Raw genomic sequence first — 118,938 nt, forward strand, 5'->3', positions numbered from 1 at the left:
CCTCCAGCTGACAGGTCGGCTCCCGGCTAGCGTCCATTTAAAGCCCATTATCATCGTCGTTAGTGGGGTTAGCGTGTTTATTACACCGTGGGTCGGATTGGCATCACACCTTATTGCTCTGTAATGTTGGCATCTCTCCTTTTATTGACGGCGACTCTTTACATTCACTTCCTTTAAAGGCCGTGCGTGTTTTTAGTGCTGGTAACGCTGGTAATGCTGGTAACGCTGACATTCAACACACTGCATGGCGGACTTGAAAGCGTCTCTAGCGCGACCTCACCCGGTTCTTTTTTGGAATGATGCTGAGTGCATGGAGGAGAATGATCCTTTGTTTACCGACACCGCTTCCACATCCACTTCTTCTGTCTGGATTGGAATTCCCACCGCTCTCCCCTTTCACATTCCTCTTATTCTTCCCATTCACCGCTTTATTCCTCTGCCTGACTGACACGCCATCGGCCGGATGACCACTTCCTGTGCGGCGCGTGGGGACGTCAGGTTGCTGTGGTTTGTGTTGGTGAGGCAGGGTGCCCCCCCGATCCTTTGTACGGGTGCTGGGGGGGTCCTGAAAACGTCAGCGGCCAGCTTCCATCTGCCGTGTCCCGCCTCGACCTCTGAACCTTGCGGGACCTCCAGCGCCTCCAGCGCCTCCAGCGCCTCCAGCGCCCATCCTCCACTCCAAACTTGGAAGGATGCACCAGCCGGTGTGCAGATTAGGCGCACGTGCACGCTAATTCCCGCTCAGGTGTTGGGGCCGGCGTTGCCAGGGCGCTCGCTGTCCTCGCTGGCGGACGTTCCGAGCGGGAAAAAAAGGCACATCTGGCTTCCATTGAGCGTATTCCCGCTGCCAGAGTGGAATTCCTGCGGCCTGGAGACGTGACATTATTTATTTGTTTTGTACAATCCTCCCTCTCCTTTTTGGAAAGCCGAGGAACAGAATGTTTCTCTGGCTGCGCCGGGAACATGACGGCCGGGGAAAACGGGAATCGCAGCCGAGTGAGGAGGAATTCATCCTCCCGGCACCTTGATGGCTTTTGACATCTCCAGCGTACCCGAAGTGACCCCAAACAAAAACCCCAAAGTAGCTCCTCCTTTGATGGCGGCTGGATGACGCCCCCGGGGAGCTAGGTGAGGTTGGCGTGAGGTTTGGCGTGATGTCATGCGTGGCGTCTTTGAAGTCTTTTTGTGCGACATCAGGATCACATTCCTTGGCCGTACGGGCCGAGATCTGACGGAGTTCAAGCAGTCCCTCTTAATGCCAGACCAGGACTTGGCCCAGTACTAGCCTTACACTCAACGACACGCTGGTCTTTGTTCCATCTTAAAGGTACGGTAGCGCTCAAGGCCGTGAGTGGCATCAGTCACAAATGCATCATGAAAAGAAGGAACGCTAGATCAGCGTAGAAGCGGCTTTTAGCATGGGGGGGGGGGGGGGGGATGTCAGAAGAGAAGAGGGAGGGGCCAACGTTTACGACAACAAGGACAACTAAAGCCACACAAAGTGAATCAAGTCTTACAGGCACCGGTTCTCCAAGGCTAGCATATTGGTTAGCATATTTCCTAACAATAACTATACTCTTCAACTGCTGTGAACGCTCTGGTGGTGGTAAGCTACAACTGTAGCCACAGCTGCCCTGGGGGAGCGATGGAAAGGTGGCCTATCCACCCACCTTGCAGACAGGGGCACACCTACAGTGACTGGGGTTGGGGGTGATAATGGAACCTCCAAGCTTCTGGATGACCCGTTCTACGTCCTGAGCCACTGCCGCCACGCCCCCGGCACCGCTCGCCGCTAAAGGGCAGGACTGGGGGCACCGGGGGGGGGGACGGAGTCGGCTGTCCAGTTGCTGTTTTTGCAGCATTCCTTTCCCAATACGATCCAGCGCTTTTGGAAAGGCAGGGGAAGATGTTTGTGGTGTCAGTGCTGAGGTCACCCTCGCGTCGGGGTCATGGGGTGGTGTTCATCTTCATCTTGGCGAGCGCGACGCCAAGCAACCTGGACGTTGGGCGCTTCCCTTTCTATCCCGAAGGAATGACAGCCATGCATCATTTAGCGACAACTGCTACAACGCCACGGTGCCGCCCCGGCTCGGCTCTCCCAGTCCAGGCTCCCCATGCTGCCACCCTTTCAGGATTATTTCCCACTTCCACACCAAAGACGTCACCGCAGCCTCCTCGTCTTCTTCCCTCGGCAAAGCGGGCTTAACCTCTGGCCATTGTTTCTGCCCGTTGAGCAGGATTAACAAATCAATGTGTCAGGTAGGCTGCAGTCAAGAGACAATGACCCACTTCTGACACCACCTCTCTGCTTGCACCCAGCCCCCCCCCCCCCCCCAACCCCCACCCCCCCCTCCTCCCGGCCGGCTCGCTGCAGCTTTTAATTAAAAAGACTTTGCTTAGCTGGCGCTCTGCACTCCCAGGAGGACGCCTCGCTGCTTTGTTTGCTTTTTTATTTATTTGTGTGAAAAGTGGTGCTGGGATACAAATGCAGGCTTTGGTGGCACGCCGGTCTTGGTCTTAGTGGGCGGGACCAGGTGATTCATTGCCTACCTGGGACCGAGGGGACGGGGTAAAGCGTCCACACGGGCGGGTAAGCAGTGCAAAGGTGTCTTCTTCTTTATCCTTGTCAGGGGGAGGACTGTCCTTTGTTTTTTTTTGTTTTTTTTTTACATAATTGCTCCGGCCTGAAGCCAGCACCCCCCCCCCCCCCCCCGCCCCCCCCAACTCCCCCACCACTGTACTGCTGACACTTGCATAACAGGCTGATAAGACAGAGGCGGCATGCAGGTCGTACTCCTCCAAGGCACGGGACCATCTCTGCCTGGCTTAGCTTAGCTTAGCTTAGCTTAGCTTAGCTTAGCTTAGCTTAGCTTAGCTTAGCTCAGCCGCTGGTGTGAGATGATTGTACATAAAAGAATGACTCAGATGATAAATGAAAATGAATCAATATATTATTATATGTGCAATCAATACAGGCAAGAAGAGGGTTCACTCTGTGCATGGCTTCCTGCTCCTTGGTGCGTTTGTTTCATAGAACAACGGCATGAATGGAGTGAGCCCTCTTGTCAGTCATACAGTGTCTTTGTCTTTGTTTTCTACTTTTCTTAAAAGCCACGTTAAAATCCGTCGTTTATCGCCTCGTCTCGTTAAAGAAGAAATTGTAGAGCAAATGTTTGACAATCCGAACCATCATTGGATGATCAACTATTCCTAACCCTTCCCTAACGATGGCCGCCTCCCACTTCCCTTCCGTTTGTGCGTCACGCCGGCGGTGAGCGTGCGACGGAAAAGACACAGGAGGCCACGTTTTAAGGAGATAAAGAGAATTCTGTCCAAGGATTGAGTATTTTTTTATCGCTGAAGCAGCAGTCCTCCTCCCAGGATGCATCTTGGCTGGGAAGGTCATGTGAGACACGATGGGGGACTCGTCCCTCACGTGGCACCGCCGGAATGCTGGCCAGCGTGAAAGCTTCCTCCTCCGTCCCTAATCGATGCTTCAGCTGGCGTTGATGGGATTTGGGGGCGGGTGGACGTGGGGGGGGGGGGGGCAGTAATTGTTGACTTATGCAAATGGAGTGTGATTGATTACTTCCTGTGGCTGAGTGGCTCTCGGCGGTGCTCGTGCTCTCACATGCAGCTCGTATCGATAAGCGGCAGCATGCGTGCGACGCCTTGCTGTCTGCTGGCGGCTACGACCTTTCAACCCTCTCGGAAAGCGAGTTTTGCTTGCCCCGAAACCGACATTTGTCAGTTTCGTGTGGACAAGCCGCTACGTATGGAATGATGACTGTCATGTGACCAGAAGTGAGCTTTGTTGACATTCTTGTGATACTTTGTTGTCTTGTACGGCCGTGCCTCCTTTATGGGGGTGAATTGGTTCAATAGTGATATTAATACTAATATTAATACTAATACTAATACTAATACTAATAGTGGAGCAGGAAGGGTATGCAGACAGAGCTAGCATAGCATAGTTCTGGCGGTCTGGTTTTGCCACCATGCCGCACCTAACCAACTCCCTTCACGTGCTCTTCCCCGCAGACCGTCCACGCCAGCGCCATGACCGGGCTTCTCAAGAGGAAGTTTGAGGAGGTGGACGAGGACCCGTGCTACTCGTCGCCCTCGCCTTCCTCCCTCTCGTCGGCGTGCTCCGCCTGGGACTCGGAGGGCGAGAGCTGCTACTCGGACACCCTGGATTCCACTCCCAGCAACCCCGGCTCCCCGGCAACCACACATTTCGCCAGTGAGTAGAAGTTGGCGGCGAGGAAAGCGACGTTTGTGTTCCCTGCTTCTGAGGCTTTCAAGAATAAATCCGGAGAAGGCGGAAGGAATTCCTATCTTTGATTTCAGCCATAAATTCCGAGCTGAATTTCCGGCATTAAAGGGGATGAATCCCGTCATGCTTAGGGGCGTCCATCCAGTGGCCATTTGAGGACAAGCCGGGGGGGGGTCGGCGGGGCAAACATTTGCGAGGCTTCCAGGATGGCGAGGGGCCGGGAGCCAGGAAGAGCAGCATGGCCGCCAGCCAAGCGCTTGAGAACACACGGAGCGTTGTGCTAAGGCCGGGCATCTGGCCAGCACAGGTGCTGAAAGAGGCCGGGCGTGGGATCTGCAGGCTGGGGGTGGGGGTGGGGGGGGGCAGGGCAGCAGATTGCCTGGACTCTTAGAAGCTGGAAGATGTCTCTGTCTGTGAAGGCGCTAATGATCGGGAAGAAGGAGCCGTCCGGCGCATCCATTCTGTTGTCTCCGGGCAGGCTTTTCCCACCGCACAATGAAAGCTAATGCTCAGCACATGTGCCGTGTGGTCATGTGTTTCCATTATGAAGGCGGGTGAGGGAGCGAGGGGGCCACGCCAGGTCCGGCGCTGTGCTGAGGAGAAACGCTCCTGCTTTTAGAAGGAAGTGGAACACTTGTTCCAGCCAACATGTGCTTCCACTTGGAACGCTGTGGATTCTTTTCACAGAAAAAGACCTCAGTCTGTCACCGTGGCTTTTTTATCTCTCCCAAGCCGACGCATGTCTCCACTAGTTCGGGTGAGGCCGTCTTCCATTGGCTGCATGAGGAGCTTTCCCAAGCAGGAAAAAGAATCAGTGAGGAGACCTTTAAGGCGCTCTTAAATTCAATTGATGGGAAATGTCGCCCTCTAGTGGCCACCAGACGCAGTACAAGTAGCACTGTATAGTATTGTGTCTGTCGTCAAAGGTACTTTCTGGCAGCCTATCACAGTGGTAGGGCACCAAAGGGGCGGGGCTAGACAGTGCAGCCTGTTGATTGGTCCGAACAGAAAAAGAAAATATTTGAGATTTGCAATTTTTGGTTATAAAATCCTTTAAAAATCATCCACTAATCTTCTCCCCGCCTTCACAGCGACCTCCATCCTCAAGAAGTCCAAGAGAGCACGGCGCAGCAATGTGACCTTTGACCAGGTGACGGTCTTCTTCTTCCCGCGGTGCCAGGGCTTCACCAGCGTGCCCAGCCGAGGCGGGTGCACTCTGGGCATGACGCCGCGCCACAGCGCGCTGCGCACGTACACGCTCGCCGAGTTTGCGGTGGAGCAGCGGCTGCTGCGCCGGGAGAAAGTCCTGGACAGGATGCGGGAGGAGAAGCTGGAGGCTCTCAAGCTGAAGGTGAGCGTGCGGGCGGGAAAGAGAAGCGTCACTTGTTGTCGTTTGAGCTCCTCACCCGATGTCGGCATCCTCCACAGCTGACCAAAAACGGAACCCAGGACAGCGAAGAAGCGGAGCGGCTAACGCTGGACGACATTCCCGAGCAGGACATCGACGTGAGCGGCGCCAACCTGGAGGAGGGCTCCTTCCTCCAGCCGTACCCGTCCAAGCGGCGCTACGCTCTGCTCAAAGCCGCCGGCGTCAAGAAGATCGACAAGGAGGAGAAGAGGCAGCTGCACGACCTCAGGCTCTCCAGGGAAAACTGCGGCTGCGACTGCCAAGGATTCTGCGATCCGGAGACGTGCGGCTGCAGCCTGGCCGGCATCAAGTGTCAGGTGAGCCGGGGAACGTCCTCCATAAATCACAGCGGAGATCTTCTTGAGTCGGGTCTGACTGAGCGTCTCGCTTCACAGATGGACCATTCGTCTTTCCCGTGCGGCTGCACCAAGGACGGCTGCGGGAACACGGAAGGCCGCATCGAGTTCAACTCCACCCGGGTCCAGACGCACTACATCCACACCATCATGAAGCTGGAGCTGGAGAAGAGGCTGGAGGAGCAGTCCGGCCCCGAGGAGGAGGACGTGAGCCGCGCCGCCGCCGCAGCCCCGCCTTTCCAGACCAAGCACCCCTCCGCCCCCTCCTTCCCCTTCAGCCCCGAGCTGGCGTCCGCCGGGGACAACAGCTGCAGCAGCGACATGACGGACCTGTCGGACTCCTCGGCGCAGAGCGAGGACTCTGAGGCCGGGCGGAGCCCGTGCGAGCGCCGCACCCCGCTGGACGTGGACGAGAAAGGCCTGAGCCGCATTCTCAGTTTTAACGAGAGCAGCGGCGACGGCGGGGAAAAGGACGCCAAGGACACGTCGGCGGAGACGTTCAGCAGCTTCAGCATGGCGGACTTTGCCGACGAGAACCACAACATCGACGTGGCGCTGTCGTCGGACGAGCCCACGGACAACGGGAGCGCCTCGGAGCTCCTGGACGAGAACGCCAACCAGGGGAACGGGCTGTTCCACGGCAGCGTGCCGCACACGCCCTCGCCCACCGTGGACCGCTCGGCCAGCTACAACATGGACCTGAGCCTGTCGTCCGAGTCGGACCTGGAGTTCTTTGAGGGCTTCCCCTGCCTGGGGCCCAGCTCGCTCTACAACTCCCTCAAGGAGTACGAGCACATGGACAACTTCTTCCACTTTCAGCTGCCCGGCTACCCCGGCTACCCCGGCCTGCCGCCCGCCGCCGACCCCGGCACCTGCCTGCTGGAGTCCCTCATCGGCCTCTCCGAATCCGTCCCGGAACCCCCCGCCACCTTTACGGACAATCAGATGTTGGAGGAAGCCATGAAGTTGTCTGTGATGGAGTCTGTGAAGGTTTGACGCTGGCGAGCGCGTCGATGTCAACATTCGGGAGGAAGCTGCGACCTCCTCCTTGCCTGAAGTCCAAACTTGCCTTGTGAGCGTGAGATGGCAGCTAGCGACCTCGCTGTCCGTTGGAAAACCAAACCAAGAAGCCGCAGAGAATGAGGAGGCCCGCTGGTCTGAATGTGCACCTCAGGGATCATTTTTCTAGCTTTTGGAGGCGACGGCGTCGGCGACGGTGATGTCGACGGCGACGGCGAGCGCTGAGCAATGCTGTGACGGTCTTTGCCTTCCCTTTCTCTCCCATCCTTCGTGTCCTTGGCCTCTGTGCTGAATCCTCAAGCCAGTGGACTCTGCCGGTCCCAAGAGGCTCACATGGTACAAAATTCCCGCTGAATCAGCACTTTATCGGAAGTCCAAGGCGTGCTTTTGGTGGATCGGGCGGTTTATTTATCAGCTCGGAGCATCACAAGCTGTTTGCTTTTGTTATTCTAAGTTATTTCCTGGAGGATTTTAATTTATTTCTGCCTACTTTCGCTCAACAAGCACTGTGGTTTCATTTATTTCCGCCTTCAAGTGCAATCCTGCTTTCCATATCCCACCTCGGAAGGTATTGAATATCTATACAGTCCATTTAACTTATTATGGCATCACTTATTTAACGCTAGACATGCTGGCAATAAAACAACAACAACAAAAAGAGGGCCGGGATGAATTAACTGGATGTGCCTGCCAATTGGGGAAGCCCCGCCCACTGAGGGGACGGCGTGCTCCCAGTGCTTCCTGAGAAAAACTGTGGAATCTCCGTCACAAATCACTGAAACTAAACGACGGGCTTTATTGTGTTTCTGCCTGTATGATGTAAGCATAGAGAGAAATGACGCTAATATTTTCTAACTAATTTATGTAGATTGACGAGAGAATTCTAATCAATCACTGACAAATTCAATATTTTATTAAGCAAAAAAAGGAGCCATTTTCAATCGGGGACAATGTTTATAATATAAACTATAGAGACGTTTATGGACGTTAACGTTGTGAAGTATTTTCGAGAAGGTGCCGCTCAAAAGATGAATTTGATTGTATTCCGATTTTTCTTCGGAGGTCTGTGACTGGCGTTACAGTGTGTTTAGCAATTTCAAATGTTTTTTGTGGATAGAAACTGCATATATTATACAGTTTTCATCACACACTCTCAAGCTGAAGATGAAGAGTTGCCTGCTTCCGTCGGCCAGGGGGCGCCAGAGAGCGGCTGTACATATCTCAGCAGCCTTTGAGGAACCTTCCTTGCATGCAGGTCCCGCTTGCTCAAACATTCTTTGGAGACTTTGCTCAAGTGCCACCAAGTGCACAGTGGATTCGATTGTTTTTCATTTTTGCCCCCACCTCTCCCCCGCTTTTTTGGACTTTGAAATCCATGCAGAGTTCTTCTCTTGTACAAAAACAGTGAGTGTTTATCGGTGTAATGTATTTACAGTACTGCTTTTTTCTACATTTCAGAAACGTGTCTTACTTTGTTTGGGGTTGTTTTGCCTTTTTGTGTTGTACATATTTCTGCTTGAACGGTCCTGCAAAGCAAACAAAGCTGCTTTTTTTTTGTTTTTTTTACATACTCTCACTTTAAGCTGCTGTTCAACAACAGTCTCTTTCCATCAAAGCCATTTTGACAGCCTGTCCCTCCATATAATAAAACGTTTTGTAAACCGACGTCTGACTCTGCTGGACTTTATTTGCTGCACAAAATAAGTATTTCCTTGCTTTAAGTGTGGACGTTAATGTGTTTTATGCACCCACGCTTCCTGACCACAAACGCATTCCTGGGACCCTCAGCAAGAAGGAAATGTCTGCTCCATGACGCCAAGGCAGGTTGCAATCATTAAAAAGCACCCACGTCTTCTCTTTTTCATCTTTTTGAAATTGGGAGGCCTGCTTTGATCCCGACTACATCCCAACACGTTTTTTTTCTCTTTCCTTCCAGACCAGTGCAAAGCATCTGTGGGTGATTTTCCATACGCGGAAGTTTGCAGCTTTTCTTGCAGCCGTTCATTCCAGTCAGTCACATGTGAGTATTGGAAGAAAAGCGGTGACTGATGTTTCCTCCAATAAAACATTATCGCCCTCTGCTGGTTAAGAGTAGAACTACATACAGCAACATGGTTGACGACTTGTTACATATATTTTTTTACATTTTAATACTTTTTTCCGTTGATTTTCATTCTATTTAAATGTTATGTGTCCGTAACATGTTATTAAATAATGTAGGATTCGATGATTATTATCATGCTCCTAATTTTGTACGCATTTTCTCCTTGACGCTAGAAAGCTAGCTATGTTTGCTCGGCGACTGCTTAGCAACAGTCCCCCCACAGGCTAAGCCTATCGATGCCAGAGTGTCTGATCGCACTCCTATCAAACGCATTGCTGTTCGATTTTTCTGGCATCTTTACTTATTCTCTTTTCCTTGATTGAGCCAAGCCTCAGATTGGCTCGCTTGCTAGCTAACTTCCGCTTAGCTTCCGATCTTCGGACTCCGAATGTGACTTTTTACCGCAGTGACATTATATTTGACAATATATTTATATTTGACTATTATCAAAGGAAAGCAACGGGCGTAGTTCAAAGCTCGGGAAAAGCTGACTATCACGTTCACGGAGTACGTCCGAACTCAGCAGTAGTAGTCATCCATTATCACTTTTTAGTGTCATTTCTCCTGTCTTGTCATCATAATAATGTATTTTTTAATAACATACATAGTCTCATAGCGTGTCCATCTTAATGATAGTGTCCACCTACGACGAGGTGGCATTTGTCCACGTCATGTCTTTCATTATTTGTAATGGCTCGTAGGGCAAAATCTACCTTTTATGTACGGTGTGTCCTGAAGCTCTGGTGGGTGCAATACTTGTATTAAACGCAAGAGGGCGACAATCACTTTAGAATGGAATGGCTAGAGGAGGCTGGACTGAAACCAGGTAAGAGAAGTATATATTTAGTTATTCTAAATATCATACATTTTTGAATATGAGTTCCTACAGACACATTTCTGAATAGATGTTTTTTTTCTTTCAGATCCAAGAAGACCCCTGCTTTTCAGGCTGGCTTGGAACCGTTCTTTCACTTCATCCTTTCCACTGGAAACACCAGACTGGTGTGTTGCAAACACGCCAGTATGATGACGGTAACACTAGAAATATACTTTGAATATTTGCGCTGTTTCCCATGCATACGTCCATTTAAACGTACAATGGATTTAAAAAATAACTTGCTCAATAGAATTAAAAAATATTTATTTATTATAATAATAAAAACAAATGTAAATAATATTAATCACGTTGTTTCTTTATTATAATTTCTATTTTGTGGCCACTTTTTCAGATTCGCTGTCAGGCTTCCAAAGATCTTCTTTGGAGGAATCCGGCCTCCAGGAAAGCGAACCGGGTGGAGTTTTGGAGTCGGCTAACGAGGAGGACGATGTTGGGGAAGCTGGGGGCATCCCGGATGGCGCGGGGGAGTCGCTGCAACTCGCTCAGCCTGTCATGGACTCTTGACGCAAAGAGGAGTCGTGAGTAGTGGTCTTCATGTAAAGGAATACACACCAGAATTGCCTTTTTATTGAAGGAATTCAGGAATTCTGGAGAGTACTTGCTACAACTTTTCCTAGGAAAACTTTGTCTGCTTTGCCAGCTGCTGGAATGCCTAGAAATACCTAATTCATATCTTAATGGAAGATGATAGCATTAATACATGTAATAGGCAGGGACACTTGATTGGTATGTTGGTTATAAAATACCACTTCTGGACAGCAGGGGTCAGCAAAACATCTGATCAGACTTTTTCTTGCTGGCTTGGAACAAGACTGCTTTAAAGTGCATGTAGTAAAAACATGTCCCTTATTTATGACACGGCATCTCAACCATTTCTTTGCAATGTAGCACGAGGTCGTGTGTGAGTTTTATCGGAACAACGTTCCTATGCTCATCTTGTGTGCAGTCATTTGAGATGATGGGTGATCATGTGATCTGCTGGTTCCTCCCTTTGCCTCTCTTGCCTGATGGGAGGCAGATGATGAAGTCCAGTAGTAAGATGCCAACATGTCTTCATTATTCAGCAGGGCACCCCTCAGGGGAGGGGGAGGGGGGATGGGCATTAGAAAGAGAGAGAGAGGGTAGGAAGCTGACATGGATGCTTTCTAATATTGACGCTGCACATGTTCCCCTTGCATGTTTTGTATTTCTATTATTCTAACTCAACCTGACCTGAGGCTCGCCAGGCTAACGCTAGCAGCTGCGTGACAGGAAGGAAGTAATGAGGCAAAGGCAGCCACCTCTGGAACGCCATCATCCCCTCCATCCCTTCCTCCCGCTCACTATCTGTCTTTTCCATTTCTTGTGAGAGCCTTTTCCAAGGAAAAGGGTGACTCACGTGTACCCGCTTGTCATCTCGGCTTCATTTCAGCTCACAGACACCAGCATCACGTCGCCTGCCGCCTGCCGCTTGCCGCTGCGGCGTGACAAATTGTGGATTAGATCAACAAGCATCCGTGGGAGAACGAGGGGGATGACACGTGCAGGGAACAGATTAGAAACGGGAGAAAGACCTCACAGCTCCTGGTGGCGGAAGTTAGCAGGATCTTCTGACACTTTATAAGCGGAATAAGAAGTTAAGCATGTTTCTTTAAAAAAAAAAAACTTAATGCTTCTCGAAGATTTGAGTTCAAGGCTACTTCCTGGTTCATGGGGAATGATGGAAGATGTTAGGGATGGTGGACGGGGCTCATCCATTTCCCAAACCTTAATCCTATACCTCTAACCCTAAATCCCAAACCCTATCCTGTGTCAGGAATCCCGATAGCAGGGAGTTCCCTGAAGCAGATGATGAGATGATGGCTTACCAATCTTAGACGGTACAACATATTCCTATTGTTTACTGCCTTATTTCCTTTTCCTTGTTTGTGTGGTTCTTTCTGCTGAGTGTGTGACATATTTGCTACGACATCGCCGCCTCTGCCCAGGCTTGCTTCTTTCCCGATGGGGGGAGGGTTGGGGGTTGGGGGGGTCAGCTGTCTGTTAGAGTTAACCTCATTGTGTTGCCAATCTCCACCCTGCAGGGTGAATGCCTTTACAGTATATACTGTACATACGTGCAGTAGTACATGTACACGAGCATGCTAGTGCCTCTACGGTATACACTGTACATACGTGCAGTAGTACATGTACACATGCATGCTGTAAACTGTACAGTGTTGGTCACATTGTTATCTGTACTGCATGTGAACATGTACTATTATACCTGGAGGTACTATTATACTCTGTAGCATCGTTCCCATAAAACCGCATGCTGACTTCATCCCAGTGAGGTAGAGATGGCCGCCTATGGACGTCACGTATTTGCTCAGGGCCGACCCGTGCGTCATCATTGAAGACCTCTTTGGGCTTTGGGGGGGCTGAGGCTGCTATAAAGTTGTTATCAGGTGGGGACAGGCAACAACGGCTGAGCAATGCAAACACCCCCCCACCCCCGGCTTTTTTGTTGTTTGAAATCACCTTGCAGAGCCAGCAGGAGGACTAACAGCAGCCATCATTGGTGTTGGCCCCCGTTGGCCCCCGTTGGCTAGAACGGCAGGACCGTGTTAGAGGCCTTTTCAAATTTATAAAGGCACCAACTTTATTGACTCAGCCGGAGGCAAACACAGCAGCAGGTGTAGCCCCCCCCCCCCCCCTCCCTCCACCCGTGTTTGCACTTCCACTGAGAGATGGAGGGTGATGGGGGGCGGCCTCATCAATTAGCACCGCCACCGTCGTCACATCTGTCTGTGTGTGTGTAATGAAAAGTTTCCACTGCGGTCCATTTGTGGCTCCGCCCCCACACTGGCAAACAGGCAGACGGAAGCCAAGAATTTAGCCTCTGTGCAGGGGGGGGCGGGGCTTTGCGGGGGCTTTGACTGCTGATCAGGTTAATGAATGGGTTGTCTTAAGGCAGGCCTGTCCAAAGTGCAGCACACAGCTCCTTTTTTTTATTGCCCCCCCCTTAATAAACCTATAGTAGCCATGCTATCCATGCCCCCCAGTATATACTATATATTATATACAGTGTATATAATACTGTAGTGATGGTGAATACAAGGAAGTAACAAAGTGTCAACAACCAAGTAGTGGTAGTAATTGTATGTATTGTTGTAACATAGCTTTTATGAGTGTTCTGATGCAGGCGGGGGGAAGGGGGGGTGAAAGCCAGCAGAGGAAGCACCATAGTAAGGGTAGTAAAACACTTCTTCTTCATCCTCCATCATTATCAGCACATTAGTGCTTCCTAATGTGCCGTCTGTTAAACAGAAGCGGTGACCAGTGCTTCCCTTGATGGTCTGTCCCCGTGGCAACCACCCATCCCCACGTAGGACCATAATTACCTGGCGCCGCCAGACGCCGTGGAAGCGATAGATACATTCACGTTGACATGTTGTGTGTGGATGTGAAGCTTTGCGGCGAGGGCGGCGGCATCTCGGTGGTGGGCGTGGCCGCTTTAGCGTGCCCCGAGGTTAGTCAGCTGGCAGATGCTCCCCACTGCTGTCACCGCTTTTCATGCAACGAGCAATTTTCCATACGCATGCAAAGTAGCACATTGACATGATGTAACCGTGGCCTTACTTACTGCTTTCCCAGAAAGGAAGCCATGAATTAATGATGGCTGTTTGCTGGGAGACTACGGCCTATTATTACTCTAAAGATATTGAAATGCAGTACAACCGAGTACTGTGTGGTATTGTGCTTACTGCATGAAGTCAGCCATGGCAAGAGTGAAAAAAGCTCCTCCCCTTCCGTGAGGAAGTGGTCAATTTTAGCCTTCCTGAGTTTACATATAGGAGTCTACTCTAGGGGTGTTATTTCATGTCTACGGTGCTCTAATAATTTAGTAAGTCATAAGCAGGTTTTGTATGCTTAATTACCAAAATATTCAATTTATTGAAATTGAATCCTACATCACGGAAATTAATTTATCACGGTCAGGTCTGGAACTAATGAACCGCCATAAACGAGTGACGACGTGTTCAATAGTGCTGGAATCGCACCTTTAGTCGCCCGCGTTGTGGCCAAACTCTTGAGGTTCCAACCGCATTTGAAACGATCCCTCCATCGTTACGCCGCCATTTCCTGTCCTCGGGTCCGCCGACCTGCAGGCGACCTTGGGAGGAGCGAAAATGAATCAATTGATGTCAAAGAAAAACTCAGCAGCGTCCACGGCTTCTCGATTATTGATCTTTGTGTCCTAAGCGTCCCGACATCTCATTCTTGGCTCTTCCCGCTTTGATGCGAGGATGGAAGCATGCACTTATTCCCGCTAGACTTCCCTGCCAGGGGGCGGGGTCGAGATGGCGTCATTGCGTAAGTGGCCGTGATGCAAAACATGAAAAGCAAGACATTCTTTATTGTTTTTCAAATCTCATCGTTTGAGAAAGAGTATCAGAGAGGGTTGTAAATACTCCTTACGGATCCCTCCTGCTACGTTTTCTTATCGTGTAATGATGCCATGGACTGTACTGTACACATCATAGTGTGTTTATGAACAAGGGCCAACAGGAGGGGCCCGACATAATAATAATACAAGGTTTTCATTTCCTGGATCTAATATGATGCTGACGCCAAACCACATGCTAATGTCCGGAAGCGACCATGCATGAAATAGCACCGTCTCTTCTAGCGACTGCGCTGATTGATTTTTCTATGTTGTCATATTTCTTTGTCTTGCTGTGGTCGTGATGCGGCTCAGACGGCCATCGCAGGCTTTTATCTTCGTGTGCTGGATTCAGCGTGGACACAGCAGCCTTTTATCTGCCTTCTGATTCAATAACAAAATGACTGTAATGTCATCTCCGCCGCACACACACACACACACAGACACACACAGGGCAGGCACACAGAAGGTAACGTGTGGGTTTGTTGTGTGGTGAGATGACATTTGAAGGATTAGCTAGCGTGTGCTCTGCAGGTAATAGCCAGAGGCAAGATAACAATGTTGCTGTGAGGAACGTGACGTAGTAAGCTGCTTAATTCTCAGCCTGGCTTCCGGCACATTAACCCCAGTGAGTCAGCGACACATCCAGCAACGCCTTGTACGTTAGCACGTATAGGTGATATGTTGCCTTCCAAATGCCACCGAATTCCTGCGGTTTACACGTCCATTTTTACACGTAAAAGTGTCATGCAATCTGCTATATATGCACTTTGAGATCATTTATTTGATGTAAAGTGCGTTATAAATTTACATTTATTATTATTATTATTAGGTTAGCGCGCAGACCTCACAGCGAGGCGACCAGGGTTCAATTCCACCCTCGGCCATCTCTGTGTGGAGTTTGCATGTTCTCCCCGTGCATGCGTGGGTTTTCTCCGGGTACTCCGGTTTCCTCCCACATTCTAAAAACATGCTAGGTTAATTGGCGACTCCAAATTGTCCATAGGTATGAATGTGAGTGTGAATGGTTGTTTGTCTATATGTGCCCTGTGATTGGCTGGCCACCAGTCCAGGGTGTACCCCGCCTCTTGCCCATAGACAGCTGGGATAGGCTCCAGCATCCCCAGCGACCCTCGTGAGGAAAAGGCGGTAGAAAATGAATGAATGAATGAATTATTTTATTATTATTATTTTTATTATTATGTGTTTGTGTCCCTTTTTTCAGAAGCATTTTGTAAACAACTGTCTTCGGGCGAGAGGCGGGGTACACCCTGGACTGGTCGCTAGCCAATCACAGGGCACATATAGACAAACAATCATTTTGGAGCCCAGTGAGGATAAGCGGTAGAAAATGAATGAATGAATGAATTTTGTAAACGACAGACCACATCAAATAACAAAATTGATAAAACAGCTACTTCCACCATCAAAAGGTTGGCTCAAGCCGTGATGCCAGGTTGTATGTTGAGTTTAAATGAAATACTTTGGAAAGAACGGGCGGGCCGTATTCAAACACTTGGCGGGCCGGATGTGGCCCCCGGGCCGTAGTTTGCCCACCCCTGCGCTAGATGCTAGTGTTTGATCTGCAGCGGTGGCTCGGGGAGGGAAATGTCATTTCCATCATTAGCCTTGATGCGGTGAAACAAACTTTGGCTTTTGTGTCTCATAATTTCCAAACTTTCCAAACATTGTTGACTTCCGGGTGTGGTCTTCAATCCGTGCAACATTTCCGACGGATATGCCGACTTAGCCTTGAGGGCAGTTTTTGCCGGACTACCTGGCATGCTTTGCGGGCGCTTTGTAAATAACAGACGCTTTGTAAATAACAGACTTGGGTGTGTGTTGTTAGCGTTGTTAGTGCTAGCTGCTCCCATAGGATGGTAGCTCATTGTTGCATTGCATGTATGTGCCTGTCATGTGTTGTCATGGCGGCCGCCACAAAGGGACGAATGGATGTCAACTCTTTATTTAGCCTCATTTTACTGCATATGTACTTGAAAATGATGTATTTAAGCATATTTTCTATGATAATGGAATATTTGAGCATGAAATGTAAGTAATGTATTCATTGTGATTGGATGAGGATCCTATTTATTATTCTTACTAATCCCAAAATAGCTCAGTATTAGCTCATATTTTATTGATGCTGTGCGCTGGTGAAGATGATGCTGTTCAATTTCCTCGTTGACTGTGTGACATGACTGACAGGTGGCCTATGGAGTCGTGTGATTATTGATCCAGATTGATGAATGGATGTTATTGGTTAGGTAAGATGCTGTTAGCAGACAGGCGTGTGTGCACGTCATCGCTTGACGTGCACACACGTGCGTCATCCACTCGGGACCCCTTCATCCAGACACAAAGCACATAAAGCTGTGCAGCCAAACAGAGACGGGAATAAAACGTCAGCATGACCTGATTGCTGCATGTGGGGCTGCTATGTTGCTCGCTAGGCTACGCTACGCGTCCCCCCGAGAGCTTGCATTTGGGAGACTGTGCCTTCTGCCAGCCCTGTTGACAGCTGTTGACAGACCCCCCCCCCCCCCCCAAAAAAAAAAAAACACACCCCAGTAGAGAGGCAATATGACACGCTGTAAAAAAGTGTTGCCACAAACAAGCACCACTTCATCACAGCCTCTACTGTCCTCTGAAAGCAGCCTTGTGGGGCACCAGTACTTGTGCCCCAAGTTTGACATATGATATTTTCATATGAATTCACTACTTTATTATGCAGTCCAATTAGGGAAAGGATCAATTGCGTGGCGCTAACTTGGCTAGCTAATCTCTCTGCATGTTCTGAACTTCTGCTTCCATCAGTAATTCCTCGCAGTCTGGGTTGCCAGGTCTTTTCACTCCCTTCTTCAGCCAGCAAACCTGCTGGCTTTGATTGGGCTGCAGCCAAGTAGCGCTCCTTGGCTTCCGTATCAAGCTAATGATACCACGGCCTTGCTAGCGTGGACGCTCTATTCCACCTTTCCACGCCTTTCTGTCAAGGCCTGACGGCAAGCGCTCAATTCATTTAAAAGCTTGCCATGCTCTGTTTTTTCTTGCACGTGCACCCAAGACGTGCACGCCGTACAGCTAATCAATAAGCGGGAACGGTCGGCTATTGATTGTTTGAATTCAGCTGCTCAGCCGTTCCTCGTGTTGCATGTATGAGCTCAGCATGTCCTTCCTGCACTTTGTACTTCTTCCCATCATGTCTTCCAACCGGGCTCCATCTGTTTCACATGCACACGCACACATGCACACACACGGGGACATGCTATCCCATACCGCTTGGAAACAGGAACGCTACTTTCAAAATGGAAAAGCTGAACTGTTGTTTATTTGTATGGAATTCAGAGACGTGCACGTTGAACGAAGTTCACCCGCGTCATAAAGTCACTAAATGATACTACGTTCAATGTATGCTAGTGTATGCTAGTCCCAAATCAGGAAGCAATGCTACAATGCTACACAAGCGTCCCTCGTTGATAGCGCTTCATTGGTTCCAGACTCAACCACACTTTCTGCCATATAGGATTTGTTGTTAATAAATGGAATATTTTGGTAGGCAGAGCATAGAAAACCTTTTTTGGACTTTAATATTATTAGAGTACTGTACACATGAAATAACACCCCTATGGTCATCTTTATGCTCCTATTATTCCTTGTTTACAGCACATTCCAACTGCAGGGACTCCAGGCAACCGCTAGCTAGCCAGCTTTCAAGATAGCAAGCTAATAATAGACCATGGTCTACCACCCAAAAGCCATCAATCATTCATTTCTGAAAGACTGATGATTGCCTTCTTATGGGGGGGGTCTGCTGGTTTGTGTGAAAAGTATGAATTACTGGGTGCCGTGTTGTGATGGATATTTGATTGGAGGGAGCTGAGTCATGTGACGTGTGTGACAGACAGGTGTGACGCCTCCTCTGCATGTGTTGGCATCTTCATGCACAGCAGAGAGACGTCTCCTACAGCCACTCGTAGTCACGGCTCAGAGAATAAGGCTTGAATAAACGTCAGGATAACAAAGCTTTCATGCGTTTATGTAACATGACGCTAGCGGTTATTATTATTATTATTATTATTATTATTTTGCCCACGTTCCTGCAGCCCCTCGTGTATACTTCAGGCCTTTTTTGTGTTTGTGTGTTTCTACAGCAACAGCGGCTGAAGTGTTCTCTCACACAATGAGTGTGCTGGTCTTTATTTATTTAGGTTGGCCTTTCGGACATTTTGTACCATCTTTTCATAACGTCTCATGTCATTGTAAAACCATGAAGCTTTAATTGAGCCTCGCCATTCACAGGAGGAGGGAAATGAACAAGGTCTTCATCTTTATTTATTGGGAATTATTCCCATCATGAGATATGATGATATCATGATATCATGGCGTGCTGGGGGGAACATTATCAGCTTTTTCATCCGCTCCACTTGATGGGACTCACATAAAGGTTTCTTAACCCTTGTATTATGTTACGGGTCAATTTGACTCGTTTCAGTTTTTGTGTTAATGACCCTAGATGAGGAAAAGTCACAAAATTTCATGAAAACAAAGAAAGGATAACGAGTACTTTGGTCAACACAAAAACTGAAACGGCTCAAATTGACCCGTAACATAATACAAGGGTTAACAAATCATGCTAGTTAACCTTGTATTATGTTACGAGTCAATTTGACCCGTTTCAGTTTTTGTGTTAATGACCCTAGATGAGGAAAAGTCACAAAATTTCATGAAGAAAAAGAAAGGATAACCAGTACTTTGGTCAACACAAAAACTGAAACGGGTCAAATTGACCCGTAACATAATACAAGGGTTAACAAATCATGCTAGTTAACCTTGTATTATGTTACGAGTCAATTTGACTCGTTTCAGTTTTTGTGTTAATGACCCTAGATGAGGAAAAGTCACAAAATTTCATGAAGAAAAAGAAAGGATAACCAGTACTTTGGTCAACACAAAAACTGAAACGGGTCAAATTGACCCGTAACATAATACAAGGTTAACTAGCATGATTTGTTAACCCTTGTATTATTTTACGGGTCAATTTGACCCGTTTCAGTTTTTGTGTTAATGACCCTAGATGAGGAAAAGTCACAAAATTTCATGAAAACAAAGAAAGGATAACGAGTACTTTGGTCAACACAAAAACTGAAACGGCTCAAATTGACCCGTAACATAATACAAGGGTTAACAAATCATGCTAGTTAACCTTGTATTATGTTACGAGTCAATTTGACTCGTTTCAGTTTTTGTGTTAATGACCCTAGATGAGGAAAAGTCACAAAATTTCATGAAGAAAAAGAAAGGATAACCAGTACTTTGGTCAACACAAAAACTGAAACGGGTCAAATTGACCCGTAACATAATACAAGGTTAACTAGCATGATTTGTTAACCCTTGTATTATTTTACGGGTCAATTTGACCCGTTTCAGTTTTTGTGTTAATGACCCTAGATGAGGAAAAGTCACAAAATTTCATGAAGAAAAAGAAAGGATAACCAGTACTTTGGTCAACACAAAAACTGAAACGGGTCAAATTGACCCGTAACATAATACAAGGTTAACTAGCATGATTTGTTAACCCTTGTATTATTTTACGGGTCAATTTGACCCGTTTCAGTTTTTGTGTTAATGACCCTAGATGAGGAAAAGTCACAAAATTTCATGAAGAAAAAGAAAGGATAACCAGTACTTTGGTCAACACAAAAACTGAAACGGGTCAAATTGACCCGTAACATAATACAAGGTTAACTAGCATGATTTGTTAACCCTTGTATTATTTTACGGGTCAATTTGACCCGTTTCAGTTTTTGTGTTAATGACCCTAGATGAGGAAAAGTCACAAAATTTCATGAAGAAAAAGAAAGGATAACCAGTACTTTGGTCAACACAAAAACTGAAACGGGTCAAATTGACCCGTAACATAATACAAGGTTAACTAGCATGATTTGTTAACCCTTGTATTATTTTACGGGTCAATTTGACCCGTTTCAGTTTTTGTGTTAATGACCCTAGATGAGGAAAAGTCACAAAATTTCATGAAGAAAAAGAAAGGATAACCAGTACTTTGGTCAACACAAAAACTGAAACGGGTCAAATTGACCCGTAACATAATACAAGGTTAACTAGCATGGTTTGTTAACAAATCAGTTTTTGTGTTAATGACCCTAGATGAGGAAAAGTCACAAAATTTCATGAAGAAACAGAAAGGATAACCAGTACTTTGGTCAACACAAAAACTGAAACGGGTCAAATTGACCCGTAACATAATACAAGGGTTAAAAAAAACATTCAGTTGTTCATGATGGGTTCTTTCCTGCTGCTGTTTTCTGGTTCTATGGTTCTCATCAAAGGTTTCCATTGGTACCCGACAAAGCCAAAGAAAAAGCAAGACACAGTGGTCACACAGACACAGTGGACAACCCACCTTCACTATGTTGGCTTTTTGTCATGGGGGGTGTACATGGTTTGGGGGTGAAGTACATGTTGTGCATACTCTTGGAGGGGGGGGTGCATATGGTGGGGGCACGGTACATGTTGTTTCCATGTTGTCTCTGCCACGTCGTGCATTAGCGTCATTATTAAGATGATCTTGGCCAAGCGCTGCATCCCTTTAATTTGCCGTCTTTAAGCTCGTCTGCTGTTGTGTTTTTGTGTCAGAGGATATTTAAAGCAGCAAACAAGAAAAAGCTCCAGAGAAGGATTGTAGGAATCCTTGCTCATGCATAATTCAAAAGGTGCCATTTAGGAAGCGCTGATGTGGGATTCATCCGAGTATCTTGGAGTCTTCATATTCGCCAGACATTTTGGGAAACAGCACGCTTTGCGGGGACGACCCTTCCTTCTGTGTTGGCAGCTCCGTCGAGGCGTGGTTGGGGGGGTTGGGGTTGGAAGATGAACAGGAAGACGCTGGGAGTCCATGTTTCCTTCCTGTTGTAGTGTTGGCGTTTTGATCCTGGTCCCGCGTGTTGCGTTCAGCGGCGGCGTGTGACTAAATGATCTACACTTCAGCTGCGTCTTGTTGCGTGCCCCCCCCCCCTCCGTCAATCTCATTTCGCTGCTTCCAAGCTCGCCAACTGCAAGCCATGATAAATTTGCACTTTATACTCTTCCGTCACCACATCAGCAACGCCTGTCCATCTCCGCCGATGAACATTTTCGCCGCCGATGGTTCTTCTCCTTGGCCGTTATTCTAGTGGCCCTCTAGGCCAGCACCCTCGTTAGATCTTTTTATTGGCACTAATCAGAGGATTATCTCAATCACTTCAACACGGGACACTCGAGACGCCGTGCGCCGAGGCTGGCTCTTATACCCTCTGTTGTCATGACGATTAACCCGCCATCCAAAGAACACCCACTGGTCACTCGTGTCGTCCCGTTAGAAACGTCTCATCACGAACATTACCAGCCTTTCATGGAACCCCTTGATGGTGTCTCCCATTTATTTCCGGTGCAGCAGCTCCGCCAGGGAAGAAGAACACGTAGCAGGAAGGATCGCCGCTACCCACTTAGTGACACCCCGTCGTCACAGCACCCCCATCTAAAACAACTCAGACTGGGACTTAAATACTGCAAGCGACATGAGATGGTCTAAGGTCCTTCGTGGTTCTCAACGTTTTTCTTTTGCATTTCTCATTGACACACTAGTCAAATTTGCATGATAATATACATTATGATGATTATCCAATACATGCATGTAATAGTGGCAATTATGATAAATACATTCCCAATCTTCCATAATAAAGTCTAATAGTTATGATGATGATGCTGACGGATCAATATTCCTCAAACATGACGTCACGAGCCCTCCTTTTTTTGGACCGATGACGTGCACGCGCGTCCAACCAGGTGGCGTCTCGAGGAGCCTCATTTAGCTCCTCCTCCTCGTTTCATCTTCACCGCCGCCAACATCATCATCATCATCAGCAGCAGCAGCAGCAGACCCCACTCCACATCTGCTTCATCCTCCTCATCCTCACGTTGAAGAGGGAAAGAGCCTCGCGCGCACGCCCCCCCCCCCCCCCCCCCCCCCCCCCGTACGCGCGCGCCTCGCCGGTGGATGCTGAAGATGGAGAAATGACGCCGAATGTTCTCTGGTGACACCACAGCAGCTTCCATCACACCAGGTGAGACACGCTTGCTTCTTGTTCTTCTCCTTGTTCTTCTCCTGGTTCTTCTGCATGGAGTGAGCAGGAGCTTTCTTTTTTTTCGGGTCGCTCAATCGAGGCTTCTTTCATTGCTGCACCGCCTTCATGCTGGCCGGTGAAGGCGTCTCCTCGTCATCAATGAACATGTCTTTATTAGCATCATGTCTTCATTAGCATCATGTCTTCATGTGGCATTCTCTGACCATTCCAATGATTCTCAGCTGACTGTTTTACAGCAAGAAGCATGTGTCTGCCCCCTTGTGGCTCGCACCCGTGATTAATGGCGGCTAGAGAAGGCATAAAAAGGGGGGAGGTCTCACTCGTTAACCTTTTCGAGTGTTATTTCATAGAGATGATGCGTTCAACGATGGCCTGCAGTCATGTGTGTGTGCGTGTGCGTGTGTGTGTGTGTTATGTAATGTCACCCCATCGCACTGAATCAGCCTCACTGTGCTGGCACATACACACACTACACACAATCTACACACAATCTACACACACTCTACATACACTATGGCAGGGCTGGGGGTGTGCACACTTTGTCAGCCAATGAATGAGTAGTAATATTTGAATATTACTACTCACTGCTACTAAAATGACTTTATTTTTATTTATTCCCGTAAAATTGCAACTTTGTTCAAGTTAGCATACAACTTAATTCTTATAAAATGTATATAAATGTTATTTATAAATTGTTATAATGTTCTTTTAATTTCTTATGGCATGACGCAGTCTTAATGGCAGACGCTTTAATGACAACGATCTCCTCCTCAGGTCAAGCAGAAGCAAGATGGACGTGTCCTCGTCCAAAAAGCGCGTGAAGATTCACCCCAACGCGGTGACGGTCAAGTACGCCACTCACTTCCCCCAGCCGGGCGACGAAGGCTACGACGACGCCCCTTCCTTCGAGGACTTTGGCGCCTTCGCCGAAGCCAGCACGGGAAAGAGGCTGGTCTCGGAGGGCAAAGGCGGGAGGACGTTGTTCGGGACCATGGAGACCCAAGGCAAGCCGCCCGGCCCGCCCAGGGACAAAGGGGTGGGGGGTCAGCTGGCCAGCTTCGGAGAGGCCAACGTGCTGGCCTCCAGGGTGACGTGGATGGCGTTGTTCGGAGCGGCGGTCGCTCACGGCTGCGTGGCCCTGATCACCCGCCTGGCGGCCGACCGCTCCAAGGTGCCCTCCCTGGAGCTGCTCTTCATCCGCTCCGTCATCCAAGTGCTCTCCATCCTGGTGGTGTTCTACCACCACGAGGCGCCCTTTGGGCCCAAAGGCTACCGCCTGCGTCTCTTCTTCTACGGCGTCTGCAACGTCATCTCCATCACCTGCGCCTACACCTCCTTCGCCATCGTGCCCCCCAGCAACGGAACCATCATGTGGCGCGCGTCCACCACCGTCTTCAGCGCCATCCTGGCCTTCCTGCTGCTGGACGAGCGTCTGGGCTACACGGACGTGGTGACGGTGGTGGGCAGCGTCTTCGGCCTGTGCCTGGTCATGGTGCCCAACGTGGCGGACGAGGACAAGTCCAGGCTGGGCTTCTGGAAGGAGGCCTTCGGCTACACCATGACGGTGATGGCCGGCCTGACCGCCGCCCTCTCCATGATCGTCTACAGAGCCATCAAGGAGCGCGTCAGCATGTGGACGGCGCTCTTCACCTTCGGCTGGACGGGCACGGTGTGGGGCGCCTCCACCATGTTCATCATGCAGGAGCCCATCATCCCCCTGGACGGGGAGACGTGGGGCTACCTGATCGGGATCTGCATCTGCTCCACCGTGGCGTTCCTGGGAGTCTACTACGCCCTCAACAAGTTCCACCCGGCCTTAGTGAGCACCGTGCAGCACCTGGAGATCGTGGTGGCCATGTTCCTGCAGCTCATCGTGCTCAGGATGGTCCCCTCCGTCTACGACGTCATCGGCGGCCTGGTCATCATGGTCAGCGTGTTCACCCTCACGGGGCTCAAGCTGTACCGGGTGAGCCGAGCCGTCCGCCAGGATTACCAGGAGATCCTGGACTCGCCCGTCAAATGAGGGGGCGCGGGTCTGTGCGTGTCGTCGTTGTTTACAGTGTTGCTTGCCCGTGCCATGCGGAGAATGTCATGACTTTTGTAATGTCGTGCTGTGGGAAGAGTGCTGTTGTGTAAGCCGTGTCTTCATATCTGTACCTGACCTTTGCCCCCACCCCAAAAAGAAGTTTTGTCAGTCCCCAACAAAGAAAAAAAGGCCCGAGTTTCATGTTGAATCTGGTTTTGACGCCATGGTCTTTACATCGTGGCAACATCGGTCAAAGTCTAACTGGTCTAACACATCATAACACCTCCATGCTTCATCGTCAAGTCTGGATTCTTCATTTCATTTGGTTTGTGTTCCTGTATATGATTTTATTATGAAATGATTTAGTGTCAAATATGTACTAATATATGATATTTGTATACAGTACAGTATTTCCCACAGGAATGCAATCTATTTGTGGCTCCATATAGCGACAAAGTTGGCTACTCTGTTCCCTCCTGGTACGTCTTCTTATTCTCTAGCTGACCATCTGTGTTAAGAAGCAGAGTTACGATGCCATCTCCTGTACGGAATTGGAATGACAAGCGACATTCACAGTCAGTCCTACTATGTGTTTATCAGCCAGGGCCAACAGGTAGCGCCAAAACAATTGGTGGTGGGCCGCCATGATTAAGTGAATGTACGGGAAAACACATTTTAAATCTTCTTTTAAATCGTATTATTTAATAAGAGTATTATGTAAGAGTATAAATTGAATTACATCATGTATGTACATTTGTGTGTGATCTGGCCAGACATCATGTAGAACAGTTTTTTTTTCCATTGAGGAGGTCAAAGGTCATGATGGTGTTGGACGATGGTGTACTCTATGATGTTGACATGCTTGTTTACTTCCCTGTCAGTGTCCCGCGGACGTATTGCCAGTTGATTAGGAACACCATATTGCTTTTCATGTACGTGGGCGCGGTGCACTTCTCAATCTGTCCAGCAGGGGGAGATGACAACCCTTGTTTTGAAATGGCTACCAGAGTATTACTGTTTTCATGATTGCGGTCAATTATGAAGGCAATTAGTGGTTTCTCTCCTGATTGCAGCTATGCAGCTGGATACATCACATATAATTAAACACGTGACAACTTCTCATTTTCAGGAGTAATGAATGTTTTTACATGAATGACAGAAATAATCACACAACGCAGAGCATTCCCAGTTTATCACATTTTGGTTTGAAATATCCATATCCGGATTCAATAACAAACGATCTCGTGTTCATTTGGAATCGATCTGAGGTCACTTTGCATGTTTGCTACTCCACTAAGTGTCCATCGTACAAACAAAAAAATTAAAATAAACTGGAAAAAAACAGACTTTCTCCTTCAAGGGGGTGAATTAATGGATTTGGTGTTGTTGTTTGCGCACTTTCAAATCGAGATATTGTTTTGGGTTGAGAATACATGTGGAGGAGGTCCATCTGTTTGAACAGGAAACAGATTGCATCCTGCAGCAGGCTGCAAACCTTCCAAAACCAGGCTGCAGCTCTCTTCACCATGCACACCTTTATTTCAAAAGTCATCTCCCAGGGGAAATGGAGGGTGTGAGGCACAGTAATTACCCTTCATTGATAGACATGCCACTTTATATTTGACCAGACATAACCAGAAATTGACATTGTGTTTTTGTGGAAGACAAAGTTGCAAAAGTGATCTATAATGGCTCCAAGGCAAACAGGACCGTTATCTCTGTAATGGCAGAATTACCGGTGTCGGGTGTCGTTAGATGGTGCGAGTGCACCGAATACTGTGGAGAAACGCTCACACATCAACAGCTGGAGTGTGTTTGACCGACAGTCCGCTTGTCCAATCACAAGAACGCCTCCAGCTCCCCAGCCAAAGACGTGAGGGTGGGCGGGACGTGACGCATTAGCAACTTGTGCGGCTGCTAGCTCGCTAGCATTAGCTTAGCGATGCTTCACACAGCAAAGACATGCTGAGACAACCATGCTACTTCCAGCAGGGCACTAGCTTAGCGTCTTGACGTGGAACGTTTTTAACGCGGACACTCGGCGACGTCTCCGCGGTGTTGTCGGCACAGTCCTGCTTACCGACGGGGAAAAGAAAAGGTGGCCATCCATCGGCAAGGAGACGGTAAGGCGTGCCTTAAATCTGTGCTGCCACTGGCGGTAAACCGCCGCAGTGGAGCGCCTGAGGCTAGGCTAAGCTAGGCAATGCTAGGCTAGCTCTTTTCACCCAATAACCTTACATCACACGGCAGCTAGCGGGCTAATGTGCTAACGGACCAGCTGGTGCTCTGCCAACATGGCTAACATATTGCTGCCCAGCAGGCTAGTTACTGCTGACCCTTATGGTTGAATCTTTCTTCTAACAATAATCCCAACCGGGTTATTGGTAGTTAAGTTCTATCTAATTTAACCACATTATCCATGGTTAATACGATTGTCCTTCAGTCATTTAACTAACGTGTTTGTATTTGCCCCAGGAGCATCTCTTCATTTGTTACAATGCCTTACTTGACTCTTGGGTTTGGTTTTTGTTTTTGTTTTTGCTATGATGTGTCTAAATATGCTAGTTGCGTACGTTTTCAACATTAATCGACACACGTATGTGTTTTAAATTGAATTCGCCGACATATTTATCATCAGACATCATAAAAAAATGACATTCCATGACGACAAATTACTACTTCACATATTTATCCCAAAGGAGAAGATACATCAGGTTTGGGAAGCCATTTGGGATGCTTAGCATGTAGTTTGTCAGCAGGCCGTTATTTTTAATAGAGGTATTGCCCCATGATGAACATTATCATGGTTTCTTATTGTATCCGCCTGTTCATTACAACCATACATATGCTTGCTCATTGTGCGGTTCCCCACAGGGCTGTAATCTATCTATGGTATCTGCGTATCCAAATGTATTATACATAACTGAATGTATAGGAAACACAAGTATTTAAACATAATTATTTAGATTTAGCCAGACTTTATTGATCCACAGGGAAATTGTTTATTCGCAGTAGCGCAATTGCCAGAAGAGAAAGAAAAACACCTTATTTACTGTATGAAATATAAATATTTTTTTCTTTTAATGTATACATTTCTATTTATTCGATATATTTTAGTTTGTCTCCATATATACATTTATGTTAAATACAATATGTATTTAAAAGAATAATTAAAAGTTAAATTGAAAAAGAAACAAAGTCCAAACTGTATTTATATGATGTGGTTATCATATGTCCAGACAGAATGAAAGGTAGGACGGTCGGCCCGCCACATATAAATGAATATGTGACACGCGTGAATCAGGTTTGGCTTGTAATTTGTCGTCTTGTGTTTTCCGACCAGCAAGCAACCCGACATCACTCACGTTCTCTCCTCCCTTTGGATGACTCATGAAAACTCATCTTCTTGTGCTGACACTGCCGCTGGAGATCAGCCCGAGACAGCCGCCCCGTAGACAGCCGCCCCGTAGACAGCTACCCCGTAGACAGCTACCCCGTAGACAGCTACCCCGTAGACAGCTACCCCGTAGACAGACACCCCGTAGACAGACACCCCGTAGACAGACACCCCTTTGACTGCGGCGGCAAGCAGTCCTCTGCTGGCTGGTCTCCCCTCAAGGCTACGGCGCGACAGACTCCTTCTGTTCAAGTTCCTTGTCGGCCTCCAGCAGCCACAACGTGTCCCTGCAGCCGACAGCAAAACGCCAAAATATGTAAAAAAAAAAAAAAGCAAAGCTAATGTGGCTCAAAGTTTCCATGGTCAGATGACAAGCTGGAGACGCGCTGCTCCACTAAGTGGCTTTAGGCATTAAATGAATTTTCCTTTTCTGCCATATGCTTTATGTTTGATCTCCTCTTTAATCTGAGCTGCTGCTTCAGATCACCGTTTCCTCTTTCTTCTCTTATGTGTGTTAAATATGGTCTCCGTTCATCTTCCATGCATGAAGTACCGTCTTTTTTGGACTATACGTCGCACAAGGCCAAAAATGCATAAGTGTACTTGAGTGTACTTGGATTAGGAAATGTTGTTGTTTGTCATGATCGGCCTAAAGGAGAACTACTGGAGTTCATAACGTGACAATCTTTTGTCTGATTTACAACATCCACATTTTGACTTCCTCCTTTCACTTTTGTTTTTATATTGGCTAATTACCATGTTTTCTTTCCCCTTTGCTTGGTGTAAAATGGAGAAATGCAATCATTTGCGGTGCACCACAAATGGATTGGCATCCAACTCGATGGCACAGAGGGCCAAAATCCAAGCCTGGTTTAGGTTGTGGGCGGAGCTGGACACGCGGCGTGGTTGTTGGCTTTGATAAGGTGATTGTTGATGGACCCTCTCCTCGGCATTCTCACAACGTCCGGGCAAATTAAGCTTGTTGTTCCTGCTGCGTTCAGTAGATGGCATCGTATCTGCTTCTGGAACACGCCGTATGCACCTTGTCTGCCAGAGAAGAAGATGTAGCAGGAGGGATCAGTGTTAACCCTTTGTTGCTATATTTGGCGATATGCAGACACAGCTACATTCAAACACTTTTGGATGCTAACGTGAAAGCACGTATTGCTGTTCTCGGCGGGTGGTGAGGGCTGCTTTGGGGCGGGGCCTCCTTCAGCCAGAAGGTCTCATCGGTGGATCTATCTTGTTTAAGACAGGAAGAAGAAGCACAAGAAGAATTGTATTTCTGAACATATTTGTTGTGCTTTTCATGTTTTTGTCACAGGTAGATTGCGTTAGCACTTGTCATAAATTGCCTTTTCCCTCAATATGTTGACGTTATTCCTATAATTGTGTTGTTGTTTACGTCATTCTGAGACTTTGTCATATTTTTGAAGTTGTATGCAAATAGTATAATGACTTGGATACACAGCATTTTTAATGCTTTCATTTTCAGTCGACGTAGTGAAGAAATACTGAAGTTTATAATGGTGACCATCGTGCGGTGGTGTTTCACTTCCTCATTCATGGTTTTTATTGGCTAAGTGATATTTTCTTCCCACTTAGTTTGGCGTGAAAAGGAGAATATGCCACACTGGCGCTTGGCGCTGGAATTTATGCTCCTCTGACCTTGCTATTGAAAGGCCCGCCCACACTGCAGAAGTCTCACCTCAGCTTTGTCGATAGGACTTTTTTTGCCATCAGCATGCAACCGGGAATGCCTGGAGATCCTCGCCCACAAGTTCCAACACGCGTCTCTCGCTGACTGGCGTCCCGAGTGGCTTATTTAGTGGTATTGTGACAGCACCCCGGGGCTCGTATTTGCCAGGATGTTGGCAAAGCGGAGAGGAAGCCGGCGTATTCATTTCACCTCATGACACAACCCCTCATGTTATTATTATCGTGCGGTTTTACAAATGACCTGCTGTTTGGTCTGCCACACTAGAGAGCGAGGTAGCACGTATCACTTGCAGCTTCTGTCATGCTACCAGACACGGTAGAGTTCTGCACCAGTGAATGTGTCTTTTCAAACTCTGATTAGTCATGAGGGAGATCCCTTCCACCCGGTGTGCAGTGGATGAGGTCATCTTAAGGCTTGTTTTGTCTTTGCCGTGTTGGCTTGCGTGGGTGGAGCCTGAACCCCCGCAGAACCACCAGCAGCAGCTCACACACGGTGGATGAGGAGGTGCAAGTAGAAAGCTTGTACAGTGGAACCTCTGCTGGGCCAGTTGCCGGTTTCTCTGTATGGTTTGAAAACCACGGAAATGGTCCCAACACACCGAAGTAAGTGAAGCTCCGGCGTGGAAATATCCTGTGTTATCCCTCGCAGTCAGAACCGGCGTTCCATGTGTTGAAACCACAGGCATGGGTCGTGTCGCCAAAAGTCGGGCATAGATGGCACCGGGGTTAGCTGCCTCGTTAGCATTGGGGGGGTGGCGGTATGGCCGTGCCGTTGTCAGTCGACCTGGTCCTCACGTCCAGGGCCACCAAATGTGGAGGTGTGATTTGGAGCTAGACAGGAATGGAGGAGTGCTATCCGCCCCTCTGTGACATCACAAAGGAGCAGTTTTACCATGGCTTTTGAAAGCGAGCATTCTGAGCCATCCCAAACGTCTTTCAGGGCTCACTTCCAAATGCAAACGTCATGATCTGAAGCTTTGGCATGGTTTAACACCAGAATACAACATTCTTACTACATTTATAGGTCATAAATGTGGAAAAAGCATCATTTAATATGCAGGTCACATGATGGAAATGTTTTTTGGAGGTTTTTCAGAAGGCCTTATAGGTGGAATAGATTACTTGCGTGCCCTCGTTCAAGCTGTTTGTATGTCGTTAGAATGCGCAGGAAAGGGAGACGTGTGTTCGTGTCTCACATAAGACAATTGTGGAAGATGGGACAGCCGAACCAGGGGAGTGGCAAGACTGGCGTGCACCCACCACGCAGTTAGAAGTGGTTGCAGAGGGCACGCACACAGGCCGATCGGTGGCTTATCAATCGGAGCCCCCTAGTAGGAATACTAGTGAACTTTCCTGAGTGCAGTGCCCTCATGACTACTTTTTTCCATGTGGAAAATAAAGTTTTCCCTCCAGTGCTGGTGTAAAAACTACATTAGAACTCCATCCCTCCCACAAATGAATGCAAGGCTAAAGTGGAGTGCAGTGAACTGGTGTCAGCACGCATCACTTTCCCATCATCCGCTCACCCTTGTGTCCACGCTTCCTGTCTCACAGCTGGCCTGCCAAGTCTCCCATGACCCTTTGCTGCGATGCCGCTCTTTTGTTTTGGGAGAATCTGGGACAGGCGGGATGAGATACCGTCCCGTGGGCTTTAGTTGCCGGGGTTCCATGTGAAAAGCGCATAATCACGCCTTCACGAGGCCCGGCCTTGTGGCTCAAATGTAGGATTGGGTGTAAGTTGGAGGATGTGTGGCAGTGCCAGATTGGGGGGGGGTTGAGCCAGTGAGCACACGGAACGCATTCCAGCAGGCAAGAGCCCTGTGATTTTAGCAGGCTGTCACAGGGATTAGGTTACTGTCTGTGAGCTCATGCTGTTGCTGTCAGTGCCCCCCCCCCCCCCCCCCCCCCCAACAACCATGCAATAGATCTATAGCGTCCCATTTCAGCTGTACTCTGACATCACTTTTACTAATCCCATTCTAAGTCACTCACCGCCATTTAGTGAAAGCTAACACTGTGCTGGATCGTCACATGCCTCGATGGGATCGCAAGCTCGCATTGGGAGCACTGGGGGTGCTCCTCAACAGTCATTTTCCCCCTGCAGAGACACACAGCCCGGTTGTTTCTGCAGCTGTGGGTTTGCCGGATGTGGTCATGTTTCACGGTGACATAACCTGCATGGTTGCAAAGTGCGCCGTCTTTTATTATATTACTTTTTGAACGTCACCCTTATTGTAACCGTGGATTACAACAACTCCCCATGCATATCATCCTATATTATCCTTAAAATCAGAGCCCAGGAACCATCATGATTGTTATTCACGTGTAAAGTTGCAAGCCGTTTGACATCAACAGAGGTGTTTCCTCGCAGTGCATTTTCTTCCTTTCCGAGAATAATGGCCCAGTTTTTTTTTTTACCAGATTCTAGATTGGGCGTGGGGAATGAGATTCACACACATCACTTGACCACCTGTCCACCAACCCATGTGGTCCAGGCCGCCCACGTGGACCTTGACCACAGAACAGATCTTTCTAGTGGGGTTATTTCCAGCTACCTATGTAATTACGTATGTTCATCCACTGTGTTTTGCTACATCATTTCCTACAAAATCCTCTGCTTGGTGCCCCTCCACTCCATCCTGCACGCCTCCCCCATGAAATACAAGCCCACACCGCAGCCTTTACAAGTTTCTGTGCAGGAAGTGGTCCAAAAGGGGGTGCTATTGCACACTCAGCTGACCTCATTTTCTGCCATATCATCTTCTGTGATTTGCAGAGGGGAACACTGAGGACAAGTTCCGATGAAGGCAACAATAAAACATATTCCAGCTGAGACAATAAAAAAACTGAAGAAGGAAAAACCTCAAAAGACTTATAGACTGGGGGGGGGATGCTGTTGGTTTAGACTTTGTGGCAAATGGACTGTGGATTTGACACCCTCAGAGCAGTTTGACCCGTCTGACCTGGCGTTTTAGGGCTTTGCAGAGACGAGCGGCCTTGGCTCAGTCTGCAGCCCAGCGATTAGCTAGCAGCATCTGTCGCCGGGTGGGGGGGGCATCTGCACGGCTGCAAGTCACAGTCACAGTGGAGTTGATGTGCAGTTGCTGGCTGGAAGTGGAACTTGGGGAAAGACCTTTTTGTTCCGTGTATGCTTCTCTGACGTATGCTTGACGTACTTAAATGACGCACACCATAGTTGGTAGTTTACAAAGTTCTGCATTATTTAGTCTTTAGATTTTATTTTCTGGACTCATTACTCAGAAATGTCTCTTCCACCTGAACATCTATAGGAAGGCCAGACCACGACCCTGTCATTATTCGTTTACATTAGCACTTGTGGCTAAGGGCACTGAAAATGGCTTTAGCTCCCTGTGGTCCTTGTTTGTGCAGGATCAGGTTCTGGGCTGGTCTGAGGGCCAGCTGCAGTTGAAACCCAGACCCAGCGCCACTGAGGCAAAAGAGATGCTGATCAATGAGGTCAGTGTCTGCTCCCTAAAGTCTCTCAGGAGGAGAGAGAACGCCAAGTGTCCCGGGATGTCACAGCAGCGATTCCCGGGGGGTCCAAAGTGCAGAACTCTAAAAATATACTTTAACGGGAAAACGCAATAATTGAAAAGTCAGCAATTTTCCTAAATAAAGGCAAAAAATATTAAGAGGGAAAAAATTTTAACTTTATACAAATGACAATGTACAGGACAGGCCTAATATGAGCTATTTCAGCTGTGTCACAAAGCATGCTGGTTCATCTTGAACCACTGTATACTATACACTGTATATTACTTCCTGTCAGAGTGGTAAAGTTGCATCCTTTTGTGGTTTACTCTGTGGCCCTTGCTGCATAAGAGCAGGCGCCCCCTGCTCCCGTCCGTGCAAACCGGGGTCCTGGCATTAGCATAGCGTAGCAGCACTGATGGCTGAATTTGTCATAAGACCGGCGGCTGAATGCGGCTCTTTGTGACACACTCGTAGAATGGCGGGAGGAGTTCTTATGACCAGCAGCATCCCTCCCTGCCTGACCCAGCCAAGACATTGTTTGAATGGCTTCATGAGCGCTTCCTCATGTCTTCATCTTGCTATTTAAGTCCTCAAAGTTCATGTTTGATGCCCATCACAATGGACAATAGTTGGATGTTGTCTGGGATAAAAGAAATGTCTTCGGAAACATGAAGTTTTGTTCGATATGTCTCGCAGCTCTTTGTTGAAGAGGGAAAACAGCAGCACGTTTGGTGGAGGGGAATTATGTCTGAAAGACTAACCTTGGACGTAATCGCTGGCGGTTGTTCAGCATTCTGCTCTTCTGAGCTGTATTTGGACAGATGGTCCTGTTTTGTGGTAGTGTGATGTAGGGGTGTGACCACATATCGATATGTCAACCCTTTGGGATATTTAACCCTCTCACGACCCAGCTGGATTATCCAAATTCTCAAATAGAATTAACATGCTGTATATATCTCTGACGTCATTTTGGTTGTTATTTTTAGGCCAGCAGTGACTTGAAGGTGTCGGCTTTGATGCAGTGCAGGTACAGCTATTTTGGTCACAGCTTCCCACTGTTGTGATGCCGCATCTGCATCATCTGTTCGACATTACTAATCATCTATAGTCTGAACGAGGTCAAGCCTTCTTCCATGAATCAAAGATACACCCATGATCCATTAGCTTATCTCCAGAATACTAGCGTTAAGGAGGGCCAGACTTTGTCACTCAATGTTTCTCTTCTTGTTTTTAATTTTGATTTTGTGCTGGAAACTGCTGTTGCGACATAGACGCCTCATAAGACATCATTTATTTATTCCTCGTCAGGTTCCTCGTTTAAATGTGACTGTAGCCGTTGCCACAATACGCTACTCCCAGCTGATTCCAAAACAGGACCTCATTGACCTTTTGGAAAGAACGCACGTAGGTGTTTGCCTTATTCACTCAAAACCTCTGCAATATGAGCTAACATTCTCTGTCCTTTCCTTCAGTTCCTGTTGTGCAAGATGACAGAAGAGGTGATTGTCATCGCCAAGTTTGACTACATGGCCCAGCAGGACCAGGAACTGGACATCAAGAAAAATGAGCGCCTGTGGCTCCTGGATGACTCCAAGTCCTGGTGGAGGGTTCGAAATGCCACCAACAAAACGGGCTTTGTGCCGTCCAACTATGTGGAGAGGAAGAACAGCGCCCGGAAAGCTTCCATCGTCAAGAACCTCAAGGACACGCTAGGTGAAGACCTCTTGTTTCTTATTGTGTGCTATGGAAGCTTTGTCTGATTTTGTAGCGTCTGCTTAGGGTGCTTTTACATTCAAGCAGGACCTCCTAAACGGGAGTTCAGTAAAGGTTGCTACGGTTCAGGTGAGGTGAACCCTCAGCAGAACGTGCTGCTACATGGACTATGTACATAGTCGTCATCATAGAACCGTATCAGACGCGCGTGTTGAGCCACGCCCTCCACAGGACGGCCAAAACCATAGTTTTCCATGCATTCTTTGATTTCTGGCTCAGACACACCATGATGGGACTAACTGCTTCTTAACGCAACGCATTCGCACCACAAATCAAGACCCTTTTATTGGCCGATTCTGCGACTACGTTAACACATACAGCCTTTATGAAATGGTTTGTGTTTTCGTATCCCCTTAGACCAGGGGTGGGCAAACTACGGCCCGGGGGCCACATGCGGCCCACCAAACGTTTGAATCCGGCCCGCCAGTTGCTTTTAAGTATTTCAACTTTTAACATACCAGCTGGCAAAATGACTTTCAAGTCGGATGTCTTATTCAGTAAATAAATAAATAAATAAATAAATCGTAGTTTGATGTGGTCTGATGTTTAAAGTGCTCGTGAAAAAAAGGAAACAAGAACATATAGCTGATAGTATGACAATTAAAATTAGACAAATAATTCAAGGCGTAAAATTATTAAAATTATTTAAAAAATATATTATATATATTTTAAAATATTAAAAATTATTAAAATTATTAAAAAAATATATTATATATATTTTAAAATATTAAAAATTATTAAAATTATTAAAATTATTAAAATTATTAAAATTATTAAAATTATTAAAATTATTAAAATTATTAAAATTATTAAAATTATAAGCGTAAAATCATGTGTGTTAAATATATGTTCTGGCACCGCGCACAATTTTGTTAACTCAATGCGGCCCATGAGTCAAAAAGTTTGCCCACCCCTGCCTTAGACGTTAGCCTCTTTTGTAAAGTAGCCCAGAGAGAGGTTGTCTTGTCATGTGACGGCAACGCGTGTCGTCCCGGCAGCACGGCAACACTCCCAGTCTGATAGTCAAACTCGCTACACTTGGAATGACTTGCACTGGAAACGGCGGCCTTTTCCACTGACCTTTTCATTTGCAAGCATGTGCTTGCTTTACTGCCGCCCTCCGAGCGTGTCAGGCCGGGCGGCTGCCTGGAAGCCGGAGCATGTAACACAAACCTGGGTCGCTTTGCACCTGTTGCGCCATCCGTCTAGCAAATAACCTCAGGTGAACAGCTGCACGGATGACAAACACACCGCTGTGTCCCACAGGGCTGCTATCTATTGGTGGCATCTGGGGGGTTATTTTGGGTTGGCACCCATCTATTTGTATCAGGAAGCACTGCATAAACACATACACATACACACATACGCAGGGTCAGGCTTTGCATCTAGTAAACATGGACTAATTTGAAACATGAGCTGGAAATAAAAATATAATTACAGTCATGGAGAGCTGGTAAATACACCACCCTGACATCAACCGCTATGATCTATTAGTAGGCTCGGGAACATTCTAATTGGAGAATTGTGGGTGATCACCACATTTTTGTGTGTGTACGAGTGGGTGAAAAAGCCAAACAAGTGTTTTGGGCGTGTATCGGTGTCATTGTTTGGAAGAGCGTGTCACGGTAGGCCCTGCTTGGGCGACTTGAGAGGATTCATGTTTCCAGGGTTCCTCGCAAACTTCTCTCTGCAAACAACCGCAGTCATGTGACGTGCCGGATGGTCCTGACTCACCATGTTGTAACCCCGCCCCCCACCAAGAGCCAAGCTCGGAATTCTATCCGTCCGCCACTGAAAATAGCACTTTGCCTGCCTTACATCTTTGCTCTTTATAGCTGATTTTCTTTGCCGAGTTGAGCAGCACCCCCCCCCCCCCTTCCCGTCCCTCTCCATGAGGCCTCTGTGCTGCGCCTTTCAAAGCCGGAGCCCCACCCCCCACCCCTGCCGTCGTTGGCTCTGAGCGGTCACATGGGCGTGGAGGGGGCGGCCCCAGCCCAGCTCTCTGGGTGTTCACATGGAATTGCTCCACAGCTGCAGTGGGAAGAGAGCAGGGCCGGGACGGATACCGTGAGGGAGAGGCGGCCGGCCAAAAATGGACATGGCTAACCTATTCAAACATTTCTTTCGTGAGTTCTCACCTTTATCGTCTCCTTCGTGGTGTTGTCTCGCAAACTCGGCTGATGTTTTGGCTGCTTCTCTTCATCGTTCTTTCTGTCTTTTGGCTGTGAAAGCTCATGTAGGCCAAGTGTGGCCGTTTCCTATCTAACATGTTGTGTTGGCACACGGGGGTAGAGGGTGCTCTTGAAAAGCCTGCTGCTCAGCTCTAGCCTGTAATTGCCTCAGCAATCCTTCTGTCTCTCTTGCTTTAAGTATATATATTCACGCCGCAACCCCCCCCCCCCCCCCCCCCCCCCCGGGCTGCAACTCAGCCGACTCCATTGTTGTTTTTGAAGACCCTCGCGCCACTTTTGTTGTTTTTTTTACTATAGTATCTCAAGATGCTCTGTTTTTTTTTTTATGCTAGCCTCAGGGCGAACTCGCTCATTCTAGGAGCCCCCACCCCACCCCCCCACACACACCACCCGCCAGTCATGAGCTCTACTTGAAGGGACGCGGGGTGCTCATGTAGAACAGTGTAGTCATTGTTGGGAAGAGGGAAGGGGTGTACGGGGATGGGTGGCACCCATCTCCTACACCTCGCTAACTTATCAGAGGAATGTCATTGGCTGGGGGGGGGGGGGCCTCGGCGGCCTGTAGCTCTTTTACAGCCTTGCTGACACACCGACGCACACTCTGTCATCTCCAGCTTGTAACTGCTGAGTGGTACCTCCTGTCTGCCCGTCCCGCACCCTTGATGTGCTCTCCTTGCCGTGTCCACAAGCACGGAGATGAGTGGGTGGTTTTTGAAAAAGCAGAGATGTCCTCCCCTCCCTGTGTTTTCCTGTTTCTCAGCCTCCCCCGGCCAGCGGAAACTCTAATTTGAGCCACATTGCTCGCCTCGCATTGGAGGAGAGCTGGCCGGAGAGGAAGTGAGAAGTCGGAAGGAAGTTGAATCATTGTGCGGGGTTCTGTCTTGTTTTGGACGCTCCAGCTCCTCCTCCTTACCATCCCGTTGACATCCTTTCTCTGGCCTCAACATCACACTTCTCGCCATTATTTGTTGAGTAATTGTACATAGAGCAGTGCTTCCCATCGGAGGCAGTAAGGAGTTTACCACATGATGACAACCATGGCCGCTAGCGCCAGAGGCAGGACAACCAAACTTCTCAGCCAGCAGCGTAGCGCTTGGCGCTGGGATGGGCATGGGTTGACCCAAAACTGTTAAGTTGTTGAAAGGGATGTTGTATATGCCGTAAATGACAGTTACCTGTTTTGCATATGGCAAGGGCGGGACTTGTACAGGCACTCTGTAATTAAGGCTACTACTACACTAGCAAGCATCGCCATTGGTCCCCATGATGAGCCTTCATAACGCCACGCTAGAGATGGCCATTCCACTCCTTCTTGATAGTTTCATTGTGAAACTGATCAATAATGTGTGTATACCCAGTGTGTGTATATACTGTGTGTGTATTTAAAGTCAAGTAACTGCGACGGGCCTGCAACAGCACGCTGCACCGCTTTGAAGTGGCTAACAGCCGCCTTGGGCAGCCGTGCCGTCGCTCCTCAGATGGGATGCATGATGAGCTGATAATTATCACCTGTACTGTCTTTTCAAAAGTACTTTTGGATGTTTTTGTGTGTTCGTTGTTAGAAAATGCTCATAGTTCCCAGGAAATGCTTGTAGCCCTGTCAGACATTGGATTTGTGGTGTTGTGTATGGATCCACATGTTTGAGGTCATACTCTCCAGGCCATGAGAACGTGTGATGAAGAGTTGAATCATCCTGGGAGTATTCATGAGGCCATCCACCGCCGCCAGAAGACAAGAAAAGCCAAGTGGAGTTGTGTGCCTCTCACGTCTCCATCGCGCAGCCTGATGGCGGCCCACTTTGATGTGTCGCTGTGGCGCTGAGCTCCAAGGAGGTTTTGTGCATTTCCTGCCCAGCCGTCAGCCAGCTTGAAGCTAGCGTCTGGCTTTTTCTTCTTTTTCTGGCATCAAACAAGCCCCTGAAGTATACGCTAGCTAACTTCATAGTGTACTGACTGCGCTGTCAGAGCATCTACACTTGAACTGTCCGGTCAAGGCTCATCAGCTATTGACCTTTTAACTAAAAGTGGAGTTAAAAGTGGAGTTAGCGGGGGGGTATCACATTGTGTCCAAGGCCAGGGGATGTCCAGGCTGTCAGACAGCCTGACGCGGGGTGTTGTCGTCCAGAGGAAGAGCCCTGGAATGAAGGGAAGCTGAGGGTCGAGAGGGCCCGGGGCAGACAATGGACAAGCAGGCCACAGTTCCAACAAAACCAGTTCCTGTGTGCCCCCGCACTCGCCCCCCCCCCCCCCCCACCCCCCCCATCGCATATTTGCCTCCCCGTGCCGTGCACACCTCATCTGTAAACAGTCAGCCAGGCTCTTTTGCTTCTCGTTAATGTACGACATCTCCGTCACTGATGCAACGCTATGCTTCCTTTCCTCTCAGGAAGCTCGCAGTAAAAAGCAGACGTGACGTGACGTAGCGGTAGACCTATCCAGTAGACCGGAGATTCAGGAGGTGTCACGGGTTGTGGCTTTCGGGGGTTGCACTCGCCTTCAAAGTTCAAGCAAGAGGCCATGTTTGTTTTCTGAACCAGATGATCTTTCCATCGCTCTGTTAGCCAAGAGGACCGTTTGCAAAATAGAAGACCACCACAGGGGTATCAAACCTTTTCCCTGAAAGGTAGCCACTTTGCCACTGTGATGGTTTGTAATGTACATATGCTAAGAATATATAACTGCATCTCAGCCTTGCCATCCAGATGAGAAAGCAGATAATTGGTCTCAACTTGCTGCTTTTATTTATGATAGAATTGGATTAATATCAACTTTCTTCTTAAATCATACCATAGTCTTTGGACTTGATTCTTCCACAACCTAGTTTTCCAACACTTAAAAGTGTTGGCTGGTTTGTTTTTATATTCTATATTTCAATTTCAAAAATAAATGTTATTCTAGAATGCCATTTTGTAAAATGACAACTTTGTTGCCATAAAATGTTGACTTTAGTCCCAGAGACGCGAGTCACAATTGGCAGTCACGGCTAACAAAGACAAAAGCAGCCGCCAAAGAGATGACGAGACCAAGCAGGAAGTCCAAGTGCTTTAGCGGAGTGGAGTGGAGTGGAGACATCTTAAAGAATTGAAAAGGGGGGTGCTGTACTTTGCGATAGACGCGGTGAGTTCAAGCATACAGTTTTTCAAAACACTCTTGTAGAATAACCTCAGAATACCTCAGGTTTTACGGACTTCCTGTCTGTGTAGAAGGGCGGAGCTTATGTTCTCGGCGCAGGAAGCGGGTGGGATTTCATGCTTGCAGCATTATATCGCCGCCAGGCCGCTGCGTAACCATCGCTAACAGTCCCTTTTAATCGGGTTAGACAAAGACGACTTAAGTGCTTTCTGCCAAAACATTGGATCAGGTCTAGCGGAGGTCTGAATGCTTTGTTGTGTTGGACTACACTCAATCACCGCATTCCCAGTCCTGTCCCAGTATCAGCAACCTGTGGCTGCGCAGTACATTCAAATCCCAACTTCCTGTTATCAGCCTGACCCAGATTGAACATCTAGTCAAATTCAGTAGCCTCAGGCAGTGTTCTGTTTTCAATGCAAAGCCTTCCTGCCAATGCAGCAGGAAGCAGGAATGAATCCCTGACAGGGAGATGGCATCGGGAACCTGGCCAGTTGGATGGCAACATAAGCTCTCCGTCATCGGCCGGAGCCCAAAGATGCTTTATTGATGCAGCGCTGAGCCCCAAAGCGTGTTTGGTGCTAAAGTAGGACGGCCCAGCTGTGAGGAAAGACGCTTCCTGGTGCTCACACCTGCACCAACATGTTCCCATTTTCTTCCACCACATGTGATATGCCGGTTGGTCTTTCATCGCTTGTTGGAACGCTGGTGTCGTTGCAGTCAGGCGTGAGTAAGGCTGACCCCCACGCGGAGACGTCTGGAGTCTGTACTTGGCAGCGGCGTGACTAATAACAGCCTCTACCTGGAAGCCATCTGACATACGTAGGCCTCTCGCTCGCTAGCCTCGATTTTGTCTCTGCCGCTCGAGTCGGGAACAATTAATGTTCTTCTGTGGTTGGATCTGGCCTCGTGACACATTCTCCTTTTCAGAAAATAAACTGTCCTGGAAACTACACCCTGCCTCGCCGTATAATTTCAACCAGCTGACTTTTCATCTTGCAAACGTAAACAGAAGAAGAGTGTTGGTGCGATACGTCACCAGGAACTGATAGCGTCAATCCAAGAACTGTTGCATCTATGGACTCTTGCCTCGCTCGTTTCCACCACAGAGCTGCTTTGCAGACCAGGGTGGGGGTCCTGGAAGTGCTCTCCGGTCTCTTGGAAAGTGGGAGCTAAGCGTGACCCGCATCATGTGTGAACGTGCCAAGCTGCCAAGTGGGAATTCTTGTCCTGTAAGGCTGAGTTCACAGGCCTGGCCTGGGCTGACCTGGGCTGGCCTGGGCTGGGCTGACCTGGCCTGGGCTTCCCCAACCTCCATCAGAGGGCTGAAAGGGCCGCTCACCCTCGCCACTTTTTACTGTAGACACCCCCCACCCCAGACTAGATTTTTTTAAAACTTGTCTCATTTTCCCTTCTGGATTATTTCTGGTCTTTTGAACATTTTGTTGAAATTCTGAGTTGTTGTTGTGAAGCTGTAGAAGAAGGCAGCACTGACCGTAGGAGAGACCCCCCCCCCCCCCCCCCCCCGCATGCCGCATCTCATCATTGAGGCCACAAAGCAAAGACCAGTCCTGTTCCTACGTGGATCTGGTCAAGTCTTTCAACCCAGCTGTGTGGGCCGCTTGCGAGGGTCGCAGGAACAAGAGTGCAGTGATTGGACGTCCAGCCGCTTTTGGGCAGATTAGTGGCCTGCGATTAGCAACAATGGCGTCTCACTCAGACTTTGGTTTGTCCACTTGCTGCTTTCACTGGATTTAAAACCTCTTTTCTTCAATAACGCAGGATTGCCTTTTTCCTTCCCACGTCTAAGCCCCAAGAATGCTGTGTGTGTTCTACTTGGACCTCCTTCATTTGGTGACTTCTTATACTGCTGTGTGGGGTGTCTTTTGTCGACGATGCTGCTCCTGCAGATCCGAGGGTCTTTCCACATTTAGTCATGAAGGTTCAAATGCAAGGAAGTGTTAAAGCGGGAGGGTTGACTGGTGACGTGATGTTTTGTAACCGCAGGTCTTGAAAGTACGATACTGTATGTCTGTTTCTTTATGTACCCAACTCCATGTCAAATATGGTTCATGACTGTTAGGCATATGATGGGGTCGGGGGGGGGGGCTCAGGCTGGCGGTTCGTAATTAGGGTGCATCCCGCCCTGAGAGAATTATGGTGCGTACATTTAAGTCGGTAAAAACACAGGACGAGCTACAGGACTACTAGCGTTTACCCTCGGAATAGCGAGGTCGTCCTCCACCTGAGACCGCCTCAGCAGCTGGTCTGTGACGGAGCACGCCGGCTTTGCGTCAGGAATGATGACTTGAGCATGAAGGTGTGATCACGCTTTGATGGTTAACACTTGTGATTGGCGGCTGTCTTCAGGAATCGGGAAGGTGAAGAGCAGGAAGGGAGGAATGAGGGACACGGCCTCCAACGCCGACGCCGACATGTACGCCGACAACGGCGAGCGCCTGTACGACCTGAACCTGCCCGCCCTGGTCAAGTTCAGCTACACGGCGGAGCGCGAGGACGAGCTGTCGCTGGTGAAGGGCACGCGGGTGGTGGTGATGGAGAAGTGCAGCGACGGCTGGTGGCGCGGCAGCTACAACGGACGCTCCGGCTGGTTCCCGTCCAACTACGTGACGGAGGACGTGGACGGGACGGCGGGGGGCGGCGGCCCGGGCGGCCCCGGGGACCCGTCGGGATCGCTCACGGAGAAGCTGGCGGCGGTGGTGAACAGCACGGCCAACGGCAGCAGGGTGCTGCACACGGTGCAGGCGCTCTACCCCTTCAGCTCGGACAACGACGAGGAGCTGAACTTCGAGAAGGGCGAGGTGATGGAGGTGGTGGAGAAGCCGGAGAACGACCCCGAGTGGTGGAAGTGTCGCAAAGCGGACGGCCAGCTCGGCCTGGTGCCCAAGAACTACGTGACGGTGCTGGACTCCGCCGCCCACAAAAGCACGGCGGGGCCGCCCACGCCCGACTGCGACTACATCTCGCCTTCGGGCAGCGGCCGCTTTGCGGGGAAGGAGTGGTACTACGGCAAGGTGACGCGCCACCAGGCCGAGGTGGCGCTCAACCAGCGCGGCGCCGAGGGAGACTTCCTCATTCGAGACAGCGAGTCGTCGGTGAGTCGCCGAGCCGTCTTTGCGTCCCGAGCGCCGCCCACGGATATGCTGATTGTTTGCTCTTTTCTCCCCCCGCAGCCCAACGACTTCTCCATCTCGCTGAAGGCGCAGAGCAAGAACAAGCATTTCAAGGTGCAGCTGAAGGAGAACCTTTACTGCATCGGACAGCGCAAGTTCAACTCCATGGAGGAGCTTGTGGAACACTACAAAAAGGCGCCCATCTTCACCAGCGAGCAGGGCGACAAACTCTACCTGATCAAGGCCCTGTCCGCATCCTGATCCCGCCCTCTTCCCCCCCACTCCCCCTCCCTCCCACACACACACACACACTAACATTGGAGCATCAAGCCTGAAGACGCCACAATCATCAGGACCTCTTGACGTCTGATGGGGCATTCCAAACACAAACGGAGGAAGAACGTGGCGGGAGTTTTGGGAGACGAGCGCAGACTCCTGAGCGGACGATGGACCCCTTGGCCACTTATTTATGACGTGATCCAGATGTTCTCTTCATGTACTTCCTCCTCCGCCGGCTCATCACAAGTCGCATTTAGTTGGTCCAAAAATAGATCTTCTTTTTAACACTTTTTTTCTACTGAGACCTTTTCTTTTTTTTTACTTTTATCGCTATCCGACACAGAGCCCCTCCTGGACCTTTTTTTATAGCAATGCTCTCCTGTGTGTGTGCGTGTGCGTGTGCGTGGACAAGCTAATCCGCGGCATCAGCTAACGGCGAGTACAAATGAAGCGACCAAAATATATTTATTGATGGTGTTGGTTGTGGAGCCGGCCCGTCACGATCTGCTTCTCTTATTTTGGGTCCCTTGCGTTCGCCCAAGTCTCCATCGCCACACGGACGTTACATAGATGGCCACCAAACAGACGTGACGTCTCACTCTGCACGCCAGCGGAGCGCCATCCAGCGTTGCGTTAGGAGGTCATGAGAAGAGCGTGTGGTGTCGCCAAAGGGGACGTTTCCTCGAGAGGAAGTGGGCTGTGGGGGCGGGGGGCTTAAACACTCGCCATCTCTGCTGAGGGAAAATGAGGGCAGCCCAAAAGATGATGTCACTGCGCTGGAATTAGCATCGCTGCAGGGAAGGCACCGGGAAAGGTCACTCGGGGGTCGTGGCTGAGAGACTACGTGTCTGTCGGGTTTGTGCATCGTGAGATGTTTGATGATGATGATGATGATGATGATGGCCGTGGTGGTTTATCATGACTTCTGCAGCCGCAGCACAAGAGAGGAAGAGTAGGAGGGAGGGGGAGTTGATAGGAAAAGCAGGCCGTCAGTCATGGAGAGGAGAATGGATTCCCGCGTAGAGCATCTGGAATTGTGCTGCTCGTGTTCCTTTGGGCGGGGAAGGGAAGGAGCCTCCGTGTTCCCAGGTGTGCGTCCCGATGAGCGATGACTGGCAACAGCAGAGTCGGCTCCCCTCTCCCCCGTGCAGATTTACGGCCATTTTGGCTCCGTGTTCACATTCCAGGAAGAAACGTCAGGAAAAAGGGTCTTCATCCAACCGACATCTCCCAGCTTGTCTGCCTTTTGCGTTGGTTTCTGTTCCGTCACTTACGTCTTGTGAAGCGTCCTCTCTGACGTCATGTGACTAAAGCAGTGGAGGATTTGGGAGAGACATTTCAATGTGCCTTCACAGCTTTCCTGTCAACCAAAGTTGTTTTCTTTTGTTTGGTTTTGGCCGTTTGGTTCAAGCGTTGCATGTGATGACTGTTTTTGTTTAATTCCCATGCATAAAATGGCCATTTGCAGATATCGTGTGTAGTCTCAAGTGTCCTTACATCGCAGTTCTAATTTACGAGAATGCCTACGTGTACACGTTCAAAACAGCCTGACTCGCTCATGAGCACCTCAAGTGGAAAGAGGACCTTTTTTGTCTTCTGGTGTCTTGTGTTTCATGTCTGACAGCCGCGTGGTCTCACACACACACACACACACACACACACACACACACACACGGCTCATGTAAATGTCTTTGACTTGATATTCAAATACAAGTGCAAAAATCTCCCCGCTTAGCATTTGCATATAAGAGCCTATCTTTTGTGTCTTTGCACCAGCCGAGGCCGCATGAGCACATCCTCGCCGCTGTACAGAACAATCTGCTTGAAAACAAAAAGACTTTGGACGTCTCCCGGGACTAATGTTCCAAACAAACGAACCATGTTAACTTTGGTGCTTTTGTGCTGCTTTATAACTCTTTATTCCCCCACTGTTTTGTGATTGAAGAAAACAGATCCATGCTGTGAAACTTCTTGTCATGCTCTTAATGCTGGTTTTAAAGGAGGGGAGATCATCGTCTTCAGGTGTTATAATTTAGAAGAGTTTATTAGTGTTTCAAAGACGTAATAAACAACATAAAAGCATGTTTTTATGTGTCAGATATTTAATAACGGAGACGGCTCATCCTGAAGAGTGATTGGAGGAACAGAATGTCAATCATATCGAACGGACCAATCGAATCCAGAAGGCGGGCTCGTCAATGAGGCTAACTTGGTAAGTTGCTAGCAACGAGTATCTCCGTTGACCCTGTCGAGAAAACGGTTACAAAGAAAAGACCTTCAAGGAAAACCCTTGGTGATGGTATTTAGACGTATTTTAAGTGATACATGCGGTCAAGTTAGCATAAAATGGGCTGGTAGTTGGCAGCCATCGGCTTCAAATTTAGCTTTTATTGAGCTTCAGCCGAGCCCCCAGTTTCCGCATTCATCACAGTTGAAACTGCTGATTGGTCCAACTGCAAATTGTGGGCGCGGCTGACGTAATCAGCCACGCCTCCAATTACCTAGCACGTTCCATTTCAGACTGCTGATTGGTCAGCTGTCCAAGAGCCCACGATTGTGGGCGGGGCTATATTTAAGTGAAGCGTGCGTGTCACAAGATGACGTCGTTTGGTTTGAAAGCTTGTGGCGGCGTGCAAACAACATGACTACCTTCAGCATCAAATGGTGAGTTCAAAATGATTAAGACGTTAGTGGAAAGCTTTTGTTATTGTTCCTCATGGTGCTCGACGAGCAAACAAAACATTCGTGTGCCTTGCGCATTGTCTCTCTGTTAGTGTCCGGCATTTTGAAGTGTTTTGGTTTTACCAATTTGGCTAAGGTCTTTGTACCGATATCAGGCTAACTTTGTGTAACAGTGACCTCTAGTGGACGATAATTTGTTGACGGCTGCACTTTTATTGGTGGTATTAATAGCTGTCTTCCATAATCAAAGCGATGCAGTGTCGTTTTTCCTTGATAGGTGCCATCTAAGGACTCTTTGTATATCTTACATAAAAAATGTTTTTAAATGATATCGTATATTTTCTACCAGTGGTTGTCAATCATTTGGATATAGTTTAAAATACCCCCAACCAGAAGAAAAAACATTTTGGCTGGAAAAAGGATAAATACACAACGCTGTGACATCAATATTTGGTTTATTACGGCCCAAAACAGTGCGTAATACAAATTTATAAAAGTTTATATCTATATATATATATCCCTAATGATATTTATTAACAGTGTACTTTTGTCTAGTATGCAGAACATGATTCGTGTTTTAACGCAGCTTGAGTGCCCCCTAGAGGCGTTTTGTTAGTTTAACCTGTAAACTTGGTCCATCATCAGTTTTTGGCTCATTTACATCATTTCACGTACTGCAATTATATTTCTAGGGAAAAGGAATACATTTTTGTAAAAATACAATCTCTCACGGGCTGCATGTAGGCCACATATGCAGGAAGTCGATGTGTGGAGTTTGCATGTTGTCCCCGTGCGTGCGTGGCGGTTCTCCGGGTACATCCGCTTTCCTCCCCCATTCCAAAAACATGCATGTTAGGTTACTTTGTCTGAAATGTGCCCTGCCATTGGCTGGCCAGACAGCTGGGATAGGCTCCAGCATACGGCGACCCTGGTGAGGATAAGCCGCGTAGAAGATGGTTCATGTGCAACAATAGAAAGTGCTATCATTTAAAGTGTACTAAGGCTTGGCAGGAAAAGTGCTGAGGAATGAAGCTGGCTCTGTTTGATGACGTACAAAGTGAGAACATGTTTTTTTTAAAAGTAGAGCAAGTCAGAGAGCGCGGCAGGAAGGTGCGTCATCAGTTGCAGCCGCACCCACCAGTGAGGCTCCATGGGGCTGTATCTGGTGTAAGGGCGTTTGGACGTGATGGCGTCCACAATGTCCTCTAGAACGGGACTCATGTCCTTCTGTCCGCTTCCGCAGTACGATCGCACGAGCGCCACCTGTTGCTCAAAGTGGGCTTTGCCGTAGTCTTCTTTGACGCCCGCCGGCGCCTCGGCCCACAGCTTGGAGGCCGTGTCGGCCACCACGTTGCGGCTCAGGATGCCCGTGGCGGCGATGAAGTTCCCCGGCTCCACCACGGATACTTTGACTCCCCAGGTCTTCATCTCGTAGCGCAGGCAGTCGGAAAACGCTTCCACGCCGTATTTGGACACGCAGCAGGGCGAAAGCGTGGCGTTTCCCATGCGAGCGTACATGCTGGCCAAGTTCACCACGCGCCCTGCACACACGGCATGTTAAGGAATTACAACAATTTATAGATTTAATTAAGAAAAATCAACACAAAATATTAATTTAAATGTCATTTCAAAAAATTTTCAAAAACATTGAAAATAAAAATAAATATTAATAAAAAATAAATATTTGAAAATTTAAAAATATTAAATAATAAAATAAATCTACATATGAAATGCAATTAACACAAAATATAAATAAATACCACTATATTTTTTTTTAAAAAGGAAAGCACAATGAACGTACATGCAAGTGCTCCATCTGGTGGTCAGATGGGTGAACTACAGTTCCATCAACCCTTGAGGGTAAAAAAAGGCTTTGTGGCTTTTAGTAGCTAAAAAGCCTAAAAAGGAAATGGAGCTGTCGTTGAACCATTCGGAATAGAGACGTGCTCTGCTCATGGGCTCCTTTCAGAGGCGCCCTGCTGACTTTCCCTCCACGGCAGGTGGAACCACCAGCACGGACAAACGCCACTTTAGGACGCCTTTTCTTTGAAGGCTTCCCAGATGTGAGCCTAGCTCAAGAGCACGGGAACATGCAAGCCTTTTCATGCCCGCGGGTCCAAAGTCCAGGTCTTAGGGATTTATTGGTGGCAGGAATGCGGCCTGCAGCCGTACGAGCACCTGAAGGCAACCCGGTGATGAGGGGGGGGTCGTTTGGTCAGGACGGTGCGGTCGCTCACCTTTGGCCCTGCGAATGAGCGGCAGGACGGCTTTGGTGACCCTGACGGTGCCCCACAGGTTGACCTCTGACACTTGCTTGTAGACCTCCATGGAGGTGAACTCCACTTCTCCGAACGTGGACACGCCGGCGTTGTTGACCACCGCCCACAGACCTGCGAAGGGCGGCGTTAGCCCAGGTGATGGAGGCGGTCCTTCCTGCGGTCCTACCTCTGTGCCCGTCCTCCAGGTGGTCTCGGATGAAGCGGGCGGCGCGGTGCACCTGCTCGTCGCTGCAGACGTCCAGCTGGATCACCTTCATGCGCTCTGAGTGACAGGCCTCCAGCTCCTTAGCCCCGCCCCCTCCTTCATCCTGTAGGACATCATTCAGGGCAACATTCATCATCTCACCAACTGGAATCAAACATCTTACCAGCAGATTCTTGACATGCAAACTTGTCTTTTAAAAGATAAACAGCCTGTGAAGGAAGTAAAAGCATGAAGAGATCGTCTATTGTGTGAAGACGTCCGTACCTTAAGTAGGCATCCTGCAAACACGGTGAAGCCAAGTTGGTGCAAACGGAGAGCCAAAGCGTGACCGAAGCCGCTGTCACAGCCTGTGATCAACACGGCTTTGCCCTCCGCCTTCATATCGACACAAGAGCACCGCAATCAGGATCAGGATCACGAAATCTACCGGACTCGAAAGGCCGACCTACCTCCACCAGTCCTCTGGGGAGTCTCGGCGTGGCGGCGTACAGCACCAACAGGAAGTAAGTCACCACGATGCACTCCGCCACGCTGGTGTCCGGCAGCCCCAGCAGCCTCATGGCGCCGTTGAGCAGGGTCGGCAGTCCGAAGCCCAGCAGGACGGTGAGGAGGACGGAGAAAGACACCAGCAGGGACACACGGTGCGCGGACGGCGGCGCCATCTTGGCTCAATGCTGTTGTTTACTTTGCCGGCCGACAGCCGTGAGGTCGCGACACGCCCACCGGAAGTAAACAACGTATTGCTCGACATTTTGAGATGACACTTTTTAAAAAGTTAAATGGCGAGCAAAATAAATGCTGTAAAGTTGACAGATACCAGTGCAGCTCAGTAAATTATATATTTTTTTAATGTGAATTCAGTAAAAGATTAGACCGGCGAAACCGGAAGTACTGTACTTAAAGGGGAAGGATTTAGCGTCGCGTCGTCTTTGAGGCTAACAAAACAAATGAAAAGAAGTTGCTACATAATGGTACATCTCTGTAAATTGGAATATCTTTTAAGCGTTAATTAATTTGAGTTAGTTAACTCAGAAACTGACACGTAGATTCCATATATGTACGATAAAGGTAATACGTGTATTACATCAAATAGTACCAAATGTAATAATATGTATACATTACATCAAATAGTACCAAAAGTAATACACTGTATATACTACATCAAATAGTACCAAAGGTAATCCGTGTATTACATCAAAGAGTACAAAAGGTAATACGTGTACTACATGAAGTGGTACCAAAGTACCACACGTGTACTACATGAAATAGTGGTGCAAGTTACAATGTGCTTATCCGGTAAAGTAGTTAATGCTACTCTAAGTACTCCAGTAGGTACAATGTACACGGTATAAGATAGTGATGACAAATCATAACTGCTATTTGATTGACACCAAGTGTATTTGTCGTATATTGATCAGTTGTCATGCAAGCAAAAGCTAGTAGAGTTGGTGCTGAGTTGTTGTGTTGTGTTACATCCTGGTCAGGTGGAAGCTGCAAGTGTTGAGCAAAGCAAGCGTAATGCTCTTAAGTCCTAAGGCCTCCATAAGTGCTGTAAACATTCCGCTTTAGTTCAATGGAAGCCATTTCCATTCAAAGGCAACGATATGGTTTTAAAAAGGCAAGTGGAGCGTACAGGCGGATACTAACTACGCCTAAAGTGCAAGACGAGGCGGTAAAGCTCCGATGGAAAGGCCCTTTTTGGCCGTTTCATTCCATACGTGACGGCAGCAAATACTGATGGTGGCCAGTGTTTCCCACAGGACTGCCATCTATTTGTGGTTCTGGGTTGAGGTTTAATTTGCATAACTGGTCATGTCACACGTGCGTGTCATGTTTTGGCTCGATTTGTGATCCCTCCTGCTACATCTTATTCTCTGGCAGCCCAGGTGCATAAGGCCCTTGATGATGCGTGTATGAGCGAGGGACAACAGGAGGTAGTGGCCATCAATCAGATAAAAGAATGCATGGCAAACACTGACGGCGAGCAGGAAGCGTTTCTATTTGCGTTATCTTGCGGCGGTGGATAAATAATATAGCGTGTACTTATTTGAGGAAGGTGTCGAGCTTCCTCTTGATGTTATCAAAGGAGTCCATTCCCATGTAGTCCGCCTGACCTTGCTCCCATTTGTGCTTGCGTTCTTGCGAGGACAACTCCGGTGAGGATAAGTAGAGCGCTTGCGTGAAGGACGCCAGGCTCTCCTCCACTTCCTCCTGAACAAAAAGCAGGGAAAAGTGATGTGAGGGATGCGGGATGGAGACGTCGCACCAAAGAAGAAAGTAGCCCAGCGTGCAGAAGCTCTGACATGAAGACGCAGCAGCAACAAAGACCTCGCAGGTTGTCTCCATACCTGTGTGCTGTCAACAGTAACCATGTGACCGTAGTGGAAGTTTACCGGAAAGACGGGCAAGCCATCCACCACCAGAAATGCATAAGATGACAACCATATTCACGTGACTTGTCTCCAGAAGGGAAGCATGACAACCAACGTGTGGCCGTGTAGCGTTGGTTCACCTCGGCAAGGCACCCCGTGTGGAAGGGCTGGTCTCCGTATTGCTCCTGCAGCATGGGCACCACGCTGCTGGCGTACACGGCCCACCAGTCCAGGAGGAAGGAGGGATGGGCGCCTCCCGCCTGCATCTGTCTGCCCTTGGCGTCCAACGCGTGGCTCCAGGGCTTGGTCTTCCCCAGGAAGTGGACCACCTTGGCGTCTGCGCCGTAGCTGAAATGAGAACGTCAGCGTTCAGTGTGTGGCAGCAACACGTTCATCATTCCCTCCAAAGGAGAACATGTCCTTTGTTCTCCTAGGAGGAGACACCAACACAGACGTCCGATGCCGGTGTCTGTTATGTTTCCAGATGAACATCCTGGTATAAAAAAAAAAGCAAAAACTGAGAAAAAAGAGCAACGAGTGAAGTAGATACCTTTTCCATCTACATTATAGAACAAGGGTGGGCAAACTACGGCCCGGGGGCCACATGCGGCCCACTAAGCGGTTGAATCCGGCCCGCCAGTTGCTTTCTATAGTAATGGTAATAGTTTAATTTCATTTGAACATGCATCAGATTACAATTGAATGCATCACATAATCAGTTCCCAGTTCCACATGTCCAAAAGGAGTAGGAAGAAGCAAAGCTTATTAAATCCTACCCCTCCATCTGGTACTTTTACAATCAGTAACTGTTACATTTGTTCACTTCCTGCTTTCCATAATACAGTTTAAGGTTTTTTTTGTTGTTTTTTTTAATAATGTACCTCGTACAGAAGTGATGTGACTCTACAATGACATAATAATTTGATCACTTCCTGCTTTCCTAATATGGTGTAAGGTTTTTTTTGTCACGTACCGAAGTACAAGGTGATATGACCATACCATGGCATAATGGCTACCATTGTAACTGTCAATATAGTGATTTATTGTATTTATTAGTGATTATTTAGCAAACATCAACTGCTTCTAAATATTTCAAATTTTAACATACAACAGCTGGCAACATAAGTCAAGTCGGCTGTTTGATTCAGAAAAAACAAAACTGTAAAATTAAATTTCGTAATTTGCTGTGGTCTGATAGTGACAGCTGATAGCATGACACTTTTACAGATAAAATTAGACTAATAATTCAATGCGGACTGTCAGAATTATAAGCGTAAAATAGTGTGTATTAAATATATATTCTGCCCCCCGGGACAATTTTGTTAAATCAAAGTGGCCCACGAGTCAAAAAGTTTGCCCACCCCTGTTATAGAACATCATCCTTACGAGCATGCTGGAGCCTATCCCAGCTGTCTATTGTACATCATAGATCCAGCTTTTACTTGGCATATGGCGTGTATTAGTATGTGGGCAGCCCTGATGCACATCTCTGCAGAATTCCAACTAATAGGAGTCAAAGCAAAGGGCAGCGTTTGGCGTTTGGAGTGTAATAAGAAGAGATGTTTCCCTGATGAATGTGAGTGAGGTCTGTGATTGATTGGCGGCAAGGACGGGCGCGAGCACACAATGCCCGGGCCGGGTGCTAAACATAAAAGGTCTTTAAATAAAGCGCTCTATTTGGGGATTTGCTATCAGCTGTTAGCTCGGGGTGAAACCCGAGGCTGGAGGGCGCTGGCATCCCACGGCTCCAAACTTGATGTCAGCATGTGATTACGCGCTCATGTGATCAGCGTCCGCTTACGACTTTACACGTCACGGATGCCTCAGACTCTTGGCTGTAGTACACTTTCCTACCACACCACGGCGTCGTCTCCCTATGCTGCTCTTTTCACGGCCTTCCCCATGCCCCCCCCCACCCCGGGTTTGTGTAGACGTCATGGCACGTACCGCTTGAATGCTGGAAGGTAGGTGTAAATGGCCACGCTGCTGAGGTTGTAGATGAAGGGGAGGTGCTTGGAAATGTCAGCTGTCGCCCAGTGGCTGAAGAAGTCGTTTAGAACGCCTTGGTCACCCCCTGCATGAAAAGCAGACTTTCAATATGTGGAGAATTGTATCCTAAAGAAAGACGTTGCAAAGAGATGAGATCACATAGAGCGTCATGGTACGGTACACATGTATGGCCATCCCAGCCGGAGCGCTTATACACTACAGGAGGACCTCACTTTTCCTCATTTGTTTGCAAATCATGCCAACCTCGTTTTACATGCGGAAAACATTGTGAAAGACTTGGACTGTCAATGCGGAATGCATGCAACGTATTGATGATGCGGCGTTCCCGTACAGAATTCAGTCACGTTTCTCACCCTCTGCATCAAACTGCTGCCACTTGTAAGATACTTCATACAATATTGCAGTGGAACTGGTCCACTTGCCCTGCACTGGTGTTCCATGCAAAGGCGTGCCCAAACAAATTACCTTAGGAAAAAGGAATTCTCATGTAGAATTCCTCTCCATAACGTGGATTTTGCTTTGTAGTTTTGGACCTATGATGGAGATGAAGTGGATTTCCATTATTTCCTGTGGGAAAACATGGCTCCAGTTTGTGTATGTTATGAAGTTAGGCTCCACTCCCTTTTTGTCTTGTGTACCCCCAGAGCCTTCCTGTCATACTGTGAGTACCCCCTCTCTCATACGTGGTCTCCAAAAGTAGAACGTGTGGCACATACGTGTACCCCGCTTAGGAATCACTGATTTATACAATCATGTGACCCATGTATGCAACCATCACTAACCATAAAAGACAGAATTGTATTCATTCCGGAGGTGTGATGGCGTTTGCAGTTGCTGGCCAGAAGTCCCAGTATGTTAGAGTTGACACCCAGCCCCCCACCCCCATGGCAAATATCAAAGATCAATGTGTATCTATGAATAGGCCAGCCATGCCGCAGATGTATTTAAGAGGGCATGTGACAATGATGGATTGTGATGCTTGTATGCGCGGCACGATGCCAGCTAGCAGAGCTAGCAGCGCTAGCAGGGCTAGCGTGTCATCACAATGAGCAAACGTCATCGGGCTGTAGATTGATGATGTTTCTAGCGACGTTCCGCAACCAAGTCCAAACTTCCCAGCCTCTCCTGAGGGGAAGGTTAGCGGTGCAGGTAGCGTGCAGAGCCTTTCTCTGACAAATGACAAATATCAGCCTCCAGTGAAAACAGCCGAGATTGGCGATGAGATTTTGAGCATTCTTCATGCTTTAATTGCCACCACTTTCTTTCATGAGTCATTTTCATCAAAAATAAACACATTTACACTCAAAGCATCTGCTAAACGCCACCGGGGGAGCGTGGCGCACTTTTAAAGATTATAATGACGGCAACGTCTTCCTTTGTTAATTGCCCCTTACTTGGCCCGTTATAGCAGCAATATACTACTTCCTGGAGGGAAATATTCTACAAATAATGCTTGCAAGTCATCAAGCCAGGAAGGTCGTTAGCTTTGGCGTCTTAATTGACTTAGAAAAGTTTGAAGCGCATCATTTCATCCCTCATTTGCTTTATGGCCGTGACACCTAGCGCACTTTAGCACTTCCTTTTCCTCCAAGTATCATCGGTGGATGAAAACAATCATACTTCCACACATGAGCGGCACAACAACTCAAAGGCCGCCATTGAGCAACTCTGCATTAGCACGCCATTCTAAGTCGGGATGTCCCTGCCGATTTAGGGGGGGCTGACCGGCGCCTCGTGCCTGCATATAATAACACAAAGCTGTGTCGTCCTACTTTCCTCCGGCGCTTTTTGTCACTTCCTGTCACACTCTAAGACATCCACTGTCACTTTACACTCCAGGCGAGTAAGGTAGTATTCCACTAGATGGCGCTGTGGTGTGCAAAGATTGTCTTCAGAGGTTGCACTGCTTTTCGGAATCCAAAGATCCCCCCCGCTTTATGCTGAGGTTAAGTCCAGAACCAGCAGCGGGTAAATGACACTGGTCTCTCCCCCCTCGCCATCCTCCTGCTTGCTTGACATGGATGTCCTCACAACAACATTTGCAATAAAAGTTAGCACTGTAGTTATTAGATTTTAAAATGTGTGCTATTTTAACAGTGGTCCATGCTGTACATTTGCACCCGTGTATTCTTTCTACCGACTCAGCATGAATGAGAACAAGAACGAGAGGAAAATCATTGAATCCTGACTCCACTGGAGATGTCCGTATGAATCCGGTTACCATTGCATCCACGCCAGTCAAGAGTTACATTGCTGAAGTCAGAAAGTCCAACCTCCTCCGCGAATGACTTGAGCAGACGGTGCGTGGCGGGCGGGTGTCGTGTGTGTGTGAGGCTCAGCGAAGGCCGGGCCGAGAGGGAAAAGATCAACACGGCTGCTTTGGCGTCATGTTACCCGGAACGTTGTGTCACTCGAGGTGACGCAGAGCACAAATGTTTGCTTGGAGCTGAAAGAAAACATCCCCGGCAGGACTTCCTGTTTTACTCGAATGTATGATCATCAGTATTAGTCATTCCAATACTCTTACACGGTTTACAGTACAATAGTTGATTGATAGTAAAGACTGCATTCTTTGAATGTCCAGCAGGGGGCAGCTGTCTTGTGTAAAGGTAAACAATTTGCTGATGTGTTTGAGCTCGGAATCATTGCAGCCTTCATGTCCACTTTGGATATAATGCTCCTATTTATAGCCGGGCAGTCAGTATGGAAGTAAGCAGGGATGGCTTTGGGGTGCGACTACCTTGGGGCGGATTTCCATTCTCACAGTCTCACTATCTGGAAATTAACATTAATATTTTCTTTCAAAAAAAGCGTCTGCTACTAAACTGCAGGGGGCAGTGTATGGAGAAAACCACGGTACTAAAGTAGAGTGGAAGAAGTTTGCCATTGTTTACTTGACTTCCAACATAGCAATATGTTACCCACTTGAAACTCCCACTATTCAGACTGTAAGCGGCATAAAAGTACTGCATTTTTCCTTCACTGGATTTAAGCGGGCGTCAACAAGATGACGTGCACGTTGGCTCACCGTCAAAGCTGCCGTGTTCCGCGCAGTGCTGAAGCAGTTTGGCGTAGGTCTCCAAAGATGGACGGAAAACAAACACGCCCGAGTTGAAGCAGTCAGGCCAGCCGGGATCAGGAGCAGCTGACAGTTCTTCTCTGTCAAAGAGCTCGTCTATGTTGCAAAGCACCTGGGACGCACACACAGGAGAACATGCTCACACAACTTCCAAGTCATGCAGCGGCGTGAGCTTCTCCCAGGCTCACCAGAGTGTCTGCGTCCATGAAGACACACTTGGAGTAGTGTGTGAGCGTCCAGCAGTGCAGTTTAGTCAAGGTGACGCCCAACTCGGGCCGCTTCATCAAGGCCAGGTGAGCCGCGTCACCGCTGTCCAGCACGTCCACCAGTTTCACCTCATCAAAGATGCTCCTCAGCACCGCCCTGGCGGGGTCACAAAACCATGGAGTCAATGGGCAGACGTCTTACGGCATTGCTGGCAGGGCAGCTTCCTTACTGGCATTGCTCCGACAACTGTGGCCCGATGAGGGCGACCATCTTCTTGGTGGTTTTGTGCTTGCGGAGGGACTGGCCCAAAACCATGGCTCCCTTGGCGTAGTTGTCGTTGGTGGCCAATGTCACAAAAGCCTCGTCTGGAGAGCAAAGACAGGCTAACTCCATGTTTTACTTGGAATGAGTTTGGTCACGCCCCCTTCCTCCACACCCCATTTCCTATTGGTGCATTATTATTATTATTATTATTATTATTATTATTATTATTATTATCATCACTTTTACCAAGTGAAATAATTATGTTCCTTATTCCCACATAAACACAAAGTAGCATTATTGGTATGGTCCTAAAAACTGTTGCTATGTTTTATTGGTCTGTTAAGTTATGACATCATATAGCAACAATAGCTAACAGGCTAATGCCACATACACACTATTTAATCCTCGTAAAAGTCAACATACACAGATATTAATAGTAAATAAACAATCATACTAAACAATTATACTGTTGTTTATAGTAGTTTAGTATATAGTTCTTAGCATAGTCGATCGTTGACTCTTATGATGCTATGTTATCATATTAGCCACGTATGCTAACAATGTTCCCTTAACTCGTGAGAGCTTATGTCTTAAGTGTCCACATGTTTGCTATTTAAGTATTTCAATTTTAACACGTACGTAAAAGCCGTTATTGACTAGATTAGTAGTTTAAAGTTACACCTTTGAAGTTACATACTTTGCTAGCAAAGCGCTAATCTCAGTTCTCGCCGTCGCGCATTATCGCGGTATTTGACGTGTGTCAAAAAGGAGAGGGGGGGGGGGAGTGTTTCTGGAACTTACCTGCCATGACTGAAGAATAAGTCCAAACTACGTTGGACGCGATCACAAGGCAGCTTTGGCGTGGAAAGGAAAGGAAAGGAAAGGAAAGGAGCGACCAAAGTATACTGGGGGGCATTTATAGCAGCGGGACAGCGGTCAGCGTCACATGACACACACACGCCCACCTGCTGCCAACATCCACACACGCACACGCACACGCCCACGCGCACTCTTCAACTATTCACACATTTGCAAGCATGCGGGCCTGTGCGTGTAATGTATGTATTTACGTATATATGAAACATTTCTCTGTGGTAGCGCTTCATATGAGGTACACCCACACAAATGTGATGATAATGTTCATTTTCATTCAGAAACTAGTGCATATTTGTTATGTTAATCTTTATTATGGCTGTACTGTGAATTGCAGTGGTGTCCAACTGCACTGCATCACCCTGAGAGCTGTTCCTAATCATTTGGACACATTCAAACATCAATAAGTATAAGTTCGTGGACGTGACTGTGGACATGTTCATCGCATTCTAAGGTGGAGTCACTGAATGTTTTTGGAAAATAATTTTTTCTACCCCCGTTTGGTAACATGCCTTCTTGCCACCAGCTGTTTTGTGATGCTTTAGCGCCATCGTGTGGACATGAAGCAAGACCATTTACTGCTATAAAGGATAGAAATGATATAAAATGAAAGTAAATAATGATCCAATACTTTGAATTCAGTTGATTTCACGACTAAAAAGTTGATAGTAATTGGGATCATTTACATTTAAGGCATTTTGCGTCGTGCCTCCACGTTTTTTGTTTAGTTTTCGACCAAGCAGCAGACACACAAAGCATGCACTCCTCAACGTGGGGATGGATCATTGATTTTATTGTTCACACTCATCTTGACTTTCTGTCAAGCACAGCAAGCAAACATGGCGGGTGGTGACCGTTTCCATGGATACGGGCTGGAGATGGTGGAGAGGTTGTCGGGGGCCGGAGGGGGGGATGCGTAGAAAGGAGAACCGGTTGGCAGGAAGCCGCGGCTGCTGCTGCTAGCGGGCTATTTAATAGAGGTTGTTCTGCACGTAGGCGGCGATGTACTTGACGGCCAGCATGGTCTCCTCGCACGTGGGCTTGATCTGAGACTCGGGCAGCAGGAAGCCGTAACGACCCGTGTCGCGCAGCTCGAAGGTGAAGGAATATTTCACTCCCAGGTCGTAGGCCCAGTCGTCGGAGCCTCCGGCGGCGGGGTCTGGAAAGGGATGTGCTGATGAGCCAAGTATTTGTTTTGGCATCTGAAATATTCCGGTTGCTATTTCCTAGTGCTGACATTTGGATTTTGGGGAGATTTCTGATGATTATTTTGGTTTTTATTTTTCTGTCCGTCTAATGACTTTTACCACCATTTGGGGGTGGTCTGAGAATGTGACCTCTGTGAATAGTGGTGATCTACTGTAACTCCTCCAAGCAGGTTACTAGAACTAGAGTTACTAGAGTTACTTAGAGTTACTACTTCCTGCCTCAACGTGCCATTTTGCTCCTCTACCCTCCCTTCATGCCAGTACCTGCTTACTGAGACAAATGTACTCACAGATGGTTGTTGCACCGGGTCCACTGGTGTAGCGAGTCCCGTACAGCCTACGAAGAGCAGCCGAAGCTCCCTGAGCGATCTTCATCTACAACGTAGAAAGCCACAGTGATTTGATGAGAAAACACAATTCCACACTTACCAGTCCGTTTTTTTCCAGTCCAAGCGTTGACAAAATAGGTTTGAGGTAAATGTTTTTTATGACATGCAGTGTCGGTTTTAGCTTCTATTGTGCCCTGGATGATGCTTTGGATGATGGGAAAGTCGAATTTCCATGTGACCGTTTCCACTTCATGTGAGCAGTAAATGGGCACCGATACCCCGCCTATAGAGGGCGCCCATCTGACACATGTACTATCAGTAAATGAGCACTGAGCAATAGAATGTGTTCCCCTGCCTGGGGCAGTAGCCCATGTGCCCCATGGCTACAACAAGCACTGATGACCAGGAGGGATCGTATCCTCAGACAAACAGTGAGATGAATCCGCATGAATAAGATCCGTACCACGCTGAAAAGAATCCCACCTATAAGCATGTGTGACAATCATCCGTCGGCATTTTCACGGATATTTCCGCAACAGCCGACAGGAAATGAAATTTAGGCGTGACAAGCACGCACGCTCAGGAAATGAAATTCCTCAGCGAGCTCTGTCTTTTGTTCCTGAGCTCCTTAAAGTGTCGGAGGAGAGGGCAAATTAGGGAATGTGCTGGTGTGAGAGTGCGAGGAGCTGAGGCGCGAGTGTTAGCTTCACAACCCCGGAAACCCCGCCCTCCCGCCGGGAGCCAAAAGGGTGTGATGGCGCTCTTTAGCTGCTGAGGGACGCCAGCACTGACCAGCTCGCTGTGGTGGGCGGCCAGCTCGTAGGTGTAGGAGTAAGGGAAGAGCAGCAGCTGCGAGTACGAGTGGATGGTGATGTAGGCCTTGATGACGGACTTGTTCCTGCGAATGAAGTCGGCAACGTTCTTGACCTCGATCTCCGACTCGGGTTTGTAGCCGCAGAAGGTGTCGCTGCAGGGGTTGCTGGAGGCGCCGATGGCTGCGACAAATACGCCATCGTGTGAACGTTTGTCGCTCAGCCCGAAATGAAATATTCATCAGAAATCATCCTGATCCCACTTACTGCACCAGCCGGCATTCCAGTTCCGGTTGGGATCAGCGCCGACGCAGCTGGATCCAGATCTCCTGGAGCGAGTTTTCCTCCACATCCTGTTCTGAAAGTGAACAACACAAGAAGCACATCGATCGTTCATCTCCACGCGAGCACAGTTTGCGGTCCTGTCACCTACGCTCTTGTGGGTGTAGTCGTAGCCGTCGATGTTGAAGACGGGAAGGACGAAGACGTCCATCTGATTGAGCAGGCTGGTCATCTGGGAATCTTTGCCGTATGTGGACAGAGCCTGAAGGACACGGTTAGCTCATGTTTCTGCTTCTGGAAACGAAAACAGCTGATGGACTCGCACCTCCTTGACAAACCACTGGCAGAAAGCAGGAGAGATCCACTCCCTGGCGTGGATGCCACAGTCCATGAAGATAGCGGGCTTGGTGGAGCTGCTCTTCTTACCGATCTGCGATGATAGCAAAACGTCATTCCCAAACACGGCCAACACCAAAGGTACCAAAATTCCCGCTTCAAGGAAGGAATGCTGGCATACCTTGAGGACGGTCATGGGGCGTCCCTCATAGGTGTTTCCAATCACCTGTTTGCTGATCAGACTTGGGTTGGAGGAGGAAATGGATGAGATCCATGCCTGGACCTGAAACCAAAGGACCGGTACTTTTGGAATAAGAACTTGAACTCTCAAATCAGCTTGGGCCGAGACTTGAATCAGTAGAACCCTCTAGTAGAGGTAATACTTTGGTGTCCTTGACACTTGACTTCTACACTATAAGGGGGTACGTTTTGGACCTGGACCAGGTAGAAACCCTTACGTCGGAGTCCAATGATTAGTTGTAAATCGTCTTACGTCGTTCCAGGTGTTGTACTTGGTGTAGCTGTGGGCTCTGGGAGAAGCCTTGTTGTCCGCTTGGGCGTCGACGGCCTCCTGCAGATCCTCAATCAGGACCCTATTGGAAGATTCGTAAGAGTTCTGAGCCTATGGGTTCCCGAATTGGCGTGACGTTTCAATCTTGGCGAGTCGTTTCACTCACTGGTGCGCCATGTCGCTCTGCAGCAGCGCGGCGTGCACCATGTCCAGGTACATGGCGGGCACGCGGATGTCCACGTCAATGTCGATGGTCACCAGCTCGGCGCTCTCGGGGCTCCAGAAGTCGATCTGCAGGTGGCGCCAGAGACAAACGAGTCCTGGCATTCAGTACCTTCCCACCGTTTGTCTTGCTGGTAGAATTACCTCAATGCTCTTGGCCAGGTTCTTAATCAGCGTCACATGTTCATGAAGCTCAGGTTTCAGACGTAACACCCTCTCTCTTTGGAAGCAAACGTGACAGTGATGATTAGACCGCATAAGATTGACTGCAGATGATTCCACGGAGAATAATTGTAAATGATACCACTGCTATCCTTGTTGGGGGAAAAAAGATCCTAATTTCTCCTGGAGATGTTTCTCCAAGATGACAACTTTGTTCTTCTTCACAGAAAACAACCATAATTTTAGCTGACGGGAGGCTAATTGAACTACATCACAATCCTTTGATGGATGGCAAGCACTTGTCACAGTATGCCGCCATGCTAGCATCAGCTCGCCCAAGCGAAGCTATGATTTGCTCAGCGGGTCTCATATTGTCGCCGCTACACTAAAAATGGAATAGTTCTTTGTGTCTTGACGAGGAAGAAAAATTTACCCCTCAAAGCGAGTGACGTCTGCCACGGCGACGCACAGCAATCCCAGAAGCAGGAAGAACCTCATGTTGGCGAGTGGGGCCGACCTGGCCTCGGCGGGCTTCTTATAACGCCCGCCGTCCGCCAATCACACATGCATGTTATTTTTAGGATGCCGAGTCAATGATTGATGGACGTCAGGGATAAACCTGCAAGGTGAACATTTTTACCATAAAGACACAAGTACTGCACAACACATGACATGATTTATTTCCACGTACTCACAATTTATATTCACAACGTAGACGGTAGAAAACACTATCAACATATTTAAATAGCATAAAGACAACCACCCGCACGGACAATAGTATTTTTATGTACACGACCAGACTTTTAAGAAGTATTTATTAGGCAAACACATTTTCATTACATACAAATACAGTACAAATACCACAACATACCAGCTTCATATACAGTACAGTTACTAGGGGTGTCACCAGGCCAGACAATACATGAGATACTGTGTACGAGACAAGATTTGACTTTATGGAAGAGTACAAAATAAAAATACCAATTAGATTTCAACAAGGTTACACTGCACTCTGTGTGTACGCTCGCGGCCCCGCCTCCACCCGCCAAGACAAAGAGACCGTATGAGTGACGGTTCTTGTTGGAAAACAATGATCAAGTTCATTTTCATCTTTAATCATCGCCGAGAAATCCTGTCCCGTTTCATCCCGCAACATCTGGTGACACCCCAAACAGTTGGAGTTCTGCACAAAGGCTACTTTTTTGGTGCGGAGAGGACAAAACTGGAAAACACGCCACCCATGCAAATGTAGGGTTGTTACATCCGGTGACGCATTTCTTCTGGATATTTCATGGACCCTACAGGACATCACAACAGTCTTAGCGTGCTTCAGTGCTCGGGGTGTTGGGGCGATTCCAACCACGGACTTTCTTCTTCTTCTTCTTCGTTGGCTGCAAACCGGAACGAGCTCCATCCTGTTGGCGCTACTTGCCGTCGGCAGAGGCCTTGCCCTTGGCGGTCAGGCTGAGCGCCTCGGAGGCTCTGAAAGAAAGGGCGCTCATTTTGGAGCTGATGCTGGGGTGAGGCCCCGGAGCGCCGGCGGGCGAGCAGCGCAGCAGGCGCAGCAGGTTCTTGCGAAAGTTCCGTCCCACGAAGCCGTAAACGATGGGGTTGACGCAGCTGTTGAAGTAGGCCAGGCAGATGGTGAAGGGCATGGCGGTGTCGATGATCTCCAGGACGGCGCAGTTCTCCACCAGGATGAGCTGGGTGAGCACCTGGAGGAAGTGGAAGACCTGATGGGGCATCCAGCACAGGAAGAAGGCCAGCACGGCGGCGGCCAGCATGCGCAGCACCTCGTCGTCACGGGAACGGGAGCTTTTCTGGATGTGCCTGGCCGCCAGCAGCGCCCGGCCGATGAAGCAGTAGCAGGTGATGATGATGACGAAGGGCACCAGGAAGCCCAGCAGGCTCTTCATGAGGCTGATGGCCAGCAGGAGCTCCTTCAGCCGCACGCGGTTCTCGGTGGTCGGGTGCAGGACGCCGCACACGGTGGTGTTGGAGTTGGCGATGCGGTGCACGTCTCGCGTGAGCGCCGTGGGCACGCTGAGCACGAAGGCGAACAGCCAGATGACCACGCAGGTGATGCGGGCGTACACCACCGTGCGGAAGCGCCGCGACCTCACCGGGTGCACGATGGCCAGGTAGCGGTCGATGCTGAGCGCCGTGAGGAAGAAGGTGCTGGTGTAGAGGTTGAACATGACCAGGCCCGCGCTGGTCTTGCACAGGAACCCGCCGAAGGGCCAGTGGTAGCCCGTGGCGGCGAAGGTGGCCCACATGGGCAGCGTCACGAGGAAGGTCAGGTCAGACACGGCCAGATTGAGCACAAATATGTTGGCCACCGTCTTCAGCTTCATGTAGCAGTAGATGACGGCCACCACCATGCTGTTCCCCACCATGCCGATGATGAAATTGCATCCGTAGACGATGGGCACCAGCGTGAAGATGAAATTGTGGTTTCCCGACATGCCGCACGTCAGGTTTATCGCCTTGCTCGCCCCCGCCGTGACGTTCTCCATTTTGGCTTTTTCACTGCCAGAGAGCCAGGGCCGTTTAAACAGGGGGCGGGGCTAGGGCTGGGGGGTGGTTGTGGGGGTCCCTGTCTGCAGGGCGCTCGTGGCGACTAATACAGGCCTTGGGCGAGGGCCTCAGCCAGTCCTATAAAGCAAAGACAAGAAAAAAAAAAGCGTCACGAGGCAGCGCCATCATTAGCACCGGCATGGCCCATAAACGCTAATCCACACGAGCGGCCATGAAAGTCTCGCCCTACACAAGCTCATTACCGACCTGCACATTAAAGCCGTCCTGATGCTTTATGCTACCTCGCTAAAATAGGATGCCATGAAAAACAGATGTCGCCCGTTATTCGATATTCCAAAAATGCTCCTCGGGAACATCGTTATTCAGACATTTGCCGCCCGGCTCCTCCTTTTATCGTCTAATGGGCTAATGAAGGGCGACAGTAAAGCCGAGCGGTGTTAATCATGTGGCCCGTCCATCTGGGTGGACTGTAAGTACCCGGAAGGAGAACATTGAGGCCAGCTTGCCTGAGCACGCCATTAAACATGGAAGCTATAGAAGACACGTCACGTTTCACAGCCCGCCTGCGCCGCGATACGTCGGCCCAGCGTGAGAACTTCTAATCAGCACACACCTAAACAAACAAGACAGCGGGGATTCGCCTCGCTGGAAACTTTTGCTCTGTGAGAAAACCAAACCTGCGTGCGGTGGAAAATTGGCCTCGGGCTAGCGCTAGCTTCATTTGTACCGGAGGAAGCGCCAAGAAAACAACAACAAAGTCTCTCTTTTACATGTTTAATGACGCCGTGGGCCTCATTAGTTGGCCCCAAATAATGGATGCGGCTCGCACTAAACTATTCATAAAGCCGCTTGTCACTAATTGTGGGGAATTACGGCTGACAAATTATGAACGAAAGCGTTTACAAAGTCTTGAAATCATTTGTAACAATATTTTTGTCTGCAATATATATTGTGTTGTCATGCAGATATTTTTAACACGAGAAAAAATGGAGTACTGTTCTTAGACGTGAGCTAAGCTGGGTGTCGCCACCAGATGGCGCCCTTGCTTCACGATGCTGTTCCCCTTCCGGCGGCTCAATACAATCATGTCTAAAATAATAATAATAATAATAATAATAGCAAGCACTACTAAGCGCTCATTTATCTGTACAATAATAAGAATGAAAAATATATATTTTTAATGACTAAAATTAATACAAAATACTAAAAATATGTATATACACCCACAATACCATAATAGTGGCATAGAATATGAATATATGTAAATAATGTATGGAGGATATGTAAAGATATATGCAAATACATATGCAATTTAATTTGTAATTTAATAAATATTTTCTATATAATCCTGTATGTATAATAGAAGAAAAAAAGAAAGCAAAGCAATAAGGTACTATCCATTAAATTTAAAAACCATAATAATTTTCATCTTTGTCACTAATCTAATGAAGACTTGTAACGACTTGTGTGTGCACCAAGTGTGCACCTTTAGGAGACCAGGCCAGCCTGCATTCCATCTCCTCAGTCTGCACCTTCCCCACCGGTGGTGAGAAATCAAACCCGTCGGTGCGTTGAGGAAACGAGACTATCAGTTGCAGATGTGGGATCGTTGCGTGTGGACGCCCGGGGGCCGCCAAAGGCAACACAACCACCGCCTATCTTCCTGCACAGGCGGCGCGGCGGAGGCGCACGCACGTGTTTTCCATGCTTAACGGCCTCCTTGTGCTGGCGTGGACTGTATCACGGCTGGCCACCTCATTAGGTACACCAGATAATGGCCGAACACGTGCAAATATACTAATAAACATACGTCACATGAATGCCTCTTTTCTCTTTGTGTGTTAGCAGGATTACACAAACACGAGTGGACTGATTTCCAAGACCAGACTTTGGAGGGTGAGGAACCCGTTCTAAGGAAGACCGCATTCCATGCAGATAAGTTCTTTACCACATGCTTTCCTTCTGCTTTTGGTGCATTCATGCTAACGTTCAACCTTTACCATTCACAAGCATTATTGTTTGTTCTATTTAGATATTTTGTTCCTGGAGGATTTATGAAGAATAAGAAGAGGTAGTAGGAGGGATCAGTCGATGAAGCTGACCTGGCGGTGGATCATACCGTGCAACATGAGGTGCACATTTGTAAAATCACGCATCAAGTCAAACGTCGTGTTCTGTTGTTAAAATAAATGATGCCAATTAGGCGATGACACGCGCTCCACTCAGCGCCACAGATAGATGACAGTCCTGAGGGAAACCGTGCGTCTTTATCACCTGATGCGGGGAAATGCCTGCGCGGAGAGCGCCTCCACAGACGCTAACAAGGCAGCAGAGGGGGGGGGGGGCAGGCGTGGAAGTGGGCGATTTAGCCGCTGAAGATGCACATTAGCACGTTGCGGCATGAGCGCCTGGAAGGCAGGAAGGCAAACACGACTTCCAAGCTGCATCCTCGCTGCTTACAGTCAACAAAGCAAGGCAGCAGGAAGTTGGAGGTCATTTTTGTGGCCGAATGCCGCGCCTCCATTTATAGCCTCTTTTTAAGGTAATTCAAAACAACCTCCTTCCTCCCGGGATCATGGGAAGGTCCTGGAACGTGGCGTGGAGTTAAATCGGTAAATAAAAAAACAGACTTCCCGTCAACACAGATATGTCAACATCCCCCACCCTAGCCACTCCGCTACCCGTCTAGCTGGCCGCACATGGACACGAGCGCAATGTGGACTTGATGGAGTTAATGATTTATACCAGGCCATTATCACCTCGGCTTCATCTTACCTGCGACTCTTTACGACACTTTTAAAAGCTACCTAAACACATCCACTTTCACCCGGGAAAAAAAAGGTCATTTTACGTGTCAAAAAGCTTCTCAATGCTGGGAAGAAACGTGGCCGGTGAATAGACCGCGTTTGTACAATGATGCTGACTGACGCCTAAAAGCCTCTCCGCCTCACCCGGTCAACATCCATGGACTTCCTCCATACAGCGTGGTACGTGTATGGAAGAGGAGCAGTCATGGATGTGCTCCATCTGCTCCCAAAACAACCTGTCTGACAACCTTCTAGTCCACCTGACCCTTGACTTGACTTTTTGATGACAATTTCAACTCAACCTCAAACATTGCGTGAACCAAACTCGTCGGTTTGCTCGTGTATCATCTTCCCGACTGGAGCCCGACTCAAACTTTGCTTCTTGTTGAGGGAGCATCATTTTCTTAATTGGGTCTGACTGCTAAATAACCTGCCATGGGGCCAAAGGAAGTTGCCACGCCACCTTTAGAGGAAGAAGAAATGCAGGGAGCCAAAAGGGCTAAAGGTGGTAACTCAACGAAAAATCACAAACGATGGAAGTCGGTGGGGAGCCCCGCCTCTTTCCTCTCCTTGCCGTCTACCGTACGCCGCACAAGAGTTTTATTTATTTATCATTATTTTCTATAAATGAGGCATTGCCACCATGTGTGAAATACACCATGTTTGCTATGTTTTATGAAGACAAATGGCAGCAGTATTACAGTATTACAGTATTAGAGTATTGGAGTATTAGTGTACTCATGGCTCTACGGGAGGAAGAATAATGTGAAGAACAAAATACAATTTTGGTTTCCATGAAAGTGAAGCAAAGTACCAATAAAACAATCATGAGTCATGGGTACACGGGGCCAACATACACAATACACATGATGAATATTTGAGTACATCCTCTCTGCGGGTGGATTTTTTCTTGAAATGTAAAATACAAATATTTATTTAAAAGCAGAAAGTAGTCCTACTGGGAGTAGCGTGTGTGTTACTACTACTAACACATTCCACCTTCAACTTTCCAGCCTGTGTTAGTCTTCTTTGGGACGGGAGCGTCTGCTTGGACCGTAAACATTCGCTGGTGACCGTGGAAGGACGGGACTACACGCTGGCTTTGTATGCGGGACAGCCTCGACGCCGCCTGGTTTCTTTTATTTCCGTTCTTATTTAGCGCTCTTATTCTGTCAAATGTCAATCACAATCTCAGTCTTAGCAAGTGATGGAAGTCCATCACAACGTTTGTTTTAAGAAGCTCCACAAAAAGGTTTTAGTGCTCTTAACCTGTACTTCTTAGGGAATTCACTCCCTGCATTTCGTCTTTTCAGGCAGGCTGAATTGGTTTTACAAGCTCCAGTCTCATCCCCGTGCCCCCGTTTCCTTCTCCTGCCCCCCCACTTCCACACGGACTACTTGGACAAACGGCAACAACAGGTGGCAAAGAGCAAAGCGGTCTGGAAGTTTCCGCTCAAGCTTTGGGAAAAGTCAGAAGGAAGAAGCTGATTTGTACCTGAAGGCTGCCGATGCTGCCAGACTCCCACCAGAGAGAGACCGCCGCCGTCTGCCGCCGACCCACTGCCTCCGCTTGGACTTGACTGGTGGAGCGAGACCAGCAGGAATACCATCCCTCGCACACTGACACCCCCCCCCCCCCTCGCACATGCAGAAAGCGATGACTGATTTTGACTGGAAGTACACACACATTGTGCTGGCCCATCTCTGCACACACACACACACACACACACACACACACACACAAATAAACACACCATCTTTCACAATAGCACCTCTCCACCCCCTCAGCACCTCGCTCCCCCCCGGTCCTGCCCCTCCGCTCGCCTTTAATCACTCACTTTCACTCTTTTGGACCTGTTGCAACATTCTTACTCTTTACACGTTAAAGCTACACTATGTAACCTTTGCACTTTAAAGCTACACTATGTAACCTTTACACGTTAAAGCTACACTATGTAACCTTTGCACTTTAAAGCTACACTATGTAACCTTTACACTTTAAAGCTACACTATGTAACCTTTACACCTTAAAGCTACACTATGTAACCTTTACACTTTAAAGCTACACTATGTAACCTTTACACTTTAAAGCTACACTATGTAACCTTTACACCTTAAAGCTACACTATGTAACCTTTACACTTTAAAGCTACACTATGTAACCTTTACACGTTAAAGCTACACTATGTAACCTTTGCACTTTAAAGCTACACTATGTAACCTTTACACGTTAAAGCTACACTATGTAACCTTTGCACTTTAAAGCTACACTATGTAACCTTTACACTTTAAAGTTACACTATGTAACCTTTACACGTTAAAGCTACACTATGTAACCTTTACACGTTAAAGCTACACTATGTAACCTTTGCACTTTAAAGCTACACTATGTAACTTTTACACTTTAAAGCTACACTATGTAACCTTTACACTTTAAAGCTACACTATGTAACCTGTACACGTTAAAGCTACACTATGTAACCTTTACACTTTAAAGCTACACTATGTAACCTTTACACTTTAAAGCTACACTATGTAACCCTTACACGTTAAAGCTACAAAGCTACACTATGTAACCTTTACACTTTAAAGCTACACTATGTAACCTTTGCACGTTAAAGCTACACTATGTAACCTTTACACTTTAAAGCTACACTATGTAACCCTTACACGTTAAAGCTACACTATGTAACCTTTACACTTTTAAAGCTACACTATGTAACCTTTACACTTTAAAGCTACACTATGTAACCTTTACACCTTAAAGCTACACTATGTAACCTTTACACTTTAAAGCTACAGTATGTAAGCCTTACATGTTAAAGCTACACTATGTAACCTTTACACTTTAAAGCTACAGTATGTAACCCTTACACGTTAAAGCTACACTATGTAACCTTTACAAAGACCAAAATGTCTCTTATTTTCTCTCACTTTACATTTTTCTAAAAAAGTCCCCATCGTTCCACAGACGTGTTTCATCCGAGAGGAGACTGAGGGCCGACACAGCAAAGCAGAGACTGTGGAGTCGACCACCGCAACGTCCAGAGCTAAGCTAACGTTAGCGTGCGTGCTCATTGTTGGGCTTTCCGGTTGGCTGGGCTGGACCAATCAGCACCCAGCTGTGGATTACGTCACCCACACGCTATCTGCTCGGCAAACCTGGAACCCTGGCTGACCCGGGTACCCTGGAGTACCTGCTTTTTGGTGCCCTGGTGTACCTGCTTTTTGGTACCCTGGAGTACCTGCTTTTTGGTACCCTGGTGTACCTGCTTTTTGGTACCCTAGAGTACCTGCTTTTTGGTACCCTGGTGTCCTGCTTTTGCCGTCAAGTGGAGTTAGTACTGTGGCTTTTCAGTTTATCCCTACCGCTGCTTTAAATTGTCTCCCACTTCTCTTAATGTGCACTTGTGCACATCTTTCATTAACGCCTCCCCCCCCCACATGTATGGTGATGCCCGGTGTCAACACTCTGTATTAATAGCCGACATCGGCTCGCCCTGGATGGGCTGTGAAGGGGCGGAGCTTGAGGGAGCTGGCCTATTGCTGTTTTTTCCTGTCCTGTTGCCGACGCTTCCGGACCACGTTTCCCTTTTTTACACAATGCTTCAGCTGTCAATCATTTGTCAGACTTCTCTCAGACAAATGGCGACTATTGTTTCCGTATTCTCGCACATTTATTCTTTTTGTGTACAAAAAGTTCATTTGTAATAATTTGTTTTACCATGCCCAATGATGCTAATCAGACAATGATGTCACCACAGATAGATGGCAGTCCTCACCCCCCCTCTCTTGCCCCGGCCGCGTGAAGGACGGATCTTGATGGATGAGGTGGCGAGGCCGTCATGGCCGTCACCTGAAGCCGGCCGCCGGAGTTAAAGACAAACGAGGAAAAGAAAGTAAAAACAAACAACGGGAGTCCGGCTGGGTGACTTTCGGGCGCTCAGGTGTGACCGAGTCATTCGAGAGCGTCCTGGTTGACAAAGCCAAGAACCAGAACGGGTCGGAATGTGTCAAAAGGCAACAAGTGCAGAGGTTGGAGACGTGACGATGCGTCGCCACCGCCGTGATCACCAACCCGCCATCGGCCTCCCGTGCTATCGCTCGCTAGCGACAGCGTGCATGTCGCCCCAGAGAGCGCTCAGGAAGCACGCTGTGTGTGCATCGCCAAGAAAACAAACACTTCTCAGCGCCGACAGGATGTTGTTGCACAAGCACTTACAAATCAATGCTATGGAAGTCACATTCTGCCCATCAACCACCATCCTTATGGGCGTTCTAAATATATCAAAACAGCTAAAGAGGCAGCTAATAATCTATTCTGCCTATAAAGCCTTCTGAAAAAAACCCCAGAAAGCAACAAGGCTCCGTTTCCAAGCGACAGTGACATTGTATTATTGACATTGTTACAGCCAAGAACTATGCTAGCAGCTAGCTAGCTAGCTAGCTTTAGCACACACTGACTGGCTCCCAATGCCTCAGGCCACTAGCCAAAGTCTAGGTTTAGCCTTCCTTTCTATGTCGCTACGTGACACCAATGCACCCAGGAAGGGCGTTATACTACAATACTCCAAGTATAACATGTTAGCATGAATGTACCTGGTACTACATGCTCACAGCGTGGATAGAAAACCTTGTTGGAGCTTTCTGGGGGTGTTTGAATAGGGGGGAATAGGTACATCCCATTCGGTGCATTCATTACCTGCTTCTTTTTACCTGTTTTTATATCTTTATAATACACAGAAAAGATGAACAAGTCAAAAAATAAAGTGTAGTTAGCTAATTATCGGGCTGATGTGAGGGCATCCTGATAAAAATGGCTGAGAACTGATATTTTTTAAAAAAACGCAGCATTTGAAAAGTGCAAAAGGTTCACCAGAACCTCTGTGGTGGGACGCCGGCTGCTCGGAGCATTGGTCCGACTACAGTGCACCTTGCTGGGCCACTGCAGGCACCTTGGTATCCTTGGCATCAAATCCTCATTTCTTACAGTCCTTCAAGCCTGAAAACTACACGCTTATGTAAATAGGAAAAGCAGATATCAAAAAGTTATGATGAACTTCTTTGTTGTGCTAAGAAATAAGAGGGGGGGGTGAGGTTCCACAGGAAGTGTTCTGCTTTGCATGGTTGATCGAGCGAGGCCATCCAGAGGACAGGGCTTGACCTCCATCGCCGCTGTAGCCGTGTTCTCGCTAATCACATCACTGTCCGCGTCGGGCAGCGTACACACTTAAGCTGAGGTTGGATGAATCCTTGATTACCGGCAGGAGGGGGGGGGGGGGGGGGGGGGTGTGATGCTTTCGTTAAATGCCAAGCCATCCTTCTGTCGGGCAGCTGCTGCAGGAAAAACAATCCTCTGTGAACACCTCATCTCATGTCAACATGGATGACAAAAACATAAAAACATGCGCTCAGGTGATGCGGCTTGTTGTTCCTCACAAAGCTGAGATGATGAGATGATGCAACATGCATGAGAACATTCAACATGTGGTCCTCATTAGTTGCTGATACGCAAGGAGATATTCTTACTCTTTCATATCCTCATCATTCACCCTGCTGTGATGTTTTATTGATGAGTATTTCATATTGTTGGCTCATGTGTCGTTATGAAACATCCATATTTGATACTGGAGCTACGGTTTGGCTGCGTACGTCATCATCATCACCATCATCATTATTATTGTTATTATGAGAAGCATGATACCGCCACAGGTGGAAGTCGTTGAAATAGTTTGTACTTTTCCACACCCCGGGGTCGCTCAGGATTAATGAGACAGGAAAGAAAAAACTAAACAAATCCACCAATCTGTTTGCAGTTATTTTGATTGACATATTCAACTTTCACCTACATCGATGTAAAAAGTCATACAAATCACTATGGAACCTACTATACTGTATTATTATTATTAATATCACCAAGAACACCATATAACAACATGATTTGTGACATACTGTAAGTAGGCAGGCTAAGGATGTGCCACAAATCAAACGTACCCCTTCACCCCACCCACTGCGCATGTCCGTAGCGGCCAGGTTGCCGAAATAAAGTGGCAGCAAGTGCGCGCGCGCGCTCCTTTGAGCCATGCCTGCTGACCGGAAGTCGCTTCCTGCCGCGACTCACCTGCGCTGAAAACTTGCTGCAAAGTTCCCCAAATGAACGCCTAGCAGCGGCCGTCGCCCGAAGGTAGGACCGCTGCTTGTTTTGCTAGCGCCTGCTTGTGTTCTTGGTGCGTTTGCTAGTTTGCTGCTTTGTGTCGTAATGTCGCTTTGCCTTGATTGGGGCCTGCTGGCACCTGTCAGCCTGACGTCAGGGCTGTTTAGAAAGCGCGGGGTTGACGCCTCCGATAGCAGTTTGTGGTTTCTCATGGCGTCGTTGTTGAGTGGTTTCAATCGTTGTTGTTATCCTTGTTTTTGGCATAAGGGTCCTACTATTAGAGTCTTTTTCTACAGTGTTGCTTCCATTTTGTGGTGCTGCCCAGCCTAGTCGGGTCTAAGTCCTAGTCTAGCTCAACCCTGCATTGGTATGGTGGCCTGGGAGGCCCAAGCTTGTTGTGCACTGATGTTTTTGCTGCTGATGGCTTGCTGCTGTCACTTTGAAAATGCTGAAAAGTGTCATTGATGCGCTTGTTTGTTTGAAATGCTGTTGCTTTGGTTTTGTGGAACATTCCTCCTTTTACAGCTCCACTGGCAACGTTTTCCGAAGTGCCCTTCCGACCCCGTGGACATGCTGACAAGGTGAGTAACAACGTTATCCACATGTGACTGTAAATGTACGCTGAACGCCACGGGGGAACGCTCAATGTTTTAATACGCACCCCCCCCCCCTTTCCTGCTGCAGCAACAACGTGTAAATGTTAGCAGCTTTCAGGCCGCCGTCATGTTTATTGATGCTTTAATGTTCCGTATGAAAGCAAGATTAAAATCAGTTTTTATTTGAAAAAAATACCTTCAAACACAAGCAGGTCTTTTTCAACAAAAATACCTTCAATGACACGTGCAAAATGAATTTCAGAGCGCAAGAAATGTCAAAAATCAATATTCCAAGTCACTACATTCAATAAATCAATACATAAAGTTATGAATATTTGATTATTATACACTAAAACAAAATTACTTGATATTTGTATGTGCTAATCAATCAAAATATTAGTATAAATAAACAAGACTTTAGGCTATCGGACAATTACAGTGAATATTTTAATGTTATTTTTGTTTCGTGTCATACTTTTGGCTCCCGGGCCGGCAGTTGAGCAACATGGTTCATATTGATCATCTTCAATGTTGTTGTTCTTTGTTGTTTGATATCATCACTGATGCCCTGCTTAGTTGACCACTTGGCCTCAAGAGCTTTTTCCTAACGGCTCCCTCTAGTGGCAGGAGAGTGGACAGTACAGCTAGATGAATGGTGTCGTGTAGGACATCAAACCGTGGGACGGCAATGAGAACGAGACTATTGAAACGTGTGTGTGTGTATTTCATAGTACCTTTTTACCGTTTTTGCCCACCCTAGCAAACAATGTGCAGCGGTCATCCCGCCGCCTCAGTGTCGCACTAAAGGCCGTCCCCCCCTCGGGTGCCGTCGAGGCTCAGAAAACACGAGTAGCGTGACTGGTGCTTTGTTGGCGTCGCCGCCTTGCTAGCGTGACACAACCTGCACGGCCCCGAGGTTCTGCCGCCGCCGCCGCCGCTAAGATGCGTTGATGGACATGTTGGCCTTTGACGCCTCGTTGACTCCAACTCGTCGTGGAAAGACTGTGACCTTGACAGGTGTAAAAAGCCGAGATATTCCAAAGAGCCCAAACAGGAAGCGGGCCGAGATGCTTGAGGGGGGGGGGGGCTCGTGGTGGGAAGAGCATGAAGGGGGCCTCTAAAGTCACATTGTTTAGTTCTGGCCTCCCCGAGCTTGCTTTTTTTAAACACAAAGGGATGGGAAAGCAGCCAGGGGGGAATTCCTCTTTATTACATCTCTGACTTACTGTCCTCGGCCCCCCCGCGGGGGGGCGGCACCAGCAGGGGGGACATTTCACAGGAAATGGTTCCATGCTGTTGTCACCTCCATTCACTCTGGTGCACGGAGACACTTTGCTCTTATGAAAGACGTTTGTCATTCTCTGATACAGATGACTCCTGTTGCGGGGCTGTCCAAAGGGAGGCTGGAGGGCCACTTGTGGACGCCTGGTGTTTTTTTTATTGGCTTGCAGCACATTCTAAAACTACAATTGCAAGAAAAACACGCGTGATCATTAAGGGAAGTGGGAAGTGACTTTCCCAAGCAGGGAGAAGAAGGTACCGATTGGAATCATGAAGTTGGTGATGGCCATGAACTGGTGGAGTTCCATTGTTCCTCCTTTGCCATCCCACCAGAACAGCGCCTCCGCTGGTTGCAGCCCAGTACTGCACACCAGCCCCAGCAAAAGTACAATGTGTGTTTTTAGCTGTGGGATGTATCCCAGCATCTTGTGGCCTCTTCCTCTCAGGCTCTCGACGCTGTGGGGGACGGGGGGCGGGTGGGGGCTGCTAAGTCAATATCCCGGGGGCCCCTCCGCAGCATGTAAACAGGCTTGTCCTCGGGGACGAGGGCGACTCGCGCCGTGCTGGCGATGTCATGTCAGGCGTTTATCATCTCGTGCAGGGACTCGCTTGGCAGGCGACTTGGGAAACGTTTGTCTTTGACGAGCTCAGCAACTTTATACACGTTAGCTGACGTTAGCTTAGCATGTTTCCACTTTAATAACGTTTCCTTCTCCTCCGTTGTTGTTCTTCTCTCTGGACGGGCTCTGACCCGCAGGCTAGCATCACTGCCCCCTGCAGGCCACACATGAACTACATGGAAACATCTGCAGTCATTCTACAAGCATAAAGTCCAAACACTCCAACAATATTTGATGAGGAAAAATAACCTCTTTTTCGTAGTCATCAAGTTGAAATATTCGAGAAAATTCTACATGTGGGAATATCAGGAAAAACTTATGTTGGAATAAATGAAATAAAGTCAAAATATTATGGGAAGGAAATATAAATAGAATAAATATTTGGAATAGAAACAGCATACATGTATGGAGGACCAAAACTGCCAAAATAATAAATAAATAAATAAAAGTGAAAATCAAAACAAAAATGAAAAAAAAATTAAATACAAAAAAATAAATATAAATGGAAATAAAAACAAAAATAAAAAAATATATACATATATATATATACTATATATAATATATACTGCACCGTAGAATGGTGGAGATCAACCAATAGGCGAACAGTTCAACCCAAGACACACTTAGGACCGCCCCCTCATTTGAATAGTTTTTCCTTGCTGACATTGTCTGCAGCATGAAATAAATACATATGAGAGCAGAGTGCTTTTATTTATTTATTGATATGTAATTCTATTTATATATTTATTTTTGTATTTATTTCTACATTTATTTTTGTATTTATTTTTAATTTTTGAATCTTGTTTTTTATTTTTGTATTTATTTTTGCTTTTATTTATTTATGTATATATTTTTTATTTTTGTTTTTATTTCCATTTATATTTATTTTTTGTATTTAATTTTTTTTGTCATTTTTGTTTTTATTTTCACTTTTATTTATTTATTATTTTGGCAGTTTTGGTCCTCCATATACATGATCATACAAAAAAAAGAACTTCTTTATAAAATACCAAGTGGAAGACGTTGGTGGAAGTGGAAGACGTGGACACGCCCATGGCGCTCCCCCGCCCCCTGTATGCCGAGATGAGAGGCATGGACATATACAGTACGCGGGTTCCACGGTACTTAAAAAATAATTTTTAACCGTCTTTGAAACGGGGGTCAGCTTCCAAATCATCAGGGGATCAAACATGAGAGCCTGGCAGGAAATGACCTTCCACGAAGCTGCTGTTGTATGTAAACAGGACTGGAGTGCTGGCATTAACAGCCTGTTCTAATATATTTAGAAGCCATTAAAAAAAGATTAGTATCTTTAGAAATGTGTTTGTCGTCATCGGACGTGTGTGCGGTCACAACATTTTCTGGAACACTGACCAGATGCTCTTCCCGGCTCCAGCAGGCATTCCGGGGCGTCTCTTCCCCTGCGCTCCCCTTCTTCCTCCATGCTTTCCACGTCATGGTCATGCCCTGCTTCGGCTGTGGGACGCCAACAATGGAGTCCCCCTCGGGTGCGCTGTAACATTCCTACGGGCGGTTGGCACGGCGGGGCCGGGTTCCTTCGTTTGTTCCGCCTTTGGAGAGCGGTGCCAGCTCGGGATGGCAAGGTCTTGAAATGAACTCTGAGGAACGTGGAGGCCGTACCCCCCCTCCATCTTGACTTTTGGGACTTATGGAGCGTGAAATGATGAGAATGTTAAGTGAACGTCTTTGCATGTGACCAGGAGAGTATTGGGATTGGGGTATTTGGGATGGATAGCAGTCATAAGACGGAGGCGGAATCTCATCGATGGGAAGCCTTTTCATGTTCTTCAACGATTTACACCCGGAACATTCCCGCTAATCAAACCTGAGGTGGTGCTTCTTCTGGGATGTTGAGAGTCGGCTATGGAAGATGATGAATATTTATGGCAGGAGGGGAAACTCAGTCAGCGTTCCCTTGAGAAAACATTCTTTATATTCCCAAATAAACGTCTGAAAATGTTATTGCTAAGAAATCGAATAAGAGTTCAATAGTTCCGCTTGCTTGAGTTTCAGGCTCCTAAATTGGTCATAAGTTGCGTCGGCTCATCCTGGCGGTGATCAGCAGAGGCACTCGGGGGGGCCCCCTCGGCCTCCTTGTTTGTTTCTGGGGTCATTTAGCCCCGCTGTGGCGGGAGGAAGGAGCGCCAGAGGAAATAACGCGGCGGCGGGCCATCTCACGCCAATCAACGTACGGCACACACCTCGCCTTTCCCACACTTTTACTCCCACAGCTTCACGTTGTTCACGTCGTCCGTGACGCCACGGCAGGACGGCCGGCGGGTGAAAGGTCGCGTATCCGTGTGTGTGGAACACCACTAATGAAGCAGCCTTCCCGGGAGTTGTGTAAATATTGTTGCCGGTCTGCCTCGTCGCTGCTGATACTGACTTGCACCAATCAATCAGCCGTGCGAGGCCGAGGCCGACGCGGGAGGACAAGCGGACAACAAGCTCGCGTGGGACGCCATCCGTGTCAACACCAACATGTCCTCCCATCAGATTAACCTCATTAACGTGACGGTAATCCCTCATTAATGGTTCCTGACTCAATCATACGCCAATCTCCGTCAAGGATGAAATAGTCTTTGTTAGAGCCCTCTAGGCATGAAATAGCACCCCTATAGTCACATTTACACTCTAATACAGTAGAAAATAAGCCATAGAAGTTTACCTTATAGGGGGAGCAGAATACGTGGCGGACAGGAAGTGAGTTTTAGATTGTTGTTGGCTAAGGCCGCGACAGTAAGTCGTGTCTGTTATGCTGTCATGAGATCATTTTAAGGCATGCCGTTCCAGCCATCAGATTTGGTGCTTGTGTCTTGAAATTAGCTTTGGTTAGAGTCCGTTTTGGTTTGAGTTTGACTCTTGTATTTGTTTACTTGCGTATTTACTGCCGGCTGTAACGCGGATCAAGCTAGACTTCTCTACCAAGCGTGTTTTTGTTTGCTGCTTCACGTTAGCATGTGTTAGCTTAGCTATCCCTGGTTGTCTTCATGTGAAGATGATACTTTGGTGCCGTGGTCCTTCACCGACAAGAGCTGCTCCGCACTCAGGAAGGTCACTTTAGCTTTGCTCCATCATTGACCACGCCTTGTTTGGTTTTGCATCATGAAGATGCTCTACCGTGGTAGAACTCGTTGTGGTGTGGTTCCGATGCCGTGTTTCTTCCCACGGTCCCAGGGAAAGGTAGCATCACGCTTCCCTGGCCAAGCGTCCATCATGTTTGTCTAATGTGCCGGGATGGTTTTTGTGTGATGCTAGCAGATATTCTCTCCGAGCGAATACGGTCCAAATCAGGTTAGCTCTTCCACCAAACGGGTGGAGGTGGTGGGGGGGGGAGGGGGGGCTGAGCGTGACGGCCCCTGTTCCATTTCCCCCCGGCTGCATTATCCACTTGTAACAAAGTTACAGCACTCTTCTCATCTTTCACTGCAGTAAAAAAGCCCGTCCAGAGTTGGACATGAGGCGGCGGACACGATTCGCATCAATCCCCAAGAGCGTACCCAATGCCGTCCTCCTCGTACGCACGCACACACACACACACACACACACACACACACACCTTATCTGTGTCTGATAGACCTTGTGACTTTTGATGACGTCTCGTATCGCACGTTGCTCGTTAGCCTTTGGCGGAGCCGTTAGCTTGATTGCATTAGCGGGTGCAGCCAATGAGCGGCGTCATGACTCACCGTGAAAAACATCGTCTGTGTTTTTATCGGCACTTTTCCATCTTCATCCAGGTCTCCTTTATGTTTGCTTCTGCTTTTTCTCAATGGAGGCTTCATCTCCATGGACGCTTGGTGATGATGGTGATGATGATGGTGGTGGTGATGATGGTGGTTGCTCGTGTTTCATGGAACATTCCATCTGCTCCCTGGGGGGCATCAGGCTACATGATGCTGTATACTGTATGTATACTGTGTACTGTATACTGCGTACTGTGTACTGTAAGCTGGACATTATGATGGATTGGAGTGGAATGGGATTCATTGGAGGCTTTAGCTTCAACGTCTGGAAATGCTAACCGTTCCCTCGGTGACGATGGCGGCCTTTTCTCATGTTCGCTTCCCACTCCTCCTCCTCCTTTTTTCTTCCTCTAGTCTTCCTCTATCATTCTTTCACTTTCCTTTTATTTCTCCCTCCTCTTTAATTTCCCTTCCTCCCCATCTTTTTCCTCCCCCTTCTTTCCTTTCCTCCTTTCCTTTCCTCCTCCCCCTCCATCTTTCCTTTGCTTTCATCCTCCTCCTTTTTTCACTTTCATTTGATTTTATGTTATTTCCTTTTATTTCCCCTTTCCTCTGTCCCCCACTTACCTCCTCTTCTCTTTTCTTCCTCATTTCTCCTTTCCCGTCCTCCTCCTTCTTCCCTTTCCTCATTTTCTTTCCCCCTCCTCCTTCCTTTCCTCCATCTTCCCTCTTCTTTCCATCCTCCTCCTCTGTTCTTTTATTTCTTCCTTTCTTCCTCCTCCTTTCCTTTCCCCTTATTTTCTTTCCTTGTGTCCTTTTCTGTCTTTCCTTCCTTCAGGAAAGATATTGTGTAGTTCCATGTGAGTTTGCCACGTTAGTGTGTGTGTGCGTGTGTGTGAAGGTGTTATTTGTGAGTTTGTCGTATGAAAGGCCCGGTGCTTGTATTTTATTGCCCATGCTAACGTGGACCATCTGCTGAGAGAACGGTGCTGACGTCACGGTGTTGGAGTGTCCCCCATATTCCTCGCCTTTACGTCCGTCCGTGTACTCGTGTGGAGCATCTGACTCACAGCAATGCAGGCAGGCGGCGTGTTCGAGTGTGTAACCGGGCTGCCCTGATGTCAGCGTCATGGCGTCAGGGCCGCCGTGTAAGATGATAGTCATCGTCCTTCTGACAAAGTGGCAGAAGCTCCTGGATGTTTACTCCCAGGCATGACTAACTCTTGTTTATTGGTCATTTTGTACTTTTCCACTCTTGGCAGCGTCTCTCACTTCACGCAAGGACGGCTTCTTCCGCCACAGAACTTAAATAGTTGACTTTGTGAACATTTAACTTGAAGTCTGCTAAGTCACTCTTTGACCGCTGCTTCCTATGGTGTAACTCTGCCCCCTGGTGGACACAAGGATGAACAGCCTCCACTGCCTGTCTTCAGTTGTCGTCCATTGAAATAAACAAGACTTTGCCTCATGGGATGTGCTTAAAACACAGTGGAAAGGGTACTGGGATGTGTAATTTATATGTTGCATACATGAGGGTCTTTTTCAACCCCCCAGTGTGCAGTAAGATCGCTTTAGAAACCTCGGAGCGAAAGAGCACATTCAGCTGCTGAAAATGTGATCATTGGTGACCTCTAGCGGTGATCAGTCCGAAACGCAGCTCAATATTAAAACACCATGATGGCGTTTTCTCCTCAGCAATTAGTCATTTATATTTAGTTTATTTTCATTTAAACACATATGTCTAAGTTGTAAGTCGTAGTTTAACTCTCATCCTACTCCTTTTATCATTTTACCTTTCCAAAGTTATGCACAATATTATAAAAACAATAAATAAGAACTGCAGGTAGTTAGGAACGAAAGAGTACATCAAATAGCTCATTTCAAATAACAATACATAGAAAATCTAGTAACTAAAAATACAGAAATAAGTAAATGAATAAAAAAACAGGAAAAAAGACAACATTATTATTTTTGGTTTCTATTTTTTGCCTCACAAGCAAACAAAGCAGCCACCGTGGCGCCAACACACGGCGCTAACATTTATTTCTGTGTTTAGCCCCCCCATATCTGCCGACCCTGATTTTTAATGAGTCCATTAGCATAGTCAATTAGCCAAACAATTATGATGCATGGAGAACTTCCAGCCATGAGGGAAGATGGAAAGTCTTGGCGTTCGGCTGACTTTCTTCATCATCATCAGCTGCTCCGATTGACAAAGGATTGAACAACGATGGCTACTTTTCCCTTTCGACTTTGCCCCGACGACCCTGCAAGAGGCCCAGTCGGGTGCGAGGCCTGCAGCATCGGTTGCCCCCTTCCCCGGGACCCTCACGTACGTCCGTGGAGTGGAAGCACTTGACTTGAGCGCCTCGTGTGCTAGCATGCCAGCAGCTTGCACATCACAGCGCGGCCGCGGAGGAAAAAAGGGCACATGTTCTTCTTTTTAATTGTGTTTGGCAAATATCTGCTTTCATTTCTCCTTTTTAAATAAAAACATTTCTCCTCTCATCTCCGACGCAATCTGTCCTCTTGTCATGGAAATAAAAGATGCGCGTTGAATAGATGAGATTCAAAGCGTCCCACTGGCTTCCTGGCAGCTTCTTCAAATGAGCCAAAATGCTTTTCATTGTCTTGTTGTTGTGATGGAAAAGCCATAAAAGACAATTTATAAGTGGGGGGGGGGCACGTGAAGGTTATCTTCAATGAAGCTGATGAATAAAGACACATCAAAAGTGCTTGACTGTCCAATGTTAAGTGTTTGAAAGACACTCGTAATTTTGGGAGCCAAGATGTCAGCCGATGCTGCCAAGATGGATGCCTTACACGGAAGACACCCCCCCCCCCCACCCCTGCCCCCCACACCAAAACCACCAGCAAGATGCTGGTTTCCCACACGGCTAAGCTTCAGTGTTTTTGCATCGGTTAGCCTAATACTTGGCAATAAAAAATCACCCACAGGACTGCAATCTATTTGTGGCTATGATACGTATATACAGTGTTTCCTCCCAAAGGACTGCAATCTATTTGTGGCTATGACCTTTACAAAAAATGAGTGAACTGAAAAGCTTGTTCTGGTGAAATGATGCTGCTCTACCATTCCCAAATACCCTTTTGTTTTGTGTCTTGACGGGTTCCTTTGGCCCGGCGTGGTTCTCGAGGGATGAGATGGATTTGGTTGGACTGACGCTGGCCAGGCTGATGCGTTGCGGCGTCATCTTGGAGTGGTGACTTATTGAGTCCTGACGCCATCATCATCATTTCTGCCTACGTGTTTTCCGTCTGGGAGGAAAAGCGGATTCAAACCATCTGTTTGACTCGACTTATTTCCTGTCAAGATCACAAATTGAAGGAATCTTCTCGCCTTTTTCCTCACCAGTCGTACCGTCAGCAGTCCTCGCCTGTCGAGGCAGTCACAGCTGGACTCCGCCTGTGAGTTGATTAAAAATAGGAGAGTCCGCAGCTAATTAAAAAGCTCTTCCCGTCTTTTTCTAAAGAGTGTTAAATAAAGGAGCGGGGATCCAAACAGCCTCCTGACAGATCGTTCATTTGCAGAAACTCCGGGGCTCCCCGTCGGCTGCAGCCGAGCGGCTGAGAAAAGTGTTGATTTGGCGCCGAAGCCGAATGTCGCCAAATGTCACCTCCACGCCGCCGCTGACCATCCGGCGCCTGCCATCTTATTTTCTAATCCCAGAGATCACATTGATGCTCCTGCACGGCCCAAAGGGAAGAAAAACTTCATTTTGTTGATTTTACGAGCGGGCGTGTCTGCTGCGCCGAGGTTAGAGCGCCCCCTGGAGGTGCATAAGGTGGTGATGAGTTCGGCCGTTTGGAGTTACGATATTCCTGCCCCACAGACCCCTCCCCCACTCATGACTCATGCCGCCCATCATCTTAGACCAGGGGTCAGCAACCCCTGGCTCCAGAGCCACATGTGGCCACTTTGTTGTGGCTCCCTTCACAAGGCTCAAGTATTTTTTTAAAATACCCCAATGGGAAAAAATATGCTTTTTTTTATGAGTTTTTTTTTTAATCTGACTTTCTGTGAGACCCTGAATGAATTGAAGTGAATGAGTTCTGACTCGTGATTGGATGAGCTCAAAGAGCTCACATGTGACGAGAAGCAACAATTTGGTGTAAAAATTTGGCGTTAAAACTGATTCAAACTTTCAAAAGTTTATAAGATATTGTTTTTAAATTATGTTTTGCGGCTCCTATCTGTTTTCCTTTAGTAAGCGTGTGGGTAAAATGGCTCTTTTGATAATAAAGGTTGCCGACCCCTGTCTTAGACTAAAGCGTGGCCGTGTTTTCAATTGTTAGCACCCGCTAGCTTGCTAGCAGACGTCTGTGATGTCATCAGCAGGTGACTTTGTAGTTCTTTGCAAGCTAGCGGTCTCAAAATGTTAACACAATATGTTCTTGTACTTTTACTTTTGCAGTACTTCTTGCATCTTGAACATATTGTACCTTGATTGTTGCCAAAGACGCAACACGGCAGTGAGATCAACACAGTCCCCACCTTCCTGCTTCGCTAGGACTGCTTCTTTTGCCTCCATTTGAGGAGCTTCTTTTGCAGCTGTGACCATTTTTTCTCCACGGGAAATCATCTAAATCCTAGGAATGTTTTCCACACTCCAAAAATATGAAGCAAAGATAGATTTCTGGAGAATAATTAGAATAATAATAACGAAGCAACACCTGAGGAAGGATGAATGTGATTGTTGATCCCGGTGGGATTGAATTCTATGGTGCTTCTCACCCGCTGCCTCAAATTGCCGCCGCTCTCTTTGGCCCCATGGCGGCTTATTTAGCAGCCACGAGTCAGCAACGCATGGGGTGTTTGTTGAGGCCTGGAGGACACGGAAAGGCAAACAGTGTTTGTGTTTGTGCAGTAAAAGCCGCCATCGTTTGAGTGGAGTTTGTTTCCTGAATTAGCCGAAGACGCCGCGTCTTCCGGAACGACAATCCCGGCGTTAGCAAAGCAGAGCAGCCATGTTTCCCGGAGAGAAATGTTTAGCGTGTGACACAAAGCAGACGAGCATCCGAAGTCCCTGGTTTGTGCCACTATGGCTTCCACTTATAACGCCGCCATAAATATGGCGCTTCACAGCGGGATGCTCATAAAAGCCGAGCTGCACAGCAACAGGTTGAGATGCACGCCATTTTACTGCCCGCCCAGGAATTCTGCCATCAGCGGCCTCGCTGCGTGGAACGACGTGGATTTAGAGCGCCGCCGCCGCTAGCATAACTAGCTTAGTGGCAGCAGATCCATCCCCGCACCACGTGGACCTCACGGGTTCTTCTTGAGCCGCCGTGATATCTCTCAGGAAGCGGACGTGAGTGATTGACAGGAGCCGTCCGCTACGAGTGTTGTTTTTGCAGAGCAGACTATCCAATGCCGCGCTTTGCTAGGATTTCACTTGCAGCAGCGCTAACGGTCACCGGAGCTCGTTATGCTATCTTTGGCAATGTTTGCCGGCTGAGCACGAGGCGGGACAGCGGGACGGCGTGCAGCGATCCTCACCCCCGCCGCCAAGAACGGGCCGCCGCCAGCACCTGTCGGAGGGAAACGCACGCTAATGAAGACGACAGAGATGGACGCCAGCGCTGACACCCGATAGTGATTGATTAGTCGGGTATGACGTCCAGCGTTAGCATTTAAGGCACGGATGCCGACTGAAGTTTGTTTCCAGGGATTGTGGAAAGGGAGGAGGAGCTGGGAGAGAGCTCGTCTTGTATAAAGGATCTTTGACCTGTGCTTGTCTTGTTTTATACATCATGGTTGCCAAGGCTGGGGGAGGTGCCTTATCAATATCCGTATCAATATAAGAATAATAGCACATACCCCAGTATTAACGGCCCGCCACAAGTAAATGTGAACCGCCACAGATAGATTTGGCGCTACCCATTACCTGCATGCTTCCATTTGAGAGTTCATCCTTCCATCCATCCATGCATCCATCCATCCATCCATCCATCCATGCATCCGTCCATCATCCATCATCCATCCATCCATTTCCTGTCCCGCTGTAGCGCCGGTCTAGAGACTGTACCCGCGACATCCTCCCATTGGTTTTTGTGTGGTGATATTTTCCGCTTGGTGACACAATATGATTTCCTGAAACGCTCCCCAGCTTCATTCCACGGAGCAGATTGGGATCGTTCCCCAAATGTCTGTCAGCCAATCTGAGGCCCTCAAAGGCTGCGCCGCACAGCGGGGGGGGCGGGCGGAGGGGGTGTTTGGGTGTAGAAAGTGGAGGACTAAATCATCGCAACCCTTTGGCAACAGCAGCCGTGTGCGGCGCGTGTGATTGGCCGACATGTGCCGCCATTCCATCACGCCGAGGGCCAACTTTGGGAGCCCGCGACGCCCCCGCGACGCCCCCGCGACACCCCCGCCACGTCTTGATCAATCTGGCTGCAGAAATCTCATTTGCAGAGAGTTAAGCATCTGCAACAGTATTTATCTTCCTCCCCGTCCCAGGCTAATGGCTCGGGCAGGATGGATGAGCGCGGCGTCGATTCGCCTTCAGGTGTCGCCGTGTCGGGAAAGACGCCGGCTAAACATAGCGCCATGCTACAAAGGCGCTGTTAGCGTCATTAGCTGGTCTGATCTTACGGAATTGCAATTAAACTTTTAATTTCATGAAGAGCAAAAATTTTCTGTGGTGGCTTCAGGAGGAAAGTCTGATGTTGGGACCCGAGTTAGCCCGTGAAACTGTTCCAGACGCATATGCCGGCCTAGCTGGCTCCAGACCCGACCACTAAAAGGGACAAAAACTACAAAAAACAGGATTTCATATTCATCAGTGGAATGTTATTGGAGTTAGAAAACCTCTTGAATTTCAAAATACATCAGTAGAGCCCTGTAGGCATGATATAACACCCCTATAGTCACATTTGCACTGGTATTATTCTTAAAGGCGCAGGCGACGGGACGGCCGCGGCTTTAAGTCATCCTCATTTATTTGCTAATTGAATTTTTGGCTTTTTGGAAGTTGAAAAAAAGTTTATTCAGTTAGCATCCGTTTTAGTTAGAGTTGGACCGTGTGGAATGAAATAGTGATGCTAAGGTTCCACACGCAAACAAAGAACTGGTGTCTAACCTGCAAAATATCAGTGGGACGGCCATCAGGGGGCTCAGGCCGCCCACCTTGCGGTAGAAAATGGACGTGTTTTATTTTCAACGCTGAATTCTATCATCTTTGACCGGGAAAAAATCAAACATGAAAGCGTGAAGGCGGGGTTTCCCTCACCAGCAGATCGGCGCTTGATTGCTTCTGTCTGCTTTACACCTCCAGGATCTTTTCATTGTCTTCCTTTAGCGCCGTTAGCCCATGATCCACAGGAAGAGGTCAGCGGAGGACGCTAGCTTGGGAAGGTCCCTCATTGGTTCCCTGATAGAAAGCAAGAAAGCCGCCATATGCTCCTCAGATAGAACGCCATCCAGTGGAAGCTGTGATGGCGAGCGGTGCGTCCACAAAGGGGGCGTGAAAGCAAAACAAGGTGTCCCCACTTCAAAACGTCCCCATTGGCCGCCTTTGCGGCGTCCAGATCGTCCTCCGCTGACATCAAAGGCGCCCGCCTCCAGCTGAGATGTTTATCTTCTTCCAAATCTTGAAGCCACGCGGCCAAGAGGATGAAGAGCGGGCTCTCGCCATCTGGGTCCCATGCTCGTGCCACGCCAACGGTCACTCTCCCAGAGTTCATAGCGAGGGCCGCCGTTAAACACGGCTGACGCCATCTTTGCTGGACTCCAACGAGCTTTCCAGATGTGGCCGGGGGTCAAAGGTGGAAGATAAAAGTACCAGGATGTGGCGTTGCCAGTTGCAGTGTGTGCATTCCTCACCGGAGGGGGCCGATGAGCCCGGCGCCTCCTGTTTCTTCTGAGGCCTCCTCTTGCAGCCTGACTTACGTGCAGCACAGGACGCCCTTTTTGGGCCTCCAGGCGGGGGGGCGGCGCACAGGCTAAAATCATGCGTTTTTAATTCCCCAGCAAATTGAAATCATTTAGCGCCACGCCCTTGATGAGAAGCCCCCTTAAAGTGCGTAACGAGGGGTGGGCTCCCGAGGGCCTGCACCCCCCCTGCCCCACCGCCAATAGAGACATCAGGACTTCTCAGGAAGACTCTATGACATCAGTGCGAGGACGTCCCCCCAGAAATTGGGCTAATTTCAGAAAAAGGCTAATACGATTATTTGCCGTGTGTCAGCGGCTTAATAAGTGTGAAAATTGGCCTGTCATTCGAGACCCGACGGCGCCGCTAAATTGCGCGATTACAGCGCCAAAGCCTCGGCCTCCCGTATTGTTTCTTTACATCTCGTAATCTGCAAACATTCACGAGACGGCCCGCCGCTTCATTAGGATTCTTCACAAAAATTCCTTAATGCGACAGAGACAACTTTATTTGCTGTGTTATGCTAATAGCGAGCTTTAGCTAAGATTACACGTCCCCTGAGATCTTCTTTTATCAGGTGGGAGGCGGCGCTCCTTCGACCTGGAGGGGAAACATGCTAGCGTCGCCCAGATTAGCGCACCAAACATTTATTCACGGTGAGGGCCGATTTTATTTTCCTCTAATATGAAAACATTGGCTGCACGGTGGTTGAGTGGTTAGCGCTCACAGCTCCCTGATTCCAAAAACATGTTAGCTTCATCGGCCACTCCAAATTGTCCATAGGTATGAATGTGAGTGAGAATGGTTGTTTGACTATATGTGTCCTGTGATTGTGCCCCGCCTCTCCCCCAGGACAGCTGGGATAGGCTCCAGCACCCCCGCGGTAGAAAATGAATGAATGAAAACATTTGTAATAAAGTCAGTTTTGCTGTAAAGCTGCCATAAAACGTGAAAATGGGAAAAACATTTGCATTCTCTCCAATGGCCACTAGGGGTGTTTAGTAAATCAAATTTAAGCTAATTAAGCTAATTGTTAATTAATACAGGAAGCTAATTGTACTTGTACTTGACATCTAAATGTCAAAATGATGGCAGAAGAAGTTTTGGAATTGTGAATGTAGTATTCTACATTGGCCACTAGGGGTCACTAGAGTCCGCACTAAGGTTCCCTAGGGAGGACAAATACTGTGACGCTGCTCCACAGGAGTTTTATTGCCTTCTTACATGGTGTATTTATTCTTATTCTATCTACTACACCAGCTAATAGAACTGGAAAAAACATGGAACCATTTTAGGAGTGTAAAGGTGACTATAGGGGTGTTATTGCACGCCTAGAGGGCTCTATTAATATGAATGAAAGCTGGATTTAGATCATAAATAGATTTTCTATGCCATAACTGATGAATATTTAACTCCTCTTTGCAGAAATGCACGGTCGGGTCCGGAACCAAAGAACCGCCACAAGGCCGTTTTTCTCAGACTTGTGGACTACAGTTTTTGGTTTCTATTTGTTTGTTTAAATCTGTCAGGGTGATTGGTGGCGCTTGGGAGTAGGACTTTCAATTCCTCCAAAAGTAAATAAAGGGGTCTGATTTTTCCACCATTCCCCCCCCCCCCCCCCCACACACACACTTTACCAGCTTTGCATGTTACATGGAATTAACAAAAATGGCTTTTCAATGAAAGCTAATACAAGGTCAACACAATAAGGAACAAACGATTAAAATAGGAGGAGAAAGGAGGACTAAGCAGGAGGTGAAGTTGGGTCTTCTTTGGGTATCGAACATGAAGAACCGAGGGTGTTTCCTTTTTTTATGACATTTAAAATACAGTAAACGATTAAAACGGTGAAAAAAAACAAGAAAGGTGGGAGTGTTGGATTTGTATAAATATCAGCACGTTACATTTCAAATGATTTATAAAATAATGGCTGCATTATCACGAAAGAATAACAATGGATCCAATAATGAGAGCAAAAATCAATCCGGCTTTGCTTGGTGTTTGTCGGGAAAGCCAACTCTTCCTTTTCCAAGACTGCTGGTGCTGGAGGGAGCAGAGCTGCTGTTCCATGGGTGGCCGCTAGATGGCGGCCTTTCCTTCGGGAGCGCTAGGGAGCCAGAGACACAAAACAAATGAAGTCCAGACCGGGACACCAGACTGGGGCAGTTCTCCTTGACTGGGGCCGGTCTTCCTGCATGGTTACTAAACTAGTAAAAGTGTGGGAGGGAGCAGATACCAAATACTTCCAGATAGGACCCCCCCGCCCCCATTGAAATGGTTGGATCACTTGTGAAGCTGTAAGTCAATCTTTTCTGTAAAGTAGTGTAAACAAGTAGTATGCGTAGTATTGTAGTATTGTAGCGTTGGGGGGGGGCAAGTGGGGGTGTTAGAATGTCAAGTAAAAGCCCAGAGGGCCTGCCGGCGTTCCTCCTGGTCCTCCCGAAGGCGTCGGTCCCACAGGAGGCCCACTGCTGTCAACAGATGTTTAAAGCTGTGAAACGCCAAGTGCACCGTGACGCCATCTTGGCGCTAGCACGACGGCGAACCTCGCAGCCGTCATTCTTTGAGGCAAATTGGAAAGAAGGGCGTCGTCTGGTGATATTCCACGCCAAATTGTCAGACATTCCCACTCGGAATTGGCTGAAATATTAAAAGGCTCCCGTGTCACGTGTCCCGAGTGTCATTTATCATCTTAGCGGCGTGTCTCCATTTCCCTCCAATTACTTTTTATTAACTTGCCCACATTTGTTCCCCTTTTAATATGCCTGTCCATCCCGTTTTATTCCCGACTCGACTCCATTAGCAGCTGCCCGTCTGCCCCCCCACTTCCCACCACCCCACCCCCGCCTCCTCCATTTACCAAATGAGGCAACGTCATTTCTTTCAATCTTTTTTCTTTCTGCGCTATTGTTTTATTTCAAGTTTGGAAGTCACGCTCCCAAAGTGTGATGGATGTGATTAGTCATTCATGTGGGCCGCTGCCTTTATGCTTACATTAACTAACACAAAGAGCCCCCCCACGGGTTAAAGTTTAAATGTGGATTAGCAGATAAAGCAACTCCTGATTAGGTTACCGTGGGGGCTTTAAAGAGAGAGAGAGAGAGAGAAGGATTCTTTTCCTCCGCACGTGATTATTTCCTGCAAACATCTTCACTCCGCCTCGCTCCTTTCTTCTCCTGCGCGCTCAGCATGGCCGTCTCTGCCGCCGCAAAATCTTTCAACAATTATGCAAATGCGTGCCAGGCCAAGCACAATACAGTATGGAAATGACGCGGGGAGAAAATGGACTCATTAAGGACAGATGGCGTGAGCGCCACAAGCCATTTGTTAGCGACGCGCGATGACTTCCTCGCACAAGTACCGTCGGTCGCCGCTCTGTTAGCGTGCCGGTTATTGCGTACCGCGCTCGGGCACGCCGGGAGGCACGTAACCCGCCACTGCATCAAACTCTTACACTTTGGAGCAGCCCGGTCACCGCAGCGCACTGCTTTACGTGGCCAGCAGAGGCGCTGTTGGTCGGTCGCCACGTAGCATTTGGGATGACGTAATCGTCCGACTGTCACACGCGTCCGTACGCGTCGCTAAAACAAATCCGACATGTTCCCCTCCTGCTCTGCCAGGGAATACAAAGACTTAGCAACTGTGGCTACATGTAGCTAGCACCCACGCCTTATTATTTGCGCTTCTTTTACTTTACAATGCTCCCTCATTTATCACTGCTAATTGCGTCCAGATCTCACAGTGATAAGTGAATTTCCGTGAAGTAGGAGTCCTTATTTATAAATGGAATATTTAAAAAATTTGACCTTCCAAATATGTTTTTTTTTTACATTAGAGCTCTCCATACATGACATAACATCCCTATAGTCACCTTTTCACTCTTATTCCCCAATATAGTAGACATAAGAACAGAAACTAAGACATCACATACGAATGTTTCCTTTATTTTTCACTTCTTGTTCTGTACACTACTTCCTGCGGGGGCTATTGTGCCATCAACTCTTGGATGGCAATCATCCACATCCAATTCCGGTCAAACATACGCACAACTTTCTACACACAGAAGCAGCCAGCCAGACGCGTAATCATGGCCGTCCGCGTTTCATCCCCGCCACCTTCCCGTCTTCCAACCTCGGCGTGATCAAAGCGCGTGGAACACGGAAGCGTGCATGTGATAAGATCAGTGAGCGCAAGATAAATAGCCAGCGCAGGGCAGCCGGGATGTGAGCCTGCACAATGACACGTGTGCGGCGGACACATTACGCCGTAGCAAGACCAGAGGACATGGCGGACGCACGGGGACGACAGACGCCTTTTCTACACGCCCAATTACGGCATTGGCCCTGCTGCCATGTTGGCCCCCGCCTGCACTGTACGTCCTATCATCTACCGTGTGTACCGCTATATGCTGCTATATCAGGGGTGGGCAAACTACGGCCCGGGGGCCACATCCGGCCCGCCAAGTGTTTGAATACGGCCCACCCAATCTTTCAAAAGTATTTAATTTAAAGTCAACATACAACCTGGCATCATGGCCTGAGCCAACCTTTTGATGGTTGTATCAATTTCGTTGTTTGACAAAAAAGAGACCTGAAAAAAGAGACACAAGCACATAATAATAATAATAAAAATTAAAACAATAATTATTATATTCTTATTATAACTATTATGATTATTATATTTATTATATTAATGCTAATTATTATATTAATTACACATAATAATATTGTTATATTTGCATATTTAACATAATAATAATATAATAATAATTATTTTAATTTTATTTTAATTATTATAATATTTTATTATTTTAAAAATATTTAAATATAAATATAAAATAATAAATAATAATAGCAGATTGCATGACAATTTTACAGATACAATAATACCAGGTGGACTGTTACGTGTAAAATATATAGTCGCCCCCCCCCCCCCCAATTATATCAATGCGGCCCGCGAGTCAAAAAGTTTGCCCACCCCTGTGCTATATGATACTACTATATGTCCTATCATCTACTGTATGGACCACTATATACTACTATATGATACCAGTATATGTCCTATCATCTACTGTATGGACCACTATATACTACTATATGATACCAGTATATGTCCTATCATCTACCGTATGTACTATTATATGCACTACTATATGTCCTATCATGTAGCATACGTATGTACTACTATTGTATGTACAACAATATGATAGAGGAGGGGGGGCCCGGGTGGACCAGCCCACCACCACCACCACGTCCTCCATGAGAGCCCAGTTCATGAAGTTAGTAGCCACTGGAGTCCAAAGGCTAAATCATATTTGGAAGCATGAATAATACGCATAATTCCATGTCTAATTGCAAAGCGCATATTAGAGACATTTATAAAGGCTTTGTATGAAAAGGAACGTGACGACACGCGTAGAAATCATGCAGACATTACAATTATTAGAACAATTACACTAAAACCCCACAAAGATCTGATATTTCACTCCTGCAATAAGTAGAACCCAAGGGGGTCGCTGAGTAAAATATGGCTTCATTTTACACCCCCCACCCCACCCCCTGAAAAAAAAGAAAACGTGTAAATGCAAGTCCAAGTGGAGCCACTGTGGATCCAGGAGCCAGGAGTTGAGGACCGATCTCCAGCATGCGCTGGCTGGAACAATTCCTAAATGTGGATGTTGAGGGGGGGGGGGGGGGGCGTACGCTACATTCGTTTTTCACCCCATTTCTGCTCTTTTCTAACATTTCATGTAGTTCTACTTTCTTTATTCTCATAATATTTGGAATTTATTGTCATATTTTTCCTCAGCCTAACTTTCCAAAAAGGACAACATTGTATTTGTTTGTCATTAAGACTTTAAAAAATGATAAATAAATAAAATAATAAAATAAAATTGTATAAATAAATTTATAAATAAAATAAATAATTTTATAAAATAAAAATAATTTTTTTTATTAGACCACGGTGCCAGTAACATTTTATTTCTTGTGAAATAGTGATTTTTTCTCATTTTGAATGAATTTGAAAATGAATTAATTTCCCCATTTCTGTAATGTAATTAATTAATGTGACTATTTCAACATCTTGTAAAATACTATTTCTAACTATGACTTCATTCCCATCATTCATATTTTGACATTACTAAACAGTAACATTTTAAACAACCAAATTTTGCAAAAAATATGACTTTGTTTTGTTTGTCATATTAATACTTATTTTTCCCTCATCGTATTATTTTATTTTTGTGAAATTATGACTTCCTTCTTGGATGTTATTGTTTGAAATTACTACTATTTCCATTTTTTCTGTTTTTTGAATCTTATAGTTTTTGAAACGGACCAAAAAAATCACATGCTGCAAATGGCCCCCGCGCCGCACTTTGGCCACCTCTGCCAAGTGCTGGTTAAAATGTCTTCAATTTGAGCCAGCGTCACTTTGGATGCTGGAAATTCCCAAACGGGTCAAAGAAACAGTAACCCAGGAAGCATGCATGCGTTTGGGAAGTGTTTGAAAGCCCCCCCCCCCCCCATCTAATGCCACCAATAGAATATTGCGTATTGAAATGTGCCACAAGAAATATACGGTGCTTGTTTAAGGCCAGCACTCGGGATGGCGAGCGAAGCTTCCCTCATGAAAAGCAAATCCCAAAAGAGGGAAAAGAGGACATTGGAATCAAAGGCGGGCCCGTTGAGGAGCGTCTCTTTGTGGCCGCCACGTCGCCCTTTGTGCGGCCGTGGGCTATTGTGACAGGACACAGAGACGGGCGAAGGCCACAGTCTCTGATTGAATTATTTCTGGGTGAGATGAAGAGCGTCCTGAATGGCGTCATTAAAGTTGACCGCTTGTAGGAATGCGTGCATGCGCTGCCGCTGCGCCGCCACCGCCGCCGCCGCCGCCGCCGCCGCCGCGGTCTTGTGGCGCATGAAAGACGCAGGTTTTCACGGCCCTTCACAGACCCCGAACCGGCCGTGAAAAGATATGACATCAATCCCGGCAAAAACACAAGGGGGCAAATGAATGACGCCATTGTGGCGCCCTAAAACATCCATCATGCTCAATACTTAGCAAAGACAATGACTTGTTTTGTTGGCGTTCGAGCGCCGGCAAACACTCGCCTTAACGTTGTCAATCGCCGCGACTCAAAAAGCTGCGGCGAATCACACTTCAACTGCCGCCCTGTTGCTAGGCAGCCCGCTTCTCTTGACATGGTGGTTAGTTTTTCTTTCACGCCTTGACAAGAGCCCGTGAAAGGACTTTAGAACAAAGTTTGCTTCCAGGCGCTCCGAGGAAGGGGATAATTGGGGGGCCGCCGGTTGTGGGGAAACTTCCCGAGCGGGAGGCGGAGGGGAATTTTTACATTTTGGACTAGCTAGCTGTTAATATATTAACGGTGGCAGGGCTCTACGTTAAAAACAAAATGACTTGCCCATAGGGAATCCTTAAGGTGAGAACTACTTGCCCGAACTTGCCCCATGTAAAATGAAAAGACTGCCATAATGATATCATGTCATTTTTTGTGGCATTCAGAATTAGACGATGTTGGCAGCGCCGCCATGACGGATGTTTTCGTAGTCAAACGATCGCTGATTGGTTGATCGCAAACAACGGGTGTGGGTAAAACGCGGATTGTGGATTACGGACCGCGGTCTAAATAAACGATTCCGATTGGTCCATTTCAAGATTTGCAAGGATTGCAAATTACCACCGGAATTACGCAGTCCGTGTTTTACCAACACCCAACAAGAACCGCTTTAAAAAAAACTCTTGGCAGTACGGCATGCTAAAGTACACTTGCCCGACGGGAATATTAATGATTGGATTTACTTGCCCCAATTTTGTTTTAACTTGCCCCGGGCCATCGGTACATCGTTATTGTCGAGCCCTGGGTGGCTAGTTTGAATCCGTATTAGATACAGTACCTGCAAAGCTACTGTCCAATCACAGCTCGACCGTGTGGACTTCCATCCATTAGCATGAAATACCATTCACTATACGCTGGTACTAATTGGTCCTAGATATATGCAGTACTACTGCTTTTTACCTTCACTGCTGTTTGCCAAGTGTTGATGTTTTGTAGGATTTTGGTCTGTCCTTGAATGCACCACTGTTGATTGATTAGTTGTGAGTAGTTAAACACATTTGTCCAATGAGCCCCCCCCCACGGTGAATGAAGAACAAACAAGAAGTTGAAGATTTCAATTCTTCTTCTTCGCTTGCGTCGTCTCCGCCTTCTGTGGACGCTAGTTTCGCTTTGCTGCATTCGGGTTTTTCTCGGCGAGGGCGAAATGTAAGGCGTGGAATACGGGACAAAAGAGCGTTGAGTTTGGCCAAAGTGATCTTTAGAGTGGTGGAAGCGGGTCAAGTCAAGAATACGTTGTATTATGTGGCGCCTCATCAAGAGGGAGCCAATTAATGGCGGATTAGCAATCAAGCGTATTTACAGTGGCTTTTGTGCTTCTTCCTGCACTCCGACTTCCTCTCAGAGAGCGAGCCGCAACCCGGGGGCCCGGTGAGACGGTCCAGGGGGGGCTTTTTTTTTGGTACCGTTTGTCCGCGAGAGGAGCGTGGAGGCGGCCGGGTCCATTGTGAGGACACCACCTCTCTCATTATGCCCCCCCTCAATCAAACACTGGCGCTCGCAGGAAGCCCCCGTAAAGCCCATCTGCCGCAGCTAATCTAGCGGCCGCCACCGCGCTCGCGTCTGGGCCGCCAGCCTCCGCCGCATTATTCTCCCATCCCGGGCTCGGCGCAGGGATCAGCCAAAGCCCATTAAAGTAAATAATGGGCAGAAATGACAGGCTTAGCGAGGATTGGGGAGGAAGTTGAAGGCCAGTTTGAGCCGCGACTTCTGATTATAGTCGGCAAACGGAGGGAGAATGACCTTACTGCGCCGCAAGGAACGCCTCATCCTCGCCGCATTGTTAGCGCCCGGGCTACCTGGTGACGCAGTCGCCGTCCTTAAGGTGCGAAGCCAAAAACGTCTTTTTAGGTTGTTAACTTGACAACCAAACATCCCACGCCTTGTTTGATGGGATGATGGGAAATATGAAAATACTTTTTCATACCTGACGCTCTGTCCTTGGGAACCATTTCTCATCGCAAACATTTTTGGCATTCGCTCCTCCTGACGGATGCCTTCCTTTTTATGGACTCATCATATTTATGGCCATTGTACTTTTATTAAATGCAAGCAGGATCATTAATGTATGCATGCATTTTAAAATATGTAATATTATAATATATATAATTACAAGTGATGAAATATATCTGGATGGGGGTTCAATTCTCAGCACAGTACCTCAATTATTTAGCTGATTTTTCAAATCTTTTAATATTTGTTGAATGACTGCAATGTGCGTCGTGGAACACAAGTGGTTCTATTTACATAGTTCTATTTTTAGATATTTTTGTATTTTTATATATTTCATGGTTTTATTTTCTATACATTTATTTTGACAGCCTTTTGCTCAACGACATTTCCTGTCTGGGGTCCTTCATTTTCATTTGCTGCCCATTTTTTCTTGTTTGAATTGTCCGAGTACAGTGTTATGTGGTTAACATCCGCCCTGGTTAGCACAGTTTCAGTTAACATCCAACATTTCTTCTCCAATTTGGTGTTTGCCGTCTGGTTTGTTTACATGCGTTAATTCTACAGAAGCATTTGCTTTGGTTGGAGTTCTGGAACGGACTTTAACCAAGGCACTACCGGACTGGACAGCATTTAGTTTTTCATCATAAAAATATTTTCTCTGTTCGAACCCGGTACAGTGTGTGTACTCTACTCCGTTTGGTGGGCCGGGGGGCCTGGGGCCGGGGGGCCTGGGGCCGGGGGCCGGGAAACGGAGCATTGTGGTACTTGGGCCGTAGGTTTTGTGCACTTGAAAGCTCTTGAGAGCGGGACATCCTTTGTCGTCGGGCGTAAGCCTGTCGGCGTATTGTGAAAGGAGCACTCTGTCATGGTCGGCTTGAGGTTAAACAATTACAGCCGCCTCCTGGCATCAAGTTAGTGTCAAGTTAGCCATGCAAATGACGAGTTGTGTTGGTAAAAGAGTAGAAAGGGGGGGGCGTAAATAACCTGACCCGGGTAATAGTTAACTGACCCGCCGCCGCTCTCCGCCAAGCAGCATCCAGTCCGCTCGCCGCGGCGCATTCCTTGTGCAGACTGTCATAGCATGCTGTTTAATGCTGAATTATGCTCGCTTTCGGAAAAGTCCAGAAAGGAAAAGACGTTCCAACATCCGTTACCACAAGCTGGGACTTGCAGGGTGGAGGATGTTGCGGCATTCTGAAAGGCTGGATAACACCGAGCGTGCTGGTGTTTGCGCCGTCCGTCCCGGAGTGTTTATTGCCGGCTTATTCCACTCGGTGCCTGAGCTCAGCCCGGGATTTTAACAGGATCTGTCACCGGGCCGACAGTGGAGACGGTCTAAGTGAGATTATGCCAAGCGGTTGCACCTCTGCTTAACTACTGTAAGAAATTGCTTACACGCCTGTGAAGGAATTGGAATGCCTTCAGGAAGCGGATGATCTGGGCGTCGGCGGCGGGCTCTCTGATTGGGCGGCGGGGCCAGACGGCTGGGGCTCAGGAAGAAACAAGTTAGCGCTGCTTGAAAGTGCGCACATTGATCTGCTAGGACCGGCCGGACCTTGAACACACCGGTCGGGGGGTGGGGGGGGTGGGGGGCTTCCTCTGAGATGTAACGAAGAATTTAAGATGTTTTATTGACCAGAGTCTGTAAAAAGATAGCATTTATAGAAACTGACAAGGCCTCTGGAGGAAACACTTTAGCTTCCTTAAAGACGTGTTTAATGCTATCGATTTTTATTGTTCGGCGAGCCGTGTGAAGGCTTTGACGGTTTTATTGAACGCGTCGAGACCTGCTCTCGAGGAAGAGGAGGAGGAGGAGGAGGAGGAAGGGAGGCTTCTTAGATTCGAATCCATCGAGCAAAGCGCGGCATTGAATTTGACTAAGCTACACGCACGCTTGGCACAAGCCGCTTCCTTACGATGACTTGGCAGTGACTCGCCGTTATTATTATTATTATTGTTACAGTAGTAGCATTTATGGCTAGCACGTAGCACAAAGCTAGCATGTAGCTTTTATTCCGATGTTAGCGAAGAAAAAGTTCTGTTCTCCATTATTAGATTTTTCCGTTAGCTGATTTTGATGACATAAATGTACTTCCTGTCACATGGATATCAACTTCCATTCAACAGAAATCATGTCGGACACGTGAACAATGGAATATGATACGCTAAGGGCAGTAACCCTCTGGGAAATCAAAGAATCCTGCCAAGGTCGTATGGATGGAGACATTTGCTTTCTCATGATCTCCTGATTATTGCTGGTTTAACTGGTTTCAGAGGTAGGCTATGCTGGTCTCCAACGGCCAATCAGCAATCAATGACCGGGCCCTGATCTTCATTTCAGAGAAAAGCACCGTACGACCTGCACTCCAGCCACGGAATTCATTCAGCGATGATTTGGCGCCCATCGACCAATTGGAATAATCGGGCGGATGACGCGGTCGTACCCCCTTGATTTCCACAGCACAGTGGGAGCTGTGGAAGCTGTGGAGCTCGGACCCCGGCAGCCAGCAGAGGCCTCTCAAGTCCAGGAGTGGAGCCATCAACCTTTTCCTTCTTGCTTCTTTTGACCCGCCCCCGCCCCCGCCCCCACCCCCTAAGCATGTGATCGTTCCTCTTTGGAGCGCCGAATGACCGCCTCATCCAAATGAGCCCCGCTCGTCCTGGTCGACCACAAAAGTGCCCGAGTGCGGCGTCTCCCGGGAAGAAAGCCCGGTGTGATTTCTATATCCGTTGTCATGGCGACGGGCCCAGGCGGGAGGAAAATGGAGCGCTAACCTCTGGCTGCGGCTTAGCGTCCGAGCCGGCGCTCGGGCCCCTCGGATTGGATGCCGACAATTGCAGCACTTGAGGAGGGTAAACGGGGACACGGCGGCGTATTATCTGGCCCGCATCTCACCGCCAAATTGCGAGGATCGATGTGGAATTAAACGGAATCGATCATGAAGTCCAAAGTGTTTTCTCGCCTGACTTAAACACAAACATGTTTTCTCAGAAGCTAATACAATTTCCAATCCCTCCTGGTGATGCTGCTCCTGTCAGACACACCTGATACTCCCAACGCCGCCTCGTCATTCCCGACTGAGAGGGGAGGGGGGCCGGGGGGGGGGCTTCCATTTGCTGCAGCCCGCGAGGCAAAAGGAAGACGTTGGCTTTATTAAAATCAAATCTAGTCCTAATGGAGTGGGAGTGCCGCGACCAGCCAACCGATGGAAGAGAACAATTTTGGAATCATTTGGCAGCGTGCCCGGATCTCATTCCCGCTAAAAGTCTCCTCAAGCCCGACGTCATCCCAACCAATTCAAAGATGACGGTGCGGCTCATCATGACAATTTACTGGACTTCTCCTCAGATTTTGGATCAACATTTGCAATAAAAGTGACAATAATTCCATGAATTTCTGCTCTGTTGCTGTTGTTCACTCCCGACGCAATCCAGGTTTCGTCTCTAAATGTACCTCTTGTAGTCTTAAACACATTTCCTGACCTGTGTTTCGACTTCGTGCTCGATATCGATGTTCCTGTCGTTCCAGTAACAGTTTGCCATTCGGTATTGCATAATTAATATTCACTTAATTTACAGGAATTTACAGGCCGACTAGCCGTGGAAGCTTGTGCTTCCGTGATGAAAGCTTTGCATTTCACAGCAGTGCTGCGTTCAAGGACCTGTGAATACTTCCAGTGTTGTTTCCTTGGACTTGGACTTCCTAAGCAGTCATGTGTTGTAATATGTTGCTGCTGCTGGCGCACTTTGAAGGAGGGATTGATCTGAGAGCAAAACGAGTATTTATTGACGCAGGAAAAGTATGCTTTGTGTTGTCTCCTGGGCTCCTGGGGGGGGGCTTGGGGGGGGCTGTGAAATCTAATAAAGGCATCCTCAGGAGGGGCCGCTTTGATCCCACCTTCTCTAAACAAGCAGCCGCTCCCAAGCGGACGCACCGTCCTCACCGTCCAACACGTGCTATCGCTATCGCTGCATCTCCAGAAGACACTTTTGGATTGGAAACAGCTGAGGCGTCCCCCCCGCCCCCCCCGGCACCCCCCAGGCTACATTCTCAGAGACGTGTCCGCACCTTTTTTGCCCATGCCTCCATTACCTGCTACTTGGAATACACATTTGGAGTTGAGATGCCCAGTTGCCTGAATGTCCTTGATGTTCCACGTGAAATCAGTTGACCGATCAATCAAGGCTTCATGTGACGGACATGAACTTGTTTCCATGGCAACGCTGTACTTCCATCATACAGTAATCCCTCGCTGCTTACGTTCATAAATCATCACTGTTTTGTGAAGTACATGTATGTAGTAGTTTAAAATATACCTTATATAACTGCTAGTATATACTTGTCATTTCTGTCTCCCCACCGTGGTGCGTTTAGGTTCCCATGCGTGCATCCTGCATGCGGAGGAGCGATCGCATTAATTAACTGTCAAAGAGAAATTAGTTTTGGGCAATAAACGACTTCTTAACTCTGCGTTGGTCGACTCTGTGCAGCCTTCCCAGTACTTGTCTCCCAGGTTGCTGGTTCAGTCCCCCGCCGTGCGTGACCACGTCCAGGTACGCTTGTTGCAGACAGTGAACTGCGTCGTCAGCAGGTAAATGTGGTGAGAACGCTCGGAGAACCTCGAAGGTAGAAACGCGTGGACCGTTTCCTGTTGGCTCCAGCATGAACAATCGTTTAGAACGTGTCATCACGATACAGCCCCGTCACACGAAGGCAGCATCATGACAGCCGCCTGTCACATCCGCCTGGAGTACCGATCCGTGGCGTGACTGGCAATTAACACAGGATGCCAATAATGAGCAATGAAAGGTGGGCGGGCCTGGAATGTTTGGGAAGTGAAAATATCCCAGGAAGCAGCAGAAGTGTGCGCTGATCCCGAGATGCAAAGTGGGCAGCGTGGGCTTGGCAAGTCCAGGCGGCGTCTTACTGTGGCTCCTCTCACTCTCCAAGGTCACTGGCGAGCTGGCCGCCGTCCACCCTGTCGCACCGCGCCCCCACCCACGGTGCTTGAACCCACCCAAAATAGCCACGAGACCATGTGACCCGTCTCCATGTGCCAAAGAATGTTGCCGGCAGTAAATGTGATGAGATGGAGGAAGGAAAAAGTACTTAGGATGTTAATTAGGGTAGCAACTCCAGGTTTACCTTTTATTGTTGACTCTAACTTCCTTTTTTAAATGATCTCATTACCTGAACTTGCTCAAGGCTTCCAGCGTGGGCCCACACATTTGATGTTGAACGGAATCAGCATTTTTTTCCTTTCCCCCACTGGCTTTGGCACGCTTCAGCGCTGCCAAGCGTGTGCGAGGATGACTCCCCCAAAAACCAGCAGCCTGACTTTGGTGGAACCTTTGGGCCGAAGATGAAACCATCCATCTTCCGCCGCGTCTGCTGAATTTGCTTTTATGCTTTTTTTGATGGCCACCAAGCGATGCTCGCTTCTACTTTGGCTGCTAATACATTTCAAACCTTTATCAGCGCCTAAATAGGCGGCCCGCGGGCCACGTCTGGCCCAGCAGATCTCACCCAGAGCATCTAGGTAACGTATGAAAATGTGCACGTCTGCAATCGATCATGAAATAATAGTTGAACAAATGCCAGTGTGGAAAACGGGCGTTCCTATTGTGGAGTTCAGGACATCAAACGTAATTTTCTACTTAACGAGCCGCTGCAGGTGAACACATACTTACAGATACTTACATAAGGTCCGTAGGCATCTTAGCGTTGACTTGGTTTGCAAAAATAATAAAAATGGAAGTTGCATCTCTGTTCGCGATTGCCGCTGGGGAGCATGAGCCAATCAGGAGGGGCGCTTAAAGTCAGCTGACTGATGTCACATGACTTCTACAAAGTGACTAATCAAAGCTACTCGATCGAAGTTATGGGCACCCCCGATATAGACGGAGTTTTGCTTTTGGAATTATTACTGGAATAATAATCTCATACGTACAAACAGTACATGTACAGTATGCATATGGATATATGAATATATGGATATATGAATATATGGATATATGGATATACAGTATGTACATCCATAGACATCTCATTACACACCTAATATTTCCTTATGACAGTTGTTATGCTAGTAGCGTAATATCCCTTTAATTGTAATTAGACCAAATCCATCCAAGTCCATCGATGAAGAGAAAGCGTCGATGATGAAGCGGATGACTACAAGTGTTCGGGCGGTACGGCCAAGCAGCCGTGACGCAGCCGAGCGTATTTAACAAGCTCCTTCACATTGGATGCACTTTGACAAACGGCCGTTGTAGCCTGAACGCCTGGACAAGGCTGGACAAGCCCCGGGACCGATGGCCTCATCTCTTCCTAAACCCGGCCTTTCTCCAGACCGGGACCTGCTGCTGCTAAGACGCCGCTGGGCTGACGGGAGGACTAAATGGCGGGTGGAAACACACCAGCAAGCACGTCCAGACACAAATGGCCTCACAGGAGCCGAGGTCCATGCATGGCCGCACTTGGGAGAAGCCGAGGCGGAAGTCGAAGGGATTTAGCCATGCTTCACCTTTTGTACCCGCTTGGAACAATGCCTTACACAAACACACCCCTCCGATTGGTCCTGAGTGGTGGCTTGTTCCCGGGACCACCATGAAACCGCGGAGGCCGCTGAAAGGCTGGATCCCGATAATCAGCTCGGAAGGGGGTGGGACACACAATTCATATCTGCGCCCTCCTTGCCAAAGCAACCACTGGAGCAGGAAATGACAGTGGATGTTTTAATCTTCAAACGTTGAGCACCACGCTCTCTCGGGCAGGATGGAAGGATCCACTTCTTCTAACCAAAGGGGAGGAAAATCCTTTTGGAATGTCTGTCCAAGTGCAAAGACGCCCGTAAAAACGCCACCGGAGACTTGCTTTGCTGGTATCGCTTTGCAGGCGTGTCCACGTCCTGACTGTACCGGCACTCTCGGGGCCCGGTTCCCCCCCCCCCCCCGCCCTTTCTGGAAGCTGTCATCCACGGTGTCTTCTCGCCTCCACCAGGACTCAAAAGGACTTTGCAAGAAATGAGGTGACGATTCCATCGGGAAGCTAATGGAGCTGCTCTACGCCGTACGTTTAGAGCTGCTAAACAATCTACGCTTAATCAATGAGCCCAGTCATCAACAACGCCTCGGGTATTGGATTCATCTCTTTTCTCCAAAATGGCAAATTCCCTCTGATTAGTTTGTCATTTCCGAAGTCATCCACGAAGAAGATGTTCACACGCATCATCTCTGACTTTGATGGACATCTTTGCCTCCTTTGTAGTAGCGACCAAAGCACTGTTTGTGGACGCCATTCATACAAACGGCGCCACATTCATCCACGATTCACGAAGACGTCACGGGTGCAGCCCCCGAATTAACCATCAAAGTTCTACCAAGCATAGTGGTCTGCATATTCCACCAAAGATGAATTTGAACTACCTCGGAGCGTTAGACCAATAGCATGTGTGGCCCGTCCCTGATTCACCCCGAAATCTAATCATTTCAATTTTATTTGATTATTATTATTATTATTATTATTTATTGGAAACATATTTGTGTTATCGCATCTATACTTTATTTTCTGGAAGAAAAAGAACTTTGACTTCCTGGATACAATTACATGGTCAAAGGAAGAAAGACCAAAAGTTCCTTGTTTTTTTCCCCAGCAGTTAGTACTTCCTGTTCCTGTTGTATTTATTTTTTAAAGACATTCATTGGTTGAAGGACTGCAACCCATGTGACTCTATTTCCTCTCTTTGCCAACTCTAATCTAGTTTAGGGAGCTTTTCCAAAGACTGGCCAGGTGACGGTTAGAGTAGTTAATTCCGTGTTTTGTGAACTGGGAGTCAAAGGAGCAAGGGAATGTTCCTCCGAGTCAGTAAAGCTAACGGTAGCAACTGTGCGGAAGGGCCGAGTACCTCCGGCCTCAACCTCAGCCCAAATGAGCTCAATTCATCAACGTCCGCAGCTAGCGTTTCCGAGACAGGAGCATGCATATTCATGGGAAATAATCCGATTAAGCTCCTTTCCATGTGGCGTTTTCAAATGGCCACTTTATCTTTACGGCGACGCGACGCTGCATCTGTACAAATCTGAGAAGACGCTTTAATTGCGTGTTATCACCTCCTGATTGCCTCCACATTGTATAAAACACCGTGGTAATTACCCCACGCGCCGTGACGTCAGTAGCCTCGGGCTGGAGGCGGCGAACATCTGGGCGCGGTCAGGTGATTAGCTACATCACAAAGGTGCTAGCGCAGGGGTGGGCAAACTTTTTGACTCGCGGGCCGCATTGATTTAATAAAATTGACGGGGGGGGCAGACTGTATAGCATTTTACATGTGACAGTCCATTTGTACACGTATATTTTTACACATATTTTACACGTAAAAGTGTCATGTAGTCTGCTATATGTGCACTTTGAGATCATTTATTTGATGTAGTGCATTATAAATTTATTGTGATTATTTTTGTTATCATTATTATTATATTAATAATGATAAATATAAATTATATTAATACGTTTTATTCATAATTTTATTAATAATATTTTTATTTTCATTTTCATTTTTATTTTTATTTTTATTTTTATTTTTATTTTTATTTTTATTTTTATTTTTATTTTTATTTTTATTTTTATTTTTATTTTTATTTTTATTTTTATTTTTATTTTTATTTTTATTTTTATTTTTATTTTTATTTTTATTTTTATTTTTACGACCAGTCCAGGTGTACTCCGCCTCTCGCCCCAAGACAGCTGGGATAGGCTCCAGCACCCCCACAACCCTCGTGAGGATAAGCGGTAGAAAATGAATGTATTATTATTATTTTAATTATTATTATTATTATTATTATTATTATTATTATGGGCTTGTGTCCCTTTTTCAGGAGCATTTTGTAAACAACAGACAATATCAAATAACGAAATTGATAAAACAGCTACTTCAACCATCAAAAGGTTGGCTCAAGCCATGATGCCAGGTTGTATGTTGAGTTTAAATGAAATATTTTGGAAAGAACAGGCGGGCCATATTCAAATGCTTGGCGGGCCGGATGTGGCCCCCGGGCCGTAGTTTGCCCACCCCTGTGCTAGCGGGAACGCGTTTGGCGGCAAGCTGGAAGAATCAACGCGGCCCTCACCGTGTCACTGCCGCCCGGCTCCGACGACAGATGCACCGTGGGCCAGCTGGCGCCACCCCCGACCCCCCCTCACCCGGAACCCTCTCACTCGCCAGAGCCCGCTCCTTACCCTCCAGCCCCGGAGGAAACGCAGCGGCGCTGAGGGCTGCCGTCATATGTTTTCAACGTTTACACAACGCCTGATAAATGTCATGTAAGAGGGGGCTTTAGTGTGGGGGGTGGGCTGTGATTGCTGCTCGTGACGGACTAATAGAATCAAGCAATAACGCGCCGCCTCGGGCTGAGAACAATTTCATACCGCAGATTTATCATCCCGTGGAAATTTCAGTCTGCTCACGTTCCCGTCTGAGGGAGCTGCGCTGAAAAAAGGAGGCCTGTTGACTTTTGCTCCTGCTCCTCCGCTCCTCTACTCCTCCATCCTCCACTCCTCCATCCTCCACTCCTCCAGGCGACAATAATTCTTACTTGACAATATTGACATTCAATTACACTTCCACAACTGCTCACCTACGTATTTCATAACAGATGGATGCTAGCATTGGTTTCCTCTTCAGTACGCTAACCAAAATACATTTAATAAATAATAATAAATGCCCATATACTGTATACACACACACCAGTACATCAGCATTCCCCATGAACATGGCACCACTTGACTGACATTTGTTCGGTGGTCCTTGAATGCACCATCGTCGCCATTTTATACATTTATTGACTTTATTGATGAAATATCCACACCGGCATGCCTGACTTGATGGCCTTCATCTGGTGTCCAATCACATGCGGAGCAGTAATGGTCTTTATTTTGGGGATCACGTGCGACTGTGGGGGAGCAAAGCTGTGAGTAATGCCATCTATTCTCTACTCTACTCTACTCTACTGTATGATATTCATATTCATATTTCTATATCTTACAAGCATAGAGTTGAAATATGTCATTTTGTAAAGTTCTCATATGAAAAGTTATCATTTTTGGAAAATGAAGACGGAGAAAGTGATAGGGAATTAAAATCCTAATATGGGAATGGAATCATAATTATGAATTATGAAGTCCAAATTGTTGGATGTAAAAACAGCCATCATTTTATGAGAATGAAGTCAAATTATGAAGAGAAAAAAGAATTTTCTGAGGAGAAATTAGGTTGGATGAAAATATGAGAATAAAGTCCTCAGAAAATGTATGAAATGTAATTTAGAATATTTTTAAAGCTTATTTAAGAGGTTATTATTTAAGGTTTTATTTAAGGTTGTGCTGCCTTTCCAAATCAGCAAGTGCCCCCCCCCCATCCTTCCATGTTTGCCGTGTCCCTCACCCGGCTCTGGTTGCTCTTTCAGAGCTTTGATTCCGAGAGGAGCCGAGTGACGGAGTTCTGTGGTAGTTCTGCTCTGCTTTCTTTGTAAACTTTCCAAACAATGCAGGCGGGCTTTTGTCCTCAAGCGAGTGTGCGTTTGTGTGCGTGTGCATGTGTTTGTGCACGTTCCTCTCCAAGTGGCCGAGTCACGGCAAGACAGAAGAAGAAGTGATGAGTGTGTGATTTTGCGTCCAATGCGGCGGAGGCCTATGACGGGAATATTAATTAGGCCCATCTATGACGGCGGGATAATAACAATGTCAGCGGGCTGAATGGATGCTGTGACCTGTAAAAGCGCCTATTCACCATCTCCAGTCTGCCGTACTTCATTCTTTTTTCTCCTTTCTTTCTCTTGCCAAGCCCTTTTTAAACACTCTGATTGTCCCGTGCTGAAACACTGTGACGGAAGTCTGTTAAGGAATACAAATATGTCAAAGTTGAAATTCAGCTTCTTCTCCTTTAACCCTCTCGCTCAAGTACAATTCGTAAAAAGATGAAGCAATTAAGGCGTGTCCCTGCCCTTAAAAAGCTGACTTTGTTGGCCTTTAATGACATGACACGGATCACAAAGCTTCAAAGCTAACATACAATACGAATGTTCATGTCCAACACAAACAAACTCCACGTTTTTTGGACGAGACAAGCGTTTCACCGCCTTGTTTCACATGCAAAACACTCAAAGCCACAAGAAACCCGGCTGGGTTTTCCGCTCTTGTGCTGCAGATGCTAGTTCTCCGCCCAAAACGCCCAAAATGCAGTCATTCCATGTATGCACTTAGCGTGTTGTTGAGGTGCTTTTGGTACCGTAGTCCTTTGTGTCACTAATCCAAACACAAACATATAACATCATTCCAGCTTCACATGCAGAAAGCTATTTTTCTGTCTGTTTTTCTGGCCTGCTCTTCTCCAGCAGATATCTGCAGCTGTGTGTCACATGGAGATCACGTTAAGTTCCCCCTCCATGCCCTTCCCTATCGCATAAACGTGTCACGCCCCTTATGGCGGCGCTCAACAACAACCGACTGAAAACGGCTCCACGACCAACCAACTGAGGATGACTCGGTTAGAGTACGCTTTGGTTTGAATCGGCAAACTAACGATGCTAACCAAGATTCTGCTGTACTGAAGAAATCTCCCAGTCGTAAATAATTTGTGCCAGCCACACGTCATCCGACATGTTTTATTCACGATGCTTCCCCCGGTCGGGGTTTAATGTACGCGTCCCCTCCAGTCGGCTCGGCTTCAAGTAGCTGCGGGTTTATGGTGTTTGTTTGGAAAGTCTGCTGTCTACACCCATACAATAGATTTATCCTCTAAGCAAATATGACTTGGGTATTTATGACGGCACACAATACCTTGGAGAACACTTGCCGGCCGTCAGATCTGCAAAGGTCGTTCAATGACATCCAAGCCTCAGGAGGGAAGAATTAAGGGGAAAAGTCTTAGCTCCACAATTACAGTTGGACCAGACTCGACCTCGGCGCTCCCAGCGACACAACTCCCTGTGGAGTGTTGAACATAAATCAAGCATCAACCCCCCCCACGCCCCCACCCCCCCTTATCCAAAAGTGAATCGGCTGAAAGAAGCGTTTTGTGTCCGCATTTCAGGAGCGCTTAGCGTTGCGTTGTCGGTGTCTTGGGTGTCGGGGCTGGCAGGCATGTGGCTCGTGGCAGTGGACCGCGGTGAGCACGTTAAATCAACCCCGCCCGTGTCGTCACCAGAGATGTCTGCTCGGGGAGGGGAGGGTGGGGGTCAATAAAAAGGCCAAAGACGTACGCTACCGAGGAAATCCAACAGTGAGCCGGTGTGGCAGCACCGCCCACCCCCCCGCCGATCCCACAACGTCTCCAATAAGTCAGCCAAGGAGAGCGGAGAGGACGGACATGGATCAGATGGCCGAGGTGGACGCGGAAGGAAGCGAGGGAGGATTTGTCTTCACCGAGATGCTTCCTCCTCCTCGTTGGTGTTGTTGGAGGACCATCAATCGCACCCCGAGTGGACTCATTGAGTGTGGCGGTGATGGTGTCTCCAGGAGGCGTTAGCATCCATACTGGACTGTCTGACCTCTCTTACACAACGTTGGACGAAATGATGCTCAGTCTCTGTCTAGTCCAGGGGTGGCCAAACTTTTTGACTCGCGGGCCGCATTGATTTAATAAAATTGACGGGGGGGGGCAGACTGTATAGCATTTTACATGTGACAGTCCATTTGTACACGTATATTTTTACACATATTTTACACGTAAAAGTGTCATGTAGTCTGCTATATGTGCACTTTGAGATCATTTATTTGATGTAGTGCATTATAAATTTATTGTGATTATTTTTGTTATCATTATTATTATATTAATAATGATAAATATAAATTATATTAATAATTATTATTAATATTATATAATATTATATAATAAAAAATAATAAAATTATAATAAAAAATAAAAAATATATATTATTATTATTATTAAATTATTATATAATTTATTCATAATTTTATTAATAATATTTTTATTTTTATTTTTATTTTTACGACCAGTCCAGGTGTACTCCGCCTCTCGCCCCAAGACAGCTGGGATAGGCTCCAGCACCCCCACAACCCTTGTGAGGATAAGCGGTAGAAAATGAATGTATTATTATTATTATTTTAATTATTATTATTATTATTAATATGGGCTTGTGTCCCTTTTTTCAGGAGCATTTTGTAAACAACAGACCATATCAAATAACGAAATTGATAAAACAGCTACTTCAACCATCAAAAGGTTGGCTCAAGCCATGATGCCAGGTTGTGTGTTGAGTTTAAATGAAATATTTTGGAAAGAACAGGCGGGCCATATTCAAATACTTGGCGGGCCGGATGTGGCCCCCGGGCCGTAGTTTGCCCACCCCTGGTCTCGTCGGAGTACAGCAGATTCACACGCCCAAACATTGCTAGCTTGATGTTGTTTTCCTTGGATTTTGGATCATCCTTTGCCATAAACAGTCCAGAACCCTCTCCTTCTCTCTTCGATTGCCATTGTTCACAAGCATCATAAGCTAAGAAGCTAAAATATGCCTCCTTCACTTTGTTTAAACAAGTGATGTGTTGAAAAAGTGAAATCTATTACTACTCACCCCTGATGAATGGGAACTATGGTGCGTTCAAGGCCTGCCAGATATCAGCGTACATATTATATATGCTATACATTATACACTTTATTGTCATGTATTTATTATTACCCACTTGGGGTGAATGGAAGCTTTTCTTTTTCTTTTCCATGCTTATTCTGGCATTGAAGCAGGAGTTCAGAACAGTCATGAAAGATTGTCCTGGTTTCCTGGTTAAAATAGGATCCATGGGCTGTGTGTGTGTGTGTGTGTGTGTGTGTGTGTGTGTGTGTGTGTGCGTGTGCGGTTCATGAGGTCACGGGGGCGACCGGGACGCCCACCTGCTTTGCTTGTTCACGCCGTCATTGGTGGCCTTTTTTGGTGCGCGCCGCCTCTTTAAGAGTTCAGCTCTGCCTTTGATGTGCTCTTTGATTTTTGGGGAATATGCTTTGGATCAATAAGGGTCCGGGAAGTTGAAAGCACGGGGCGGCGTCACCTGCTGCCGCCCGCCAATGGGGGGGCATGGTGATGCGTTTCCAATCAGGACCGAGCAAACACGTCCGTGACGTCTAAGAAGAAGATATTCCAAATGAAGTCTTGGGAAGGTGGCACACTTCAAAGCGTCGGCGCTAATGCTAGATAAGCTCCCAAACGCGCTAACAAGTCACTTAGACGCCGCTAACATTTCATGCTTTGCTAACCTAAGTGGCAGCAAAGTTCAAAGTCAGATGTTATGGAAATAAATCCTTTCAATTCCATCTCCCCCCTCCCCCGTATAAAAAAGTCTGTCATGATGAAATGACGACCCTTTATTACATTCTTCTCCCTTAATCCTCCTCCATTTAATGGGGGGGGGGGGGGGGTGCCTCTACACAACAATGCCAAAACTCATTTCCATGGGAGTCCACCCGGCATGGTGTCCATGCACACACACACACACACACACACACACACACACTCATTTCCTATGCAAAGGTTTCCTTTTGTAGGGGCGGGAGGGGGCGTCAGGACACACACTTTTATTGCAAATGACTACACTAGTGTTTTTTCGAGGGGGGGGGGCGGGATTGGAAGGACAGTCAGCATGACTCCTGCTTCCACGCTTCAATTTGGGCCGTGCAGGTGCAGCAGGGTCGCAGGGGTTCCTGCTGGGGCTCTCAGGTGGGACGGGACCCACGAAGAAGGTTTTGGTTCCAGTCGTTCTTCACACGGGTGCTTTCCTAAAACGGCTTCCAGATTGGGAGAATTTGGAATGACCCAACATAGTAGTAGATAGGTGTTCCCTGGGGGGGGGGCTGAGTGGGGTGTGCAGACAGGAAGTGATGCGGAGACTTCAGAGCGGGTTAGGTTACAGCCGCAACAGTAGGTCGTCTTTTTATTAGGACGTTTTATTACCGACTTTTATTCAAGATTATTGTGTTGGTGGGGAGATCCTTCCAATGCTGTTTCAGCTGTTGAGTCTGGTGCTTGTGTGTCTCACCAAAAATGATTCATGAATATATGTTTGAAAAATTGTCCATAGGTATGAATGTGGGTGGGAATGCTTGTTTGTCTATATGAGCCCTGGGATTGGCTGGCCCACCAGTCCAGGGTGGACCCGGCCTCTCAGCTGGGATAGGCTCCAGCACGCCCGCACCCCTTGTGAGAATAAGCAGTAGAAAATGAATGAATGAAAAATGGCCAAATTAGAAATGTGTGTTTTTTTTGTCCTAAAATCCACAAAAGGGGGGCACCCACGGTCTTACTGCCCCTCTATTTGACCACCTTGGCTTTTTGCATCTTTTGAAAGAGTCAAAACGTGGACATGGACCTATTTCTACACAGCCTCTTTCGACTTTTAAGGGGGTGGGGGGGTCTTTCCAAAGGCCAAATGAGAGGAAATTAGTCATGAAGTGATTATGAAACTGTTGGCATTATAGAAATCAGGCTGGAAAGAATGGAGCCAGGAGGAAAGGGGGTCCGGGGGGGGCTTCAGCAATTTGTTCTCAATGCAGAGCGGATGAAGAGGTGGCAAGTTAGTCTTCCGTCTGAAGGGTCTCCTTGGAAAGCTAATTCCGGTTAATGGCTCGGGGGGGCCGCGGAGCCCCCTGGATGTGCGGCGGTGGTCTGCAGGTAATCAGACTGACATTAATGCAGCCCCCAAGAAGAGACACCTCGTCATCGGGAATTTTCCTCATTGGCACCGAAAATGCCAGCCCCCGCACCTCTGACTGCGTGGCCCCCACATCTATTAACCTTATTGATTTGGAGCCCCGCTGAGCCCCTCCAGAGCTCCCGCCTCCCCGCTGCCGGACTGAAGTGGATCGATCCTCCGCCGGGGGCCAGGACTCCATAACAACCCGCTGCACCCTGGCTCCTGGTTGCGTCCTGAGATGAATACGCTCCATCCTGCACGTGCTCTGTCTGCTCGTACGCTCACGCCACTCGCGCTCGCCGCTCCCACTGCACGCCGATTGGTTTCAGCTAACAAAGTGCCCTTCGCAAGACATATTTATTTACTCTATACGCATATCTTTTTATCAGGCACTCCAGGAAGTCAGCATTTCTCCTGCCTCATGTCTCCTTCAATGCTAATCAATGCAAATTTGAGCTAAGAAAAAAAGCTTCGTCCAAACCGTTTTAGTGGCGGACCAAGAAGGCCACGAGCACTTTGGCTTTAAAGGACTTTTTTCATGTGATTGATTTCAATTATGCACGTTTACGTTTGTAATGACGACCGACTGAAGTGCCAGGCTGATTAACACCTCAATGGACTTTGATCCAAGTAGCGTACAATAACGCTCTAATCACTCTAATACGTTTAGCCCTCTTGACTGGAAAGCCCTTTCAAAGTCTACTTTCTGTTGTTGGCCACAACTTTAGCTTTAGCATCACGGGCAGTGGGACCTTGGTTAGCATCGACCGACTTTAGCATCACGTGCAGTGGGACCTTGGTTAGCATCGACCGACTTTAGCATCACGTGCTGTGGGACCTTGGTTAGCATCGACCGACTTTAGCATCACGTGCAGTGGGACCTCGGTTATCAACCAGCTTTAGCATCACGTGCTGTGGGACCTTGGTTAGCATCAACCAACGTTAGCATCATGTGCAGTGGGATCTTGGTTAGCATCAACCAACGTTAGCATCATGTGCAGTGGGACCTCGGTTAGCATCGACCGACTTTAGAATCACGTCCAGTGGGACCTTGGTTAGCATCAACCAACTTTAGTATTACGTGCAGTGGGACCTTGGTTAGCATCGACCGACTTTAGCATCACGTGCAGTGGGACCTTGGTTAGCATCAACCGACTTTAGCATCACATGCTGTGGGACCTTGGTTAGCATCAACCGACTTTAGCATCACGGGCAATGGGACCTTGGTTAGCATTGACCGACTTTAGCATCACGGGCAGTGGGACCTTTGTTAGCGTCAACCAACTTTAGCATCACGTGCAGTGGGACCTTGGTTAGCATCGACCGACTTTAGCATCACGTGCTGTGGGACCTTGGTTAGCATCAACCGACTTTAGCATCACGTGTAGTGGGACCTTGGTTAGCATCAACCGACTTTAGCATCACGTGCAGTGGGACCTTGGTTAACATCGACCGACTTTAGCATCACGTGCAGTGGGACCTTGGTTAGCATCAACTGACTTTAGCATCACGTGCAGTAGGACCTCGGTTAGCATCAACCGACTTTAGCATCACGTCCAGTGGGACCTTGGTTATCAACCAGCTTGAGCATCATGTGCTGTGGGACCTTGGTTAGCATCACCTGACTTTAGCATCACATGCTGTGGGACCTTGGTTAGCATCGACCGACTTTAGCATCACGTGCTGTGGGACCTTGGTTAGCATCGACCGACTTTAGCATCACGTGCAGTTGGACCTTGGTTAGCATCAACCGACTTTAGCATCACGTGCTGTGGGACCTGGGTTAGCATTGACAGACTTTAGCATCACGTGCTGTGGGACCTTGGTTAGCATCGACCGACTTTAGCATCACGTGCTGTGGGACCTTGGTTAGCATCGACCGACTTTAGCATCACATGCAGTGGGACCTTGGTTAGCATCAACTGACTTTAGCATCACGTGCTGTGGGACCTTGGTTAGCATTGACCGACTTTAGCATCACATGCAGTGGGACCTTGGTTAGCATTGACCGACTTTAGCATCATGTGCAGTGGGACCTTGGTTATCAACCAGCTTTAGCATCACGTGCTGTGGGACCTTGGTTAGCATCAACCGACTTTAGCATCACATGCATTGGGACCTCGGTTAGCATCAACCGACTTTAGCATCACGTCCAGTGGGACCTCGGTTAGCATCAACCGACTTTAGCATTACGTGCAGTGGGACCTTGGTTAGCATCGACCGACTTTAGCATCACGTGCAGTGGGACCTCGGTTATCAACCAGCTTTAGCATCACGTGCAGTGGGACCTCGGTTATCAACCAGCTTTAGCATCACGTGCTGTGGGACCTTGGTTAGCATCAACCAACGTTAGCATCATGTGCAGTGGGATCTTGGTTAGCATCAACCAACGTTAGCATCATGTGCAGTGGGACCTCGGTTAGCATCGACCGACTTTAGCATCACGTCCAGTGGGACCTTGGTTATCAACCAGCTTGAGCATCACGTGCTGTGGGACCTTGGTTAGCATCGACCAACTTTAGCATCACGGGCAATGGGACCTTGGTTAGCATCAACCAACTTTAGCATCACATGCAGTGGGACCTTGGTTAGCATCGACCGATTTTAGCATCACGTGCTGTGGGACTTTGGTTAGCATCGACCGACTTTAGCATCACGTGCTGTGGGACTTTGGTTATCAACCAGCTTTAGCATCACGTGCAGTGGGACCTTGGTTAGCATAAACCAACTTTAGCATCACGTGCAGAGGGACCTCGGTTAGCATCAACCGACTTTAGCATCACGTGCTGTGGGACCTCGGTTAGCATTGACCGACTTTAGCATCACGTGCAGTGGGACCTTGGTTAGCATCGACCGACTTTAACATCACATGCTGTGGGACCTTGGTTAGCATCAACCGACTTTAGCATCACGTGCTGTGGGACCTTGGTTAGCATCAACCGACTTTAGCATTGCGTGCAGTGGGACCTTGGTTAGCATCAACCGACTTTAGTATTACGTGCAGTTTTTGGAGAGTCTCCACTCTGGCTGAAGTTTTCCGGGAACTTTTTTGTGCGTAGATGAAGCACATGGAAAAATAAACAATAAAATATCCGTCGGTGTGGACGTGGCTTTGGTTCAATATCACCCACTTGATTGGAGCTGCGCCAATTGAAGTATTTTTGCAGGTTTTTACTGCGGACCAACATGTTTTGAGTGTTTCCACGCCGCTCCAAGACATTTTATTCCCGATCAAACCCCACGCTTGGCGTTTTTGAAATATATCGCGGCTGGGTTTTATTGTATTTCTCATGTTGACACAGACACATTGGAGACGCTCCGGAGATGGTCATAAAGACGGAGATGGACGGAATTCATCGGCAGAATTGTGTGAAGAAGAAGAATGTCTCAATTGAGTTTTGAGTGATTCCCATAAAAGCCGAGTCGTGCCCGCGATGAGCCAAGCTCCCTCCCTCCCGCTTTGCCTTTTGAAGTCGGCTCCAAAGAGGGAAAAAAGGCATCTGTGAAAACAAGCCAGTGTGTCTTTAAACTTTGAGCGCATTCTTCTCCAGCAGCTGTAACAACTCCAGCGGTTGGGAAAGACCGACCCGGCCCGGCCGTCCATTGTCGCGCCGCCGTGCGACTCTTGGACCTTTTTAACGGCGAGTTCAGCCGAGGCTGCGGCCGGTTATGTTTCGCAGGGGCGGGGCAAACGTAAAGTAAATAGCTGTTAATAGCGTCTCATTGAGTGCCGCCGGATGCCTTGTATAAGCCGCGGCGAGCCCCCCGTGTGATGGAAACATCAGCGTCAGTGTCAAGCGCCCGCTCTCATCTGCAACTCATCATCAGCCGGCGGAGCCCAGCGGGGGGGGGAATGTACACCCAGGGCAAATCTGTAAACACCAATTTAATCTGCATGGAGAAAGTTACTGTCATCAGCGCTGACAGCAAAAGCCTCTGGGCCACGCCAACGCTCAAAGAGTCACTCCGCTTCCGCTCCAATCTCTCTGTCAGAGACGACGTTAAGCCATTATGGACGTCACCCATCTGCCGTTGAGGACGTCTTTTCCGTCTGCCACTCATCGGGCTGCGTCGTTGGATTTTCTACAAACGCCGCCCTGCGCTTCCTCCTCTCACTCGGAGGCTGAAGCACAAACACTTGACCTTTTTTCGGCGTTAGAAGTCCACGTATTAGCATGTTCCGCCGCAAAATCATTCATCTCCGCCCGCCTTTCATTTAGGATTTGACAATAATAAGGCGAGCGGCGACGAGGAAAATGGTAACCTCTAAATGGTCCCGTCTTGTAGTAATTAATTTAGGGTCATACTCTGACTTAAGAGGATTTCCCGCCTGGGAATCTATTGCTTCTGAGAGTGACGGCCGGCGTATTCATGTTGTTTCTCGCCAACACCAAGAGACGGCGAACATTCAACAATAATGACAATTACTTGCGGTCCCACCCCTGTTTTTCATACCCTAACATTTTGATTTCATGGGTGACACTTAGAGACCCCCCAGGCTCCCTAATGTGCGCTTGGGGACCCATGCGGTGGTCCTCGCCAGGGCCCTTTATCAGCCACAAAGCTGCGGAAGCCAGGGGATTGAACACAATCCAACAGTTTCCGTTTTATGGAGCCGTTCATACTTGTCGACCTTCTGTCCGCTCCGAAAAGGTCACGTCGTCATCGGGGTTTGTTTGCCACCAGTGCAGCCCGATCCCACCCGGCTGCTGTCCGAGCGTCCGCCGGGCCCGTCAGTCCCATTTGGGGTCGCCGTGTTAGCAAGGCAGGAACTTACACGCTTCAGCTGGCTCGGGCCCAGCCCAGGAAGGGGAGTCAGTGGGGTTCAGGGCCAGCGGGCTATCACCGTGCCCCCCCCTGGAGGGGCTCCTGACAGGCTGCACCGGACATCAGGGCAGATTTGGCAAGGCGATGCCGACAGGGGATCTTGGGAGGCTTCCAGGGACGAGGGGTGCAGCCTACAAGTCGTTACTCACATCTCATTGAGCAAATGGCTCTCAAACCTTCTGTGGGACGGGGCTCAGCTTGTGGACCCCCTCTTTGTCACAGATAAAGACAATTACCGCTCTGGCTGAATGACATGGTTTTTTGGGGGCAACTAATGTCCTCCAGATACTGGACTCATTCACAAGCCTTCCATCTCCTTGCTGTAACTGACTGGAAAACAATAACATTGTCAGGAACACCTTTGTTTGGAACGCCGTTCCTCCCAGCCTTGTTTACGACCCAATAACAACTGGACCCAGGAGCCTGGACACCCTGCCAGGATCAATGGAAGGGGTCGCCCGCCCGTGTTTGACCTTTTTTCGACGGTCCCCTCATAAGCTGGCATTTGAAATCACTGATTTCATTTGCTCTACACGGCGTATATTTCCTATCTAATCAAATTGCCACCCCGCCAGTCGCTGATTCATTTTGAAGATGGCCGAGGTTGAGGAACAACTCCAGGAGAGCCACATTGTGCATCGCTCCCGCTGCTTGAAGCGATTTACTTCCTATCTCCCATCCAAGGCTGGGGATTCCGGCGCGGGAGAGCGTTTGCGTAGTGCTGGGCTAAAATAATTAGACGACACCTTCAATTGTCTCGTCACCCCCTTTAACCAAGACATTCACGGCCGCTAATTGAATGAGCTGGAGGGAGGGAAAGCCCAGACAATTCAAGTCGCTCGTAAATCTTCCATAAACGTTATTTGTTGGGGGAAAAATTGGGAATCCCATGCTGTTAAATTCCTCAGGCCTGCTGTTGTCGATTAAAAGGACAGTCAGCTGGACGCCCTGGTCCTACTGTGTAATGGTCAGTGGCCGAGCCGTGGACCCCCGCGGCTTTCAGTAAATTAACACATTCTCCCTTGTTTTAAATCACTATACAAATACGCGGGCGACAACCGGGCGGCCGACACCCCTCAAACTTCCCAGCACAGTCACCGTGAGTCCTGCAAATTTGGGCTCATTCTTAGAATTTTGTGCAGCTCAGCATAAAATGCATCGCCAGAGGTCAGTAATATATAAATATACGGTCATAAATCTGAAATGTATCGCTCATGTGCTTCACTTTTTTCCTCAAGCATTGAGATTTTGCACTTTCTTTGGTGGTCCTTGAATACACCGCAGTTGACGCCAGACACAAAAGTGATTTCGTGCAAATGTTTATCCGAAATCAGATGTCGGTGTCTATGGAGCCGCAGTGTTTGTTTTGGGGGAGGAGCTAGATCAGGGGTGGGCAAACTACGGCCCGGGGGCCACATCCGGCCCGTCAAGTGTTTGAATACGGCCCGCCCAGTCTTTCAAAAGTATTTAATTTAAACTCAACATACAACCTGGCATCATGGCCTGAGCCAACCTTTTGATGGTTGTATCAATTTCGTTGTTTGACATGGTCTGTTGTTTACAAAGTGCTCCTGAAAAAAGAGACACAAGCACATAATAATCATAAAAATGAAAATAATAATTATTATATTATTATTATGATTATTATATTTATTATATTAATGCTAATTATTATATTAATTATATATAATAATATTGTTATATTTGCACATTTTACATAATAATAATATAATAATTATTATTTTAATTTTATTGTAATTATTATAATATTTTATTATAATAATATATTATTATAATATTTTATATATTATTTTTATATATTTTATATATTATTTTAATTTTATTGTAATTATTATAATATTTTATTATTTTTAAAATATTTAAATCTAAATATAAAATAATAAATAATAATAGCAGATTACATGACAATTTTACAGATACAATAATACCAGGTGGACTGTTACGTGTAAAATATATAGTCTGCCCCCCCCCCCCCCCTCTGGAAATGTTGTTATATCACTGCGGCCCGCGAGTCAAAAAGTTTGCCCACCCCTGAGCTAGATCAATATCTCTCAATGATTTTCGACTCTTGGGATGTTCTGAACTCCTGTTTCCAAGCCAGGAAGTCTCAGAGAAT

The 118,938-nt window shown here is 47.6% G+C and overlaps 7 protein-coding genes and 1 long non-coding RNA gene across 12 annotated transcripts; 4 read left to right on the forward strand and 4 right to left on the reverse strand.

Annotated features, from left to right (window-relative positions):
• The first annotated feature begins 1,472 nt into the window (after positions 1–1,472).
• Positions 1,473–8,725, forward strand: csrnp1b (cysteine-serine-rich nuclear protein 1b). Its single transcript, XM_058060113.1, has 5 exons — positions 1,473–2,259; positions 4,042–4,243; positions 5,368–5,627; positions 5,705–6,001; positions 6,080–8,725. The coding sequence occupies exons 1-5, from the start codon at positions 2,251–2,253 to the stop codon at positions 7,034–7,036; spliced, it is 1,725 nt and encodes a 574-aa protein (XP_057916096.1). The 5' UTR covers positions 1,473–2,250; the 3' UTR covers positions 7,037–8,725.
• A 758-nt stretch (positions 8,726–9,483) lies between these two features.
• slc35g2b (solute carrier family 35 member G2b) lies at positions 9,484–25,756 on the forward strand. 2 transcript variants are annotated; one of them, XM_058060592.1, is made up of 5 exons: positions 9,484–9,671; positions 9,866–9,990; positions 10,088–10,196; positions 10,394–10,580; positions 23,383–25,756. In XM_058060592.1, the coding sequence occupies exon 5, from the start codon at positions 23,399–23,401 to the stop codon at positions 24,629–24,631; it is 1,233 nt and encodes a 410-aa protein (XP_057916575.1). In that variant the 5' UTR covers positions 9,484–9,671; positions 9,866–9,990; positions 10,088–10,196; positions 10,394–10,580; positions 23,383–23,398; the 3' UTR covers positions 24,632–25,756. The 2 variants fall into 2 exon arrangements, with proteins under 2 accessions (XP_057916575.1, XP_057916576.1); XM_058060593.1 differs by lacking the exons at positions 9,484–9,671; positions 9,866–9,990; positions 10,088–10,196; positions 10,394–10,580 and adding an exon at positions 22,481–22,587.
• Positions 25,757–26,534: 778 nt separating this feature from the next.
• Positions 26,535–45,719, forward strand: nck1b (NCK adaptor protein 1b). 3 transcript variants are annotated; one of them, XM_058059889.1, is made up of 5 exons: positions 26,535–26,757; positions 34,554–34,649; positions 34,718–34,958; positions 42,710–43,455; positions 43,534–45,719. In XM_058059889.1, the coding sequence occupies exons 3-5, from the start codon at positions 34,733–34,735 to the stop codon at positions 43,732–43,734; spliced, it is 1,173 nt and encodes a 390-aa protein (XP_057915872.1). In that variant the 5' UTR covers positions 26,535–26,757; positions 34,554–34,649; positions 34,718–34,732; the 3' UTR covers positions 43,735–45,719. The 3 variants fall into 3 exon arrangements, with proteins under 3 accessions (XP_057915872.1, XP_057915871.1, XP_057915873.1); XM_058059888.1 differs by lacking the exon at positions 34,554–34,649 and having other exon boundaries at positions 26,536–26,757; XM_058059890.1 differs by lacking the exons at positions 26,535–26,757; positions 34,554–34,649; positions 34,718–34,958 and adding an exon at positions 37,005–37,144.
• Positions 45,720–46,884: 1,165 nt separating this feature from the next.
• Positions 46,885–49,721, reverse strand: bdh1 (3-hydroxybutyrate dehydrogenase, type 1). Its single transcript, XM_058059895.1, has 5 exons — positions 49,368–49,721; positions 49,183–49,293; positions 48,880–49,021; positions 48,672–48,824; positions 46,885–47,975 (listed from the first exon to the last, which is right to left on the reverse strand). The coding sequence occupies exons 1-5, from the start codon at positions 49,578–49,580 to the stop codon at positions 47,509–47,511; spliced, it is 1,086 nt and encodes a 361-aa protein (XP_057915878.1). The 5' UTR covers positions 49,581–49,721; the 3' UTR covers positions 46,885–47,508.
• Positions 49,722–49,787: 66 nt separating this feature from the next.
• Positions 49,788–57,807, reverse strand: gyg1b (glycogenin 1b). 2 transcript variants are annotated; one of them, XM_058059891.1, is made up of 8 exons: positions 57,652–57,807; positions 56,816–56,951; positions 56,568–56,742; positions 56,329–56,491; positions 53,238–53,364; positions 51,428–51,638; positions 51,267–51,335; positions 49,788–51,129 (listed from the first exon to the last, which is right to left on the reverse strand). In XM_058059891.1, exons 1-8 carry the CDS (start codon positions 57,764–57,766, stop codon positions 50,962–50,964), a joined length of 1,164 nt encoding a protein of 387 aa, XP_057915874.1. In that variant the 5' UTR covers positions 57,767–57,807; the 3' UTR covers positions 49,788–50,961. The 2 variants fall into 2 exon arrangements, with proteins under 2 accessions (XP_057915874.1, XP_057915875.1); XM_058059892.1 differs by lacking the exon at positions 51,267–51,335 and having other exon boundaries at positions 49,799–51,129; positions 51,431–51,638; positions 57,652–57,688.
• Positions 57,808–58,495: 688 nt separating this feature from the next.
• LOC131108676 (carboxypeptidase B-like) lies at positions 58,496–62,109 on the reverse strand. The gene is made up of 11 exons (XM_058059887.1): positions 62,019–62,109; positions 61,568–61,643; positions 61,368–61,492; positions 61,184–61,283; positions 60,872–60,973; positions 60,680–60,784; positions 60,506–60,616; positions 60,340–60,430; positions 60,053–60,255; positions 59,222–59,306; positions 58,496–58,882 (listed from the first exon to the last, which is right to left on the reverse strand). The coding sequence occupies exons 1-11, from the start codon at positions 62,081–62,083 to the stop codon at positions 58,695–58,697; spliced, it is 1,251 nt and encodes a 416-aa protein (XP_057915870.1). The 5' UTR covers positions 62,084–62,109; the 3' UTR covers positions 58,496–58,694.
• Positions 62,110–62,242: 133 nt separating this feature from the next.
• On the reverse strand, positions 62,243–68,584 carry agtr1b (angiotensin II receptor, type 1b). The gene is made up of 2 exons (XM_058059893.1): positions 68,426–68,584; positions 62,243–64,240 (listed from the first exon to the last, which is right to left on the reverse strand). The coding sequence occupies exon 2, from the start codon at positions 64,099–64,101 to the stop codon at positions 63,010–63,012; it is 1,092 nt and encodes a 363-aa protein (XP_057915876.1). The 5' UTR covers positions 64,102–64,240; positions 68,426–68,584; the 3' UTR covers positions 62,243–63,009.
• Positions 65,474–69,103, forward strand: LOC131108682 (uncharacterized). Its single transcript, XR_009120508.1, has 3 exons — positions 65,474–65,885; positions 65,972–66,255; positions 68,244–69,103. It is a non-coding gene; the product is annotated as an uncharacterized LOC131108682 (long non-coding RNA).
• Positions 69,104–118,938: the final 49,835 nt, after the last annotated feature.

This window comes from Doryrhamphus excisus, chromosome 21, assembly GCF_030265055.1.
Source record: "Doryrhamphus excisus isolate RoL2022-K1 chromosome 21, RoL_Dexc_1.0, whole genome shotgun sequence".
Classification (NCBI taxonomy): Eukaryota; Metazoa; Chordata; class Actinopteri; order Syngnathiformes; family Syngnathidae; genus Doryrhamphus; species Doryrhamphus excisus.

Excerpts from the sequence above, each read along its gene's own strand:
- bdh1 (XM_058059895.1), bottom strand. The coding sequence starts at position 49,580 with ATGGCGCCGCCGTCCGCGCACCGTGTGTCCCTGCTGGTGTCTTTCTCC. Across the intron at positions 49,022-49,182 it reads TTGCAGGATGCCTACTTAAG|GATGAAGGAGGGGGCGGGGC; the intron begins GTACGGACGTCT and ends GATGTCCTACAG. Across the intron at positions 47,976-48,671 it reads GCTCATTCGCAGGGCCAAAG|GGCGCGTGGTGAACTTGGCC; the intron begins GTGAGCGACCGC and ends CCGTGTGTGCAG.
- LOC131108676 (XM_058059887.1), bottom strand. The coding sequence starts at position 62,083 with ATGAGGTTCTTCCTGCTTCTGGGATTGCTGTGCGTCGCCGTGGCAGAC. Across the intron at positions 61,493-61,567 it reads ACCTGGCCAAGAGCATTGAG|ATCGACTTCTGGAGCCCCGA; the intron begins GTAATTCTACCA and ends CGCCACCTGCAG. Across the intron at positions 60,256-60,339 it reads CTGGAATGCCGGCTGGTGCA|CCATCGGCGCCTCCAGCAAC; the intron begins GTAAGTGGGATC and ends TATTTGTCGCAG.
- gyg1b (XM_058059891.1), bottom strand. The coding sequence starts at position 57,766 with ATGCCCCCCAGTATACTTTGGTCGCTCCTTTCCTTTCCTTTCCTTTCC. Across the intron at positions 56,492-56,567 it reads TCATGGACGCAGACACTCTG|GTGCTTTGCAACATAGACGA; the intron begins GTGAGCCTGGGA and ends TGTGCGTCCCAG. Across the intron at positions 51,639-53,237 it reads TACCTTCCAGCATTCAAGCG|CTACGGCGCAGACGCCAAGG; the intron begins GTACGTGCCATG and ends TTCTCATTTCAG.
- nck1b (XM_058059889.1), top strand. The coding sequence starts at position 34,733 with ATGACAGAAGAGGTGATTGTCATCGCCAAGTTTGACTACATGGCCCAG. Across the intron at positions 34,959-42,709 it reads GAACCTCAAGGACACGCTAG|GAATCGGGAAGGTGAAGAGC; the intron begins GTGAAGACCTCT and ends GGCTGTCTTCAG. Across the intron at positions 43,456-43,533 it reads TTCGAGACAGCGAGTCGTCG|CCCAACGACTTCTCCATCTC; the intron begins GTGAGTCGCCGA and ends CTCCCCCCGCAG.
- agtr1b (XM_058059893.1), bottom strand. The coding sequence starts at position 64,101 with ATGGAGAACGTCACGGCGGGGGCGAGCAAGGCGATAAACCTGACGTGC.
- csrnp1b (XM_058060113.1), top strand. Across the intron at positions 4,244-5,367 it reads GGCAACCACACATTTCGCCA|CGACCTCCATCCTCAAGAAG; the intron begins GTGAGTAGAAGT and ends CCGCCTTCACAG. Across the intron at positions 5,628-5,704 it reads TGGAGGCTCTCAAGCTGAAG|CTGACCAAAAACGGAACCCA; the intron begins GTGAGCGTGCGG and ends CATCCTCCACAG.
- slc35g2b (XM_058060592.1), top strand. The coding sequence starts at position 23,399 with ATGGACGTGTCCTCGTCCAAAAAGCGCGTGAAGATTCACCCCAACGCG.